Here is a 144,179-nt window from a genome sequence, read left to right as displayed (position 1 = left end):
CCTTCCCCAGGGCTGGGTTCTGGACCCTCTTCTCCTCTCTCTCTAGATCAGCATTGCCTAAATGAAGCTTAATGGGAGCCACAAATCCCAATCCCTTGTGTAATTTAAATTTTCAAGAAGCCACATCTAGAAAAGTTAAAAAGAAACTGGTAAAATTAATTTTAATGATTTATTTTATTCAGTGTATCCAAAGTGTTATCATTTCAACATACAAATGATGTAAAATTATTAATGAGATACCTCACATTCTTTTATACTTCAAAATTCAGTGTGTATTTTATATTTAGAGTATATCTCAGTTCAGACGAGCCACATGTCAGTTGTTTAAGAGGTGCATGTGACTCGTGCTTACTGTGTCAGACAGAGCAGCTCTAGACGGTCTCCCCAGGCCAGCTCCCCCATGACCATGGCTATCATCAGCCTGCCAAGGAGGCACACATTGCATCTCCGGCACAGACCTCTCCTCTGAGTGCCAGGCCCACGCACCTGTGACCCGAGGCCTCCTACCTATCAGCACCTGCATCCCTGCTTGCCTCCCACCCGTGCATCCCTCACAACGCAGTGACACTCATCTTCTCAAAATACAGATCTGATCATTGTCACCTCTCAGCTTACCATCCTCCTTTTTGGCTTCTAGGACAAAGATCAGAATCTTCTACCTGGCGCACGAGGCCCTGAATGACCAGGCTCTTCCTACCACCAGTTGGTCTTAGCTCAGGTGTGCCCTGGTACAGTGCTCCAGCCTCCACTCGTCGGTGCTGTCCCTCCATGGGGCCTCTGTCCTTGCTGCCCCTGCCCAGACTGCTCTGTCCTATTCTAACTGTCCCCTCAACCAGGCCCTGGTCTGGCTAAGCCCAACTCACTTACCCACACCAAGGTGGTCTTCACTGTGTCGGGGAGGCCCTTCTGGAGCCCCCGGCTAGCTCTACCATCTCATCATAACACCATCTGTGCCTCCTTCAGAACACCTGCCGTAAGTATACCTGTACGTTGGTGTGACGGCTTTGATTGATGCGCGTCTCCGCCAGTAGACTTTAAGCTCTGTAAGGGAAGGCGCCGTGTCTGGTTTGGCTCACCCTTGTACCCTCAGTACCTTCCATGGGGCCTGGCACATAGTAGGGGCTCAATAAACGTGTGTGGAGGCATCAACGAGCCTAGCGTGTACTGGCTTAAGGAGTAGCAGTAAGACTAGCTGACACTTAGCACTTCCACTGCACCCGGCATTGTCAACGCTTTACAGATGGGGGGAACGGGGCACAGGGAGTGGAGTCACTTACTCAAGGTCTCAGCTCCTCAGTAGTGGAGCCAGGATTTGGCCCTAACTGACTGGCCCCAGAGCACATACTCTTAACCATGAGGCTGCACTCAATTACTCAATCTCCTTATCTATAAACAAGGACACTGCTAATACCTCCCTGGAAGCACGGTTGGGAGGAAGCAGGGAGAAAGCAAATGTGAAATGATTCAGTAAAACGAAGTGCCCTATGGAGCTTCAGTTTCCTCTTTTTTTTTAAATTACAGTTGACACACAATGTTACATTGGTTTCAGGTGTACGACCTAGGGATTCAGCAACTCCCTACGTTATGCTGAGCTCCCCACAGGTGTAGCCACCATCTGTCACACACAACGCTTTCCAATACCATTGGCTATCCTCCCGGCACCGGGCCTTTCATCCCCGTGCCTCACTCATTCGTACCTGGAAGCCTGTACCTCCCACTGCCCTGCACCCGTTTTGCCCATCCCCCCACTCTGCAACCACAGTTTGTTCTCTGCATTTATGAGTCTGTTTCTGTTTGTTTATTCCTTTGTTTTTATTTTTTTAGTCCACAAATCATATGGTATTTGTCTTTCTCAGTCTGACTTATTTCTCGCATCATGACACCTCCGAGTCCAACCGTGTTGTTACAAACAGCAAGATCTCATTCTTCTTTACGGCTAATATCCCCTTGTATGTATACACCACGTCTTCTTTATCCATTCATCGGTGGAGGGACACTTGGACTGCTTCCATATCTTGGCTATTGTAAATAATAAACAATAAACATGGGGGTGCAGATATCTTTTCAAATTAGTGTTTTCATTTTCTTTGGGTAAATACTCAGTAGTGAGATTACTAGATTATATGGTATTTTTATTTTTAATTTTTTTGTGAGCTTTAGTTTCTTAAGGAAAGGAGTACAGAGATTGGACAAATTGGTGTCCAAGGTAGCTTTCAGATCCAGAGTCCTGATTTCTCTAATATATCAAAATCTTCATAGGAAACTTTTGAAGATAAAAAAAAAAATTCTGAGACACAGAGTGGAAACGCTATCATTAATGAGCAGTGGGCAGTGAGTACAGAGGCCCTGCCCCAGATCACCCTTCATGGTGACAGCTCTGACCTTGTACTTCTGAAAACCCCATAAGGGGAAAGATGAAAGTCCTTCCGTGTCAGGGTTCTCTTGCAGGGTGGTCCCCCTGGATCGTATCATATATTAGGAAATCTGCAAGCTGAGAAGGAGAAAATGGAATCGTGCTGTGTGAAGGCGTTTGCTCCCACGGGCTGATCTGGAGGAGGGCAGCGAGGTGAGGGGCCGCTGCGTCCCTACAGCAGGTGAGGACCCAGGAGAGCACATCAGAGCAGCTGGAGGGGCTTCCTTCCTCCTGGTCCGAGGACAGACAACGCTGGGCTTTTATGGAGTTCCAGAGCTCCTCATGTCTCAGACAATAATAATAATGATGGTTTATTTACCGACAGTTCACTGTGCCTTGGGCACTGCTGCTCATTTACATAACGTTTCTCTCTCATCACGAGCCTTGGTGCTCCTACTTCCCAGAGGAGGCAGCTGAGGCCCAGTGTGTTTACCTGGCTTCCCTGAGGTCACACATCTAATAGGGTAGAGTCAGTGTTCAGCCCCAAGCTGCCTGACTCCAAGGCCAACCTTAAGGAAACCATCAGGTGACTGGTTTTGCCAGTGACTCAGCGGTTCGCCTGCAGTGCAGAAGTAATAGTAATTATGTGAGTTAGGCGCATTCAATAATATCCCCAGGCTGCCAACCAAAGGGCCAGCCTAGTCCTCTGATGGTGTAGAAACAAAACCCACAGCGCTCTGGGCAGCATCCAGAGACCGCCCCTCTGTGGTCACCAAGGGCCACCTCCTCCACTGCCACAGACACATCTGTTGACCAGATGGATGTGTCAGAGCCGTGACCCCTCCTTGGGCTCTTCCTGCCTTTTCTTCTCGCCCCCCAGCGTCCTGCGTGCACTCACGCTGAGGACCGGCTGCTCGCTCAGATGTACAGGAAAGTGGCCGTGGGCAGTGGGGTCTCTGTGGGGCTCCGGAGCGGCCGTGGGAAGCAAGGAGAAACCCCAGGACGGGGACGGCCCCTAGAAGCCCCTCTTCTTCCTTTCTCCCTGGTGACAATTATTACTCACTTTAGCTGTTAAGTAAAAGGCAAAGAGATCCATATTTATAGTTTTGCTTTCTTCCCTAAGATTTCCAACTGGTTCGCTCAACCCCATTCTGTTATGATGCGTTTATGCAACTAGACTGATTTGTGTTCTTAAAAGAAACATTATTAATAATTAATAAAGCTTCCCAAGATAAAAGCTGCCTCCTGCACTAAATAATATAAATAGCTAAAATACATTGAATGTACCAGACATTCTTCTGAGCATATTTAACCCCAACAGCAACCTCAGAGCTGGGCGCCATCAGCATGGTCAACATCTTACGGATGAGGATAATGAGGTGCTGACAGAAAAACATACCTTCTTTAGGACGATATGGCCGATAAGCCACAGGGTGTAGGATTGAACCAAAAAGTCGATCTTCAGAGTCTGTGCTCTTACTACAATGTTAGAGTTCATACCCAGATTGAGTTTGGGCCCTGGGCGCCTCCCAGTCCGTCTCTGGGCCCTTAATCCCTTTTAGGAAAGATGGAGCCAACAAGTGTCCACCCACCCCTGAGCCATCTGAGGACAGAGGCTGTTCCACTCACCCGTGGGGCCTGACTGTCCAGCACAGTGTCACACCTTGCGGGTGTTCAATTTGAGTTGGAGCCAGGAAAGGTCAGGGTTAAGGTTAGCATCAACTAGGCATGGGTGTTGTGGGTGGAACAGAAAGACGAATGGAAGGTAAGAAAGTCTCAGGATCCGAAGGAATTGCCTTGCCATCGCCCGACCAGTGGGAGGGAGAACTGGGTTCTTCTGCCTACGCTCAGGGTCCCAGGCCAGGTCACGCCCCACACAGCCTGCCCCACCTGGAGCCCAAACCACGTGCCCAGAGTGTGTACACACTGGCCTCTGCTCTGCCCTCTGTCGAGACACAGAGAGATCATTTAAACCCTTCTTCTGTGTGAATCCCTTCAAATACTTGAGGAGAGCTTTTGCTTCTCCCTTTTAATATTTGTCCAAAATAATGTCAGGAGTTCACAGCAAAGGTGAATATTGAGCCCAAGAATTCCTATTTCCTGTCCAAAGTTTACAAATAAAAGCAACATATTGTTTCAATCATTGGATTTTCAAGGGTGGAATTTGAAGACATAAAAGAGCCTATAAGCCAGGGTACCTGGGGGGCTCAGTCCGTTACACGCCCGTTCTGGTTTTCAGCTCAGATCAGGATCCCAGGGTTGTGAGATCGAGCCCCTCCAGGCTCCACAGGTGTGGAGCCTGCCCCTCCCCCACCTCCCTCTCCAAAAAAAAAAAAAGCTTATGAGCCAAGGTGTTCAGAGAAAACAGAAAAATAAGAACATGTTTTACATTTGGATCTTGGAAAATGCTGGAATAAAATTAATGTATACACTCAGCCTGAACTGGGAGTTCAGAGTCCTTCAGTGACCCCATGTGCGCGTCTACACCTCGAAAATTGCCCCTCCTCTCTCCTCTGTCACTCTCCACAGAAGCCATTGTCTCCACTTCACAGAAGAAACAGAGGCCGCCAGGCTGACCATCCTCAGCTTCCTACCCATCCTCACCATTCATACTCGTCTGCACCAACCCTCTTGAGAATGCTTTTTCTTTGGTTTATCCTCCGAAGCTCCTCCCCTCTCACCTCCTCAGAAAATATGGCCATGAATTATCCCTTCCTTCCCAAATCTCCATTGTGTGTCTCTCCACCAGCTCTTCCCACTCAGCCTGTGCACTCCCCACAAGCCATGACTACCAGATGACCCTCTCTCTTCCCTCCACAGCCAAGACACCAGGAGCCATCAGTGCCTCCTCCCCATTCACCCCTAACCCTCAATTCTGAGCCCACATTGCAGAACCCATAGTCATATTCCTGTCTTGAATTTAAGTCCCTGGAGCATTTGACCTAGTTGCATACTTCCTAGTTTCTGAGACCCTGTTCTCTTGTTCTCCTGTCTCCCGAAGATTCTTTTCAGGGATCATTAACAGCCACTTCCGGCCTGGCCCTTTTTCTGTTTATCAGTTCTCCCTCCATGGTCAGCCTTGGGTTCTACCAGTCCCCACCTGACAATGACACTGAACCTCTAACCCCACTTCAACCCCCCCATGACCAAGATAAGCAGTGAACACAAGGCCTCCTAGTCAGAGCCAGATGTCCCAGTCACCACCCCTCCTGGCATCTCCATTCCTAGTTAATGGCATCACCATTCACCCATTCTCCAGAGCCGGAATCCCAGAAAGCTCCCCACTCCCTCTCCTTCACATGCCCATCCACAGTCCACTGGAGCCCAAAAACGAGTTCTAACTTTGAATGTGAATTCCCGTCACCTAGAGACCTTATAAAAATGCAGATTTGGGTTCAGTAGGTACAGCTGGTTTGCCACAGCGCCCCTCTTCCCTGTCCCACCCTGCCCACAACTTAGATGTACCCTGTGTGACACCACTCTCGTGGAGACAGGGAGCATTTTCAGCCCATGCTGTGCTCCCTCCTCCCTCTGCACCGCCCCCTCCAGAGTTAGGCACTCTTCGGACTTCTGTCACCTTAGACTAACTTTGCCCAGTTTAACTTCGTTGGGATGGAATCATACGACACGTAGACTTTTCTACAGGGCCTCTTTCAGTCCTCATTAGGTCTATGAGATCATCCATGGTGTCGCACATTTCAGCAGTTTGCCCTTTTCCCTTACTGTGTGGCTTCCACGGTACGAATACACAGCAATCTACTCATCTGTTCTCACGTCGATGGACATGCGTCGTTTCCACTTTGAGGCCACCATGAATAAAGCATCCTCATCAGCACTCGGTATTGACATCAGTTTGGGCTTAGCCTTTCCAGTGAGGGAGCAGAGCACCTCCTCACACACCGTGGTGTTCTGAGGGCTGCTGGAACGGGGGGCTCGGACAACAGAAATGTATCATCTAGTAGATCAGGGGCTGGAAGTCCAGGAGGGAGGTGTCCGCGGGTTTGGTTCCTTCTGCTGGCCGTGCAAGAGAACTGTTCCAGACGTCTCTCCTGGCTTCTTGTAGCTCAGGCACTCCTGAGCGTGGAGATGGCGATCTCCCTGTGTCTTCACCTTGTCTTCCCCCATGCTGTCTGTCCCTGTGCCCCAATTTCCCTTTTCATAGAGACACTAATCACATCAGATTAGGGCCCAACCTAATGACCTCATCTTTTTTTTACTGATAAATGTGCATATTGTTTGAGGGCTTTCATGTGGAAGGGAGAACAATTTCATTTAGAACGATTTAGAAGGCAGAACAGCAATCATGCCCCCCTCTTCTCCCTTTAGCCCCTTACCCATGCTCAGCCTTCACACACTAGATCAAATGTCATTTCTTGCCAGTAAGGCTTGCTTGCTTGCTTCTTTTTTAAAATTGAAATAGAGTTGACCTTACATGTATTAGTAGTTTCAGGTGTACAACATACTGATTGACAATCTATACCCTGCACATACTCACCATGATAAGTGTCGTCACCAGTCGTCACCATGCAGCGCGGTAACAATATTATTGACTCTATTTCCTATGCTGTACTTAGTAACTCGATCATTGGCAAAGACCCTTTTGCCAAACCGTATAGTCCCATATTACACACACAGATGAGTGACTGGTCCCAAGGTCACATTCACGAGTACTGAGGCTTAGGACTGCAACATCTTTTAGGGGACCCAATTCAACTCATTACAGTCACTTCCCTCCTTTATTAAAAACCTCTCAAAGCTTCCTTCCTATCACCTGCCGAATGAAGAAAAGGCTCCCCCAGGGTGATTTTTAGGGCTCCCCTTGGCTTGGTCCCTTCCGGCATTCAGTCCTCTCTCCCACATCCCTTCATTCCAGCCCCAGGAGAGGACAGTATCTTGCACCCTCACAGCACTAACTGGGTTCTCTCTGCCTGGATGGTCCGTCCTCCTCTCCTTTTCTGATGTCACTCCCGCCCACCATCCGTGCAATTCCAACCATCCATCCAGGTGTAGGCATGGAAGAGCCTTCCCAGACACACCAGTCGTCAGAAGCCATCAGGTTCCATGCACACTGCTGTTAGGACCTATTACAAAACTTAGTCGCTCCCTATTCATGTCCCCCCATCCTATTGGCCACTCTTGGTTCAGCTCAAGTACACCTTCGCCCCACCCCATTCACCCACAAAGCAAAGACTAACCACCTGCTGGGCACCAGGCACTGTGCAGAGCTGTGTTCACTGTCCCATTGGGTCCTCATCACCACCCCAGTTACAGGACACTGTGGTACAGAGCACAGGTAGGTGACTGGTCCCAGTGTCAGGATGCCTCCCTGGTGGTTTGTCTGTGTCACTACAAATCCTCTTGCATACAATTGCAGGGGATTCTGAGAGACTGATGTGAGAGAGGGGGGCAGACCCTGGGGACACAGCAGTCCCTGGTTGGTCGAGGGAGATGAGCCAGCAGAAGAGTGAGAAAGAATGGCCCCGAGGACCAGAGGAGACCCGATCACCAGACCTGGGCCCCGTGGCTCGATGGAAAGTGACCGACTTGGGGCTGCGAGTTAGGAGGGGCTCACGGGGCGCCTTATTCGTGCACACATCCCGAGCCCCTTGCGCAGTGTTAGGCCAAGAATATGTGTCAGTTAAGTGTCTGTTGAATGAAGGACAGATGAGGGAAGGAGCAAAGGAGGGAAAAAGAAGCTGCAGGCCCTTCATGGTCAAATCTGATTCAAAATAGGGCCCCAACCCTATTTTAAAATCTTTGCAGTTTTCCCACATACCTTGCACTGATTTTCAGCCTTTGCCGTCTGCCGCTCCTCTCCCCTTTACTCTCTGGACCTTCACCCCAGCCCACCCCTCACTCCCGTTTCAGAGCAGCTCTTGGTCGCACCTGATAGCGTCCAGCAGAGGTATTCCACCCTGCCGCTCGCTCCGGCCCCCGCAAGCACGGAATGCCCTCGGCTCTCGGGGTACCTGCCGGCTGGCTCCCCTCTGACCTTTCCGGCTGCTCCCTCGCGCCTCTCTGCCTTTGCTAATTGGCAGCCCCGAGCTCTCTCCACTTCTCCCTCTGCCCGCACTCGGGTACCCAGTTGGCTTCACCGGCTTGGTTCCATGTGTCTGCCGATGGCTCCCACACATACTCCTTCAGGCTGCGCTGTCTCTTGAATGCAGGTCCAGCGTCCAGCTATGGAAGCACCGTCTTCTTTGGATTTCTACCAGTCTGCCCTACACCCAGCAGCTTCCAACCTGCCCAGCTCCCCACTCCTTGCTCCTCCCGCAGGCTTGCCTGTCCCACATAGCGGCGACTCCATTCCTCCCGACGCTCAGAGCATAACACTGGCGTGCTCTTGACCCCTCTTTCTATACCGTGGCACGTGTGATTTGTCAGCCGTTCCTACCAGCTCTGCCTTCAAAATACATCCGGAATGCCACGTCTTACCAGCCCGTCTGCCTCACCCTGGCTCAAGTCACTGCCGGTGCTCACCAAGCAGTCTCTCCCCTGCTTCCCCTGCTTCCTGACATCTCAAGTCAGCAGCCAGGATGCTTCTGTCAAAATACAGGTCAGACGATGTCACACTTCTCTGTTCGAAACCCTCCAACAGTTTCCCATCTCAGAGGAAAGGCCAACACTGCCCCCCTCCCACTTCCCCACACACCAGGTCCCCTCCCTGACCTCCCGCTAGTCTGTCCAGACACGCAGGGCATGTCGCCGCCCCAGGGCTTCTGTGTCTGCTGTCCACCTCATCCCCTAACCCCACCTGCTTGGCTCGTTCCCTCGCTCGCTTCTGATCTCTACCCACAAGTTACTTTTCCGGTGAGGTCTTTGTGTTAGCTTGGTCGGGCAGCCATATGAAAGCACCAAGACTGGGGCGCTCCAACCACAGAAATTTATTTTCTGGAGGTTGGACGTCCAAGAATAAGATGTCTGCAGGGCTGGCTTCTTCGGAGGCCTGGCTCCCGAGCTTGTAGATGACCATCGTCTCCGCAAGTCCTCCTGGGGTCTTCCCTCTGCCTGGGCCCTATCTCCTCTCCTTCCAGGTCACTAGTCCTAGGGGATCAGGACCGACCCTGATTATCTCATTATAACTCACTTACCCCTGGAAAGACCCAGTCTCCACACACAGTCACACTCTGAGGTGCTGAGGGTTAAAACCTCAATGTATGAACGGGCTGGTGGGGCAGAGGCGGGCGGGTGGGGCGGGGGGCAGGAAATTCAGCCTGAAACAGTCTTCCCCCACCGTTTCATCTACAATCCCATCCCCCGCCACCCCACACACTTCGTTTCTCCCTTTTCCTGTTTCTATTTTTCTCGCAAGCCCTTATCACGCTCTGTCACGATGTGTTGTCGCGATGTGTTCTCCTGTGTCACCCCCACTAGAGTGTAAGCCGCATGAGCGCAGCGGCTTTTGTCTGTTTTGTTCGCTGCATTACGGGCCGCGCCTCTCGCAGAGCCTGGCATAGAGCAAACACGATGCTAATATGACACAATTCACGTATATCGTTGATGTATCTTTAATTCATTAAAGCCACAGCTGTGTTCGCGAGGCCTCCAGGGCGTCCTGGTGCTCATACTTCTTTCTTTGATTATTTTTATTAAAGATTTTTAATGAGCTTTGAATGTGGGCTCATCATCTAAAACCTTTACCATCATCACTCATGACACGCGTTTGCTCATTTATCAGCAGATTGTTTTCTCCCTGGTACCTTCCCCTTCATCCAACTATAAGAAGCCTTTTCGTTTCTTAACCTCTTTTTGGAACCAGAAAGCATGTAATTTTTTTCCCCCTTGCCCTTCCGTTTGGTATTTAAAAACACACTCTGAGAGGCATAAATGTAGTTGTTTTTTTTTTCCTGCAGTGAATTTTCTGTAATTGTGGGCCCTGCTTTACAAAGACTCAAAGTACAAGAAGTTGAAGATGCCAAAAACATCGAGTAAAAGGAGGGGGCATAAAGGGAAGGACGATGGCTTTGCTAAAAGATCCTTTTTTTTTTTTTTTAAGATTTTACTTATTTATTGAGAGAGAGAAAAAGAGAGAATGAGAAGCAGACTCCTCGCTGAGGAAGGAGCGTGATGCAGGACTCAATCCCGGGAGCCAGAGATCATGACTTGAGCCGAACGCAGACGCTTAACCAACTGAGCCACCCAAAGGTGCCCCACAAAGATCCTTTTTTTAAAAAAAAAATTCTTTTCTTTTGAAGGATTCAGTGTGCATGTCCTTAATAATGGTTTTCCTCTGGTGCTTTCCACACGTGGCTAGACTTACACGTTTTCATTCGTACAGTACTAGTTCGAGCACTGGGTTTGAGCATTGACTTGGATAGAGCTGTCCCGGCATTTTTTGGGTAAAGGCCTTCTCTTGACCTTTTCATTTCTTCCTCCTAGAATTTCTAAATGGCCCCCCTGGCCCCCCAGTGTTGGGATCAAGGGCTTGTGTAAGGACAGGGTGCAGGGCAGTGATGTGGGGTCGTGTGGAGGAGACCAGGGAGGGAAACCGGCCACATGCGCCTCTGCTCCCAACTTGGTGTCCATCATGCCTTCCTCTGATTTCACCTGTAACCCAGGGGAAAGGCAGTCACAGAATGGGATTTCAAGATTTCAGAGACAGTCCCCCTCATCCATCAGGACTTCAAAGTCATGAAGGAGGGCGGCCTCCGGAACCCCTGACGGAATCATGGGATGTCAGAGCCAAAAGGCACCTCGACGATCCTCCCTCCCTCATCCTGCCAGGGGAGAAACTGAGGCACAGAGAGAGGGTGCGACTTGCCCAAGGCCACCCAGGGGTGCCTAGAGGGGCCAGGAGAGGCCAGGTTTCCCTGAGACATCCTGGGAGGGCGGCTCCCGAGACAGCGGTCCTCAAGGAAGGAGAGAGACGTCTGCCTCGGCTTGAGGGCCGCCAGGCACCTCTGGCTCGGCTGACGTGCACCTCGCCAAGTGCCCAGTGCAAGGTCCTGCCTGAAACAGAGAGCCACACAGGTTGTGGGAGGGCCTGGTCAGAGGCGCCGTGATGGCCCGGGCACGGGGGAGGGACGAGGAGGGACGGGACCTGCCACGAGCCCTTGCTGGGTGAGTGAGCAGACAGGAGCGTCCTGCCCGGCCATCGGCCATCGGGGCGGCGTCCCAAGGCGGAGCCAGTGACCCCTGTGACGGGGGCCTAGAGCCGGTGTGTTACATTAAGAACATGCGGATTACCAGCTGCTGACTGAGGGGCGCGAGCCACCCCCACGGTTTCTGAGCTCCAGCTTTGGGGAAGGGGGAACCCCGGACTTGTTTGGATTGAAGGCACAGTTTCAGTTCACGCACACAGGAAGTCAAGTCACAGATTTCCGACCTCCGGATCCCAGAAACCAGGTGGGGTGCATGGGCAACTCACAGCGGGAAGGCCAGCCCTCCACCCCAGGTCAGCAGCGAGCAGAGGACAGAGAGCAGGGAAGCAAACACCTACTACTAAATGAGGTGGTTGGGGCGAAAGTCACTAACTTTTCATGGACTCAACTCTGAGTGGTTATGGTAAAGGTGCCTCCAGAAAAGCAAAGGGGGAACTTGGGGTGAGAATCCTAAACCCAGGCTCCTATCCAAATGCCCACACTCCCAGGGCGCCTGGGTGGCTCAGTCAGTTAAGTATCGGACTCCTGGTTTCGGCTCAGTTCATGGTCTCCTGGGTTGGGGAGTCCTCTGCTTGGGATTCTCTCCCCCTCCCTCCTTCTCCCCCTCTCCTCCTCCCCCTGCCTGTGCTCTCTTTGCCCCTCTCCAAAATAAATAAATAAAATCTTAAAAAACACAATGTCCAAACTGTGCATGTTAGCAGGGTTATACTGTCAAATGTCAAGGCAGCAACTCAAAATAGCAGTTTTCTCATCACACTGCCCAGGAGTCAGCTCTGTGACTCACAGCCTCAGCAAGGGCAACGCAGCTCATCGTGTCCCTCTCGGCCAGTTACTGCTGTGCCTTCAGCCTCGTCCAGCGACAGGCAGAAAACTCAGTCCACATTTGTTGAGTGAATGAATAGGACATATTTCCATATACACAATCACACACAGCCTCAAAATGACAATAGGGTTGTGTGACCACAGGAGAGTCCCCCACCGTCTCCGGGCTTCAGCACCCTCATGTCTAAAACCAGACGCTCTGCAAGCTCCCTTCCACCTCGAATATTCTCAGATTCTATGAAGTTGTGCAAATTTCAAATCAATTTCCTGTCTACAGTAAGACCAAATGCAGACATCCACAGAGATACATATATCAGCATGAAGAGTTTCAAATGTGTCTGAACATAAGCTTCGGAGTGTTCTGTTGAACCTTTCAACTAGGCTTGATGTTGTGTCAAATCCAGCAAAAGGTGAAAGTCCCCCCGGAGTGACCAGGCAGCGCAGAGCAAGGACAGAGGTGTGGGAAGCCAGCCACCTCCTCAAAGGCATTTCGGAGGAAAGGGAGCAGGCAACAGAGTAGGGTGCAACAAAGAGAAAAGGAACAAGAGGAAAAACACAGGTGGGAAGGAGGAGAAGGAAAGCAGACGTGAAGGGCAGAGTGGTTTTCGGGGCCAGAGAATGTGAGCGATTTCACCGGCAGAGGTCACTTCGGTCCTCCTTAGGTGCCTACTGAGCCTATCCGGGGCATGGCCCGGGCAGAGGGCATCTCGCGGGCCGTGGGCACCCGCGCTCCAGCTGGCCCACTGAGCAGGGAAAACCTAGAGGCCACCGGAAAAAGTGAAAGCGGTATGAGTTAGCCCAGACCCGTGACAAAAGGTGGCCACACCGTGGAAAACTCTGCAGCCCTTTGAAAGAAGGAGGCCACCCCAGGTGGTGCAATACGCACACCAGCTCGCCAAGATACAGCAGGTGAAGACCAGGACGGTGAAGAACAGCCCTGAGGCGAGGCTTCCACCTGGGTAATAAAACAAGAGTAGAGCTATTCGATTGACCCGCACGCTTATTTGCAGACGAATTATCTATGCCTGGACACACAGAGAAGATGTCTGGGAAGACACAAGGGAATTCTTAACTAGGCTGCCATCGGGGAAGGGAATTGGAGGGGGGGAGGGGTTTAGCTTCTCATGGTGTGCATATCCTTTTATGCAGTTTTAATTCTTCGGTGTGTGGATGTCTCACTTACTATTAATTACTAGTTAATTGCTACAAAGCCCAACATTTTTAGGCTCTTCCGTTGCTCTGGGTTTTCCCTGCATCTGCCTCCTGGAGTCTCAATCATCACCCAGCAGGACCCTGATGAATGGCTCATGTTGGTGCCAGTGTAAAGCTGGTTAAGATGGCTCCACTTCTTTCTCATGGTTCCATATTTACCCTTCCCCGTGAGCCTGTTGGTGGGTTCCCAGCTCTTCTCCTATCGGCCATTAAGCGCTGCCCTGCCGGGAGGCGGATCCACCTTCTTGCTGGCACACGGGTCCCTGCGACAGCCCCAGACCTGCCATCAGGGCGATCTCTCAGAAGACCTAGGAAGGAAAAATTGGTCCCAGCTCTACTTTGTTGGGTCTCTCCTTTCTGTCTCTCTCTCTTGTAATAACATATAGAGCATAATTTTGCCACGCTAAGCATTTTAAGTGTAAGGCATCAAGTGTTCTCACACTTGTGAAGCCACCTCCACCATCCATCTCCGGAACATTTTCATCTTACCGAACTGAAATTCGCCCCCCACTGATCGCTAACTCTCCATCCCCGCTCCTCCCAGCCCCCGCGCGTTTCCACGCTACTCTGTCTCGACGAATTGGACTACCCGAGGTTCCTCATAGGCGTGGAATCATACCCTATTCGTCCCTTTGCGTCTGGCTGATTTCACCTTGCATAAAGCCATCAAGTTTTATACTTATTGTACCATGTCAAAATTTTCTTCCTTTTTAAGGCTGAACAACATCACGTTGAATGTACGTAACCCACTTGTTTATCCGCTCACCCATCGGTGGACACTTCAGCGGCTTCTACTGTTTGACTATTGCGAATAACGCTGCTATGAACAGAAATGTACAGCTATCGCTTGTTTTGTTTTTCAATCAGATTTAATCAGATATAATCTATACACAACAAAATTTACCCATTTTACACACGCGGTTGGATCAGTATGGTCTAGATATGGAACATTTCCATCACCCGAAGAAGTCCCTTGTGACTCTGGGCGGTCAGTTCCTCCCTTCGCCCCGAGGCAACCACTGGTGTGCTTTCCGTCAGGAGAGGTTAGTTTTCTACTCTTATGTGTACGTAGAATGATACAAAAAGCACCCTTGGGAATCTGCTTTCTTGTGCTCGGCGTCGTGTTTAGAGATTCATCTATGTTGTCCATAATATGTCAGGAGATTGTCCCTTCATTGCCGAACAAGCAGGTTATACCACGTTTGTCCATCCCCTCAGTAGATGATGAATGCTGGGCTCATTTGTGATTCGGGCTGCTATGAATAGTTGTGTACAAATCTTTGGGTGGACAGATGCTTCCATTTCTCTTGGGTGAATACCCAGGAGTGGGCTCGCGGGGAGGTACGTGGTAAGTTTGCGTTTAACTTGATAAGAAACTGTCAAACTGTCCCTCAAAGCGGTTGTGCCATTTTCCACTCCCACTAGCAGTGTACCAGAGTTCAGATTTTTCCACGCCCTTATCAACAGGGAGGAAGGTCGGTCTTTTCCATTCCAGTTGTGTGAGGCGGTATCTCAGTGTTGTTTTAACCTATGTTTCCTCGATGACTAATAAAGCTGACATCTATTCACACGTTATTGGTCATTCGTATATCTTCTTTGTTGAAGTGTCTGCTCCAGTCTCTTGCCTAGTTTTTAAAAATTGGGTTGTTTGTGTTATTGTATTGTAAGCATTATTTATAGATTCTGGCTGCAAGTCCTTTGTCAGATTGTGTACTGCAAATATGTGTATCTCCTGGCCTATGGCCAAATTTCTCATGTTTTAATGGTGAAGAGAAGATTTTTATTTTGATAAAATCCAATTCATCAATTATTTTATTTTATGGTTCATGTCGTTGGTGTCCTATGTATTTTTTTTGGTTGCCTTTAGTATTCTAAAATTCATTCTTTGCATGCAACTGTAGTCCTTTCATTTTCACTAGTGTATAGAATTCCTTTGTCTGTGCATACTGCAAATTATTTGCCCATTTTATTGTTGAGGATATGTGGACTGTTTTCGGCCATTACAAATTTTGCTGCTGTGAATACTCTTGTACGTGTATCCCAGGGCGTATGTGCGTGTACTTCTCCAGGTTTACAACACAGTGGAATTGCTGGGTTATAGGATAACTATATCTACGTATATACAAATATATAGAGAAAAGAGAATACGTATATATTTATATGTATATATATTCAACTGTACTAGAAAACACTGAGATTTTCCAACAGCAGTTGAACTAATTTACACTCCCGTTAATAGTTTATGAATTCCAGGTACTTCACATTCTCACTAATAGCTTATATTTTTTTTATCTTTTTCATGGTTATTAATCTGGTGGGAGCATAGTAGCCATTCATTTTTCAGTCCTTTTCAAATATATGTATTTTATTTATTATTATTATTTTTTAAAGATCTACATATTTGAGAGAGAGAGAAAGAGCACAAGAGGGGAGAGGGGAACGGAGGGGGAGAGAGAGAGAATCTCAGGTTGACTCCCTGTCAAGCGTGGAGCCCAACATGGGGCTCAATCCCATGACCCTGAGATCATGACCTGAGCTGAAAAAGAGTCAAACGCCCAACCTGAGCCACCCAGGTGCCCTAAAATATATGTATTTTAATTAAGGCCATACATTTTTTGCAAAATACTTCTTCGCATATAGTGATTTTTAAAAATGCTTTTCTCATGAAAAAATTTTAATATATTCGAATGTGTAGAGAATAGTATCATGAACTTCCATGATTCAACAATTGTCAACTCACTGCTAATATTATTTTATTTATATCTATGCTGGATTATTTTGAAGCAAACCCCAGACAGTGTACCCTTTCATCTATACATATTTTAGCATTTAATTCTAAAAGAAAATGATCTTCTAAAAAAGAAGCACAATACATTATGTCATAAAGCATAATATAACGCACTTAAATAATATCCAATTCCTAGTACCATCAAATATGCAGTGTTCGAATTCTCAATTATCATAAATAGATTTCTAAATTAATTGCTTAGAATCAGGATTAAAACAAGGTCCACACATTCCGTTTCATTCACATGTCTCTTGAATCTCTTAACCTGTGAATTCCCACCACATTGCTACTTCCCTCACCTCCTATCTTTTATTACTCCTTGCAATTTATCTGTAGCGAAAACTTGGGACATTCATCTGGTAACATTTCTCATATTCTAGATTTTGTTGATTGCATCACTGTGGTGGTGTTTAACATGTTCTTCTATCTCTTGCATTTCCTATAAACTGACAGATTGAGGTTTATTCAAAATCAGGTTGATTTTCTGGCAAAAGTATTTTCATAAGTGATGTAAAAACACATGATGTCCTGGAGGTTTCTCTTTTTGTGATGCTAGCAGCACTTGTTGGTCTTTTTTAAAATTATTTTATTTCCTTGAGATAGAGAGAGGGTGAGTGCAGGGTGGGAGAGAGCAGCAGAGGAAGAGGATGAGGGAGAGAAGCAGACTCCCTGCTGAGCACAGAGCCCAACATGGGGCTTGATTTCACGACGCTGAGATCGTGAACTGGGTCCAAATCAAGAGTCAGATGTTTAACCCACGGGCCACCAGGTGCCCTGATCTTTGTTTAGATCCAGTATTTCATATGGATTGCAAATAATTCAGCTCAAAATACTTTCCAATTTTTATTTTCCCCTGGCCCATAAATAATATAAAAGCATATTTCTTAATTTCTAAACATATGGAGATTTTCTAGTTTGTTGTTGTTGTTGTTACAGATTTCTAGCATAATCATGTAGTAGTCAGAAGACTTACTTGGTGTGATTTCAGTCCTTTGGTATTTGTTGAAGCATGTTTGATTGCTTAGTATGTGCAATTTTTTAAAGATAATGCATATACTGCTGTTTTTGCATACTCTGTTGTATATGTGTTTATTAGGACAATTTTGTTAATCTCGTTCAATTACTTTATATCGTGACTGGTAGATCTGTCTTTATAGTATGACTGGTAGAACTGCTTGCTAGTTCTGTCATTTACTTTAAAAAGTCTTTTGAAATCTACCACTCTGAGCTTTCCTATATACCAGCAACGAGCAAGTGGAATTTAAAATTAGGGGCGCCTGGGTAGCGCAGTCGTTAGGCGTCTGCCTTCGGCTCAGGGCGTGATCCCGACGTTCCGGGATTGAGCCCCACATTGGGCTCCTCCGCTATGAGCCTGCTTCTTCCTCTCCCACTCCCCCTGCTTGTGTTCTCTCTCTCGCTGGCTGTCTCTATCTCTGTCAAATAAATAAATAAAATCTTTAAAAAAAAAAAAAAGAACTTATCAAACTCAACACCCAAAAAACAAATAATCCAGTTAAGAAATGGGCAGAAGACATGAATAGACATTTTTCCAAAGAAGACATACAAATGGCTAACAGACACATGAAAAGAAGCTCAACATCACTCATTATCTGGTAAATACAAGTCAAAACCAGGGTGAGATGCCACCTCACACCTGACAGAAATGCCAAAATTAACAACATGGGAAGCAGATGTTGGCCAGGATGTGGGAATACAAACTGGTGCAGCCACTCTGGAAAACAGTATGAGATTCCTCAAAAAGTTAAAAATAGAGCTACCCTATGATCCAGCAATTGCACTACTAGGTATTTACCCCAAAGGATACAAAAATACAGATTTGAAGGGGTACATGCACCCCAACATTTATAGCAGCAATGTCCACAACAGCCAAACTATGGAAAGAGCCCAGATGTCCATCGACAGATGAATGGATGAAGAAGCGGTGGTATATATATTGATGGAGGGAGATGGGTGGGGGATGGGCCAGATGGATGATTGGCATTAAGGAGAGCACTTGTGATGAGCACTGGGTGTTATATGTAAGTGATGAATCACTAAATTCTACTCTTAAAACTAGTATTACACTATATGTTAACTAACTAGAATTTAAATAAAAATTCAGAAAAAAACCCAAAACTAAACTAAATATTCTCTTATTATATGAGCCAACAATCACACTCCTTGGATTTACCCAAATGAATTGAAAACTTTGTCAAATCACTGTACTGTACATCTGAAACTAATATTACACTGTATGTTAACTAACAGGAATTTAAGTAAAAACTCAAAAAAACCCCAACTTATGTTGACACAAAAACCTACACATGGATGTTTATAATAGCTTTATTCATAACTGCCAAAACTTGGAAGCAACAGAGACGTCCTTCAGTAGGTGAATGGATAGACTGTGGCACATCCAGACAATGGAATATTATTCAACACTAAAAAGAACTTTCAAGCCATGAAAAGAGATGGAGAAAACTTCAATGTATATTAGTAAGTGAAAGGACCCCATATGAAGTGGCTATGTATTGTATGATTCTAACTATATGGCATTCTGGAAAAGGCAAAACTGTGGAGACAGTAAAAATATCAGTGGTTGGCAGGGATTAGGGGAGAGAGAAAATGAACAGGGAGAGCAGAGAGGATTTGTAGGGCAGTGAAACTATTATGTACAAAGGTGGAACGTGTCAAAACCCATAGGATGTATAACACCAAAGGCAACCCTAATGTAAACTACGAACTGTGGGTGATTGTGATGTGTCAGTATAAGTTCATCTGTCGTAAAAAATGTACCGCTGTGGTAAAGGATGTCAGTAGGGGGAGGGGTATGCGTGTGTGGGGACAGGGCTTGTATGGGAACTTTCGGTACCTTCAGCTCAATTTTACTGTGAACCTAAAACTGCTCTAACAAAGCTGATTAATTTTTAAAAATCTGCCAATATGACTACAGATTTTTTTAATTTATTGTAGTTCTGCCCTTTTTTGCTTTATATATTTTGGAATTGTTTGTAAGTGTATATGACTTCAGAATTTTTATATCTTACTGGTCAATTAAAACTTAACCATTAAGTAACCCTCTTTATCTTACTAATCCCTCTTCCTTAAATTCTATTTTGCCTCATTTTAATACAGCGATAGCAGCTTTCTTTGGGTTAGTAAGTTCCTGACATGTCTTTTGCTATTTTTCATTTAAAATTTTTTGGTATTCTTTCATTTTTTCTGTTTCTCTTATAAGCAGCATATTATGAAATTTTTAGTTCTTTTTCCTAACAATCTTTGTCTTCCTAATGGAATATTTAGTCCATTTAGAAATCATTTAATTGTGGACACATTTGGGTTTCAAGTCTATTTATTGTGGCTTTTCTACTTACTCTACTTGTCTGTATTTTTTCTCTCTTTTGTTCCCTTCTTGGGGATTTATTATTATTTTCTATCATCTCATTTTCCCCACATACTATTTTGGAAGTTATACACTCTGTTTCTATTCCTTTAGTAATTCCCCTGGAAATTAAAATACGCATCCTAAATTTATCGATAGCTAATATTAGGGCAATGTAAGGACATTAAATCATGTTAACTCAATTTACCCTCTCCTAACTCATAGGAAATTTTCATCTTGTATTTTAATTATATACATTTATCTGTGTGTATAATTGCTCAGATTTACCACATATTTTCCCAAATATTGGCTTAACATTAGAAAAGCAATCAACATTTGGGCACATTGACAGATTATAGGAGAAAAAAATCGTAACAACCTCAATAGGTGTAGAAAAAGCTTTTAGTAAAATTCAGCATCCACTTACAATGAAACCATTAAAAAACTAGGAATTAAATGATTCTTTCTTCATCTATTAAGAGTATGCCTGCTTTTACCACTTCTCTTCAACATTGTGCTGAAGACCTAACCCAGGGCTGAAAAACAAAAAAAAAAGTATAAAAATTGGAAAAAAAATAAAATTCACATTTTTAAAGATGATGTGAATGTGACCATATAGATAAATAAACCAAGAATCTGTAGGTAAATTATCAGAATTATTAAGTGAGTTAATAATGTTATAAGGATGCAAGTTCAAAATACAAAAATCACTGATAGTTCTGTACACCAAAATTAAATGGAAAATGAATTTTTTAAAAGTTTATTTTTTAGGGGAACCTGGATGGCTTTTGGTATTTTGGTCGGTCGAGCATGCTGCTCTTGGGTTCTGGCTCAGGTTGCGATCTCATGGGTCATGGCATTGAGCCCCAAGTTGGGTTCCGCACTCGGTGGAGAATCTGCTTGAAGATTCTCTCCCTCTTCCCTCCCCCTGCTCTTTCTCTCTCTAAAATGAATAAATCTTTTTAAAAAGTTAATATTTTTAATAGTTTCAAAAATGTTAAATACCCAAGAATAAAGTAACACAGCACAGAACCTCTGTGCAGAAATCAGTAAAAAAATTTTGATAGAAATTTAAAAACTCTTATATAAATATATCATATTCAATGAATGGGACTATCAATACTGTTAAGATGTCAATTTTTGCCAAATTTATTTTGAGGATCAATGCAATCACAATAAAGTGTCAATAAGATTGGGCACCTGGGTGGCTCAGTTGGTTAAGTGTCTGACTTTGGCTCAGGTCATGATCCTGGAGTCCTTGAATCGAGTGCTGTGTCAGAGTCTGCTTCTCCCTCTCGTCCTCCCCAGCTTGTACTCACTCTCTCTCTCTCTCAAATAGATGAATAAAATCTATTTAAAAAATGATCGATGGAGGAGGAGTTAAGATGGTGGAGGAGTAGGGGTCCCCTTTTCCAGCCGGTCCCCTGAGTCGAGCTGGATAGGTACCAGACCAGCCTGAACATCCACGGAACCAGCCTGAGACACAGGAAGATACATCTGGATCTCTACAAATGAACATCTCCAGCGCTGAGTATTGAGGTACGAAGCGGGGAGCCATGAAACCGTGCACAGATATCGGAAGATAAATGGAAGGGGGAGGGAGCCGCCGCTTTCGGGCGCCGGGAAGCGGTAGCCACCTGCACGGGGGAGCGGGCAGACTCTCGGAACAGCACCCGCGAGAGAGCTGACTGAGACCGGTGAGCCGGGAGCGCGCCACCAGGCATCTCGCGGAACACCGGAATCCCGGTGTGCTCACGGGATCCAGACTGAGACCGGGAGCTCCCGGAGCGCGTGCGGGGCGGCTGGCGGCTGGCAGCGTTAGAAACACAAAGGACAGAGACGCGCCGGCCCTGGAAGTGAGGGCTGGGACCCCGGGTGTGGGGCACACATCCCGGGACGCTGCAGGGTTGAGCAGCACCAACAGTAACAGAGTTAAAGTGGCCAGAACATCAGTGGAGAACAGTCCGCGATCCCTCTGTTCTGAGACAGAGGCTGAGATTCGACCACTGCTGCTCTGACTCTCAGAAGAGGCACAGCAGACCGCCAGGGAAAGCCGCCAGAGAACAAAAGCCTGGAAATACCGGCTCACAGCGTGCCCATCCCCATCCCCCCACGCAGAGGACACGGAGACTCTTCCCAAACAGGGTTGCTTGAGTATCAGCACAGCAGGCCCCTCCCCCAGAACACAGAAGGCAGGCTGAAAAATCAAGAAGCCCACATCCCTAAGGTCCCTATAAAACAAGTGCGCACTGCCTGGGTCCTGGTCAATAATTGGGCTCTGGACAACCCCGCAACCTCTCCTCATCAGAATGAAGAGAAGGAGAAGTCCCCCTGAGCAAAGAAAAGACAATGAGTCTGTGGCCTCTGTCACAGAACTAATGGATATGGATATAACCAAATTATCAGAAATGGAATTCAGAGTAACAATGGTCAAGATGATATGTAGACTTGAGAAAAGTATTAACGAAAATATTAATGAGAATATAGAATCTCTAAGGGTGGAAATGAGAGTGAATCTGGCAGAAATTAAAAATTCTATGAGCCAAATGCAGTCAAAACTAGAGGCTCTGAGGCAGAAGAACACATCAGCAAATTGAAGGATGGGTTAGTAGAAGAGAAAGCTAAAATAGAATCTGGACTCAAAAAAATCCACGCCCACGAATGTAGGTTACGGGAGATTACTGACTCAATGAAACGTTCCAATGTCAGAATCATCGGCATCCCCGAGGGGGTGGAGAAAAACAGAAGTCTAGAAGAGATATTTGAACAAATTGTAGCTGAAAACTTCCCTAATCTAGCAAAGGAAACAAACATTCGTGTCCAAGAGGCAGAGAGGACCCCTCCTAAGCTCAACCATGACAAACCTACGCCACGTCACGTCATAGTGCAATTCGCAAATATTAGATCCAAGGATACAGTATTGAAAGCGGCCAGGGCAAAGAAATTTCTCATGTACCAAGGCAAAAGTATCAGAATTACATCAGACCTGTCTACACAGACCTGTCTACACAGACCTGGAAATTTCTCACGTACCAAGGCAAAGGTATCAGAATTATGTCAGACCTGTCTACACAGACCTGTCTACACAGAACTGTCTACACAGAACTGGAAATTTCTCACGTACCAAGGCAAAGGTATCAGAATTACGTCAGACCTGTCTACACAGACCTGGAATGAGAAAAAGGGTTGGGGGGGGGCATTTTTAAAGCTCTTTCAGAAAAAAACATGCAGCCAAGGATCCTCCATCCAGCAAGGCCGTCATTCAGAATTGATGGAGGAATAAAGGCCTTCCAGAATCGCCAGTCATTGACCAATTTCATAACCACGAAACCAGCCCTACAGGAGATATTAAGGGGGGTTCTATAAAAGTAAAAAGGCCCCAAGAGTGATACAGAACAGAAAGTCACAATCTATAGAAACAAAGACTTTACTGGCAACATGGCATCATTAAAATCATATCTCTCAATAATCAGTCTCAATGTAAATGGCCTAAATGCTCCCATAAAACGCCACAGGGTTGCAGATTGGATAAAAAGACATGACCCATCCATTTGCTGTCTACAAGAGACTCAGTTTGAACCCAAAGATGCATTCAGGCTGAAAGTAAAGGGATGAAATATCATCTTTCACGCAAATGGACCTCAAAAGAAAGCTGGGGTAGCAATTCTCATATCAGACAGATTGGATTTTAAACTAAAGACTACAGTTAGAGACACAGAAGGGCACTATATTATTCTTAAAGTATGTATCCAACAAGTGATATGACAATTATAAATATATATGCACCCACTAGGGGAGCAGCAAGATACATAAGCCAACTCTTAACCAGGATAAAGAGACATATAGATAAAAATACATTAATAGTAGGGGACCTCAACACTCCACTATCAGCAATAGACAGATCACCTAAGCAAGAAATCAGCAAAGAAACAAGAGCTTTGAATGCCAAACTCGACGAGTTGGACCTCATAGATATATATAGAACACTACACCCCAGAACCAAAGAATACTCCTTCTATTCTAATGCCCATGGAACATTCTCAAGAATAGACCATGTTCTGGGACACAAAACAGGTCTCAACTGATACCAAAAGACTGAAAGTATTCCCTGCATATTCTCAGACCACAACACTTTGAAACTGGAACTCAACCACAAGGAAAAATTTGGAAGAAACTCAAACACTTGGAGACTAAGAACCATCCTGCTCAGGAATGACTTGATAAACCAGGAAATCAAAAATCAATTTAAACAATTTATGGAGACCAACGAGAATGAAAACACAATGGTCCAAAACCTATGGGATCCTGCAAAGGGAGTCCTAAGGGGGAAATACATAGCCATCCAAGCCTCACTCAAAAGAACAGAAAAATCTAAAATGCAGTTTTTATATTCTCACCTCAAGAAGCTGGAGCAGCAACAGAGGGACAGGCCTAATCCACGCACGAGGAAGCAGCTGACCAAGATTAGAGCAGAAATCAATGAATTAGAAACCAGGAGTACAGTAGAGCAGATCAACAGAACTAGAAGCTGGTTCTTTGAGAGAATCAATAAAATTGACAGACCGCTGGCAAGGCTTATCCAAAAGAATAGAGAAAGGACCCAAATTAATAAAATTATGAATGAAAAGGGAGAGGTCACAACCAACACCAATGAAATTGGAAGGATTATTAGAAACTTTTATCAACAGCTATATGCCAATAAATTAAGCAATCTGGACAAGATGGAGGCCTTCCTGGAAACCTATAAACTACCAAGACTGAAACAGGAAGAAACTGATTTTTTAAACAGGCCAATTAATTATGAAGAGATTGAGTCAGTGATAAACAACCTTCCAAATAACAAAACTCTAGGCCCGGACGGTTTTCCTGGGGAATTCTACCAAACATTCAAAGAAGAAATAATTCCTATTCTCCTAAAACTATTTCAAAAATAGAAACAGAAGGAAAGCTACCAAATTCATTCTATGAGGCCAATATTACCTTGATCCCCAAACCAGGCAAAGACCCCATCAAAAAAGGGGAATTACAGACTGATTTCCCTAATGAATATGGATGCCAAAATCCTCAACAAGATACTTGCTAATAGAATCCAACAGTACATTAAAAGGATTATTCATCATGACCAAGTGGGATTCATCCCTGGGATGCAAGGGTGGTTCAATATTCGCAAATCGATCAGCGTGATACATCATATCAACAGGAAAAGACTCAGGAACCATATGATCCTCTCAATTGATGCAGAAAAAGCATTTGACAAAATACAGCATCCTTTCCTGATTAAAACCCTTCAGACTGTAGGGATAGAGGGTACATTCCTCAATCTCATAAAAACCATCTATGAAAAGCCTACAGCAAATATCATTCTAAATGGGGAAAAGCTGGAAGCCTTTCCCTTAAGATCAGGAACACGACAAGGATGCCCACTCTCACCACTATTATTCAACATAGTACTAGAAGGCCTTGCAACAGCAATCAGACAACAAAAAGGGATAAAAGTATCTAAATCGGCAAAGAAGAAGTCAAACTGTCTCTCTTCGCAGATGACATGATACTCTATATGGAAAACCCAAAAGAATCCACTCCCAAACTATTAGAAGTTATAGAGCAATTCAGTAATGTGGCGGGATACAAAATCAATGCTCAGAAATCAGTTGCATTTCTATACACAAACAATGAGTCTGAAGAAAGAGAAATTAGGGCATCCATTCCATTTACAATAGCACCAAAAATCATACGTTTTCTCAGAATTAACTTAACCAGAGATGTATAGGATCTATATTCTAGAAACTACAAATCACTCTTGAAAGACATTGAGGAAGACACAAAAAGATGGAAAAATATTCCATGCTCATGGATCGGAAGAATTAACATAGTTAAAATGTCCATGCTACCCAGAGCACTCTACACTTTCAATGCTATTCCGATCAAAATACCGAGGACATTTTTTCAAAGAACTGGAACAAATAGTCCTTAAATTTGTATGGAACCAGAAAAGGCCCCGAATCGCTAAGGAACTGTTGAAAAAGAAAAACAACGCTGGGGGCATCACAATGCCGGATTTCGAGCTGTACTACAAAGCTGTGATCACAAAGGCAGCATGGTACTGGCACAAAAACAGACACATAGACCAATGGAACAGAATAGAGAGCCCAGAAATGGACCCTCGGCTCTTTGGGCAACTAATCTTTGACAAAGCAGGAAAAAACATCCAGTGGAAAAAAGACAGTCTCTTCAATAAATGGTTCTGGGAAAATTGGTCAGCTACATGCAAAAGAATGAAACTTGACCACTCTCTCACACCATACACAAAGGAAAACTCCAAATGGATGAAAGACCTCCATGTGAGACAGGAATCCATCAAAATCCTAGAGAAGAACATAGGCAGCAACCTCTACGACATTGGCCAAAGCAACCTTTTTCATGATACATCTCCAAAGGCAAGAGAAACAAAAGATAAAATGAACTTGTGGGACTTCATCAAGATAAAAAGCTTCTGCACAGCCAAGGAAACAGTCAAAAAAACTAAGAGGCAGCCCACGGAATGGGAGAATATATTTGCAAATGATGCTACAGATAAAAGACTGGTATCCAAGATCTACAAAGAACTTCTCAAACTCAATACGTGAGAAACAAATAAACAAATCATAAAACGGGCAGAAGATATGAACAGACACTTTTCCAATGATGACATACAAATGGCTAACAGACACCTGAAAAATGTTCAAAATCATTAGCCATCAGGGAAATTCAAATCAAAACCACACTAAGATACCACCTTACGCCAGTTAGAATGGCAAAAATTGACAAGGCAAGAAACAACAACTGCTGGAGAGGATGTGGAGAAAGGGGATCCCTCCTACATTGTTGGTGGGAATGCAAGTTGGTACAGCCACTCTGGAAAACAGTGCGGAGGTCCCTTAAAAAGTTAAAAATTGAGCTACCCTATGACCCAGCCATTGCACTACTGGGTATTTACCCCAAAGATACAGACATAGTGAAGAGAAGGGCCATATGCACCCCAATGTTCATAGCAGCATTGTCCACGATAGCCAAATCGTGGAAAGAGCCGAGATGCCCTTCAACAGATGACTGGATTAAGAAGTTGTGGTCCATATATACAATGGAATATGATACTCAGCAATCAGAAAGAAAGAGTTCTCAACATTTGCTGCAACATGGACGGCACTGGAGGAGATAATGCTAAGTGAAATAAGTCAAGCAGAGAAAGACAATTATCATATGGTTTCTCTCATCTATGGAACATAAGAAGTAGGAAGATCGGTAGGAGAAGAAAGGGATAAAGAAAGGGCGGGTAATCAGAAGGGGGAATGAAGCATGAGAGACTATGGACTCTGAGAAACAAACTGAGGGCTACAGAGGGGAGGGGGGTGGGGGAATGGGATAGGCTGGTGATGGGTAGTGAGGAGGGCACGTATTGCATGGTGCACTGTCTGTTATACGCAACTAATGAAGCATCGAGCTTTACATAGGAAACCAGGGATGTACTGTATGGTGACTAACATAATAAAAAAAATTTTTTAAATGATCAATGATTTAAAATGATTTAAATGATTTTACATGATTTTTAAAATGTCAATAGGATCTTTTTAAGAATCTGGTAAGCTGATTCTAACAAAATATGGACATACAAAAGGCCTGGAAGGGTTAATCACTCCTAAAGAAGAAAAGCAACTTAGGAGGACTTGCTTCATTTAATAGCAAGACTTCTCATAAAGCTACAGTAATTAAGACAGGATAGATACACAGGCCAGTGCGTAAATAGTCCAGGAGAGATATACAGACCAGAATAGCCCACAGATTGATCTATGCATCTAGACGCCTGATGTTGAGCAGGGGTGGAGGAATAAACGGTGCCGAAATTGTATATTTATATGGGAAGAAAATGAAACTGTTCCCCTGACTCATGCTAGAAATGAAAATCATTCCAGGTATAATAAAGAATTAGCTATGTAAGCAAAACAATAAAGCTGTTAAAAATTACTCTACAGAGAATACTATCGTAATCTCAGGGTAGGAAAAGACTTCTTAAGCCAGGCAGAAAAAGCACTCCCCATAGAAGGAATATTACTGAACTGGATCACATTCAGAGCTCTGTTCATCAAAAGACACTATTAAGAAAGTGAAAGGGCAAGTTACGGAATGGGAGAAGATGGGTGTACTGCATGTAACTGACAGAAGACGCATCCAGAATGCATAAAGTACTCCTCCAAGTCAGTAAGAAAAAAGACAACTCAGTAGTTATACAGGGAAAAGGCTTGAACAGACACTTCGCAAAAGCAGAATTTCAGATAGCCAATAAACACATGAAAAGGTGTTTAACATAATTAAGAATTCAGTACAATGCAAAATATAACCACAAAGAGATTCCACTACACATTCACTGGGTTGACAAAAATTAAAATTGAAAATACCAGAGAAGAGAATGTGTATAACAGGAGCTCCCATATACTGCTGATGGGAGAAAAAAAAATAGTGTGGTTATTTTTGAAAACTCTTTGGCAGTATCTAGTACGGTCGAAGTTGCATCCTATCATGTAGCAATTCCCCTTCTAGGGGTATACTACGAGGAACGTCTGTGGAGACCTACACGGGATTAAATACAGCCACATTGTCTAATAAGCCCAGCTAGAAACAACCTCAATCTATGTCAACATTGGAAGGTATAAACACAGTCGGTACGGTCCCATAATCGAATATTACACAGCCATGAAAACAAGTGAATCACAGTGACACGCGACATCAGGAACAAACCTCACCAACACGTTGAGGGAAACCAGATGCAAAATGCATAATTCCCTTTATTGGAAGATTTAGTACATGTATTTTTAGGTTTATAAAATTATCAAGTATTTTTAGACCATCTCAACTTCTAGAAAATTATTCCATTTGTGTTACGGGCTTTTTTAAAATTCATGATCCAATTTTATTCCTGAAAGAGATTTTTAAACTTCAGGAGATAGCTATGAGGTCTTAATTAAGATTTTACGTACCGTAAACTTGGTGAAAATGTGTTCTTTTAAAAATTTTTATTATTGAAATAGAGTTGACTATTTATGATCCCAGAACGCCGGGATCACGCCCTGAGCCGAAGGCAGACGCCCAACCGCTGTGCCACCCAGGCGCCCCTCTAACTTTCTTTTAAAGAGAAAATTACACCAATCAACTCTATTAAACGTGATACATCAATTAAACAGCTAGAACTTGTACGCGGGGCCAAGCCTTAGTCCCAGCAAAGTTTTTCCTATGAATGTCTTTCTTTACTTCGTTCATAAGAAACTTTAAACTTAGGATACCAATTAAAGGGTTTTATACAAAGTTTCCAAAAATATGAGATTCTGGGGCTCAAAAAGCTAAGGCCAACTTAAATAACTTGAGAAGTGATCTGAATGGGGTGTGTCTCCCAACAATCTTTGTTTGCTCACCTTTGTACATGGATGAACTAAAAATGGTTGGTTGGTTAAAAAGAAACATGTCATCTCAGAGAATGTTTAATTTTTTTTTTGAATGTCGCTTAAATGTGGCTTTCAGAGATGTCTGTGTTTGTAGAGTTAAATGCTAGAACATTTTTTTCTTGATGACAAGAATATACTCTCACACTTGAAGTTTATTCACAGAAATCACCAAAACAATTCGCCGAGACGATCTCTGCCTAGTGTTTTAAAGAATCTCAAAAGCCAAAGCGCATCATACCCCAGGGGTTTTCCTCATTTCAGGCAGAAATCACACCTGCCACCTTTTTGAGGCTTTCTGTAATCGGCATGCTGATACTTAGGCTCCTCACTAATATAGCAAGGAATCTCATTAAGCCCAATTTGTAGCTGTCATTTTGGAAAGAAAATCCATGGGCCTGTGCTGCGTTAGGTGACCACACCAGGTTCCGTAACAAACGCATCCTGCCCCTTAACAGAAATGTATTAACAAATGAGTTGAGTTTTGTTGCGGGGATTATCAGCTTTCAATTGGATGACCACACTCAAGAATTCCAGATATTTGCCGACGTTAGCTATGATACTCTGTGTGATCCTCTGAGTTCACTGACAGATATGCGTCACTGGAATTTTCAGTTTTCTTGAAAGTCACATCAAGAATATGGAGTTTGCTTCCCCACGACCTGTCATAACCTTGCTTCCTCTGTTCTGCCAAGCAGTTTTTTCTTTTCACCATGCCTTTCCATTTTCATCATCGTTGACCTGTGTCTTGCACATTAAGACAAGAGGAAGGACAAAAACCGCTATGCCCTGCCCCAGCCACTACAGGGAGAACCTGAACAGCAACGGTCGTCCGAAGAGCTACAATTGTCTACCTGACGGACCTCGGCGCGCAGGGGATACACGTTGTCACCATGCTACAGAGGAAGCTGGGCACCACCTGAGACGCTGAGAGAGGCACGATGGGTGCAGATGTCCTGGAACCCTAGTTACTGAGTGCAGGGCAACAGATTCAGACACTAAAGCTGAGGCCAAGGCTCTTAGCAACATACATGAATTAAGTGTATTATCATTTTCCACCCACATCTACCTTCTGATGTAGAGTGAAAAGGTCAGAAGGTGGACAATAGGAAATGAGAGCACCTCCCCTACTGAGATCATTCATGAGTTGGCTATACATGGTATTTCATTATTCAAATTATATTTTAAATGTAATTTAAATGTAGTGGGGGTGTTAACACTTTAAAAAGTCTATCATATATTCTTTGGGTCACATGTCCTTTGTAGAAAAATCGGAATTGGGGGCGCCTGGGTGGCTCAGTCAGTTAAGCGTCTGCCTTCAGCTCAGGTCATAATCTCGAAGTCTTGGGATCGAGCCCCACATCGGGCTCCCTGCTCAGCGGGCAGCCTGCTTCTCCCTCGGCCTCTGCCTCTCCCCCTGGCTTGTGCTCTAATTAATGTAAAAAATCTTTTAAAAAAATCAGAATTGCTTTATGTTGAACTCACTTAAAGCAGGTAGTGTGCAGTAACAAAGACAAGAAGCTTGTTTTGGAGACAGTCCACTAATGATTGCATAGTACAAGTGACAGTCTTGGGTCCAAATCATGGTTACTTAAGCAAGCCAAAGACATCAAGGGAAACAAATCATTTTTTTTTTCTGGAGGTGACCCGACTGTATGGCCTAAAACCTGAATGGCATGAGACTGAGAACAAATGTCTGCTGTCAGTATATTCACGGACACTTCGTAAATTCTTAACTCGGGAGAGAGCGGCAGCTAAAACTTGTACCTGCCTTACCTCCCCACCCCCAGCTGTCAGTTTCCCAAAGCTAAATCTAATTTTCTGGAGCCTGCGTCACATCCAAAATTCTAAATGAAGAGAGGCCAAGTACAACAACTCAGAAAACATCAAAAAAGATCATTAATGTTCAGGACCTTGATTTCTGGCAAATCTTCCTCGAGGACATAATCAGGTAAGCTGAGATGAGCAAACTGCTTTGTTCCAGTTCTAGGAGCTATTTGTTAACGCAACTGCATTTCCATTCTTTGGTTGAGTGAGTTACAGTCCCTTTAGGTTTTTCAAATGGACTTCCCTCAAAAATCCAAAATGAGGTTATGATACCATTTTCACTGGAAGAGGAAAAACTATACTGTCAGCATTTACACACACATATGAGCAAAGACTGGCATTTCAAAGTAAAGGCCATGAACTGATACTTGCTGTATAAAGAGGAATGTGAAAAAGGCTAATATTTATAAAGAACTGGAGAGTTTGAAATATTTGGGAGAAAAATTTCACATGCAAGACAGACATCCAAAATGGCTCAACATAATTTATTTTTTTATGTTAAAATGTACAGAGTTCTTTTGAAAGTACTTGCTAGAAAGGGGAAAAAAAGTGATATTACATACAAGGAGAGGAAGGGAGACCAACCGGCCCAGGAGCGCATGACACGGAGAAATACAAAGGCATCTAGGCACCCCTTCCCCGTAGCTTACAAGTCACCATGAACAAAGTACAAAGAGGTTACAAAACAGGAAAAGCAAATATAAACAGACAGGAATAGACTTAGCTTCATTTGTACATGCGGCTTTTAGAGGCATCTGGAGCTCTATTCACACACTCTAGAGATCTCTTTAAAGAGAATTTTTATCTTTCTTAAAATAGTTTTTAATATTCTACAACAAAGATAAAAAATTTTAAAGATGGAATGAAATGAAAAAGCTCTTATTTTAAAAGGCATCAAAGTCACTAACAGTGAGTTTTTAAATTTCTTTTTTAGAAGATTACCCAAGTTATCTTGCTAAAAATACATTTTTTTTTAAACAGAAGTGAAAAAATGACAGGTACCAATATTACTGTGTTGGATAATTTCTTTTATAATATAGAAAAGAACGTTTTCTCTACAATAGTTCTACAGTCACAAAAAGGCTTGTGGAAAAGGGAGCTGCCCGATTGAAATTTTTTTTTTTTAAAGAAACAAATGAAACCAAACACAACCGCAAACCAACAGAAACTGAATTCACGGCCCTCATTTCAACAGCTTCTCCTTCTGCCTTGACCCACCCTCCACCCAAGATACCTCCCTCCCGACCCACCCCATCCCCACCCCAACCAGGAAGCAATGACATCGCTGAAGATGTAGGGAGAGGGCAGCACAGTGCACTTTCTACATAGATGATTGGGAACTGGAAGAGTATATACAGAGAAACTGGGTCCTACACAGCCTTGCACATGCTCAGAATTGATAGCGGTAAGATGTGGAATTCTGCCGTTTTCTACCTAACACATTTAATTGAGAAAGTCAATTAAAGTGTATAAAAAAAACAACAAACCTGTGCATTTGAAAAAATTTAATGCCTAATTAGTACTTCAAAAATTTATCTATATAAAATGTACAAATAAAGGAGAGAATTTAATGCTTACAGGTATTTCTTTAAGCAGTACTTCCCCCTTTTGGATATTTGACTGCACATACCAAGTGGTATAATAGTTTCCATCTTCTAATGATGGAACATATATATAGATATATATATATTTTTTACCTATCCCTGGAGCAAGTAATAGGAAGAGAATGGGCGAACTGGCTGCACGAGAGAAAAGATAATGGGAGTTGGGAGCAACATAGGAACCTGCTAAAACCCTGCTGTCCAGATTTGCCCTACTATGCTGGTGGTTGGTTTATCCCTCTTCTCTTTTAACCACTCACAGGAGAGGGGCTGGTGCACTCTGATTCACAGGGAATGAACTCAGGATCTCAAGACAAATGAAAACTAGAGGTATGTATCATTTAAGTAGCTATAAAACTCACACCATGATCTCCCTTATGTCATCTCTTCCAACATAAAATAAACAGTGTCAAATGTTTGTCAGGTATTTTTCAAATCACTGAAATGTACAGTCATCCATCAACACTTTATGTAAGAATGTAAGAGGCTAATCACTGGGGACTGCTGTTTGAGTTTAGTCAGAGTCGAAGGCTCAAGAATCAAGACCCTTAGCATCTCAAAGTACATACTAAAAACAAGAGGCTGCGTGGAGTATGTGCGTTATGGCTGATTCACCAGGTGGTAAAAAACAAGAGGTAAAATTCCTCTTTTTGATTGTTAATTGACCATCTTTATTCCTCCAAGGCTGGATTAGGATTGCAAACAGCTTTCCTCTGAGATTCTGCTGTTAATTGAGACTTACAGTATTTTTGTGTCTCTGAGTGCTGAGTGGGAATAGTAAACAAAAAAACAGAAAAAACAGATAAAAACAAAAAAAGAAAAAAATTATATTATACTTGATTTAAGAAAAACAAACATTTTAATGAAGTCCATCTACAAAGAAACATTCTTGGGGAAAGGTTTCAAGAGGTGTGTGTGTGTGTGTGTGTGTGTGTGTGTGCGCGTGTGTGTGTCTGTGTGTGTATAGGGAGTGGAGGGGATTTTAAAAGGAGAAGCATTTTCCTGCCTCGCTTTATTAATAATAATAATAATAATATTAACAATAATAATAAGTTTAAGGAGCTTGGGTTGTTCTCCATGTCCCCGTCCGAGTCTCCCGGAAGTGCCTCCTGCTGGAATGAAGTAGGAAATGAAAGGCTGGGTTTGGAGGAAAGGGTCTGGCTAACCCCCGAGATGTATATATAACATTTAAAAGTGACAACATTGGGAGCTGCAAACAGTGAGGGGAAACGTACATCTTAAAATAAAATAAATTCACTTTTACACAAATTCTGTCCATGTGGTGTGTAAAGAAAGTAAGGCTCTTTTTAATTATGAAAAGATTTTTGTGCATGTTTCCCCTATCCCCAAATCCATTTTTAGATGAGTTCTATTGTAAAATGTTCAAGATTGTGAAGAAAACCAAAACCCAGAACAAAATGAACCCAAAAAAAGAGAAGACCAGGTTTTCTAAAAAATAAAATAAACCAAAGAAAAATTCCTCTAAATCTACAGCAATATTTTAACTGGAAAAAGGTCCATTTTTCTCTGGTTTGTCAGTATAAAAGGTTCCTTTATTTATATATATTTAAGTTTTTAATTGCAAGTTCATCTTGCTCATCTTCTCATGTAAGGTCCATTGAGTGACTGCTTGGGCACGCCAGCAGCATTCATGTAGCTGTGATGGGAGGGGCCAGTGTACATCATGTTTCCATGAGGGTTTGGCTGCATAGGCTGCTGGGTATAGGCCTGGCTCCCCATCATCCCCATCTGCATCTGCATAGGATACTGTGCTGTCTGGTTCATGTAGGCAGGGTTACTATGGTAACTGCTGTTCATCATGGGCTGTGTCATTCGATAGCTGTTCATGGCATTCAAGGTGTTCATATTCATGGAATTGACATTATAGGCGGGGGTCGGCATCAAATTAACCCCCATGTTCATGCCACGCTGCACAGCCAGGGCACGAGGGCCGGCCTGCATGGCCACCGCCGGGGGGCTGCGGCCGTACAGCTGCTGCTGATGGGCAGCCGCAGAGGGCAGCGGCGCGGACTTGGAGCGGATGGAAATGTGCCCCTTGACCGGCATTTGCCCTTGCAACCTCTGAGTGTGAGGAATGCCAATGTTGGTGGCAGACATGTTGCACTGGAGCAGAGGGGACGTGAGGTTCATGGTGGTGGAGGCCAAGTTCGGGGGCGGCGTCATGGTGGCTTGTGCTTGAGGGGTCCCAGCTAATGGGTGAGATGGAGCCAGCTGGGCCAGCCCTGTGTTAGACAGAGAAACACTGGTTGCATAGGAAGTCACGGCAGGAGAATGGCTATAAGGCATGGCATGAGGGTCCATAATGGTGTTCGTCAGCTGCTGCAACTTGGCTAGACTGAAGGTGGCTGACGGCTGCGAGTAGCCGCCGGCACCGAAGTCCCCCGGAATCCTCTCATAAATACTTATGTTCCCAGTGCTTCCCGACTCCGGGATCTCCATGATCATGGGCGCTGGGGTGAAGCTGTTGTTCATGCTGCACTGCGACAGCGGCGGCTGCTGCTGCGGCGGCGGCGGCGGGGGCTGCGGCTGCTGCGGCTGCGGCGGCGGCGGGGGCGGCGCGGGCGGCGGCGGCTGCTGCGGCGGCTGCGGCGGCGGCGGCTGCGGGGCGGCTTGCGGCGGCGGCTGCGGGGCGGCTTGCGGCGGCGGCGGCGGCTGCTGCGGCGGCTGCGGCGGCGGCGGCTGCTGGTTGCTGGGAGGCCTCTCCACCACGCAGCTCTGAGGTGACTTGATGCCGCAGTTGGCCGCGGCGGGCGGCACGCTGCTCTGCTGCATCATGCTGCAGCTGCTGCCCATGCTGGCCATTTGCTGAGTGACGACACAGCTGTTCTGGGTGAGGCTGCTGGAGGACGACAAGCCGCCGTAGGAGCAGCTGCTCTGCGAGGAGTTATTCCCGCAGATGCTGCCGCCCATCGTAGAATCGTAACTGCTGGGGTTCTCATAGTTCTCGGTGGTGCTCTCGATGCTGCCCAGGTCACTGAAGCCGCTGTCCACCACCTGCTGAGAGTGGTCCGATACGGAAGGCACATCCATCATGGGGCTGGTCTCCATGTTCTGCATAGAGGGTGCGGACAGGGATCCTTGCTCCGGGCTGATCTGGGTGTAACCACTTTCGAGGGCAGGCACGTTGGGACTACTGACGGAACGGACGGACTGGCTGGGATGAGACTGAACAGAAGATATTGGACTATTATGTTCCGAGGCATGGCAGTCTTCGACCATCGACATCTGAGGGTCTTCGTCCGCCTGGGTGTAACTCTGCAGGGTCTGACACGCTGCCAGAGTTTCTTCACAGTCCTGGTAGGCTCCCTCGTGCTCGTTGCTTTCTTCTTGAGTCAGAGACTGCACTGCCTGCACGGTTTCCAGATCCAGTTCACTATGAGGAATCTCTTCTTCCTCTTTCAGCTCAATCAATTCTTCCTTAGAGTTCGAATCTTCCTCATGGTCGTCCTCAGACCCTGGCATATGCTCTGATACCATGGATGTCTCATGGGAAGTCTGTTCCTCTTCCGAATCTGGTTCTGTTTCATCTTTATCCTTTATATTCTCCCTACTGCTCTGCATGTTAGTATCTAAAAAAGACTCCTGACCACCGGGCTCCTCCTTGACATCTTCTCTAACAGGCTGCTCCTCCAGCTCTTTTTTCTTGCTAGATGCCAGGTGGCCATCATCTTCATCATCTGCATCATGGTCTTCATTCTGGTTTGTCTCTATAGCCACTTCATCCTCTTCCTCCTGCTCCTGTTCTTCCAGTTCTGGTTGCTCCTCTTCTGACTGCCTCTGCTCTTCTAAGACACGGGGCTTCTCTTCCTCCTCTTCTATCTCGGGTTCTTTTGTTTCTGTCTCAGGACTGTTGCTATCCACCGGAGAAGCTGCTCTAACTTCACTGCTGGTTGTATCTTCTTCTTCTCCCTCTTCAACCTCTTCTGCTTCTACGTGCATTTCCTCTTCTTCCTTCCTGTCTTCAGTTAAAGGCAAGTCTTCTTTTGGTTCGACAGCTTCCTCATTCTCTTGAAGTCTGGGTTTACGTCCCGGTTTAGGAATGGGGACAATGGGCTCAACAATGCATTCTTGAGTAGAAACAGGTATAATTTCCCGATTCATCTTGAATCCTGGTTTGCGACCAGGTCTTTTCTTCCAGTGGATTGGTTTGCGGCTTTTGCCTTTGGGCCATCCCTTTTTCTTTTTCATAGGTGTGGATGTATCTGGCTCAAGCTGAGAATCCTTCACATCACATTTTCTCAAGAGAGATACTGGCTTTAGGATAGGAGTGTCTATACAGGAGGGATAAAAAACAAAACAAAACATTAAAAAAAAGTTACAAGATTTTTTATTTGTACCAGTGCCTTTTTCTGAGACCACATGTGCAAAAGAAATGATTTTATTAATCATCACAAACTCCTGATTACCTTCACTTTCAAGTTACGAATCTATAGGAGAAACCTAATAATGACCTCTTCTAAAGTCACACAGTGAGCTGACAGAACAAGGAAAGAACCCTGGTCAACACTCTGTTGCCCCCACTACTTAAAACCAGTCCGGGTTTATCATCACCAACCGCACGGCTTTAGGAAGTTGGTCTACAGGTCAGTTTTCTCCTCTAGAAAATGGAGATAAGCTGTGTAAAGATGCATATGCTCAGCAGTGATTACAACTACTTCAGACAGGCGGTCTTTACTGTGTAATCACAAAGCAGCTCATTTCTTCTTCTTTTTTCCTGTTTGCAATTTATATTCTCTCTCTGGTTTTCCTGGTTTCCATAAAATCATTACTTCAGGTAATATCATGAGTTAATTACCCCAGGCCAGGACTGAGCAATCCTACATGAGTAACTGCTCAATCGATGTGTTTGTACAGGAACAGCCGCAAGGCATTTAGTCCTAGACAAATACCGACCTGAAGAAAAAGTGAAAGCACCAATGACAATGATTTATTAGAAATATATTTGACATTAGCACTATTTTGTCCCCATTACTTTTTTCTATTTTTAAAGATTGTAGTAAACTACGCATAGCAGAAAATGTACCATTTCAACCACATTTAGGTGTCCAGTGTGGTGCACCATTAAGTACATTCACATTTCCCATTAATTTTTAAAGGGAAGAACACCAAGGCAGAACAGGATTTCGAGGAGTAAGCTAAAAAGGCACAGCTGGCAACAGTAATGTGAAAATAAAGGAAGGAAATGGCCGCATCAGAGAAAATTTGTCCAAGTCGACAAGAATAAAACCAGGGGATATTATTTTAGTCTACAATGATCCAAGAGAGAATTTTACTGAAGGGTCAAATTTACACACTACATCTTTGGTTTCCTAGTTATATACCTCAAAGCGTAACACAATAAAACTGCGGAAAGTCATTCAGAGCAAAGCAAAGCACTCAGTCATCTTATCACTATATTAAAAGTATTTCTTATATAAAAATATGACAATGGAGAGAATGCAAGTTTCTACTGGATATGACATTGAGCAAATTTATGTTTTAAAGAATAAAAAGCTCAATTAATAGATGCTATAATTCCACCAAGAGTAGACAGCTAGATTCCTTCAAATTCACCCAGCAAAGTGAAAAAAAGCTTAGTCTTACCCCCCCCCCCCCCATTAAGGCAAACACTGCAGGTGCAGGCGGCATGAGATACTGGCAGAAACTTTGTGGGCAGGGTGTAAATGACTAGTCTGTGACCCAGCACATATGTAGCCCCAGTTTCTTTATTTCTAAACAACAAGGCTATTTTAAAAGTAAATCACTGGATTTTGCACTATGCCATAAAATTTAACCTACCCTGAGGCACTGTTACCACTTTTATTAGAAATTTACTACTCACAGAGAAAGGCACATTAGAGATATGATTGGGAAGGATTCCTGAACAGATGTGAAGCAAGTCCAATTTACATGAATCTGGTCTTATTTAAGAGCCATCTTTCTAGTATGTATCCATTTAGCAATATTTACCAAGTGCCTGTTTTAAGCACTCAGCATACAACAATTAGCAACACAGGTTAAGTCCACAGAGTGTACTTTCTAGTAAAGGGTTATTATTTCAATGTCTTCTTGATGCTAAGTCCAATCCACCCATTAACTAAAGATTCAGATGATGGCTGAGAAAGGATTAGGCAAAAAAGAACAATTTCCTAACAGCAAGATATTTTCTGCAGAGGCAAAAATAGGTCCCGTGTTAAAAGGGAAACTAGAAAAAAACTTTTTAAAAGAACAGAGAAGGCTCGATGAGAAAATGGGGATGCATATACTTGACACAAATTTTGAGAGGTTATCAAGTCAGCCGTCCTTTACTTGCTTAGTGGGGAGTGTCACTTTTTCAGCCTTTTGATGGAAGGGTTTGCAGCTATCAGTTGCAGCCTGTTTCTTTAAAAACAATAAAACTATCATAAGCAACAGTTCTCTAAAACATACCATCGCCATCATCTGACTCTTCATCGTCATCTTCATCTTTAGATTTCCTCTTAGAAGAGGATCGACACCTGAGCACATCCTGTGAGGAGAGACGACGGAAGTACCCTCTAGAGAAGAGTTCACTTTCATCCTCTTCCTCTTCCTCTTCCTCAATCTCAAACGTGGGTTCTAATCTTGGCATCGGCCTCTCGGAGTCCGAGTCTTCAAAAGGTTCATCTAACACCTCTGTAGTCTCAGAAATGGTTTCTGTGACCACACTGCTATTGTGGTGTTTGCGCTTTCGGACCCTCCTCCTTCGGTGAAGAATTGGTTTCTATTTAAAAGAGGAAGAAAGTATTTTATTTACAGGGATGAATACTATCATTTCTATTAATAACATAATAGTTTTTGAACCTAATAGGATTAGCACATATAAAATGGGTATACTGTTTGCTAAGAGACATTTTAAGTATTATTTCAAAATACTACAGTAAGAAACTACATAATCACAGAAAGATGTTGGATAATTGAATACAACTGTATAAAAGGCATGCCCAAAGAGCAGATTTTGTAATTCCCTTATTAATAGCTCAGTTACACTTAACACTCTAGGAAAATGCCTATTTCAATACTGCAATGACACAGAAGTTAGTCCTTTAACATCTCTTTACCTCAAAAAATAAATAAATACATAAAACACTTTCTGTTTGTCTCATAGCGCATAGTAGATACAACGAAATGATAAAGGCAATGCACCAGAAATGATCTAACCCAATCCCCTCATTCTGTAGAGGCGAGAAAGATAACAGGGCTTGCTTAAGGTCACATATTCAGTCAGTATAGAAACGGTTGTAAAATATAGTCTCTGACTCCCAGTCAAGAGAATTTCTTTTAAGAACTTCAAGTATCTTGTGCATGATCTCACTGCCTGTTACAACATTCTCTTGTTTACACAGGGAATTAGCATAATTTTACCTTATAAATAGGCAATAAAAGCCTGGAATGGCAAAGATATATTCTTCATGCTCATGTAATGAATGGCAGAGTTAGCCAGTATTGAGTTTTTCTCCACTTCAAATTTAAATTTACTAGTCCTTTAAGTTGAGAGTATAATTTTCAAACCAGGTTAAACATGTTTGGCTCCGCTCTTTGGAAAAATGGCTGATGCTAGGACTGGGACATGAAATATACAAGATGAACCTAGAATATCCTGTAGTACTAGAAGTAAGGAAGTGCTCCAAACAAAACAAGACCTTACAATGATGAGCGTATGTATTAAGTTAAAGAGACTTGGGAGCAAAACTTAAAGACTCCTAATCACCAAAGCTGGAACAATTTGAGTAACAAATTAAATCAAGTGGTACTGCTGGGTTATAACTCAAAGTATAAAGTAAATATCCGAGTCTATGCTGGTATAAATAAACGCTTGAATAAATAAACAGATGGGTGGGAATGAAGAGATCTCCAAGCAGAATTCCAACTAATTAACACAGATATCCTGCTCCTAAGGAACAGAGTATTAACTCTCCATATCTTAAGTATGGGCTCCTGAGAGTGACTACCTTCCAAAGCGTATAGTATGAGAAAGGGGAAAAAAAGAGTAACTAATTTACAGTGGAGAAACCTGACAAACACAACCTCACACCTGGTGATCCAGACTGATATCAATAGTGAATAGTCATACTGACAGTAATACTCTCGTGTTTGGTGTATACATACATATATATCAGACACCCTTTATATGATGTGGTAAGAATCTGACACTTTACCTCTGTGGTCTTCTTCCCAAAAACATATGACCCTGTTCTAGTACCATGAGGGACATTCTAAAATACCTAGCCAGTACTCATCGAACTGTCAAGGTCATCAAAAACAAGGAGTCTTAGAAACTGTCACAACCAAGAGGGGCCAAAGAGGCATGACTACTAAGTGTAATGTGTGCTGGATGAGGTCCTGGAAAAGAAAAAGAACATACGGGAAAATTGAGGAGATCTAAATAAAGTATGGACTCTAGTTAATAAAATACTAGTTTACTATTTGTGACAAATGTACTATACCAATGCAACGGTTAACAATAGGAGAAACTGCCTGTAAGGAATACAGGAACTCTCCGTACTTTCTCTGCAATTATTGCAAATATCTAAAACTGTTCTAAAATTAAAAAATTGTTTTTTTATATATAGCCCTGCTTTGTTTTTCCCCCCTGTAAGGTTCTGCTAAGGAAAGGAACAATCTCACTGCTTTGGATGAAAGCTGTCACCCCTCTACTACAGGATGGCTCATCCAGGGGGCTGAGCTCAGTCTGGCTGGCTTCTGGCAATGCTTAAAATTCACTCCACAGTCTGGGACAGTTCTGGTATACAGTTTGCCAGAACTCATTATCATCACAATGCGTTTATAAACTGGCTATCATTCAGACTTTGCAAGAAAACAAGATAAAGTTGAGAAAATATTTTTAAAACCAGGTTAAGTCAAACCACTGAAAGCAAGAAGGGAGAGATGGAGACAGGAGAAGAGAGCACAGGGAAAAAGTGCCACCCCCACCTAAGAGGAAGGGCCTCTCCGAGCACCCCGACAAAGGGCACCACTGTCCATCAAGCTGTCAGATACTTTTAGTCAGTAACATAAACATCTCTCATCTATACATATTTTTTAAACACTTGACAAATCCCTAAAGTCATGATTACAACATCAAACCAGCAAGCTGAAAAACAGTTTGTCAGCCCTTAAAATAAGCTTATGACGTCTATTCCCATGAACCACAGAAGCCATATCCACATTTCAAACATTCACTGGGAAGATCATAAGCTACAATATACTGAGGCATAAAGTCTAAAAAAAATAACACACTAACAATTTCTATATTTAGTTTTTCAGAACTCTAGGATAGACACATGTATATAATAAGCTGCAGTTGGGGAAAGAACAGACAAGTCAAAAGAAACAAGTCATAAGAAAAGCCTTACTTTTCTCTTCAATGTGGGCTTTGTAAGAATTGGTGGGGAGCTGGACCGAGGACTTTCTGGCTCTTCTTCCTCCTCACTACTCTCACTGAAGCCTCTGAGGAGAGCCCTGTCACCATCACTATAGCGACGGGGCAGCCTATCATTGCCTTCTGGTAATCTACACTTCAGTGTCTCGGGGGTCTTCTTCAGCTGTCCTCGCCAGAGCTCAACCCCCTCACTTAGTCTTCTTTTGGGAATGTCTGGCTTTCCATCCTGGCTTGGCTGCTCCTGAGAGGCTGCCAACTGCTCCTCACTTTCAGTGTATTGTTCTTGGGAGGTTTCTGATTTTTCCTCACATTCTCCATACTGTTCCTGAGGAGTTGATGTCTCTTCCAAGAGCAGTTTAGAATCTTTATCATCAAAACGTTCCTGGGTTTTCCTGTTCTTCCTCCCCCAGCGGCCTCTCCGGGATGGCTGATTATTTGCAGGAAGACTATCACGGGGAAGGACTTGTTTGTTCAGACGTGTAGAACTGGCTGGTGCCGTAACTTCTGGTTTCTTTTCACTTTCTACTGAAGAATAAGAATCTTGTTCTTTGTTCTCCCAAGATGCAGACTTTCCCACCTGATTTTAGAAAATAAAACCACGCTGATTAATTTTTCAGTCTTATTTGATTATACCTCCTCTTTGACCTTTTAAATACAGAAATAAGAAAACAGAGCTTTAAGAAAGAAAAGTATTATTTAATAGCTATCATGAGTATTTCTCATGTGTTAGGCACTGCTTTAAATGCTTTGAAAGAGTCATTTAATCCTTACAACAATTGTATGAAGTGTTATTATTATATCCTCATTTTACGAACGAGGTAACTGAGACACAAAAAATACAAGTAACTCGCCCTAGGATATGCAATAGCAAATGTGGAAGCTGGGATCGAAACCCAGGCAGTCTGACCCAAGAGCTAGTGCTCTTAGCCACTATGCAATCCCACCTTCAATAAACATAGTGAACAGCATTGTTCTTACAAATGTTAAGTGATATAATTTACCAAATTTCTTAGCAACAAAATTTATAAACAGAGAGGAGATGGGCTCTGGGGCATGGGCAAGAGAAAGGGGGTGTTTGAAAAAAAATGAAAGAAAATGTCTGTAATTATTTTGATTTATTTTTATTCTGAATATTTAACTTCATTCTGAAAATTAAATTACATTAAACAGGGGCGTGAAACTGTGTTTGTCAAAGGAGGACATAGATTTTTAAAGGATGAAAGCACAGCTTTAAAAAAAGAACAGAGAAAGATACGCATCACATGAAGAAAAATACTGAACACTATACAATGTTGTACAGTCCCTCATTAACCCTTTAATGGCTTAAAGACATCTGTGTACCCACTGAATTATTTAGTGCTCTATTAGAAAACATACACATGTTTACATTATTTCCTTAATGTTTTATTTTAAGGAAAAGGGATCTTCATTTCATGTTTAACAGTGGTCAGAATTAAATTCAGATTCCTCAATTACTACTACACAGCTTAAAATTTAGCTGTTTATCAGCACTTTGCTAAGGAATTCTTAGTTCTAAGTAACACACTGCAACAAATTTGAAGGTCTCCTAATGATCCAAGGCTTAAAAGTATACAAATAAGTAAACAAAACCCAGTCTTTCTGAAATCTCTATCACTGAAATCAACTCTGAAATTCTAATGTGAATTGACTGCGCTGGTTTAAGATATTGTAACACATATCACAAATACTCATGAAAACCAAAAACAGAGCCTTCTGTCATCAAAAATAGAGACTACTCATGCCCTTACACTTGTCTCTAATTCTCTTTCCTGGCACGGCGGCTCTTCATTTTCTCCTTCCTCAGCCTCCTCTTCCTCCTCCTCTGAGACAACAGAATTGGAGACTATGACAGGAGTCCAGCGCAAACATTCCGGATCTACATCCACAGGTCGCAAATTCAGCTGAAGCTTTGCCATGTGATCCTGGATAAGTTTTTCCCGGCGGATTATCACAAATCTGGAACCAGAGCAAAGTTTATAGCAATCAACGGTGTACAAGGAGTACCTAACAATGAATACGGAGCTATAACCCCCAGAAAACGCTGGAGATGATGACAAATGCTTTAAAAAATAGCCATCTTGGGAGCATGAAATCCAGAAATATGCCACCATATGAGATAGTTAAGAACTACGAAGTCGGGACAGCCACTTCACACTCAACAAGAACAACGGATGAAGTGATTTTAACCATTCACTGTCTCACACTTCCACCTCTGGGACTGCTGCTACTCTCCTGTACCCTATCTCCTATCCTCCATCTTTCTAGCCCAATGCCTACTTCCTTCCTCTGTGATCTTTTCCCAACCCCTCTAGATAAGGGTAAGCTGACCTTCCTTTGACCTGTATTTTATTTTGTACTACATTATATGGAAATAAATCATGGGTACGTTTTATTAGACATTATTTCTAGAGCTGTTACTTCTCGTATTGTGAAGGAGCTCCCAACATTAGAAAAGATTCGACAGCTTAGGTCCAAAAGTTAGAAGGAAGACCAGAAAAAACAGTTAAAAAAAAAAATACGGTATCAAATATCACAGAAATGAAAATGGTGTCTCAGGATCACCAAATGTACCACTTATATTAGTTTATGTCCTTTCACTGATAATCTGGCTGCCTGACCCAAACACTTACACCTAATTATCTTTTGAAAGCATAACAAGGGGTGTGATACTCACTGGTCACTACGAAAGTCCAGCATTCGTAGGTGGTGGAGCGTGGAAGTAATGTCTTGAGGGCAGATTCCAGTCAACTTGCTTAACTTCTTAATGCTGATTTGCTTGTCATTTTGGTGATAAAGGCACTCCAATATTACACTTTTCCAGTAAGCCATGTAGGAAAGACGACCTAGATCGGATAATGGTTTCTCTGGAGACCCTGCTTGGCCTTCGCGCTTTGATAACAAATAACCTAAAGAAACCCCCGAATCACAAATATGTCAGTGAGCCTAAAATAGGTTAATTCACCAAAATAACAATTCCCTCTTCCACCACCAATCTAAGTAGAACAGGCAATAATAATTTCAAAGGTAAATTCCTTCAAGAAAAGGAACAAAATTGAAAAATTACTTCAACACAAATTCGCACAAGATTATGTAATTTGTATATATTGAACATTAGGTTAGTGTTACTTTGTCTATACTTAATATAAATTACATTGTTAAAATATTCAAATTGTTAAAAAAAATCAAAGGACTTCATATTAAGAGGCTGCATTAAAAAGAGAAGGCAATAATGCTTTTATTTTATGAGGGAAACCTCCCTTGCATGTTTTATTTGGACCACCAGATGGCAACAGCCATACCTGAATTGCTGAACAATACAAAAGAATGCCTTCCTTTTTACGAACGTAATCCTATCTGTTGAGATTGTGGTTCTTCTGCAAGTGAATCAGATGACAATTTCTTACTTCAGCCAAAGCTCTCCTCACAATGACCTCTCACCCTAACTCTTAGAGAGCAAGGATGTCAGCGTGAGGGTGTCCCTGTGAGTGTATCTGTCCTCCTGTCTAGAGCACGACTCTCAAGAACAGGAAGAGAAAGGGATAAATTCTAAGAGAGAGCTTCAACAATGGAGATGGCAGAAGAAATGCAGATTTTGTCATCAAAGGAAACTACTAAAAGCAATCTGTGAATGGTAATGTGGGAAAAATAGATGACATTAGGAAAAGCAAATGAAAACAAATACTGTAATCATAGACTGCTGTTTGTGTATCTCAAAAGTATAACTAATTAGTATAGTAAAATATTTTCCCCTAACTTGCTACTTAATGGCATAACACAGCCAAACATGAGTCCTATTTCAAAACAATATATTAAGAGAAATAATCTGAGTTGTACTCTCTACTACCAATCTAAGGCCGCCAAGAAAATGTACAAAATAATCAACGGCATGTATTTCCAATAAAATTTGGTCAGGAGTACAGTTTAAGGCCAACCAGAACAGGCTGAACTGGTTCATCTGAGAATTAACTTCTTAACACTGGTGATAAAATCATCTGATATTCAGAAGAACTGCCAGTATCAAAACATTCGCTCAAAAATCACTGTTATAATCAATATAAAATTTACTGTAAACATATATTTACTTTCTAAGCAAGACTATCAACACGTAAAACAAAATTCAAATTCTACAATGACTTTTTAGAGCTGTTTAGCTTTCAATTTTTAAGTCAGATTAAATTATTTCCTATGCCATTTAAGATTTTTTTAAGGTGCACTGCATATTTTAACCACTAGGTAGAGCCCGTAACTAAAAAATGATATACACATTTTCTCAGATAATTAGGTAACAAAAATAAAGCAAGTGCTGTACTTCTTTACTGTACTAACTTTTATGTAGTTATACAATGTACTGAGTATTGCTGTGAGTTAGAATTATCATAAAACTAAGTTCCACCTGTAAATTAAGAGTTGAAAATTCAAAGTATTTGCAAGAGATCAAAGTTGGTATTCAATATAAGCTATTTTAAAATATTTCATATCCAATCAAAGAAAAAAAATTCATGACTTAAGGTTTTAAAGTCCCATACTGCAGTATGACGAAACATACTAGCAGCCGATAAATCTTCTAATCTCTAAAAATATATATATACAGAAGGTCCACAAGAAAAGATAACGAAAAATTATATTATAATCCTTACTGAAATCGATGAGAAACCTGCCATAGCCCTTACGCTGGTATTGGGGAAGAATCATTATGCAGGAAACGTTGTACTTCTGTTGGCAGTGCTTTTCCTGGTAAAGAAAGTTTTAAAATAACATGTGAGTAAGACTGAATAGTAATGCTAATTATTAAGAAACAAAGACTAACAGTCAAAACCACAGCCCTGGTCCTTTGAGAATAGCATGTGCATCAAGAAAAAAATACCCCACTGGGAGGAGACAGGACTACGTTAAGTCATTGCCATTACCCTCAAAGCAACCATCCCAGGAGAACAAAAATGTAAAATAAAATTATGCCATCTAACACCATCTGCAACACAAAAACAGTATGCCATTGCCTAAGATAAGCAGGGGAATTTGAGTCCCAATCAATCCGCAAAGCTATAAATGATGAGTCAGTATGGCACTCCAGAAATGGGAAAATTCCTCCACCATTTCAAAGATTCTCTTGTTTCCTGCTCTGGTGCTACACAGGACAGCCCCATCTCCCCATCGGCTGTACCTAACTTCACAGAAAACAATCTCAAAATATTGGGTATAGACGCTTCTAGAAATCAGGCAATATATATAAAATTATACTTCTGAAACAGCCGACTAACAGAAAGCTGGTACTTCCACTTAACTATTTCACACAGTTAGATTGTATCATAGGCTAGCTTAAATAAAAGTACATCTTTAATGTTGTCTGACTACCAAAAAAACACCTTTTGTTCTCCCCAAGAGAATGGAAGATTATAGGAAGGAGAGAAAATATACATGAATAAAAATGGCTTCTTATTCTTAGTTCTAGTCTTCAAATTTAAACTAGGAAGAGAAGATTTAAACTGAGAAAGAGCTCAGAGAGGTAATGACTGTGTTTATTTCACAAGTTCTATCTATTATTACCATGGGAATAGAGGTCATTTAAAAACTTCTCTAGAGTATAAACGGCAGCTCATGTTCCTAGGAGAGTATAGTCTGTTGAATGTTACTAAGCACCTTCGAGCACTTGGTATGTTTCTGAATGTTCCTTCTATTTTTCTTTCCAAAAAGCTAGATGGTACCCGGAAAGTGCTGCATTGTGCACTGTCTCCTTGTGAGAACTGACAAAGGTTGTTTCAGATTTCCATATGAATTCAAACAAATTTTAAGGTGATATACTTACTTTAGAAAAGTAGCCAACAAGGTGGCAGCCCTTGACATCGTTCTGTGTTAGTACATAAAAAAGAAATGGCTCCACGTCATAATAGAGTGTTTTGTGGTCAAGAAACAACTTTGCCAAGAGACACAGGTTCTGACAATAAATGGTACTCACATTCCCATCAACCTAGAGGAAGATAATAGAATAAAATGATCAGGAAAGTGGCTCTTTAGTTCTAGAATAATAATACACATCACTTACAAATACCTGTGAGTATCCACAGTCCACCCTAAGAGAAGCGGTCAGTGATCAGAACTTGGAAGCTACCCTTTCAACAGCAGAATTAGGGTACCTGCTGTTGTAAGACAACTAAACATATAAAAATACTGTACTTCAACAAAGTACGATTAGCTAGACAAGGAAATGATGACCCTTTTAAAAATAGCACTTTTTGCTTTTATAACAAGATTGGCTGCAGTAAACCCTCAGATGGCAAACTGATCTGATTCATTTTTTAAAGTAATTCAACAAAAGATCTAAAAGTAACCTCTTCTAAAATACATTTGTTAAGTAAAACAAGGTGTAACAATAGTCCAGTCCATGCCAGCAGCCAGAAGCAATGCAGTCTGACCACCACGATCAGATTTACCTCAGACAAAGCTATTTTCAGGAGGAGTAACTAGTGCCAGAGGCAGCAAGCAGGTTCCCTAGGTAGGAACCTGGCAAATGAGGTATTTCTTGGAATTGGGTTGGTCAAGATCAGGAGCACTAAAGTGCATTTCTCCTGACACACACCCGTGCTGTTGGAGTTGCCAGGGCTTGCTCTTCTATGTAAATGCCAATGGATGCCCACATTAAACCCTGAGACACTGATATTTCAGGACAGAAACCTCCTCAACAATTTCAGTAACTTAGTATTACTTCTTTTAAAATACATACCAATATATGCTTAAGGTGAGAAGCAGTTTGCTCTTGGGTGTTCTGAAACAGTATTGTAAACCACACCCTCCCTCCTCCCCCCAAGGTGAAGAGCTCCACTACTGCTCACCTAAAATGAAGGTGTAGGGAAAATCAAGAAAGTTAAAGACTGAGCAGATCTCGACAATCTGAAATTCTATCAACACAGTCATCAACAGAACTGAATACATGGCAGGTAACCAATTAACACCTGGCAATGACACCACAGAACTGAGGATCAAGAAGCTAAAAACCCATGACTAACAACACAGAATCATAGACATAGCCTACATCATATCATCATGATGAAGTGAAAAAAATATATTTTTATATCTTTACAAAATAAGGTTTACTACAGCTATTAAATATACCTCTACAAAATATTCCTTTACATAGAGCAAGAGAAATTTTTTCATTAAATACCATTTCATAGATTCTAAGACACAATTTTATCCCATCTAAACATAAACAATCAGTTGGCATTTTATAATCAAATGGAATCCTGAAATACAGAATAATTTATTCTGAGATCAAGCTTGTGTGACCTTGGTATCATTCAGACTGGCCTAATTCTGCTTCTCATAACAGCTGAATTACTGGACTCAATCGTGAGTACAACAGTAAAATAACATTTCAAAAAAAAACGAGTACAATTAGACACAGTATAGGTGGCACTACATTCGAAATGATAGGAAGACAACTATAAAACATCTACTTTACCTCAAAGACAGAAATATTATTTTTTCTGTAAATCTCATTGGCAGGAGGATGGAACCAACCACATTTCTTCATGTGCTGCTGGAGAATAGTTCTACTTTTCATATATTTTAAACAGAATTCACAAAGATACAATTTAGGCAACCTGTAAATAATAATTAAACAAAAAAAGACAGGGCTTTTTAGAAGACTGTAAACTTCCATAACTATCCTTTTTGACTCTCATTACTACTCAAGTAAAAAAGGTGGAGAATGTATTGTCATCCCCATTAATCAAATGAAAGAGAGAAAACAAACTACAGATAAAACTAATTTGGTTAATGGCATCCAACTAATTAACAAGGAAGGCAAGGGTGAGAAGTAAAAATAACCAATGCAGTGATCTTCCTATTAGACTAATACTTCCCAGGCTTTTTAAAAGTTACCCACTTGGCAGACAATGAAAATCTCATATCCTTCCCTCCTTGATAATCTTTACTAAGTAGAAAATAAAGCCTACCTTCAGAACACCCCAATAAGTGAAGAAGATTTTGTCAAGATATACTTTCTTCCTTTATTTGATCATTCATCCATTTTTTTTGGAACAACATGGGTTTGGACTGTGTGGATCCACTCATACATGGATTTTTCTTGGTAAATACAGTACACAGTAGTATAAATGTATTTTCTCTTCTTTATGATTTTCTTAACATTTTTTCTCTCTAGCTTACTTTATTCTAAGAATATAATATATAGTAACACAAAGTATTCTTAGAATACTTTATTCTAAGAATATATAGTAACACAAAATATCTAAGAATATAATATATATGTAACCCAAAATATCTATCACTTGACTGTTTATGCTATTGGTAAGGCTTCTGGTCAACAGTAGACTATTAGTTAAGTTTTGGGGGAGTCAACAGTTATACATGGATTTCTGACTGCGTGGGGAGTTGGTGCCCCCAGCCGCAGTGTAACTCAAGGGTCAACTGTACTACTGTGTGTCAGACCTTGTGCTAGGTGCACTAGGTATAGAGTGCTGAGTAAAATGGATATAAAGTGGGTATTATAAAAGCAGACTTTACACATCTTTTTAAGTATAAAACTATAATAATATGTCTTTTCAAGTTAGGACACACTATACTACCTCCTTCCTCCTACCCCTGAAATTCTAGCTTTCCCTCTAGTTAAATATCCCATTAAATCCTGCAACTTAAAAGTCTATTATTCAACAAGTGAAATGAAAGTTCAAATTATTCTTTCAGATGTTGTTATTAATTTATATATAATAGTCATGCTATTTTAGCAGTAATTTAATAGGACTTCTTTACAATGTCCCTTTTATGAGGAGCTAGGCAATAAAGTGATTGGATCAGTTCATAAAGTAATGGAAAAATATAACCTAAGTTAAAAGTCAGTGACTTTTATACCTATTTTAGTCTAATCCAGAAGACCATGTGGCTCTCTACTATAAAATACACACCTCATTTATCCTCAGCACAGAGACTTCCCTGCACCCGAACTGGGCCCAGAATCGGTCATGCCTTGGTAATCTGAGATCTGAAACTATCATTAAAAACTACATATACAAAAATACTAAATATGATAACAAAAATTATAATCCAAACAAATTACTGCATTTTCTCTCAAATAATACGTACTGAAACTGAAGGAAATTTTAGTAAACCTCATTAACTTAGTTATCGGTTTGGTTAGCTATGCTTTAAAAAAATTACACTGGAATTAAAGAAAAAGTTGATTAACACGCAAAAACGTCTAATTTGTTAAAGTGTGAAGACCACACTATTTTTTCAAGTACTACTTTGGAAGCCACTTTTAAAACATAATTATACTTTATCTGAAAACATTTAACGTTCAACTAAGGCCTTTGCCAAGGTGTATTCATGGAGCGCTAGTCCTGTATGCAGTTAAGTGTTTCGTGCTCAAATAAGGATGGAAAAAGGCATGTATGTGACTTTTTTCCCTTCTCCCTTGGAGATTTACAATTCATTCTTCCTATACAATCTCACAGCTTACTTTTAAAACTGTCATTCACAGCACACTAAAAGTTTCCAGGGAACTGCTGAGGTATAATATTTCTAAGCATCTACAATATCTAATACTGGTTTTCAAAATTTCTCATATTAGACAAACCAATACAACCTGAAATTACGTCATTAGTACAAAAGTCATTCCAAAATAAAGTACTGAGTAAAACAAATAACAACTGACATTACAAAACTGAAGTCAAGAAACAGGAGCCAAGAGCACTGAAAAGAAAGGTTTCCTAGGTGACTCTGCTTATTTCCTTTGCATGCTGCCTCAAGTTCCACTACTCAGAGAAGGAACGGCAGTAAGATAGATAGCTTTTTTCTTCTTTACCACCAGAATTAAAAAATCTCGAAACAAAATGGCCCCAATTATAAACTTCATCATCTAATGTAGGCACTAGAAATAATAACCGAGTCTCAGAGCCGACCCACAACTGCCAGACTATTTTCCTGAATATGTGGATTTGGCATAATTTCTTCTTCTGCGAGAAAAGGTAGAAAGAGGTTCTCCCTGGGTGATAAATGCCATCCCCTTCTTCCTTACCTTTATTACCTTACCTTTATTTACCTGTGCTAAGTTCTCAATGAGCAATTCTAACTTGTTGCAACATAAAGATATAAAAGAATCTATGAATACAGTTTCGCTTTGAGGGCTAAATATTACAACTAAATATTCCCTACAATGTGAATCTGAGAAACGTTAAACAAAATCCTGGGAAAAAAGGAAGGGAGGGAAGAGTGACAGACCACTAAACTTTCCAGATTATGCTAAAGATAAATGCCAAAATTAAAAGCATCCAATTCAACTTTTAGGTCTTGGGACAGAGACATGAAAATAAAGTACAACTTATTTTGTAAGGTCTATGAAAGAAGGTCTAATTTTTAAAGCTCCTGCAGTAAGCAAGTTGTTCAAGAAAACCTAAAAAGAAATGAGATCTATAAAAAAATTACTGCCAAGTCTTATCAGGTAAATTTTAAGTTCATGCTATTTCCTTGGAATAGCAAGCTGTATGATATTTTCTTGATTAAAAAAAAGAAACCCAGCAAATCTTAGTATCTGAAAAATAACAAAGTAAAAGCAAGCATCATAATCTACTTGATTCCAATTCAGTTCTCACTGAAAACATTTTAAAATAAAGCCTCTTACTTTATTATAACCAAGCCCACTGGGATGACACTGTTAGTCTAAAGGGAATCATCTGATAAAACTCCTAGAAAAAACAAAATGTTTTAGTAACAGTACCTAATGGCTGAAGTTCTTTCATTGAAAAAACACATTATATAGAAAGAACACCAGATCACACGCAAAGAAGTGCAGTTATAGAGAGTATGAACACTCTCAGCCCTAAAGAATACTGCTGGGTGCTGCTTTTTGTCACTGCCTTCCTGACAGAGCATCTAGGCCTTGACTATCAAATAGGCGTATGGTCGCTTTGATCAGCTGCATCATGGGCTGTAGCTTCCATACCTGAAATTGATTCTAGAGTCAGCCACTTTGCTGATACCCTAGGATGTGAAGTCAGGACTGGGCCACAACTAAATGCGCTTTAGAAGCACTGCTTCCCTTACTTCTAGGATGATGCAAATATACTCTTCCCAGGAACTCCTACAGTATCTTCTTGGCTTCTGAACATTGCCCAAGACAAAACCAATTTGTGTAGTCTTTAAAACACGTCTACTTGTGGTAAAAATTTAATACAACAACAAAAATTCTATCAAATATTACTTAAATCAAAGATTATGGTCAAAGCCATGCGAGATCAATGTAGATACAGATGCTACATGGAGTAGTGCAAGCTTGGTGGTTAAAGGTTATGGCTATGTGGTAAGAGAAAAGTGAGATTAAATCTTGGTCCTTCCACTTATAAACTGCATGGTCTTGAATATGTTTGCTGGACCTGGTCTGGAAAATGAAGACAGTAGTATTTACCTCTCACAGAATTATTCCAGAGATGTTTAGTCCAGTACCAAGCTCAATGATGGTAACCAAAGCTACTATTAATTTATGATTAATACTATGAAGAGTTTTATTCTTTCATTCATTTTATTTCACCATTTAATGGTCACCCAAAGACGTTAAGGATGCTGGTCTTTAGTAACTGGGGCTGTACATAATCTATGCATCAAATCAAGTCAGGAGCAGGATCAAAAGGGAGAGGAAACTCCCCAAGCTACTCAATTACATGGAACCCGTCCTTTAGAATTTCAGTATGCTCTCCTTGCAAAAAGGTTATTATGAAATAAGTTCTAAACAGCTCAGGAGTAGGATATCCCACGATCACAGGTACTCTTGCCTTCAGCCCATCTATGTCATGTTTTAGGAGGTCCTCTCTGAACCTGTCTGCCATATATGAGCATCACACGGCCCTGCTGGAGAATCTTAGGCTTCAAACTCTGGTTTATACTATTCAGTGCCCACGACTTAATCGTACTGCTCCAAATGAAGCAGCATTATTGGCTTCGTTGTTGTTGTTTCATTTTGTTTTGTTTTTTTACGTCAGAGATGCAAGATTACTTACTATACAATGCACACACAAGTATCTGGATATTATGGGAAATAATGCACAATCCCACTTCCCAAAAGATTTTCTGTTTGGGATCTTTTCTTTTTTATTTGCTGTAATTGTTCTGTTCTTGCATGCTTTGGGATTTTTAATTTTTTAAAAAGTGTTCAGGGGCGCCTGGGTGGCACAGCGGTTAAGCGTCTGCCTTCGGCTCAGGGCGTGATCCCGGTGTTATGGGATCGAGCCCCACATCAGGCTCCTCTGCTATGAGCCTGCTTCTTCCTCTCTCACTTCCCCTGCTTGTGTTCCCTCTCTCACTGGCTGTCTCTATCTCTGTCGAATAAATAAATTAAAAATCTTTAAAAAAAAAAAAAAGTGTTCAAAACCTTTAATATTAAGAACATAACTTAGAAGTAATTTAGCGCAGAACAATAAATAGTCATTAACAAAGTAAGGCCATAGGTTTTTTATTTGGTAAACGTAAGGTCTCTAAGCATTTTAGCCAATTCAAGTTTAATAGAACAAGCCTAAACTCATTTAAAAGTAGACATATGTATTTTTTAAATGTAACTAAGAGAATTATGAATAGACAAAAAGTCATAATTACTAAAGAATCTATTAAACTATAGAATATTTTTTGATGGAAAATTCAGGGAACACACAATGGATAAAGAAATGTACAGAAAATGTTTAAAATTTTATTTAAGAAAGTTAATAAATTGTACAGTTCCTATCCCATTGCTGCTTTCTACTATGACTCCTATTTATTGATTATTTTTCCGCAGGCAATGTTTAAGAATAAACTGATAACCAATTCCCTCAAACCTGATTAAGAGATCAGGTTCTAGTGACAATCTTATCAGAATAAAAAACATTTTTAATGAAGCCTTTTCAGATGTTAAAAGGCAACAGCCTCATGGTTCCATTCTCATCCATCATTCTCTTGAAAAGCAGGTGCTAAGGCTGGCTCTCTAATATCACCTCTGAGTCAATTTCCTCTCCTCCCCTTCAGTGCAAGAGTCAAGGTGCCTATGGTTTCAATCTCTCTGTACCACAATCCCTGCACCAGCTGATATACATGCACACTGAACAAGCTCTGTTGTCTAAGTTGAGCACCCTTTTTTGATTTGGACAGCTTGGAAAGAGCTCACTAAATAAATGATAATAATAATTTATTTTAAACCTAATGAAGAAATTAATTCCTCAGCATATTTCTTCTTGATCCCGTAATTCTCCGAATATCCAGAACTCTTGAGGAATTGCCTTGAGTACCTGAGTTCTGTAAGTAGTTGAGGAATTCCCTGCCCTCCTTCAACATAAATATATCATCACATATAATGTAATCTTCTTTTAACAAATTCACATTAATTGTTGTTCTCCCATGATATAAACAGAATGCTGCCTTACAGATTTAACAGTGTTTAGGGCTAACTAACCCTACAATAATTGGTTCTCAATTGCTGTTTCATGAGCTTGTGTGTTAGCTTCCTGAAGTTTTGCTTTCTCTTCTTTTTTTTTGGTCACTGAGGTCTGTGTCCATAATAACATTCTCACTCCTTTTTTTTCTACTTCTACTTACATTTGGAAACCAGACAGTTACCAAATTATGTGGAAAGAAAAAGTAAAAACAACACTGAGTTTTAGTTTTTTTTTAACAAATATACTAGCTTATTCCCAGCTCCTCAAAATAAATCATGTTAAAGCACTCTGTATACTGTAAAGCACTAAATAAATTAATGTTATAATTGCCAGTGCTAATATTTTGGACTAGCAATGTCACTAGATAGGTAAAAAGCCACATAACGAGCACTCTGAACATGTTTAACTCACAGAGCACTTATTACTCCTTACAACACTCTGCTAAATGGGAAACCCGAGGCATAAATAATTTACAAATTAAAGAGAACATTAATGTGACTGCTATACTTCAAAGTTTAATTTTTTGACCAAAACTTATTTTTCAACTCTTTTAATTTCAACCCTAAAGGAAAAAAATAATATCTGACATTACTGAGCACTTATCATCTTCTAACTGATTTACATGTTTTAACTCAATTTAATGTTCACAATAAACCCTATGAGGTGAATACTATATTTACCTCCATTTTGTATATAAGGAAACTGAGGTACAGGGTAGCTGGGTAACTTCTAAGGTTATACAGCTTATAAATGTCAGAATTGAGTCATGAAACCAATTTGGCTTTACTAAAAATGTTGCCTCATCCCAAAAAGCTGGTGACTGATTACTTTTTATGTCTGGAAAACCCAAGCTATTTACATGTACTGTTATCGCATACCTTTTGTTCAATTATTCCTGGGAAAACAAACTATTCACCAAGTTCATTAAATTATAAAAATTTAGATAAAAGGCTACTCAGTGAAGCTCTATTTATACTTAAGCAGTGTGAAATATGAAGGCAAATTTCTCCTATCCCTTTGTTTCTCTGACCATGTGTCAGGTCTCCGATTTTAAATAACAGCTTTTGGACAGGTTACAGAAGAGAAAATCTAGAAATTTTCAGGGATTAAGTGGCTGCCAAAATAAGCTGCTACACTATAGACATTTAAAAGCCAGCAGTTTCCTCAAATGTGTAAAAATGAGCAGAGTAAAACGTCCCCAAGATCTAGTGTTGGGAGTTCTATGAATCTAAAAACAGAAGGTAAAGGGTCTCTCAGAACATACCTTGAGTATTCTTGAGGATATGGGGAGGAGTACCAGGTGTGAATTTCATACTTCCCAAACTCAATGACAGAGGGACAGCGGACTTGTGGATCAGGCGGACCAGTTACTCCAACTTTCTGTGCAGTCAAAAAATATATCACAAAAGTTAGCTAAATTAAATCTACTGAGATAGGTATTTTAAAAAGCTGAAATTAAATGTCTTCTCAGGATTCTACAGAAGAACAAAAAAAGTCAGGAACAAACTAACAAGTTTTGAAATAAGCTGTATTATTTTTTATAAACAGGGTACTTCAATGGAGAATAAAAATGCTAATAAATCTTTTAGAACCAAATGCACTGGTTCATTGCATTTTCCGTATTTAATAAGACTGCGAATATTTTCCGCAATTAAACTCACTCCCTTAATGACTTAGTTGTTAAAGAGAAGCTGCTGGCATTTGGGGATATAAGACAAAGAATAATTTTTAACAAGGAGGGAGAAGGAGCTCTGAACGCTTGCCAATGTCATACACACAGTGCCTCACCAGACAACAGAAACAACCCATTGAACATGTGAGCACATAGAGAAAAGAGTGACTTTTTGTTTGGGAAGGTAGGTAATATTAAAAGAATATGACAAAACAAGTATCAAAAGAGTCTTCATTTTACACTGCCTTTAAAATTCCCTTCATTAGTAGCTCTTCAGAGATTTAACCAACAACAAAAAAATACTGTTACACACATACTGTTACCCCTTTTATCTACTTTCTGTTTATAATGAAAACAATCTCTGTGCCCCCATTTCTACAATAACCTGAACTACATTATCTAAAAGAAGAGTAATTTGTAAAGCCTTTATGACTTCCACATCCACAATTTAAATATAAGCCACCGCTGATGACTATAAAGATCAGGTTTTAAAACCTTAAATTCTAGAGCAATTTGATTTGCTCTGTAACAATAGAGGAATAGATTCATACATATATACGTGTATATGGGTGAGTATATTATGTACACAATATACTGTATATTTATCATGGATACTCTATAAAAATTCATTTAAGACTTAGCATTGGGGTGCCTGGGTGGCTCAGTTGGTCAAGCATCTACTCTTGGTTTCGGCTCAGGTCAGGATCTCTGAGTTGTGGGACTGAGCCCCACCCTAGGGTTCTGTGCTTAGCTCAGAGTCTGCTTGTCCCACTCCCTCCCCCCGCCTCCTCCCCCACTCACTTCTGTCTCTTTCTAAAATAAATACATACATACATACTTTAAAAAAAGACTTAACATTAACACCGACTTAAGAAAAAGAGTTAGAATTTAGCCTAATCAAACACAGTATTAATAACCCTTCATCAAAAGAAAAACCAACATTATCCTTCAACTTTATGCTTTAAAAACCAGAGAAATTTATTAAAAGTCTCTTGTTGGAGCCCACAAACAGACACCCCCCCACACACACCCCTACACACTTTCTAACAAAACAGGAAAGATCAGATATTTTTATTCACTGTTCTATGTAAATTCATTTAAGGAAGAAGCCTCTTCACTACAACTAATAGGAGAACTCTCCCTGGCCTTTCTAACCATTCTCTTTTATAAAAAGGCCAAGGGACTTCTCTCAGGTTTCATACAGCCAGGTGAAACCTCAACCTCTTCTTTAGACATCTCAAAACAAAAGAGAAACATCTATTAGTTGAATCAATTGTGTTATGATACCAAGGAGTACTGGGGCTCTTCCAAATGCAAAAATCATTAAAAACAACCACACAAGATTAGGGTTAAAATAAGATTTTTTCATTTCTCAAAACCAAAATAAAACTTTGTAAAAAGGCTTTAAAAACGCTGTTCTTTAAACTTCATTCCAGAATCAACTACTCTAATTCATAAAGTAGCATCTTTTAACCTACCTTCACAGCTCAAAATAACAATAGTATAGACAGTAACAGAATAACCAAATATCAGAAAACTTCCTGAGCCAAGGATCAAATACAAAGCACAGAAGACGAAAAGATGCACCTGCCGAGGTACCGCCTCTTGTCTGAGAGCTTTCCCATCAGCCGCCCGTCGCTCTTCCAGGCGGATGCCCGATGTAAAAGTGGATATCCAGTTCCAGTATAACTGTTTGCACATCACCGCAACTAAGACAGTCTGTGTAAAGCCAGGTTCACGGCAGACTTCCCCACTGCCTTTACCTATCCTCACCTTTTTGCACTGTGAAATGGCTGGCACATACGCTCATCCACCTCTGTCCTCCACCACCATCTCCAACTCCCTTATGAAAGCCTCAAGAGCCTGTGTATTTCCGTTTACTAAGGTTTACAAGTTAACAAAGGCCCTCTGCAATGAGGAAGCAACAGCTGCCTCCAAACCACTCATTAACTCAGTCCTTGCCAAAATCAAACTGTCAAATATGAATGACGGGGGCACCAGGGTGGCTCAGTTAAGCATCTGCCTTTGGCTCAGGTGGTAATCTCAAGGTCCTAGGATCAATCCCCACAGCAGGCTCCTTGCTCGGTGGGAAGTCTGCTTCTCCCTCTGCCTCTGTCGCCTCCCCACCTCCCACTTGTGTGTGCACGTGTGCGTGCTCTCTCTCTCTCTAAGTAAATAAAAATTTTTAAAAAAATCTGAATGACAAGGTTAGTTTGGGCTAGGTTTTATTTTTAAATTTTAACCAACATACTCTCTCATTAAACATGCAGCTTTCTAAAGCAGCAGCTACCTAATATAATCAAAAACACAGGAGCACCTGGGTAGCTCAGTGGGTTAAGCACCTGCCTTCAGCTTAGGTCATGGTCCCAGGGTCCTGGGATCAAGCCCCACAGTGGGCTACCTGCTCAGTGGGGAGTCTGCTTCTCCCTCTCCCTCTGCCCCTCTCCCTCCCCCTGCTTGTTCTCTCTCCCTCAAATAAATAAAATCTTCAAAAAAAAAAACACCATAATTTTTTTTAAACTAGAATTCTGCCACTTTCTACCTCCTTTTCATTTGAATATGCCAACATCCTGAAAAGATGACATATATTCCAAGTCAGAACAGACCTTTCAATCTAAGAAAGTAAGGGTGGGGGGCAAAATGCACTAGTAATTGGGCTAAACCAAAAGGTAACTTTAAATATGCCTATTCTAGATAATAAAACTTTTTTTACTAGCAGTTTATGAGAAAAGATTATTACTCTTCTGCAAAAACTCCACCTCCACCAAATGATTCTAATTCTAATTTCCAACATACAGAACCAACTCCTGAAGTACCCTCCAAGTTCAGATCCGGTACAAACATGAAAATTACAACTGCTCTACAACTGATATAGATACAGTTCTGCTCCCTTCCTCTTGCCTTCCATCAAACAGCTCCCCCCCAAACCTTCCCTTTCCATTCCTCCTGGGGGAATGGCATTCTGAAGTGGGAGTGGAGGGCAGGAGTATACCCTTATTATTAGTATGAGAATGTGAAGTGCAGGGAAAAAGAGAGGTTTTTCTGGTATTTGAACATTTTCCTACAGAAACACTAATAAAAAATAATTCTGTTCATTAGGGATTAGAAGTTGCATGATGAAAGAGAGATGTAAGCATGAGTTCACATGCCCCAAAATGAAGGGAGCATGAACTTAAAGAATAAAAAGAATCAGCATTTGTGGAGCCTTATACTGTTATCTCATTTAATCTCCACAGTCCCTTCCTCAAAGTAGAAAACAATATGCCCACTTCATAGATGGGGAAAAGGCTCAGAGAAGTTAAGAGGCAAAAAACTTCAGGAAAGGAACATCAACAGTGAAGAATAAAGAGAGAAAAGAACAAAATGGGAGAAATGAGATACAAAGTACACACTGCCCTCGATTAATTAATATTCTGAATTCCAAAGTTTTGAGTTTTTTTGAACTGGAACTTAGTTTCCCAAGAAGTGAAGCTACAAGTTCACAGACTCTTATCCAAAACCCTTCAAATAGAATGTGACTTGGAATCTTGAATTTTTCTGTTGTTAGCGAAGTATTATATATGTATCTGAAATCGACAGTCCCGGTAGGATTTGGGGCAACACTCCATAATCAGACACACTAATATTTCTTTAGCAGAGCATATGAATATTCATATTAAATGGGATAAGTAAAGAATATGTAGTCTCATGTCAGTTCCCACCATGTTTTGTCAACAATTCTGTTTAGGTAAGTGAGATCTTGCTGTAAAATGAATTATATATATTGTTTCATTCTCCAAAGAAGATAAACAGAAGGCCAATAAGCAAATGAAAAAAAATCACTAATCATTAGGGAAATGCAATTGCAAACCACAATGAGATATCCCACTTCACACCTATTAGGATGATACTATGAAAAAACAGAGGATAACAAGCATTGGAGGGGAAGTACAAAAACTGGAATCCCTGAGCAGTGCTGGTGAAAATGTAAAATGGTGCAGGGACTGTGGAAAACAGTTTGGCAGTTCCTCAAAAAATTAAACAGAATTTCCATATGAAACAGCAATAGAAGAATAAAAGAAATGAAAGCAGGGACTCAAAACAGGTATTTGCCCATCCATTTTCATAACAGCATTATTCACAACAGCCAAAAGGTAAAATCAACTCAACCGTCCATCGGATGAATGGATAAACATTCATGGTATATTTACCAAGTGATAAATATACATATAAACTCCGGTAAGGGAATTCTGAATGAACCTGGCTGAACCTTGAAGAAGTTATGCTAAGTAAAGTAAGCCAGACCAAAAGGGCAAATATTTTATGATTCCACTGAGGCTTACCTATAGGAATTAAATTCAAAGACAAAAAGTAGAATAGTGATTGCCAGGCGCTAGGGGAAGGAGAAAAGGGAAATTATGGTATAATGGGTACAGTTTCAGTCGAGGAAGACAAAAAAAATTGTGGAGATGGATGGTGGTGATAGCTGCACAACAATGTGTACCCATATAGCCGCTGGACTGTATTCTTAAAAATACATAAGATAGTAAATTTTATGTTATTTTTATTTTACCACAGTAATTTTTTGTTAAGTTTTCAGGAGTCTGGATTTCAGAATTGTAGATGTCTCTTTCTTCCCCAATGCTTTTTTTGTTCATCTACACTCAAGATATTTCCCTTGCTTTACCATTACATACTGATAAAGTCTAGGAGTTTATCTTCAGCCCTATTATCCTTTCTCTCCATAGGACCTCTAATCCAGTGACCCTACCAGTTTTTCACACTCCGTATGCCCTCTTTTCTCCTTATCCAGCTTAGATTCCAAGGTCTTTTACTCTACCTCATCTTTGCATATATACTTAGCTTCCCTGCTTTTCTCCCGATGCAATGACAAAATCCCAACTCTGGTTAAATTCACGTCTCCATATAATCCAACATCTGAATATGGTTAGAGAAAAACACAGCATCACGCTGTTCTCAATTTATAATTCTTAACTACTAACCTCAAATGGGCCCTTTGATGCTTCTCTAACTCCATTCACTCTCCCATTTTCCTTAAAAATTACTTCATACTTTCTCCTATCTCCTCAAGTCCCAACACCTCTTAGCTCATCTTCACTTCCAATCAATGCCTTTGCTTCCTACTACACTGGAAAACTAAGAAGCAGTCAAAAGAGAACTTCCACAGCTTTCCAAGCCACATCTACACGTCTACCCTCCATGCCCACAGAACCTGTCGTTCCTTAATACTATAGCTCAACTGTCTGTGCTCCCATCTAAAGTCAGTGCCTTCTCTTGCCCACTGGACAATCTTCCCTTCCCTCTTTGGCATCATCAGGTTTCTCTCCACCAGATCATTCCTATCAGCATATAAACCACTATTATTTCTTCCACGTTTAAAAAAATGGGTATGTTCTTTTGCCCTCACATCTTCATCCAACTATTCTCTTTCTCTGTTCCTCTTAATTGCAAACTACCTCAAAAGAGTAGCCCCGTATTACCTCTATAACCCATTTCTCTTTTTCTATTTCTTTCTGAATGAGCTCCAATTATATTTTCATCTTCGCCTTCCCTCATGGAAACTGCTTCACAAGTTCACCTCCATGTTACTAAATCTGATGGTCAATTTTCAGTCCTCAATTTATCTGACATATCCACAAAATTTTCCATTCCTTCCTTCTTGAAATATTTTCACTTCGTTCGTAAGGAACCAATAGCTCCAATATTTTCCTCCTCCACTGGCCATTCCTTCTCCTTTCTCCAATCTTTTTTTTTTTTTAAAGATTTTATTTATTTATTCGACAGAGATAGAGACAGCCAGCGAGAGAGGGAACACAAGCAGGGGGAGTGGGAGAGGAAGAAGCAGGCTCACAGCAGAGGAGCCTGACGTGGGGCTCGATCCCAGAACGCCGGGATCACGCCCTGAGCCGAAGGCAGACGCTTAACCGCTGTGCCACCCAGGCGCCCCTCCTTTCTCCAATCTCTAAAAGTTGGGAGTACCTCAGGACTCCTCAGAGCTCTGCCCTTTCCTTTGGTGACCTCATCTAGTCTCCTTCCTCTTAGTACCACCAACTCACTGACACGTTCTACATTTACGTTTTCACCCCAGACCTACGCTTTGAATTCCAGACACATATATCCCACTGTCTACTTGGTATCTCCTCTCCTGAATGCCTTACAGGAATCTTAAGTTTAACGTGTTCAAAATCAAACTCCTGATCTTTTTTCCTCAAACCTGCTCCTCCTTAATTCCTTGTTTCACTATCTAATCCATCAGCATATCCTAATGGTCTACCACCTTCAAAACATAATGAGAATTCCAATTCTACCCCTAGCACTATGATCCAAACCACTGTTATCTCCTACTTGGATAATTCTAATAGCCTCTTAAGTTTCCTTCTTGTTTTTGTATTTCTGCCTCAATCTACAAGGAAGCCAGAGTAATTCTGTTCAAACTTAAGTCACTCTTCTACTCAAAATCCTCCAAGGGATCCTCACTCAGAATAAAAGCCATACTCCTTATAATGACCTAGAAAACCCTATCATATCTGACCTCCCAATACCTTTCTGTCCTCTCATCACCTAATTTCTATTCTACCTCATACTTACTCGGCTCCAACTACACTGGCCTTCTTTGTGTTTCCTTGACCATGCAAAGTACAAATCCCAATTCAGGGCCTTTGCATTTCTGCTCCCCTGTCTGGAATGTTACTCCCCCTGATACTCACATGGTTCATTCTCTTACCTCCTTCAGGTTTCTGTTAAATGTCAGACAGTCCCTAACCCAACAATTTAAAACTGCACAAAACGATCCTTTGCCTCTGAATTTTGTCTCCCTCCCTTGCTTTTTCTCCATAACACTACCACATGGTATACCATTTACTTTAACCTAGCCCCGTCCCAACGAAACTGTAAGCTCCTAATGAGGATTTTTTTTAAAAATCTTTTTTGTTTCACTGTTGTATCTTCAGCACCTGGCAGATGGTAACCTGTACTCAGTAATATTTATTGTTAGATGTTATCTATGATAACAACCTCAGCTATTACCTACTTAGTTTCATCTATCACCCGTCTGCTGATATCTCCTACGGGAAACCCTCCTGACCTGCATATACATATACATACTAGGCTATAGAAATCCTCCATTTTAGATTTCATACAAGCCCCTAATTTATGTAAGGAAGGTCTCTTCTTCTATCAAAAAAGCTCCTCTTTCCACATTTAGTATCACCTACTCAAAACAGAAGAACACTGGGAGATTTATCTGGTTCTGCCCTCTCCTTCAACCCCAACTCCAAAAACCCTATCTTTCCCATTCAATCCTCAATCTTTCTCAAAATCTCTGCCTACTGTATCTCTTCCACCTTCGTTTGGGTCCCAGTCACTTTTTATTCTAATTATTGTAATCATTGGACTGGTAGATGTCCTTGTTCAGGTCTTATTCAATCCACGACTCACTGTATCACCAAAGCTGAGTTTCTAAGCACAAATACAACTATGTCACTCTTTTTAAAGTCTTCAATAGCTCCTCAAGAGCTATTTAACTACTTGAAAGAGCTCCTGTAACTAAAAAATGAAGTACAAACTTCTTAACATGAACCATGGGACCTGTGTGATCTGGTCCATACTTAATTTCAATCTCATCTCTTACCTGAACTCCAGCCAAACAAGCTGCATGCAGCTCCAAGGGTTCAATAAGCTTTCTCAAACCCAAACCGGTCTTCTTGAAATGCCCTCCTCCTCTTGCCCAATAGTAAGTTTTTACTCATTCCCTCAACGGCCTGCTCAAGTATCACCTCTTCCATGAAGACTCCCCTAACATCCCTAGACAGATGCCTTCCTGTTCATTCTCATTTCATCTTATATATATCTCTATGGTAGCATGATACCATGAACTAGAAATTAAGAGTTAAGGAAGGATCTGGAGTCGGACTGGATGGGTTCAAATACTGATTCTGATAATAACAACTATATGACTCTAGGTAAGACAATCTTTCTAAGGCTTCATTTCTTCATCTGTAGAACAGGAATAAGTAATAAGGTTGTACTAAATGAAAAAAATTGATATATAATGCTATATGTAGTACCCGGCACACAGTAAAAGGGTATCTATTACTAACCACATGGCTTTGTTTATAAATATCTCTTCAACTGGAGAACAGGGACACATTTTCTATTTACCTAAGTATTTCTAGCACCTAGCACCAAGATAACTAGCAGAAACTCACATTTATCTAGTGCTCATTATATGAATGACACACTAAGCACTTTGCAAATATCAACTCATTGAATCCTTTCAACAAATCTATTAAGTAAGGTCACTCAGCAGAGGTAGGATTTGGACCTGTGCAGGCTGTTTCTAATACCTAGGCTCTTAACCACTATCTTAATAAATACTCAATAAAATCGTGCTAACCTGTCAAACAAATGAACTCAAAATACATTTAACTAGCCTTTAATATGTGACTTGTAATTAATGGGTAAATGCCTAAGACACTAAAACAACCTCCCATTCCCCATCTCTAATTTTACCAGTACCAAAGAGAAATCATTCCAACAACAAAAAAGCAGTCATGGGGATACTTCTAAATCCTGGCATGCCAAGACTCATGTCCTCTTACTAGCTTTTTTTTTTTTTTTTTTAAGAGAGAGAGAGAGAGAGAGAGAGAGAGAGAGAGAGAGAAGAGGGGTAGTATGGAAAGGAAGAAAGTATTTTAAACAGGCTCTACACCCAGCGAAGAGCCTGATGTGGGGCTCAGTCTCACAACCCTGAGACCATGACATGAGCTGAAATCAAGAGGCAGATGCCTAACCAACTGAGCCACCCAGGTGCCTACCCCCCACTACTAGCTTTTAAAGCCCTCCAAGATTCAGCCCTATACTGGTTATTCAATGTACTTCTTACCATTGCCCAACAAAAATTCATTGTTTTATCTATCAAACTAAATACAAGCAGTTCTTGCTTTATATGATGCCATGTTAACACAAACATGACTATCTAAACGGAGATCAAATCTCAGTCACCACAGAAATGTATAAAGAATGGACACGATTCCACTAGGCACGTTTCCATTAACACAGTACCATGCAAAGCAAGGACTATCTGTACTATGACATCTTTATGAGCAACTACGGTGTCCTCCACATCATCTCCACAATGTGACTTGCATATATTAGGCCCTCAAGTATTTGTTGCTCTCATGGACCAATAATCACAATGTCTCTCATATTTATAGTTGTCATTCATTCCTCAAAGCTCAACTTAATGTTGTTTATCCCACCCTGGTAAGCCCTCATTCTCTCCATTTACCTAAATCTGAATCATCCTCTTAAACCTGCTTCTTCTGTAATCATCTCAGATCGTAACAACTCCTACTAATCTTAGTATACTCTGAACATATGGAACAATCTGTATCATTTAATATAGCAATGAGTTACATTAATTCGTATTCTTATGTCACTGTTTGCTGTTTATCTTCTATATACTTTTCCCTACTTGGATTTAGTGCATGCCTTACGATTTTGATGCCTCTATAACTTTTTTTTTTTTAACAGCGTAATGCAGGACATTATTGTGATTAAGGGCATAAGATGTGAAGCCACACAGGCCTGAGTTCAAACTCTACTTCTGCCATTACTAGTTATATAACTTCAGGAAAGTCACTTAACTAAAAGTCTTGGTTTCCTCCTATGTAAAATGGTAATAACAATCCTTACCTCACAGGATTAGGAGAGTTGCTGAATATAGTTTATTCCATTTCTAATAACTGTTCAATTCTTTATGCAAAGAAAAAGATTAACAGCCCAGATTTCAAAAATGCTCTGTTAACTTTCCACAACCATACAAAAAGCCCCCACAAAAACCAATCAAATTCTTCAAAATTAGAAAGCATTAAAATTAGTATGGAAATATAACATGCTATTTGGTGATATTTTATGTAAAAATCACTGTATATATTTCAAAAAGGCTATTATGTTCCAATGGGATGAGCTGAATATAAATGCTTCTTTCTGGTGATGGAACTTTTAAGAAAAACCATTTCTTCCAGGCCCATAAGTTAACTGTTGAAAAAAAAATCCAGAACAAAAGCCTATAACTACTAATTTCTCATACTTCTGTTTTTCTTTTCAGAGGTGGCTCTTTTATGAACATATTCACTGCATAGCTAATGAAGAAACATAGTACCAGATAAATGATATTCTTACTTCTTCTGAAGTAAAAAAAGAAAAAAGAAAAATCAAAATGAATAAATAGATGGCCCTTTCTTATAAACAATTCACTAATTCTTGACTCAATCTGATAATGCATCATACAAAACTTAATTACTCAATAAAATCACTATGAGCAAATATTGGATTTGCTTTTCTGGGCACATTTCTTACTACATGGTAAGTCGTATTCTCGGTGAGAATAAAAACTGTATCTTACTCATAGCCTCTACACCTAGCACAGTTCCTAGAACCAAGACGGCATGCAATAAATGAGATAAGTTGTTGGCTGGATGAATTCCAAAATTAATTCCTGTATCACTTATCTTTTACTAGTGCAGCTGTAAGATCACCTAAGGCCCTGTAATCTTCCTGCAATGTTTTTGAAACAAACTTTGAACAAGCTTCTGCTATGCCATGTCCAGTCTCTCAAAAATTACTTCATGCATTATCTTTGTAAATGTTTTCAAAACATCATATAATTTAACTAATGGTAACTTTCCCAATTGGTTTCAACCCACTTTCTCTATTCCATGAAGTCAGAGAACCGGGGAGTCAACCCTGATGTCCTCTTGCTCCCTTAAACAACACATCAAATCTATCACCAAGTTCTGCTGATTCCATCTCTAGAATATATTCTAAATCCATCCACTTCTCTCCCATTTCCACTGCCACCTCTCTCGTCTAAGCCACTTCTTTCATTTGAATCACTGCAAAAGCCTCTAAATAGGGTTTCCGTATTCCACTCTTGCCTAATTCTAACCCATTCTTCATATAGTGGCGAGGAAAAAAAATTAATGCAAATCTGATCCTATTTCCTTACTAAAATTATTCAATGGTTTCCTACTACAATTACAATAAAAACCCAAATCCTAACTTATGTCCTCAGCCTCTCTCTCCAGCTTCATCTTGTGTGACTCTTTTATTCATTGTACTCAAGTTATACTGGTGTTCTTACAGTTCCTCAAATTTACAGAGTTCTTATATATGCCTCAAAACATTTACACAGGCAGTTCTCCTATGTCTGGAACATTCTTCTCTCTAGCTCTTTGACTTGCTGACCTTCTACTCATCTTTTACATCTCTGAGTAAATTATTACTTCCTTAAAAGAGGAATCCCAACCTCCAGCAATCTAGATCAGGAAGCCCCTGTTATAATCTCTTGCTGCATTCTTATTTTCTTCCTATTACTTACTGGTTTGTAATTCATGATTTATTTATATGACTGTTTATATATATGACCATTTACTGCTTTATTGCCTCGCTAATGAAACTGAAAGCTTCATGAAAATAGAGTCTATGTCTTTTTGTTCACCCTTCAGCTCTCATACCATGCCAGGCACATGAATACTAAATGAAAAAAACTCATGGAGAAATACCACCTTCATAACAATTTTAGTTCACTGCCAATGAAAATAAACACAAATCAAGAATTCAAAAATCTAGTTGTTTATCTCCTTGGTGCCAGATACACACATGGACAATCACAAGTTTAATAAAATGCTGGGAGAAACACACAGTTAGCTAGATTACTGTTGATACAAATTTATATTGTCTCCACTGGGCCTCAGCAAGGTTCAGCATCCCTTTTAACTCCTTCTAGTCGACCTTTCTCTTCACACCACTATTATTCCAACTCCTGCCAACCAGACATCTAGACTAAAGGAGAAGCAATCCAGACAGAGGGAGTAGTAAGTACAAAAGCTCCGAGGCAGGAGGGTGCTTGGTGTGTCTGAGAAAGAGGAGTCCTGTGGCTGGAGTCAAGTGAACAAGGGCCAGAATAAGGGGGAGTAGCCAAAGAAAAAGGCAGCCAGGAGATGCTAGTGGGTCTAAAGATAAAGACAAAGACTTTGGTTGTTAAAAATTCTAAGCAAGTGCTTGCTTCAGCAGCACGTATACTAAAAATTCTAAACAAGACTGAAAGACATTAAAGGTTTTCTGTGCAGAAGAGTGGATGATCCAACTTAAGTTTGAAAATATTTACTCTGGCCCGTGTATAAAGAATACAGACTAGAGACTGGGGTGAAGGAGAAAAGCAGAAGCAAGGAGATTAGTCCAGGGGTATTACAACAGCCCAATCAAGAGACAGTGGTGGCTCAGACTAAGATAGTAAAGGTATAAATAGTAAGAAGTAGTCCTATTCTGGATATATTTTGAAGTTGGAACCATTAGGATTTGCTGATGGATTAAATACGGAGTATGAAATAGAGAAAGAGAGACCCGATCCAGTAAAAGGACCAAACTGCCATTTACTCCCACTCTCCACTAAAAGAAAGCAAGGATTCTTAGAGAAATGGCTGAATCTATAGCTAGAACAGTAAGAGCCGAGAACATATTGCTGTGGTCAAAAGTAAGGATGATATATACAAACAATGAATCATTATGTTGTACACCTGAACTAACAGAATGTTATACGTCAATTACACCTCAATTTTAAAAAAGAGTTGAATACATTGGACAAAGTAAAAAAAAAAAAAAAAAAAAAAAAAAAGACGGGGAGACATGTCAAAAGGACACAGTAGCTGGCTTGAAGAGGTTCCCCTGCCCAAATCTGTAACAATGTAAGCATCAAAATAAATACTGATAGCAATAAAATTATAATTCATAAAATAAGAATTTTCAAGTCTCAATAAAATGAGTAAATAAATGAGAAGAAAAAAAGGCTTTCCTTACAGTAGGATGCCAATTAGTAAACACCATAAAAGAAATGATGGAATTAGAAAATCATCTGTTTAGCAACCAACAAGTAATAGTTTCAGGCAAGAATCACCACTGGATGCTAAATCCAGTGGGTAAAAGTTTGATGAGAAACAGGATATTTACATGGCTTCAAAGTGTACTGCCAGAAGATACTTACAGAAAGAAAATAATTTTACAGAGAAGAAATTCCCCCTTAACGACGTGTTCAGAGTTAACATCACTTGTAACAGGACACATAGATACTACATACCTCCCGATACCATGCGCAGATGACATATCATCTCTATAGTGTTTCTGCCAAAAGTGGATCACCTGAATCTAATCATGATGAAACATAAAACAAGCTCAAAGGGATGGACAGTCTATGAAATAAATGACCTATGCACTTCAAAAATGTCAAAATCATGGAAGATAAAGACTGAAGAATTGTTCCAGATTAAAGGAAACTAAGGAGACATGACAATTATATGAAACACATGATCCTACACTGAGTAACAACCCAGGGCAAGTTGTTTTTTCCTTTTGCTATAAAAGAGCATTAGTGGTACAACTGGCAAAATTTGAATAAAATCTTCCGATTGGATAATATACTTTATCTCTGTTAAATTCTCGATTTGATGATCAAACTATGATCATGTGCAAGAACATCCTTATTTTTAGGAAATATACACAAATGAGCAGGAGTAAAAGGACATTACCATTATGTCTATAACTTAGGAAAAAAAAGTTCCTCAAAAAAGGAACTACCTCCTCCTCTGAATTTCCACTGAACACTATGTAAATTTCTATTACAGCATCTATAGTACTTTTTCTTATTGGTAGGAAACGAAATGTGCCTTGAGATGTTAAACAACCCTCCCAAAGTAGAAGTCAGTAAATGACAAACCACAAATTGAACCAAGATCTAGCTGACTCAAACCCAATATTTTGGTAGATGGTAGAATGCTCATCAAATGTTTGACTAGTTATACTGTTGTTTTTATTTTTCAAAAATACTCGCATAATGACCTACACAAACAATCTATTCACAAATGGGTTTCTTAACCCAAAGAGTGTCACCTATACAACAGGAATCCCCAGCACCAGCCTTATAAACTCTTACTTTCAAGACAAAAGATAGAACTCAACTTGGCTAACATAGTGAGAGTTGGTGGCAAAGAAAGAAAAGACACAAGAAAAATGAACATAATCTAGAAGAGCCTTTATGATCTAGCCCTTGCACTTTTCCAATCTCATCTCTTATCATTATCTACACCTAATATTCTTTATCCTATGTGAAAATTTATTTATTCCCACAATTAAGCATGTTTTCCCCCATTTTCAAGTCTTGCATTTCTTTTCCTTCTGATTATATGGGACCCCATTCCTTGTTATCCTGATAAACTCATACATATTCTTTAAGATGAGCTCATATAGCATTTTCCCTCAATGAATCCTCCTTTGACCTCCCCAGGCATAGGTAGATGCTTGTTCCCTATTCTCCCAAAACACCATGTACCCTACAATTAAACCTTCCACATGAATGAAATTATTTATTTACAAGTCTCTCCTAGACTATACTTGCGAGAAGGAATCCTGTCATTCACTATGGCATCTTCGGCATCTGAAGCATAAGTAGGTTCTCTGTCTATATGTTTGTATCTTGCTACATGTCCCAAAGGATTAAGGCAAAAGCATTTAATAAATATTTCTAGCAGTAATGAATATGGGTGTTTTATCACTTGAAAAAAGCTTGGTTTTTGTTTTTTGGCTGGTCAAATCCCAAACTCTTCTTCATACATGAGACAGAAAATAAATAAAGCAAACTCATTTAATACTGGTAGTAAAGGGGCGCCTGGGTGGCTCAGTCGTTAAGCGTCTGCCTTCGGCTCAGGGCGTGATCCTGGCGTTATAGGATCGAGCCCCGCATCAGGCTCCTCCGCTGGGAGCCTGCTTCATCCTCTCCTACTCCCCCTGCTTGTGTTCCCTCTCTCTCTGGCTGTCTCTGTCAAATAAATAAATAAAATCTTAAAAAAAAAAAAAATACTGGTAGTAAAGGGGCACCTGGGTGACTCAGTGGGTTAACCATCTGCCTTCAGCTCAGTTCATGACCCTGGGGTCCTAGGACCAAGCCCCACATCGGGCTCCCTGCTCAGGGGGGTCTGCTTCTCCCTCTCCCTCTTGCCCCACTCGTGCTCATGCGCACGTGTGCTCTCTCTCTCTCTCAAATAAAGAAATAAAATCTTTATTCAAAAAAGCACTGGTAGCCAAAAGAAACCTGTTTATCTGCAAAACCAAAGCAGTCATAATGGGTTTAAAAGGGACATGTTGGGGCGCCTGAGTGATGCAGTCGTTAAGCATCTGCCTTCGGCTCAGGGCGTGATCCCGGCGTTCTGGGATCGAGCCCCACATCAGGCTCCTCCGCTAGGAGCCTGCTTCTTCCTCTCCCACTCCCCCTGCTTGTGTTCCCTCTCTCGCTGGCTGTCTCTGTCAAATAAGTAAATAAAATCTTAATAAATAAATGAATAAATAAATAAATGGAATATGTTAACCAGCAGAACTATGTACATACACAAACCACATCTATTTGCAGATCAGATAGATAAATGAATAGCTGTTACTTCTTTACCCCAGGACAATTAATTCCCTGTTTCACATCCATGACCAAATTATTTGTCCAATCTGACTATCCAACTTTACCTGCAGTGCTTGTTCTTGGATATCACGAAATAATTCCATATCTTTCTCAGTCATGATTTCCTGGCTCCCAAAAAGCCGTTCCTCACTTTCTTGTTTGCCATCCCAGCCATCCTGATTGTCTGCACAGAAAAAAAAAAGGGCTCACATGTTATTAATATTATCCTTAGTTTAATATATGAACTAGGAAAAATTTCAAAAGCCTTTATTTCAGTTTGAACACCTTAATATTATTTTCGTAAGAGAAGAGGATAGCAATAAACTGACACCTAGAAAGATGGGATAATAAATAGCATGTACATATTATATCTGCTTATAATGAAAACCTGACCTGTCCTAAAACTTCTTAAAATTATTACATAACTAAATTTCAACTTCATTGATACATATTTTAGTATATTATGATATATACATGAATATATACATACATATATATGAATATATAATATACACAATTACATATTATAATATATACAGAAGTATGATAAGCACCAGGTGACATATAGAAGTGTTGAAACACTGTACTGTACACCTGAAACTAATATTACACAATATTATACTGTGTATGTTAACTAATTTAAATAAAAACTTAAATAATAATAATATATACAAAAGCAGAACAGAAAAAAGGTCTAAGGAATATGAAACTTTGAAATAATATGAATACCAAATTTTTAGTATGAATTTAATATATCAACATTCAAATATCGCTTTTTCATTTTTTGGTAGTATGGAAGAAGTTTATGTTACAGCAGGACATGATTTTCATCACATGGAACCAAAACACGTGAAATTTGTTCCTTTTATAAATCTTAATAATCCTGTGATCTTCGTAAGGCCAGTACATTTTCAGCTCAGCAAGAAGATAACCTTTGAAATAACTACCACACTCCCCTCCCCTATTAAATAAGCAAAACTCCACAAATCTGAGACTCACAGATGATAATCCTCTGGGTAAGTATGAGAAATTATAATAATCATTCAGTAAATGATGTATCTTCCTCACATGGACAAGGAAATTCATGAAAGGAGTATTGGGGGAATATGTAGATCATTATCTTCTGCACTTGAAGATGACACTGCTGATGGACTAATTTCCTGTTTGTATAAGTATGGCAGAAAAGACCAATTTGTGACAGTTCTTTTCAAATTAAATAGACATATAGGCTGTCTGTTATTCCCTAGTATAAGAATAATAAGGACAAGGACTCACTGTTGAAAATATTCCCAAATTGAAAAACATGTATCTGAAGATACTACGTGACTTTAATGCCCCCTAGTGCATGTCAAAGATGGATGCAGGCACAGATTTAGTACAGCATTCAACAGCATTCTATCAGATGGTGCAGACTGTTCCTTAAACTCTACAATTCATAAACTTACAAAGCCAATTACAGCAAAAACTCACACCAATGCAAAAAGTCAATATTGATTCTCCATATACTTTACACATTTTCTCTAATAATTTCTATTTCTAAAACCTTCCAGGAAGCTCTTGTAATAATCCATCTCCAGTGAAATAGTTAATTCAAAAATGCCTTTCACTAGGATCTGTTTTAGATTCTTTCCTCCTAAGTCCAACCTAAATGGCTTGCATATTTTCTCAGATAAACATACTCAGAGTGGAATTACAGTGTACATTGCTGATAAAGACATGAAAAGTATTCAAACGCTTACAGAGTAATTAGTTGATTGCCAGTCTGGTGAGAGCCAATCAATATAGCATAAAAAGGGGGACCTGTCAATGATGAGGATTCCCTCTCCTGTGCTGGACCAATCAACCATTTATATAAGCACGAATGAAGAAGCAGTGAATACAATCACCAATGAGATACCCGGGGGAAGGAAATCAACATTAAGAAATTCTCTTACAGTATATGAGATACTACATTTTTGGCCCTTGTGATCCAAAAGAGTCCATTCTCATTCTTCTACTTTCCTCAGACACTTTTATACTTCCTTCACAGGGTTAAGTCTGTAAACTCAAGCCACTAAATAGCAATGAGACTAGTTTAAGCTTTAGCAAGACAGTTAATCAAAATTTCTCATCTCTTACTTGAATTAACTGCTACACTATTAAGTCTTCACTACAGATCTCTTCTACTTTGAAAACTAGGGAACTTAGCCTGATACACAAGTATGAAATGAATAAAAAGAGGGGATGTTACAACTGATAACACAGAAATACAAAAATCACAGAGACTACTACAAACAATTATACCAAAAAAAACTGGACTATCTAGAAGAAATGGATAAATTTCTAGAAACATACAACCTACCAAGACTGAATCATGATAAAATAGAAAATCTGAAAACACCCATTACTATTAAGGAGACTGAATCAATAATCTAAAACTTCCCAACAAACAAAAGCTTCACTGGTGAATTCCACCAAATATTCAAAAAACACTTAATGCCAATCCTTCTCAAACTCTTCCAAAAAATAGAAGAGGAAATGCTTTCAAGCTCATTTTATGAGGCCAGCATTACCTCAGCCAGTCAAAGATACCACAAGAAAAGAAAATTACAGGTCAATATCCCCAATGAACATAGATGCAAAAATCCTCAACAAAATATTAGCCAATTGATTTCAACAATACAGTAAAAGGGTCATACACCATGATCAAACAGGATTTATTCCAGAGATTCAAGGATGGTTCAATATCTACAAATCAGTCGGTACACCACAATAACAAAATGAAAGATAAAAATCAGATGATCATTTCAAGATATGCAGAAAAAGCATTTGAAAAATTCAACATCCATTTATGATAAAAACTCTCAACAAATCAAGTACAGAGAGAATGTACCTCAACATAATAAAGGTCATATATGACAAGCCCACAGCTAACATTATACTCAATGGTAAAAAGCTGAAAGCTTTTCCTCTAAGATCAGAAACAAGACAAGGCTACCTATTCTCACTACTTTTATTCAACATAGGATTGGAAGTCCTAACTAGAGCTACTAGGCAAGGAAAAAAAAAAAAAAAGGTATCCAAGTTGGAAAAGAAGAAGTAAAACCATCACTATTTGCAGATGACATAATATATAGAAAAAACCCTAAAGACTCCACCAAAAAACTGTTAGAATAAATGAATTTAGTAAACTTGAAGGATAAAAAACCAATACACAAAAATCTGAATTGTTTCTATACACACTATTAATGAACTACCAGAAAAAGAAATTAAGAAAACAACCCCATTTACAATTGCACCAAAAAGAGTAAAATACCTAGGAATAAATTAAACCAAGCAAGTGAAAGACCTATACATTGAAGACAAAACACTGTGTGTGTGTGTGTGTGTGTGTGTGTGTGTGTGTGTGTGTGTGTATGTGTGTGTACACACATATAAATGACATTAATGAAAGAAATTAAAGACACAAATAAATGGACAGATATTCCACACTCATGGATTGGAAGAATATTGTTAAGATGTCCACAGTACCTAAAGCCATCTACAGATTCAATGCAATTCCCCCAAAAATTCTAACGGCATTATTCCCAAAAATGGGGGGGGGGTCTAAAATTTGTATGCAACCACAAAAAAACCCAAATAACAAAAGCAATCTTGAGAAAAAAGGACAAAGCACTAAAGCTCCCTGATTTCAAACTACATTACAAATCTACAGTTATTAAAACAGTATGGTATTGGTATAAAAACAGATAAAGAGATCAATGCAACAGAACAGAGCACCTATAAATAAACCCATGCATATATCGTCAATTAATTACAACAACGGAGCCAAGAATATACAATGGGGGGAAAAATGTTTTTTCAATAAATAGTGTTGGGAAAACTGGACAGTCACATGTGAAAGAATGAAACTACACAACTCTCTTATACCACACACAAAAACTAACTCAAAATAGATTAAAGACTTGAATTTAAGACCTGAAACTGTAAAACTCCTAGAAGAAAACACAGGCAGTAATCCCCTACTTTTTGATGATCATTTTTAAATCTCATACCGAAACCAAAAGCAACAAAAGCAAAACCAAACAAGCAGGACTACATCAAACTAAAAAGCTTCTGCAGAGATGAAACCATCAACAAAATAAAAAGGCAACCTACCAAATGTAAGAAGATATTCGCAAATCATATATCCAATAGGGGGTCAACATCCAAAATATACAAAGAACTCATTCAACTCAATAGCAAAAAACAAACAACCCACGGGGCACGTGGGTGGCTCAGTTGGTTAAGCGTCTGACTCTTGATTTTGGCTCAGGTCAAGATCTCACGGTCTTGAGATCGAATCCTGTGTTAGGCTCTGTGTTGAGCTCTGTGTTGGGCATGCAGCCTGCTTAAGATTCTCTCCCCCCTCGGCCTCCCCCACCTCCACAACTCTCTCTCCCTGCCCACCCCAAAAAAACCCCAAAAAAACCAGAAACAAAAACACCCCACAAAAAACAATCCATTTTAAAATGGGCAGAATATCTGAAAGGACATTTTCCCAACAAAGACATAAAAATGGGCCAAAGGTACACGAAAAGATGCTCTACATCATTAATCAACAGTGAAATGCAAATCAAAAATACAAGGAGGGGGGCGCCTGTGTGGCCCAGCGGTTAAGCGTCTGCCTTCGGCTCAGGGCGTGATCCCGGCGTTCTGGGATCCAGCCCCACATCAGGCTCCTCCGCTATGAGCCTGCTTCTTCCTCTCCCACTCCCCCTGCTTGTGTTCCCTCTCTTTGCTGGATGTCTCTATCTCTGTTGAATAAATAAATAAAAATCTTAAAAAAAAAAAAAAACACACAAGGAGGTATCACCTCACACCTGTCAGGATGGCTATTATCAAAAAGACTAGAAATTACAAATGTTGGTGAGAAAGCAGAGACGAGGGAACCTCTGCGCACTGTTGATGGGAATTTATACTGGTGTAGCCACTATGGAAAACAGTATAGTGGTTCCTCAAAAAATTAAAAACAGAACTGCCATACAATCCAGCAATTCCACTTCTGGGTATGTATCCAAAGAAAGCGAAAACATTCATTTGAAAAGATATATTCACCCCATGTTCACCGTAGCATTATCTACAATAGTCAAGATATGTAAATAACCTAACCCATCAATGGATTAAAGAAACTGTGGTGTATGTGTATAATATTATTCAGCATAAATAAATAACATACATACATACATACATACCTACATACATACCAAACTCATAGATACAGAGAACAGATTGGTGGTTTGCCAGAAGAAAGGTGGGAGGTAGAGGGTAAGAGAAATGGGTGAATTATTTTTCTTTTTGTTTTTTAGTTTCAATAAACAGAATTTTAAATAAATAAATGAAAACTAGGAGAGTTATCCTGATATATAAGTAAATGGTCTGAAGTTGTAGTTCTCTCTCCTTCTCTCTTTTAAAGTATAATTCATGAAATATTACAACTATATTTGCCAAGATTTAAAGTAGAAAAATCAGTGACCTTATCATACGTATATTTTGGTCTTTTCTCTATGTTTAGATCAATAGCATTTTATCTACCCACACTCTTTTCTAATTTCCTTATGGAAATAAAGTAAGCATCATGTCGCTCATCACATGATTTGTTTTGTAATTTATGAAATGTAAAGATATCCCTGATTTAAGGTCAGACCTTAAATTTCTAAGATTCTTTGTGGTTCTACCAAACAACAAACAAAAAAAAAAACCAAAAAAACACCAGCTTTTGCCTAAGAGCTCCTATTTTACCCATTCTTGCAATTTCATCTCCAGCCTCTCAATCCCTGCCATAGTCACCACCTTACTTTAATCTAGATATGTATCTTTAATATGTTCTTCTAGTCCATAACCACAGATAATAATCAAATATAAATCTATTCTAGATAACTAGGTTATTCCAAATAATACACTTTGGGAATACATTTTGCTTCTAAGTGAATTTTTACCTGTGGGCCAATCTGAAGTGCTTGATTTTCTGTTGCCCTTTTTCCTGATTCTATATTGCTCAGAGTAGTCTACCACTTCCCCTCGAGGTTTCCGCCCATCGGGGGAAGGGGTGAAGAATTTGGTAAGGCCATCAATGAGCCCTTTGGTTTTCTTGTTGAACTTCAAGGGGACACTGCTATCTCTGCAGAAGTCCAAACCATCTATTCGCTCTAAATATCCTTCTTCTGATGACGATGCTGACTGACCGGAAAGAGTGATTTTACGTTTCCGGCCCCTTCCTGGACCAGTTCGAACTTTGCTGAAGGGGCCTTTTGATCTAAAAAAAAATCAAACAGGGAAAAGGGTAACTATTAAAAAAGAAATATTTATTTAATATATAACATGTAATTAGTAAATAACCTATAGCTTTATTTAAAAACTATATTGTTAAGAATATTCCATAAACCATAAATATTATAGGAATGAGAAGTAATACTGTTATTAGAAATAATATTTCTGGAAAGTCTAGTATTTTATAGCAAAAAGAATCCTAAGGTTGGGAGTCAGAAGGCATGTTTAAGTCATAATTCTGCTACTTTCTAGCTATACATCTTAGAGAAATCAAATTGTCTAAAAACCAGTGTCTTCATCTATAAAATGAGAGTTGGACCAGAGAACAATTAAGACCCTTCAGGTATTAGGTCCTATGATCTCTGTACCAACTCAGAGTTACACTTTTACCTCTAAACACAAGGATGGAATACTCTCTGAAAGTCAGGAATCAAAAGATCATCTTACAGGAAAATTAAAGCCTGATTTAAGATTTAAAATATGCACTACAATACTGGTGCTGTGTATTTCAAGCTGCTAATGCCCATTCCTTTCAGTTATTATCTTCAAAACAGTCTAAAGTGTAGAAAAAATAGGTAAAATTTTTAAGAATACAGGTTTAAAGATATCTTACATATCATCAAAAGGAAATTACTATAGACACTCAAAAAAAAAAAAAAAAAGAATTAGCTACTGAATCTTGTCCCGCATCCTCCAGACATAGCCCAGTTTCCTAGTCCACAAAAGATAATTATACCCCTGATTTCTGCTAACAGATGAAAACACATTATTTTATTTTACATCAGGACATAGAAATGGGACTTGGCTATGACCTCAACAGTAAAAGTTATCCAGTGATTTTTACATGAAATATAGATAAACTACTGAGACCACATCAGGAGAGGAATCTGCGAAATGCTGTGACATCATTTTTTCTTTCTTGTTTACATAAGAGCAGCAATATAAGGCAGTGTTTAAGAGTTAGACTTTGGTGCCAAACTAGTTGTGGGTTTTAATCCCAGTTCAACACTTACTATGAACTGTGCAAGTTAATCTTTCTGTGTTGTAGTTTCCTCCTTTGAAAAATAAGAGTAATAACAACAATACTACTTCATTTGATTGTTGGGAAAATTAAATGATTAACACATCGTAAGGCACTTAGGACTTATTCTAACTTGGCACTTTTTATTAAGAGTTCAGTAAGTATAGCCATTATTATTACATAAAAGTGCCAGTTGTAACAACTGGAATTTTTTTCATAAAGCAAACAAGTGACTCCTACACTAGAGAGAAGACCCTATCCTTTTCTCCCCTCACCTTGCCACAAGTACAACTTACACCGTGTTTTGTTTCTTTAACCTGTTTTTCGGACGTCCTATTGGGTTAGCATAGCGCCGTTTTATCTGTGCTGCCTTCTTCTGTAGAAGTTTCCGTCCTTTTTTCCTAGGTCGACATATTTGACATATCCACATGCCTATAAAAAAATAAAATTCCACATAAAGTACAATAGACATAGATACACGGAAAGAGTTCAGATACTCTAGGAGTTCTTAACCTCTCTCAGGTCAAGGACTCCCATTTAAAAATCTGATGAAAGCCCCTTAGAAAAACAAACATGAAAACATATACACACAAAATTCTACAACAACTAAAAAAGACTCACAAGTATCCTGAAGCCCACATACGGTTGAATTCCACTGATCCTCAGTTAAAAAGCCCTGCTCTACCCCTGACAGATATTAGTTTCCAATTACCATTCTATAAGAAAAGAAGCCAGGTTTCCATAGAGTAAGAACTAATTCCAGGACTGAAGCAAGGAAAATACTTGATAACCTGGAACATCTTATGGTGCCAGAAAATGGAGAAGTGCTCAAAAGTGAGGAAGGCATGTCAAAAGGACTTAGAAGCCAACTTGAAAGAGCTCCCAATAGCCAAATCTGGGTCATTCTGAGCAAAAAAAGAAATAATCACATCAATGGATTATAACCCACTGAATAAAATAAATATCCATGAGTCCATTAATAACTGAACAAATAAATGGGAAAAGGGGTACCTCTTCCTTCTAGAATTCCAATTAATAAATGTAGAAGGGATGACGGAAGCAAAAAAACCATCATCACGTAAACACCAAACTAAATTAGTGCAAACAACAATCACACTGATGGATGCTAAAATTAGCACAAGGAGGAAAAAGAGTAACTTTGAAGTCAGGTTTCTACTGTAATCAAGTGATCACAGTTAACATTACCAGTAATAAGACGTATTTGTATTATACACCCACAGTACAACGCACTAAGAAGGATACAATATCACTTCTGTGGTGTTCTTATCAAATTTCATAATCTTAATTTAATCAATGATAAAGAAAGAGACAAACCCAAATTTAAGGACTTGCTACAAAATAGCTGACCAGTTTCTTCAAAAGTGTCAAGGTCAAGAAAGGCAGTCTGAAGAATTAACACAGACAGGAAGAAACTAAGGAAATATGACAATTAAATGCAATCTGAAATCCAGGACTGGATTCTGGACCACAAATTCAAATAAGGTCTACAGATTAGTTAACTGTATCATATCAATGTTAGTTTCCTGGTTTCAGTAATTGTACTATGGTTTTATATGATGTTAATATTAGAAGAAGCTGGTGATGGGGGCAATAAGAAGTCTCTGTACTATTTTTGCCACTTTTCTGGAAGTCTGCAATTACTTGAAAATAAAATGATTCCTGCTTTAAACTGCAATGAAACTTCTTTGTAGGCACTACACACAGGAATGAAGTCCTAAGAAAACCTTTCTTATCTTGAAGGATTCTCAGAAGGCCTTTTGCCCAGACTTCAAGTAAATGGAAGAGGTAGGAAAGGGGGTATTTATTCTTCCAATACATATAAATCTAAGACTTTTCAAAAGGTAACAACCAACAGAATGACATAAGAGGGACTCAAGTAGGATCCTAAGTAGAATAACTTGCCTATACCTAAGGTTCAGTCCCTTTCCATCCACAGGAAAATTTTTTCGAAGAAGAAATTATCAGATATCCTATAAGCATTTTACTTAAGATACCTATTAAGTCACAAAATCAGAGCTAAAAATGGAATTTGTGATAAGGCAAAAGCAGGAGAGACTAACTGGCTTTTTTTTTTTTTTTTTTTAAGGAACTGTAAGCATATAAGATGGAAGCTCAACCAACAGGCAATTATATTCCAACCAAATACCTTTCAAGGAACAGAAGTCAAAAGAACAGAGTAACATTAAGCTGTACTCTTATGAGTTAGGGCACAAAAATTATTTGTTTGCAAATTATTTTATTAAAACATTTTTTAAAGTTTTGAATAAACCAGAGACTAATAGCTCTAGGCCTTTCAAAAGTGATGAACAGTGATCAATACTGATATAATCAACATGATCTAATACAATTTCATTTCTTCCTTTACAGAAAGAGATATTGCAAAATATTACGTAAGGCAAGTATTTTGTCCTCTAGCTATAGGACTGGCAAATATTCATTCATAAATGAACTACTTCACTCTCCATGGATACTCAAACATTGAAAATAGAGGAAAATAATAAATCCATACACATAAGAATGTTAGGATGCCTCAACAGACTGTCCCCACCTTTAAGGTGACAGCTCTCTTCCTACTTATACAATCCTAAATAGAAAGATGCAAATTATTCTTTCATTTAGCAAAGTACATAAAAGGTACTTTCATTAACATGCCCTTTATATTGCCAGTCTGATTTCAGAAAGTATTTCTCACCTTTTGGCATCCGGGTGAGTGGCGGATCACAACACTCCATGTGAAAGCCTCGGTCACAGGAATCACAAAAGAGCATGTTATCCTAAAAAAGAGAAAGGACAGTTTTGCTTAACCTTATGAAACAAAAACATGTGAGGATCACAACTTCATAAAACCTAGGAATCTTCAATGATCTCATAAAGGAGATGAGCTACCATAACAGTAAAAGTTTCTTCAATTTGTATTAACTGAGTAAATGGACAGTCTGAGTTAGCACAAGTTTTGCTTCAACCAAAATTGAATAAAGAACTACAGTTTCATAACTTTCAAGTTTATCCAGTAATCAGATATAAGGTAACTTTAGTTTTCTAATGGAAAAGAAAAAAGGATGATTTGTGTTAATAAACTAACTGATCATTCCTAAGTGAATGCCTCCATGCTACCCAAAAAAAATTCAGGAGTATTTCTTTAGGGGCACCTAGGTGGCTCAGTCGTTAAGCATCCACTTTTGGCTCAGGTCATGATCCCAGGGTCCTGAGATAGAGCCCGGCATCCCACTGGGCTCCCTGCTCAGCGGGAGGCCTGCTTTTCCCTCTCCCACTCCCCTGCTTGTGTTCCCCCTCTCACTGTCTCTGTCAAATAAATAAACAAAATCTTAAAAAAGAAAAAGGACTATTTCTTTAAAGTAGCTTAGTCTGTCTGCAAACATTAATTAAGGTGCTTTAGAAACCATCTAGAAAGAAGCCAAATCTCAAAGAGTATTCTAAACTAATGGTGTGTAATTTAAAGAGACTCCTGTTTCAAATTCTGCTGGACCAAGTGACTGAAAAATAGCCAATACTACTTAGAGGAAAATACCAGTTGCACATTCTACTTCTAAGTGAAATATTCACATGAGAAGGCAAAGATACTCACTGCATTTTTGCCTTGATCTCGACAGGAGCTGCACGTTTTACACTCAATGCACTGCCACCGTAAGGCCTTCACTCTAACCGTTAGTTCAGGGGAAAACTTTAAACAGGATGGATGACCTAGTAAGAGGAGAAAATTCTCAAATGAAACAATCAAGGATCATTTTGTAATTGTATTAAAGGAATGATGCAGAAAAAGGCAATTACCTTAAATCAAGATATATATCAAGAAAAGATGCCCTTGGAAGCTTGCCAATCATCAGGACTTGGCATTCCTATTCAGTTTTATTGATGCTAAACTGTACTTAGTACACCACCACCCCCCAATGTGATTATGAAAAACCTGACAAACTCCTAACTTTTATCAAGCCTGCATTAAATTATTATGTGAGTATACATGCTTATATGTATACCAATACATAGCATTCCTAGGCCATTTCTGGAAGGATACACAAAAACTGTTTGCAACTGTAATATCCTAGGATATGAAGCTATAAACACTTTCAAGGAGAAGGATTTTACCTTCCATTTCACACCCTTCTGTGCTCTCAATTTTTAAACAATAACATATTACTTTTATAACCAAAAATATATTCTTATTAAATCCCATCATTTAAAGTAAGTTACTTTAGCTAAAAACTAAAACCTAAGCAATATTTCTATTGTGATTAGAATTAACAGGGGAAAAAGTTTCCTTTTCCAAGAGTTAGTATCCGTTTGATTGCCAAAATTTTAAGAAAGCAAATCTTCCCTCACTCTGAAAAGATTTGTCCCTTTCCTCTAAAAGTTGGTTACGTTTATTTTTCTTTGGTGAGAGAAAGGGCTGGTTGAATTATTTTCTCTCCTCTCCTTTCTATTCCTAAATAAATTTCTCTCTTATGAGATCTATGAAGCTTATTATCAAAACATCACTAACATTAAAGGAAAATGAGAAAATGTAAAAATCTCATTCATAATCTCTTCTTCCTAGATTAGCCATTCCCTGTTCTATTTTTCCTATTTAGACTTGCTAAAAGCTCTTGCACAGTTTTAATTGTAGAGTACGTACAGTTTTATTTTGCTTTTCTTCATCCTTTTACTCAAGTAAACATTATATTTATATTCCTTAAACGGAATAATTCCACTGAGTTGATACCCTATAACCTACCTGGCCATTTCCCTACTGTTAACTATTTAAACTATTACCCATAATAGAATACTACAATGAATTATTTTATGTCTACAGATTCTTTCCTTCTTTTAGATTAATTCCTTAAAATAAATTCCTGAAAGTGGGGTTGGTAAGTGAAATGAAAGAAACATTTCTGTAGCTTGAAAAGTAGATATGCATTGCCAAACCATGTTTCCAAATCCTCTGATATAATATCTAGTGCTACCAGCAAAGTACAAATGTTTTACCACAATTTCATCAGCTCTAGGTTTGGGTTCTCTTATGGTTCAAATTTTATTATTATAAAAGCTATAAAATCACACCTCGCTGCTGCGCTGGAGTGCATGCTTATTATTACCTGGGTAAAATGTTTTCTTAGTATGTCCAACAGTTAACTTTCTCTCATATAAACTACCTGTTCACAGGCTCTGACCTTTGCACTTTATGCTAGAAATATAAACATGCTCTTTACACTTTATAGCTTTTGGCCCTTTACCATATTTAATGCAATTATTTTCCCCAAACAATTCTTTAAAAAAAAATTTTTTTTAATTTTGGGTATTTTAGTTCTCAGTTTGGAAAGTATCAACTGTCATATATTTGACTATGTCCGTAATTTCCTTCCTTGGCTACTGTAATAGCCAGCCTCCGAGCTGCCCTCCAAACATTCTTGCCTTTTGGCAAGAATACCAACTGACACTTTGTGTAGTTCCCTGATGAAATGACAGGCTACGGCTAGGTAATAAAAGATACTGCAGATGCCACTTGCTCTCTGTCTCTCTCAGATACCTGCTCAGGGGAATCCAGCTGCCATGGTGTGGCACACATGCAGCCCTATGAAGAAGTCCACATGGCAAAGAACTGAGGCTCTCTGTCAACAGGCAGCATTAACTTGCCAGCCAGGTCAGTCAGTCATCATGGAATGGAAGCCTTCAGATGACTGAGTATCAGTTAAAATCCTGATTGCAACCTCATGAAAGATCCCAAGTCAAAACCACTCAGGTAAGCCACTCCCAAATTCCTGACCAACAGGCATATGAAATTAAAAAATGTTGTTGCTTTTAGCTGCTACATTTTGGAATAGTTTATTTCTACAGCAATAGGTAACCAATAGTTATTTATTCTAATAGTTATTTAAAAGTTCCCTCTATTGTTTTCAAATTGTAAAGAACTTAAGAGACCACCTCAAATATAATGCGTCTTACAAGGCAGGGTTATCACACAACTCTCCCCCCCACCCCAACACCACCATTTTATTCCCACCTCACCTGAGCCGATCTCTTTTCATCTGTTTTATATATTTGGGTTCCACATGATTTTTTAAGGGTTCTACTACGAAAATAGTTTGGAAATCACTGCAATGTACGATATGTCACTATGGTTTTGTCTAATATTTTATGATTTTATGGTTTATATTTAACTGCAAAATCCATCCAGAGCTCATTTTGGTTTGTGATATTATGCTGGATATGGTTACCTACCACCCAAGATCTCTTGCGGCCGCCTTCAAAAACCTTCTGTAAATAAAAACAAAAAAGCTGAAAGCTATCCTTCCTAGACTCCTTTGCAGCTAGGCTCTAGATGTGAATTAAATTCTACCAACTGGACATGTTTGAGTGATTTTTTGAAAGGAAGAAATGAAACAAAGACTACTTTTCTCCTGGTACTGACTGTTTTCTAATGATAAAGTCATGAAAATGCCAGTACCTATCCACTCTTCACCTTCACGGCTATCCAGAGGTAACTGTGGTGATGGCCAAATTCAGCCTTTCAAGATCCAAATTCAGCTACAGTCCTGTAGCAGCCTCCTGCTTCCACCTCTTCCAAATGGAACAGATATAAGTGACTCCCTTGGTGGGTCAGTTCTGTGATATTCCAGCATCAGTCCTTAAAGCCCAGCTTAGAGCTTTCCTCTGCAGCCCTTCTAACAATTTCACAAACATCTGGTCCTGGTATTAAATTTCTTCCCTCTTGAACTACCTAGAGTGGTTTCTGGTTTCTCAACTAAATCATGATTGTTACAGATATAAAACACTAAAAATTAAGCCAATGATCAAAGGTAATATATAATGTTGGTTTACTAATATGGCCTTCCTACAAAAACTTGTAAGTTCTGAAAATATAGACCAAGAATATCTCTGGAATTGACAAACTAGGAGAGTCTTTGCAAATCATTTTTAGAGCCCAGGATTTCACACAGCTCACTAAACTGCAGTGTCAACATTCCATTTCCCAATGTGAATATGTAAGTTTCTATCAAGAAAAACAAATCTGTTATCATCCTGGTTCTATTCATACAGCCTGATGCTTAAATCAAGAAAGATAAGTAGTGATTATTAAAGAAATGAGCAATAATTTCCAACTGATTGCTGTTCATTTGAACAGATGTTTGATCATCAAATATAAAGATAACAGGAAAAAATAAATCTATGGAAAGATTTTTATAAAAAACAAAAAACAAAACTAAGACCTGATTTAAATTAACTGAATAAAACATTTCAACTATACATTTAAATCCCTCCCTTGTCTAGAAGCGCGTCTCAGTTACCTTAAACCAGAATCAAATAAAAATATTAGTTTTATAAGGATCAAGGATACCATCTCAGTTAAATACACCTCCCTCTTGCCTGACAACATATGTCAGAAGGAATCCAGGGGATTACATACCACTGTTGCCACAGTCGGCACAGGAGATGAGTTCCTCTGGCTTCTTTTCTCGGTTTTGTTCTTTTGTACCAAGACAGAAACTACAGATGGGGATTGGTTCAGCAACAGGCTATAAAGGAAAAAACAATTCACTCAGGTATGAGTACTTTTTTTTAGTATTAATACAAAGACATTAAAATTACAGTTTTAAATTCCTATGAGAGTTACATGCAACTGTAAGATAACTGTATCACTCTCCTAAATCTTCAACTAAGTAAGGGAATTTTTACAAAGCCTGCTTTGGCTGGACCTTTACCACCAGTCCTTGAAGTGACAACTTTGGTCCAAAAAATCGTATCTCAACCATACTGGTCACTCAGAAACTAAATGACACAGTATGGATTAAATGAAGCAAATTCTTCACCTAAGATTGAAGAAATTCAACTGAATTAAGCATAAGAAATCACAGTCTCAATCCTTAAAAAGTTGTATGTCATGTAGGAGAAGTGACAAATGTGCAGAAATAAGCACCACATAAGGCAGAAGAAATTAAGTGCTAGGAGAGACAAACAGTAAGTGCTCTGTACAAATGAGAAAGATAAATTCCAGTTGTAGTTTGGAGGAGAAGGGTTGAAAGAAGATAACATGTATTAAGTACTAGTACTATGCTAAGGGATCCTAAGACATTTGTCCAAGGACAATTGATAATAATTGTTGAAACTGGGTTTAAACCTAGGTTTCTATGTTCCTCTACAGCAACGCCCCTGCTCCTCCAGCCCACAGGATGCCGAGAAAGGCAGTACAAGTAGTACGAACAAGTTAGGTGTGCAGTCTGCTAAAGCCGGTACTTAAAGGACATGGTTTCTGTGATAGGTGTAGGGGCACCGGTACATCAGTTTGTGAAGATTACCACTGAATGTCTTATAAAGAAGTTGGACTTTATCCCGCAGGAAGAGAAGAACAATAGAAGGCTACTGAATCAAGAGATAATCACCTGTATTTGAGGGGGGAAAATCCAGTAGCAATATCAAAGACAAATGGGGGAGAACCTAAAGATAAGTAGAACATTTAAACAATGACTACAATAGTCTGGTGAAGACAAGAACCTGAACCAAAGATTTAAAAAAGAAAAAAAAAAGGAACAGAAAAAAATAGCTATGGACTTAGAAATCAACTAGTTACGGAATTTGACAGAAAAGGAAATGAGTTAAAGATGACTGACTTAATGAAAAGATGGCATCAAGGGTTAAGCCATTTCAAGCACAAAATCAGGAGAAAAAGAGATGCTGAGTCTGACGTTAGATGTGTTTAGTTGGAGGCACTCTCAGTCAACTCTCAATCATTTATATGGGACAGAGATACAAACCCTCAAGATTCTTTTACTCTACTGGAGAGAACAGATACAATGTCTTGTCAGTATTGTGACAGAAGTGTTACAATGAGAAAAAACGGAGGAAGGGAATCAAGTAGGAGGAAGGGTTGTCAGGGGAAGGCTTCCCAGACTTAAGTTCTTCTGGAGGTATTTGACAGGGAGGCCCCCTGATGGGGGTATTCAAACAAAATACAGAACCAGGCTTGGGAGGAGGGGGACGCACTTAGTTTGGGACTTATTGAGCTTCAAATGCCTATGAAGTATCCATGTAGCAATGCCCATGGACTTTATGATACAGGGACCTGAAGTTCAAGAGAAAGGCTAGTCTGGAAATAAAAATCTAGAAATCATATACCTACAAAATGGCATTAAGACCTTCAAAGTTGATGCGTTCTCCCACAGAGAACAGGTAGAGAGAAGAGACCTAAGGTCAGAATACCAATATTAAAGTGGCTCTTAGAGGAAACAGCCTGGGAAGGAAATTGGATTACTGACAGAGTTGGATGGTACGTCAATAATGTCCAACACAAGCAAATCAACAGTATTCCTCAGACAAGAGATTAAATGAGAGATGAACAACGGAAGTTGTCTTAATTGTGACTCCGGTAAAGACAGCCACATCCTTTCCTAACCGGAATTTAAATAAAAACTTGGGGGAAAAAAATGGAATATGAAAAAGAACAGGGGAGTAAAGTCAGGTAAGACTTCACTGAGGAGTAGAAACTGCAAGTAAGTAAGCTCTCAGTGAACAGGCAAGCCACTGAATGGAAGCTATTAACAGCATATTTAACTAACAAATGGCTTATATCCAGAATATACACAGAACTCTTACATGTCAGTATGGAGAAGACAGACAATTCAATAGAAAGCTAGGCCAAAAACTTCAACAGGTACTTCAAAACAGCAAATACATGAATAATATATAAATGGCCAATGAAAATAAGAAAAGACACTCAACCTCATTAACCATCAAAGAAGCAGATCTCCAAGAACGGCTAAAATTCTAAAGACTGGCAATAGTTGATAAGAAAGCAGAACAACAGAACTCATACACTGCTGACAAGAATATAAATTGACAAAACTACTCTGAAAACTATTAGACAGTATCTACTAAAATTAAACACAAGCATATCATGAACCAGCACTTCCCACTCCTCGCTATATACCCACCAAATGAAGTACACACACATATGTACAATAAAACATACACAAACATAATCAGAACAGCATTATTCATAAAATTTACTCAAACAAAACTTACCCCAATAACCAGCAATGGGTGCACAGATAAACTATGCTATATCCATACAGTAGAGTATTACACAAATTATAGTCAACAACTTGTATTACTATCACAAACAATCCTGAATGAGAGAATAGACATGGAAGAACACATACTGTATCATTTTGTTTATATAAAGTTCAAAAACAGTTCTACATTGTTGTAAGTCGAGACAGCAGTTACCTTTAGAGAGAAAAGAAGAGGAAGCGAATTGGAAAGGGACTTCTGAGGTGCTGGTAATATTCTTTTTCTTGACCTGGACGGTGGTTTCATGGATGTTAATAATATTTAAGGCACATACTTACAACCTGTACACTTTTAATCAGTTTATTTTAATCAGAGAGTTATCAAACTTAAACTAATGAATATCTATAGAGTAGGACAATGTTACCTTTGGAATATTCTGAAAGAAATACCAACGGTGATTTGGACATTGGAGTTTGGAACTTAGAAGAAGAATAAGCTAGAGAGATTTAAAAGACAGCAACATGCTAACTGACAGCACCCAGTGAGAAGGAGGAGTAAAGTTGTAGCAAAGGACAGAGAACAAGGGGAGAAGAGTGGAGAAGTGAGATAAAATCGAAGACAGAAGAATATCAACGTTTAGAAGCATGGGGGGGGGGAGGTACAAGAAAGGACCAGTCTGAGGGAAAACAGAACCAAGAGGAAGTGATGACACAAGAATTACAAGAACCAGAGAGCAACCAACAATCAATACTGGGAAAATAAAATATCCACTGGATTGTATGACTAAGAAATAGTCAGAACTGTCACTAATAGTGAGGCTTTTTCAGTGACAGGATAAGAACTAAACTCACAGGAACCAACAAACTGCCATGAAGGGACAGAGAGCAGACAGGAGATAGCTTAAAAAAATGGTAATGGGTTTTGATGTGTTCTAGGTATTTAAGATGAGAAAGACTAAACCTATTTAAAATGTGGAAGAGAAGATACATGTGGTAAGAGAGATTCAAGAAATAAGAAATAACAGGAACATATTATATAGTAAGATTTAAAGCTGCACTGTTGAATATGGTGAACACTAAAACATGTGGCTATGTAAATTTGAAATAAAACAAATGTAATTCCTTGGTCGTACTAGCTACATTTCAAGTACTCAACATTCACATGTGGCTAGTGATTATGGTACTGGACAGCACAAATATAGAACAATTCCATCATTACAGAAAGTTCTACTGGATAACACCAGTTTTGGAAAAAAGGATGAATTTTAAAGCAAGGATAAAGTGACCTTATATAGTACAGGATGGTGTAGATGCGTACTGTTTGTAGGTGAGATGGTGGGAAAAGGGAAATGTTGAGGGTGCTCATTTTTGACAGCCTCATTATTTCTGGAAAATAACAAATAAAAACTGCCTGCCAGAAGTGGGGCAGAAATTGGATAGATACAGCATGAGAAAGTGAAAGCTGACTGAGAAAACTGACAGGGTCCAAGAACAAAAATGAAAACACCCTCCTATCAAAATGGAAGGTGGACACACATTTTTCAGACAAGAAAGAATCAGAAAAATATGTATTAACAGAGAATAAATTCAAAATAGAAGAGAGAAAAATCAGTGCAGTCCCAGCAAAAAGGCCTCCACCTCTTCACTGAAATAGAAGACAATATCACTCGCTTAAACAGAAGTAGGTAGGTGGTATGGGTTTGGGCATTTACAGAGGGCAAAAAAGGTCTAGAAGTCTCTGTGCGGAAGATGAAAGAGAACCAATTAGCAATGGAAAATAAAACTGTCACTCAGCCCTAACCACAGAGCTAAGATCAGAAAGTTCAATTTGTAGTATTTCCAACCAAAATGGTTATACAATTTTCCTTAACAGCCCTGAAGCCTTGGACTGGCAAAATCAGAAAGCTGTAGATTGAGGAGACAAACCAAAGGGCAAAGTCAACTAGAATGCAAATGCAAACACAGTTGACCTTTGAACAACACAGATTTGAACAACCCGGGTCCACTTATAAGCAGATTTTTTACACTATACTACTGCAAGTGTATTTTATCTTCTCTATGATTTTCTTAATAAGATTTCTGTTTCTCTAGCTTACTTTATTTTAAGAATACAGTAGTATATAAGACATATAACATACAAACTATGTATTAATTGACTGTTTATGTTATTGGTAAGGCTTCAGGTCAGAGTGCCGCGTTGTTCAAGAAGGGTCAACTAAAATGGTGGGCCACAAAGTTGAGGCTGGACATCATAAGCAGAAGGGGGCTTACAAAAAGTATCAAGTTAAGGTACCAAGGGAATCCTGATGAACTGAAAATAAAGGTCCAGTAGGAAGTAAAAAGACTGAAGACTGGGGTCCACAGGGAAACTTTAGAATTTGTGATTTACTAAGTATAAAGTCCTAGCTAATAGAGAAAACCTCAAATCGCAAATGTGCATGAATTCTTTAATATTTAGTAAGCACTATTATAGACATTTGAGGGAAGAGTGGTGAAAAAAGCAGCTAAAGCCCCAACTTTCATAGAGTTTACACCAGAAAAAAGTAAAATTAAAGACAATAAAATTAGGAAGTCAAGAAGCTGGGAAAGCATGAGTTTAGAAGAATCATATAAATGTGTTCAAGTCAGTAAAAATGATGATTGAGCCCCAAAATAGGAAAGTTTTACAAAAACTTTTCTGAAGTTTTAGAGAAAACACTGGTAAATGACAGATATGGCCCTCTCCCCAGCACGTACTTTTAAAAAAAAAGCAGAGGTCATGGTATTAGTAGATGGGAAGAACTTCATGTCAGAAAAATTTGTTCAGTAAAGGAACAAAAATCATCTCAGAGGCAGGGAAGGCCAAGGAATGTGTTAACTCTTCTTCTCAGGTCTCTCCCTACCCCACCCTCTCTTTAAAATAGGGTATGAAAATGGAAAAGTAGCTCTACTAGTAGAATATGGACAGAATTCAGAGTAACGACCTACTAGTGCTAAACTAGTGGTACCACTTTCACACATAAAGTACATTACATTACTTCAGTCTGGTTAAAAAAGGAACAAGCTGGGGGGCGCCTTGATGGCGCAGTCAGTTAAGCATCTGGTCATGGTCTCAGATTCATGAGATACAGCCCAACACTGGGCTCTGCACTCAGCCGGGAGTCTGCTTAAGATTCTCTCTCTCCTTCTCCCTCTGCCCCTCTCCCCAGCTCTCTCAAATAAATAAATCTTAGAGAAAAAAAAAAAGGAGTAAGTTGTATTCAGTTAAAGAATCCTGTGTAACCTGCAGTTGTGGTGGAGATGGAGAAGCCTACATTATAATAAGAAGCTAAAGGGCAGGGGCGCCTGGGTGGCTCAGTTGGTTAAGCGTCTACCTTCGGCTTAGGCTCAGGTCATGATCCCAGAATTCCAGGATCCAGCCAGGAGCCTGCTTTTCCCTCAGCCCCTGCCTGCCACTCCCCTTACTTGTGCTCTCTCTCTGTCAAGTAAATAAATAAAATCCTAAAAAACAAAAACAAAAAGAAACAAAAAAACCCTAGCATCTTAAAAAAAAAAAAAAAAAAGATGCCGCTAAATGGCAGAGCAGGAACAGCATTATAATTCAAACTCAGTTACCACAAATAACATACATTAGTAATAGCAAAGTACTTGCTTAATCGGCTGCTACTTTCAGGGTTAGATTAGACCACACTAAAGGGAGCAAACATATAAGATGAAGAAAACAGAAAGTCTGAAAAACAAATTATTCTCCAGCATAGGAAATGCAGTCTTCAAAAATTAAAACTATGTAGCAATCTGTCTTCAAACATGTGTCTTTATCACCTAGAACTAAAATAAAGTTCCCAATGGCAGAAAATGTTACTTAAAATCATTACCTAAGAAATCCTTGGCAAACATGTCCCTATATGTTCCTGTATATTCCCTGTAACATTACTGCTGTTAATATTTTTACATACGATCAATGCTTCATACTACTAGATTTTTTCTACCCCAAAACAAAATAACTAAGACCATTTAAATCTGTTCATTAAAGTTGGTGAGGGGAGGAGGGTAGCAATTAAGACAAACTGGCTGCCTCATTACCTTAGAGCTGCGTAGATAGTCTAACTCAATTATTCTGATACTTATCAAATGACCACAGTCCTAGCCTACTCACTACAAAACAATTTGCTGACTGTCCTCAGTAATGACAACCTTACCCTAAGTTTCAACGTACTGATATTTTTTAAAGTTTTTATTTAAGTTTCAGATACTTAACATACAATGTAATATTAGTTTCAGGTGTACAATTTAGTGATTCAGGATTGACAGTTACAGTGTGAAAATCAGACAGGCTGAAAAGATATTTGTTAAGTCAAATACAGACTTTGGTCCAAACAGACTCAAATTACATAGAAAGTTTTCAGTAACACAGAGCAGTGCAGCTTTAATTTCCTTAACCTAAACATTTCACATTGAAGATGTTCACTCTCTGGCATCATAGAACCAACCACAAAAATGGTAAATTTTTCAGCTACCAAAACAAAAATGAATCCACAGAGAAATACTACTACTGGCAATGATTATATCTTGACAATTTCAGAGTATTTTTTAAAGTACAATTTGGGAAAGAAAAATAATACTTTGAGGATTAGTCATTTTAGCTGATAAGATTACAAGCCAAAAAAAAGTGACTTAAATAAATCATCTAGCTTACAATATAAATCTGAGTTTTTCTTTCATCGAACAGCACCACTTATCAGTAATCGTGTGATTTGTTTTAGAATATGCCTAAGTATTGTTAAGTGCATAAAAAATTACAAGTCCAGATCATTCTCATTCCCAAAATACTAATGAGCAGGAAAGTAAGTCAGAAAGGGCTAAAACTACATTGGGTTCACTATAAGATTTGAACCTGAAATGTACTGGGGTGCTTTTAGGACAGTGAAGAGACATTCATAACATTTTCCAAGTGAAACTCTACAAGCTGGTTTCAGTTTTTCTGTATCACAAAGATACAACAACAACTGATAACTTATGAATACAGTTTTTAAAAACCTGTGTAGAGATATGCAACATGCCATATAACCACTGTTCCCGGACCTATTCAAGCATAGTCCTTTAGCTTACTACTTTCCTATCTATCTAAAACAAACCTGTTCCTACAGCTAATAAAACAAGAAAAAAAGTTTGTAGCAAATGACTTTACACAACATTAAACACAGGAGCCAGAGTGAAACTGTTAAAAGGTACATCAGAGCACAGCCAAATCCTCCATCCAGTCCAGTGGCTTTCACTCTAGATTAAATGCCAAATGAATTACAAGGCCCCCTGTGATCTGCACCCCTACAGATAAATACACAAGTACCTCTCTGACCCATCTTCTATTGCTCTCTCCCTCTTACATTCTATTCTAGCTTTCTTGCTTGCTTTTTCTTTAAAAGTAAGACGTTCCAATCACAGGGCCTTTGCATTTGCTTTCCTTCTCTCTGCAATGCTCTTCCCTAGATCCTTCCAATCTTTAATCAAAAGTCCCCTTCTCAGTAAGGTTGTCCTTAACCACTGCATCAAACATTTCAAAACAACTCACCAACGACAATAATTTCTATCCCCCTTCCTTGCTTTATTTCTTTCCCTTAACCCTTTTCACTAATTAACATATTGTGTGTGTGTGTATGTGTGTATATCTATATATATATATCTATATATATCTATATATCTACATCTATATCTATATATATATCTTATATATCTATATATATAGATAGATAGATAGATAGATATAGATAGATAGATATATCTTACTTATCCCCCACTAAATATAAACTCTATGAAGGTTCTGATTTCCATCTGTTTATTCAGGATTGTATTCCTAGTACTGTGAACAGTACTAGGACCTAGTAAGAATAGTGCCTAACATATAGTATGGATCCAATAAGTGTTCAATACCTTAATTAAATTACCTTGTAGAACTAGAAATAATAAAAATACTACCTTAGAACAATTAGTCACAGGAGCCTGATAAAGATATGCGCATCTTAATAATATATAAATGCTCTACTGTTTACAAAGCAATCTCACAAAATAATTTCATAGACTCAATAACTAAATTAAGATTTCTGCCACCGCAACCCACTTCCATTCAATTTCTCCAAAGTAGCGGGGTGACAGTTGCAGGCACTTAGACTGCACCTTGCGTCATCTGTTGCATTAGGGTGCCTCAAGCACCATGCTGAGATCTCCATAATAATCACCAGATGGCAGCATTGAGGCAAATACGAAGCAGATGCTCTGATAAGTAAATAGCCAGTTGAGTAGCATTTGACTTGAGCTTTTGGAAATAACTTTTAAAAACAAAAACAGCAAAAATTTTACCCAATGAGCTCTGCTGTGATATTTATACTATGAAAGGAAAGAATTTTTAGACACAATTGTTTAGAATGTCAAATATTTCTGTATCATCTTAGACATTACAATCTGAAAGTTCAATTTTTATTTCCCCCCAAAGACTTGTGTTTAATTTTTTTGAAACCATTATCCACTTGTCATTGTCTCCATTTTCTAATATCTTCTGAGGAACTCAAATCCATCTTTTTGTCTCTGTTCTTAAACACTGACATAAAGAATAATCAAGAATCCGGTTAAAAAAAAAAATCTGTTTTGTTCTATGTAATTATTTCTAGTTCTCTCAAGACTGAACTAAATGTTAAGTTCTAGAATTTATGATCACCAGAATTTTCAAGGGAAAAAACTGCACATGTAAACTTAGACTTATGACTTCAGGATAACCTCTAAGAAATCATTTCAAAAGCTATTAGGCAATAAAGATGTGTGATTTCTTAAAAGCTACAAATTTTCTCGTTTTATGGCCACTGGAAATTACTGGGACAAATTAACATAGCTAATATTAAGAGTATGAAAGCACATAACTCATATAAGACTCCCTATAATACCCAAAGATGCACTAAGCAGTAATGGTCACATCATTCTTCCTCAGACTTAAATACAAAGCATCTATAAAGAATTATAAAAACATTATTAAAAACTTATGTTCATCTATAATTACTGCAACTCATTTTTTTAAAAATCAAGTAGTATTAACACAAAGGACAAACACTATATAATTTCACTCATATGAGGAACCTAGAGGAGTTAAAATGCATACAGGCTGAATGTAGAATAGAGGTTACCAGAAGCTGGAAGAAAGGCAAGAACGGAGAAAAAGTTATTGCTTAATGAGTACAGACTTGGTTTGAGATGATGAAAAAGTTCTGGAAATGGGTAGTGGTAATGGTTTCAAAGCACTGTGAATATACGCAATGCAACTGAATTACACACTAAAAAATGTTGAGAATGGTAAATTGTTGTTATAATAAAAAATTGAACTAAAAAATTACGTTGTATAAAAAATTAAGTTTCAGTCTCACAGATCACATGATTTAATAGGTCAAAACTTACACAGTGAGAAGCAACTACTTCTAATCTGTCTTTACCTTAAAAACCTTTATCTTTTAACTGTTCCTGTGGAACCCTTTATTATGTTAACCTTGACTGTAGTAATCAATTAGACTTAGAAATACAGTTTCAGGGACGCCTGGGTGGCGCAGTCGTTAGGCGTCTGCCTTTGGCTCAGGGTGTGATCCCAGCGTTCCGGGATCGAGTCCCACATCGGGCTCCTCCGCTGGGAGCCTGCTTCTTCCTCTCCCACTCCCCCTGCTTGTGTTCCCTCTCTCGCTGGCTGTCTCTCTGTCACATAAATAAATAAATAAATAAATAAATAAATAAATAAATAAAATCTTTAAAAAAAAAAAAAAAGAAATACAGTTTCATTCCCCTTAAATGAAAGAAGTTTTAATTATTAATCACAAATTCTGGCTACTGAATTTAAATGTTAGCAGTCTTATCCTCACTGTACCCACAAAGTTGCGTTCATCTTTATCTCATTACATAAAAATAGCTCACCCTTATACCTTAGTATTTTTCTTGTAAGACAAGTCTAACAATTAAAACCTGTATCTACCAAGCACTGCTCAGTCGCAAACGAAAACCTCTTTGTGACTGCTATGTATCTGATCCAGCCAGGTTACCCCTCATGAAACACCAGAAGTTCCTCTCGAATCTACCCACCTACCTTATTTCCTTACTTTTCTTCAAGCTACTGCCTTGCCTACCTTTGAATTCTTCTAGTGGTTCCAAAGTATTGATTTATCCTCTGCCTTTCTTCTCACACCATTACAATCAAGTAAAGTAAATTTAACGGCAAATTCATTTTCTTCAATGGATATTTATTTCATAGAACTTGTAACTTAAATAATTTTCAGCTGAGATATCACTTATTAGTTGATAATACCTACTGCTGAAATACTCTATTATGTATAATAAAGCTAAAATAATGGCTCTATTGTACATAATAAATACCCAAAGGATAAAGAGGAGGTAAGTCTCAGCTCAGAAAGGAGAAAATTATTCTTAGGCATGATATAGTGAAAGAAATCAACCTGATGCTCAATGGCTGAGCACAAGGAAAACAAATATTAGGAGGCTATCAAAATACCATCCAAAGCATAAGGAGCCTGGTGGATATTACTAGTTTGGTAAGCGCTGTAACAGAACATAAAAATGTGGTAAGATAAAAAAGCAGCAGTACTGACATTTTCAAAGCACTTATAAATGTCAGTAAATACAAAACAAAATCCACACAAAATAATTAGAAAACAATTAAACACTATTGACCTTATCCACTTACACACCAAAAAATTCAAAAGTAAGTCTTTTGAGAGAATATCTGTACAATTAGTTATTTCTGATATAATAAGGGAAACAAACAGGAGCATAGAATTCATTTAAGGAAACTAATGGTTTGCTGGAAGGTCCTTGTACTTTGATGAGAAAGCTGAACATTCAAATAGTGTTCTCTTCTCCTCAGGCAAGCCCTCCTCTCGGTTTTTACCCAGTTCTTCATGCCTTCACTATTAACGGCCTTGGGTGAACTCCTGCTCCTCCCAAATCCTGACAGTTTAGAATTTAGTTTTTCTTGATCTTTTCCAAAAGACAGCGCTAGGTAAGCAGAAATCACCCTAGGCCTCTTATTTCACCTCTTAAGTGCGCCTTGCACACTGTATATGCTAAAGAAGCATTTATTGAAACTAAAATACAACAAAATCATGCTTAGCTCTAAAAAGGTTTATCAATTGTTACTCAAAACTTCTCCTCCAAGATTCAATAATCTTCAGAGGCACTGTCCTTGGGTAGGATTTAATCTCTTTAAATTTGTAAGCACCCCATACACAATCAAGCACACCATGGCTGCTTATTAAACATTTTTTAGATCATCTTTTCCTCAAAAGTATATAGTTGCAAATATATATAATAATAAAACAATACAAATGGCCTGGAAAAGTGTCTATTTTCTGTTATTAATAGTCTACAATAAGGTAAACTTGTATAATTTTAATCAGTTCCAACATAACCCATTAGCCGTTACAAAGTTTTAACAGATGTACTAAATTGAATCTTTATTTTGATGAGTTCATTCATTGACTTGTACAATTAGACACAACAACAAGATTACTGGTGAAGTAAGCTGATTCAATTAGATCAGTAATGATCAATTTCAGCTTACACTTTTACCATGTATATATAGACTACTGTAAATTTAAATGAGAAAGCAATCACCTGTCAAGATACTATAACAATTTTCTCTTTCCTAATCAGAGGTGACATCAAAAATAACAATGCGCACACTGGCTGAGCGTAAATTCTATGCTAAGAAACTGTAGCGTTATCTTTCTTTCACATATTTATCAGTTCCTGAAAGCTCCACTTTCTGTTTGTCAGTGATGCATCATTCTCTTCATTCATCCAAATAAGATACTGCCAAGTTATTACTGCCTCTCCTTTCCTTTGTGGTCCTTTACTTTCTATTTTAGTTTGTTTTATATCCTATGGCTCTTCCCTAATTCAGAGTCACATCACCATATGCAATCTTCTACAAGGACTGACTCTCTCTAGTCTTTGATTTTTTTTTTTCCTGCACATTGCTTCCAGACTAATCCCCATAAAATACTGTTTTTAAAATCTAGTTACTATCCTGGCTCAAAACTTAAAGAACACCCCAAACGCCAACTCCCATAGCTGGGTATTCAATTTCTTCCACCATATATATCAAACTACTATTCTCACACTTTCTTCCTCTACTCCTAATCTGTTCACTTGTCTTCAGAGATCACACTTTATGCTTTTTCTCCAGGTTATTTTACCCTGTCCCTCAAAGTCCTTTGTGTCCCTGCCACTAGGAATCAGTCAGCAGAGCTCAGAGACAGAGTTCTACCACTTAATGGCATCACTTTGCCCAAATCAGATAGCCTCTTTGGTGTAGAATGGTACAACATACCTACCTTTCACGTTACCATAAAGATTAAAAAGGATAGAGTTATGGGAGTGTACCTCAAACGTAAGAGGCATCTAATAAATGCAGATTTCTTATATCCCCTTTCAAAATTTTATCTATCCTGCAAAGCTTATCTTTGTTAAGGAACCACTGCCACTTTTCAAGGCAGGACAAGATTTTGTTTTTAACATCCCAAAAAAGGCAACGTGATGAAAATTTTGTGTGGACTAACATATTTTCTATATATGGTATTTATCTATGTGATTGTTGACACATTCACCACACTGCACATTACCCACTTATATAAAAGTCTTTAGTAGTACCTGAATTGAGGAGTATTAGCCTGGGAATATTTTTAATGCTAAAAATACATAAAAGTGATGGTTCAGGGGCACCTGGGTGGCTCAGTCGTTAAGCGTCTGCCTTCGGCTCAGGGCGTGATCCCGGTGTTATGGGATCGAGCCCCACATCAGGCTCCTCCGCTGGGAGCCTGCTTCTTCCTCTCCCACTCCCCCTGCTTGTGTTCCCTCTCTCGCTGGCTGTCTCTATCTCTGTCAAATAAATAAATAAAATCTTTAAAAAAAAATTAAAAAATTAAAAAATTAAAAAAATTAAAAAAGTGATGGTTCAGAAGGAGCAAGATGCTCCACAAGACTTTCCTGTTCACTGCATTTTTAAGAAACTGCAACTGCAGACATTTATTTTGGCCAAACTATGGTCTAAAATAAGTACTCTTTGAACAAATTGGCAAATAGCATTATTTTCTTCAAGACCTACCAAAAATAATAACTGATACATATCTGATAGTATGTGCAGTGTTCTGCTACTATCAGAATCATGGTGTTTGGAACTAGAAGGGATCTTCAAAAAACATTATACATTTGACCCTTGAATGCAGGGGTTGGGGCACCGACCCCCCTCATAGTCAAAAATCTGTGTGTAACTTTTGATTGCCCAAAACCTTAATTACAAATAGCCCACTGCTGACTGGAAGCCTCACAAATAAGATGAACAATTAACACATATTTAGTATATATATATATATATATATATATATATATATATATGTGTGTGTGTGTGTGTGTGTGTGTGTGTGTGTGTATATATACACACAATTTGTATATATATATATATACACTAAATTGTGTGTATATATATATATATATACACACACACACACTATATACACACACACACATATATATATTATATACTGTATCCTTACAATAAAATAAGCCAAAGAAAAGAAAATCTTATTAAGGGGGGACGCCTGGCTGGTGCAGTCAGTGGAGTATGCGACTCTTGATCTCAGGGTTGTGAGTTCGAGCCCCATGCTAGGTGTAAAGATGACTTAAAAATAAAGTATTTAAAAAAAAAAGGAAATCAAAATCATAAGGAAGAGAAAATATGCTTATACTACCATACTGGATTTATCAAAAAAATTCACATATAAGTAGACCTGCACAGTTCAAACCTGTGTTGTTCAATGGTCAACTGTATACTCATTTTACCAAAGATAAAAATCATTGTCAAAAGCTATAATGAGGGGCACCTAGGTGGCTCAGTCGGTTAAGTGTCTGCCTTCAGCTCAGGTCATAATCCTAGAGTCCTAGGATGAAGCCCCACACTGGGGCTTCTTGCTCAGCAGGGAGCCTGCTTCTTCCTCTCCCTCTGCCAGCCGCTCCCCCTGCCTGGGCTCTCTCTCTGTCAAATAAATAAATAAAACCTTAAAAAAAAAAAAAGCTATAATGACTAGTAAAAGTGACTGAAGTTATTCAAAGTCAGGTACTCTAAGTCCAACACACTAGTTTCAACTCAGTCACTCAAGTAAACAGCCTACAGATAAATTCATTTTTTGAAAGAAAGAAAAACTTTATAGATGGAAAGTGTTGAGTTTCCATTACTGGTAAATAGGGATACTATTTATTAACAATACAGTGTGGCAGGATTTAAACTTACATATACAAAACTGACCAGAGTTTCTCCTGCCTTCTTCAAAGAGCAGCATTTTTCACAGCAAAAGTCTGGTTCTAAGCAGAGGAGAGGGAACCTACCAAAGGAACCAAGGCAAAAGATGGAGACCTCCGGAACCTAGTCAGAAGCACCGTAATAATGCAAGTCCCTCAGCATTTGTAGGGACCTGAGAAAGAATGAAGTTACCCACAAGAAATAAGGAGCCTGTCAAAAGACAAGCCTCAGTTGTCAGCTGCATCTAGGCTGCAGGGGGAAGTGCTATTCTACCTATAAAGCATCCTGAAATTAGTTCTAGGACTTCCAGAAGTAAGAGAAGAATACTTAATACATCTTTGCCAGCTTCATCATTTTCAATTACGACAGAAAAGCTCTACTGGTTACCCTAATTATAAAATCATGACAGTCTCTCTTTAAAAATTAGATAATTACGGGTGCCTGAGTGGCTCAGTCGGTTGAGTTCCAACTCCTGATCTCAGCTCTTGATCTCAGGATCATGAGTTGAAGCCCCACATTGGGCTCCATGATGGGTGTGGAGCCCACTTAAAAAAAAAAATAGATAATAAAGGGGAAAAAAGACAGTAAACTTCGGGGCGCCTGGGTGGCACAGCAGTTGAGCGTCTGCCTTCGGCTCAGGGCGTGATCCCGGCATTATGGGATCGAGCCCCACATCAGGCTCCTCCGCTATGAGCCTGCTTCTTCCTCTCCCACTCCCCCTGCTTGTGTTCTCTCTCGCTGGCTGTCTCTATCTCTGTCAAATAAATAAATAAAATCTTTAAAAAAAAAAAAAAGACAGTAAACTTCTCTCCTAAGCTTTCTCTTCCTCCCCTATAATACACCTAACATTAATGAGCACTTGAAGCAGTTATACATGCTTTACAAATATTAACACTTTACAACCTAACAACTGCCCTATGGGGTTTGTACTATTATCACCATTTTCCAGATGAAGAAACAGATGCCCAGAAAGACTAAGTTACCCAAGATCATAAAAAGTGTTAGAGCCACATAGGCCCTTCCACATACAGACCCCAGGCTGTTTGACTCCAGAGCCTGCACTCTTCAACCTGGCACTGGGCTCTCTTTTTATGTATATTGTTCTCAGCTTTTCTTACATACAGTTTTTAAAAGAACAAAACACATAAATAGGTCCATACTACATATAGTGTATAATCTGGTTTGTTAAATTTATTTCCACATCAATAAATCCAAATCAGCAACATCTTTCTAATGGCCATATAACATCTCACTACATGTTGTAAGATATTTAGCCAGTCCCGTATTGATAAACATTCAATACTTCTAATTTTTTTATCACATTCAATATTGTAATCAAACATCCCTGTACATAACATCTTTGCTCACTTTTTGGATTATTTCCTTAGGATATATTTTTTGAACTGGAATTGCTGAGTCAAAAGATTTGCACATTTCTAAGATTTTTGACACATATTGCCAAACGGGATTTTAGAGAGGCTGTACTTCCACCAATAATATCTGTTCCAGCTATGAAATTGTTGTCTCTCAATTTCAAGCCCGCCCTTACTCTGCTTTGTGGTGCTAGGCTCAGAATGCATACGTCATTTCTTCTGTCAGCCACCTTCCCATTAGGCTCCACCAATAGGGAACACTAGAAGGATACGAGAAAGTAAAGATGACAGAAGAGTGGGCTTGCTCCTTCCAGACCCTTCTGCTCTTCCTGCCAGAGCCACCCTAGCATGGGTCCTTTTTCCCAGCAACAGCAGTTGTTGGCAGTGTTCAGCTTCCTACAGAAGACTGATTTCTCTCAGAACCAGCCTCATCAGGCTCCCTCAGAAGTACCAGCAGCAGTGGAACAACATATCCTCTTGGAGGCCTACATCCCAACTTGTGGGGCCCCTCTCTAAGGATTTAAAAGCAACCAAGCAATGAGACCTCCTCAAAGATGTCAATCCAAGTTCCATGGGGCCCATCCTCTAAGCCCCTAGGTTCTAATGACCCCAATCTCCTCCTTTTTTCCTCCAGCTCTAGGGATGGCAGCTGCTTAAGGAAATTATTACCTCTGTGTCACTTCAATGTTCCCATTTTGCTTGTCACTTCTCCCAACATCTGCTTTATCAATTCCCTGGACTACCCTCTCACAGTTTCTGTTTTCCTTACTATAACACAACTGATATGTTTTCTGATAGCTCAGTAACTTGGCATCTCTGTCTATCTTCAGGCCAGTGTTATGGACTGAACTGTATCCCCCCCAGAATTCATATGTTGAAACCCTAAACCTAAATGTGACTGTATTTGGAGATAGAGCTTTTAAGGAATAATTAAGTGAGGTCACAAGGATGGGGGCCCTAATCCTACAGGCCTGGTGTATTACAAGAGGAGGAAGAGACACAGGGCGGGGGGGAGGGGGGGCATGCACTTGTGTGCCCAGAGAAAAGCTCATATGAAACACAGCAAGAAGGTAGCCATTTCCAAAACAAGGAGAGATGGCTCAGGAGAAATCAATCATGCCAGCACCCTAATCTTGGACTTCTAGACTCTAGAACTGAGAGAAGAAAAAAATTCTTATTTTTAAGCCGTCCAATCTATGGTATTCTGTTCTGAGAACCCTAGATGACTAAATCAGCTAGTGAAATCACCTCACCCTATTCTCATCCTCATTATTATCTCTACATACCATTATCCATACTATCTCTTACATATAAGGACATGAGTTAGATGCTAGAGAAACAAGATGCAACAAAACTGGTTCCCTGCTGCTGGGTCTTACAACCTAATTGTAAAAATAAAACATATGCATTAAAAATACACTGCAATACAGATAGCACATAAGGAACAAATGCAATGAGAATACTATAGTTAAAGGTGCCCAAATGAACCTATTCAAATTTATGCTTTCCTAAACTTTAATAAGTCTAAAGGATTCAGAAAAAAGGAAGTAGGACCCCATCTTATTTTTTTAAGGGCTATATAAAGCTTTAATTAATGGCAAAAACCTTCTCTTTAGACATGGACTCAAGCAGACTCACCAAATCTAAGAATAAAAAGTAATTTTTTTCTCTGAAATCACTGACACTGTTTAGATACTCAACTTTATCAGCAGTCTTGAAAATAAAAACCCCAAATTTAAAGATCTCATATTATTTTCTTTAATTCAACATACATTAAATAAATGAAATCACATTTGTTCTGGAAATGTCTATTTGCAATGCTGATCAACAGTTAAAAATCAATACCTCTCTAAGCTGTCTTCAAAGTCCTTTGAGAAAATGTCTCTTCCTGAAGAACAGAAAGATTTTTTAAAAGCAATGTAATAATTTCAGGGAGTTAACCAGTACCTTACCTTTTCCACACTATCCTAATAATCCCCAGAAACACATGTGCGCACATGTATACACACATACCCTTAGTCAATATTACATCAAATTAAAATTTCTCTTTCAGACTTAAATATATTTCATTTTTAATACTATCACCATAACAGTATATATAAAGCTTTAAGTGTTTAACAAGTTTGAAGCCTGAGGACAGTAGCTTTTCAAAAGAAAAGACAGTATAATGAGGGTGGAGAACATAGTGACGTAACGCTCAACAAGGAAAGCCCTGACAAGTGTAGACTGCACACACACAATAAGAGATCAGGAAAGCGAAGATGAAGCAGCCAGTTTGGTTTCATGCTGCAAATTTTTGGCAGACATTCAATTCCTTCTGCTGTTTTCCTAGCCAGCACATTTATCTATGTAATGTCACCAGATCTAGGGAGGGAGTGAGGTTGAGGAGGGGGAAGAGGAGAAAAAACTGTTTTACAGGCTGCCAGCCCCTCCGCACATGCTGTTACTATACAAAGGATGTCTAGAAAGCCAACGTGCTGCACAGATCCAAATGCTACAAGCAGACACACGCACACACATACACACACGCGCGAGCGTGCGCAGATGCACTCCACCCAAAGAACAACTGCAGAAAAAGGAAACTGCCTTTCGAAAGAAGAAAGCCTATAATTAAAGTCTTGATTCACAAGCAAAGACTCCCTTCTGAAATTGTTTTCAGTTCTTGGGGGAAGGAAGGAGGCAGGAAAGTATTCTAACCCAGTGGGGAAACCAGTATTCTGCAAAAAAGCCTGAGTTGGTCTGGTTCACATATGCTACCACAGAAACAAACCAATAATATTCCTGAGAAGAAAAAGTGTCCTGTCAAATAACAATTACCTTATGAATACGTGATGACACTTTGCCAATGGCTATAAGGAACGAAAATGAATTTTAAGAAACAGTTCAGGTACCTCAGAAATGTAAATCTTGTCTGTAGTAGGATAGTTTGCTATTCTTAGCACTCCTGTGAGTGTGTACGTACACAATAGTAATACTGAAACTGAAACTGGAACTGGAATATAAAAATAGAGATAAAAATTCATAGCTCATAGAAAGTTAAAACGAGTAGTTTCTATAAATGGACACTCCACCCCATGACATATTATGTAAGTTACTCTTACCAAATGCAATACATGAAAATACAGACCCTGAGCATTTATTTAACCTGAGAAACCACTCAATCTATTCCTCAACTTATTCTAGTCTAAAAACCAAAAATGCTGTTTCAAGATCAAAATGCTGCATATCCAAAAATAGCATACAATGTGCCCCTAAGAATGTGTCATAAGAAACAAACAGGAAATATCGTGTGTTGAAATCAGGAGTTATAAATAACTTTGTTCTATAATGACATAGTTTATACACACAAAATATAGTCTTCAACCAACAGTAGTGCTTAGGACTTCCTTGAAATTAAATTTAACAATCAACAAATTAAGGAGGTGGCCTGACAGAAGGTTATCCAGATCCTCTAGTCCTAGTTCCCCAACAATGGGCAAGTAACTTAACCTGTCATGGTTCTTCATTGGTAAAATGAAAATTTTTGACATGATTATCTCTAAAGTCTCTTTTTTTCTTAATTTCTACAACCACAGGTATTTTAAATTTAAAATAAAAAGGGTTTCCTACTTTCAAGGAGTTCATAATCTATTTAAGGGTAGTCATAAATGAATTGGCAAACAACGTTAACACGTGACCGGCCCAGAGTAGCTACTTAGCAAGTGTGTAGACTGCTCCATGAGGCACTAAACTCAGAGTCCTGACTTTAAGGACTTAGAGTCTACAGAAGAGTTGAAGTTGAGATAACTTCAAACAGAGTGAAGAGTTCTGCTGGGACTAGAAGGTTCATAAGGATTCAACTTTTTAACTTCATAAACCCCAATCAATTAATCCAAATTCCATGTAGTCATTATCTCATTATCCTCATTCTATTGATAAGGAAAATGATATTAAGCATTAAGGCTTAAAAGATATTAAGCACTAACAACCTAAAACACATATTTGCAAATTTTGTATTACTTAGTCCAAATTAACCCTCAGCCCAGTATGACTGATTTATGCAGAGCCAGAAAGACTAATAAAAGATTAGGCTGAGTTTGAACATGACAAGCTTGATCCGCAGAGAATAAATCACAAACTCCTCTCATTAGGATACATAATGTAAAGCTAACATTTTTAACTACAAAAATCCTAAAGCCTAATAAAAATAAAACCTGTCCTCAAGCGGTATTTTCTTTAATATTGTCCTGAAGAACAGTGCTATTTTAACAGAACTTTCTGTGGGGATAAAAATGTTCTGTATCTGTGCTGTCCAATATGGTAACCACTGGTCACATGTGAGCTACTGGGTACTTGAAAGGTAGCTATCATTAATTTTTCTTAAATTGTAATTGATTTAAACAGCTACATGTTGCTAATGGCAACAGTATTGATACAGTTAGTTGTAGAACATAAACTCTATAGTGTATGACTCTGCATGCATACTACCCTGTGCATGACTAGTGTTTATACGAAGTGTCTCAAATCATTTATCACCCCTCACCTTTAATATAATGCTCTCAGGGTTGACTTTAATTGGTTGCTGAACATATAACAATTACCTATACTGGTTCTCTTTCCTCCTCCATAAAACAGAGATAACAGTAACTAGATCTGTCTGTTTTGATTAAATGAAAGAAAATGGAAACCATAATTAAAACATAAAAAAGCACTATTACTTTATATAGGAATAAAATTTTTAAATATTATATTTAATGCTATTACCTCAGTAAACTTCACAGTAACTGTGATTCTTACTGAACAGCCATATATATAGCACTATTCTAGGTGTATATAACCTAGCAAGGGAGTTTAAAAAATAAAATAAAATACAGAAAAGGCATAACGAAAGTGTGTTCATAGAAAACGTAACATGAGGCTAAGATGACTAACATGCATGTATGTGTTTTATATTCTTTGTAAAATCGTTAAGGTTTTTTTCTGGTTTTTCTCAAAACATTTGGAATTAGCATCCTTGCAAAAAGCGCAGAAGTCTCATTAAAGAAAAAGAACGCATTTACCTAACAAAAAAAATAATAAAATCAATTCTGCAGTGATAAGTTTATCTTTATGGAATTAGTCTTGCTACATACTGTCACAGCTATTAATCTCAATCACAACGCTATTAACAATCCCAGACTGGAATTTAAAAAACGAGAACAAAATTCTGTGATGTGTACCTAACTATAAAATTCTGTCTCCCTAATGTAAGAGTTCAAGTGTGTGTGCTTTACATAAATAAGACTTAAAAACTAATCTTAAAGCCCATCTTTCCAACCTATTTTCAAATGTGTACTACAACTATCTATGGGGCAAATGGCAAGACAGTACAAATTAATCCAGGAAACTTTTTCCACACTAGCACAAAACAACACTCAAATAAACCTTCTATTGACAGTAGGCCAGAAGCTTGCAGACCAGACAACCCACATATTCTTTGAGTGAACATGACAGCTAAACACAATACTAGTTTCCTGTGGGAAAGCAAAAGAGAATTAGGTTCTGATTCTAGGATTTTAACCTTATCCATAAGGCAATTACATTTACTAATTAGGATAGATCTACAGAACCCTTGGCTCTGTTTGCATTCAGTTCCCAAAAGGATTTACAAGTGTAGAGCTGTACCTGGCTTCCTCCTACACACTTTTAGGCAAGTCTCTTCCAATTCAAAAGCCCTCAGACTCAGAGCACCCTATCCTGCAACAACTTATTATCACCTCCCCCTCAAAGGGATTCGTGGGGGAAGTCCAGGTTTACGCCTGTTCCTGGCACACTCTTTCGAAAATGACCTGGTTTGGATGACAAATTTTATAATCACCCTAACCTTCACTAACTCAGCAGTCATTCCCACCCAGGTTTATAAGCTTTTTGTACTCTACTATGTATCCAAACATTCTTGACTCCAGATCACCCTCTGTCTTGAATTTCCCACAGCTGGCTAAGAGAATAACACAAAAACAATCAATAGAAAAGTGTCAGAAAGGGACAATACAAGAAGCTGAACAGAAGCCCCCAAGGGTAAGCATAATAGAGCAACATGAAAACTGAATGTCATTACTGATGCTTTAAAACATCTGGCTGGCCCATAACACGTCACTCAGTCCCCTGCATTAAGAAGCTAGAAGAAAGAATGCTCATTAGACTCTACTGGCTATCGTTTTCAATAAAAATCTTAAACTGAATTTAGACCTATGCCTACAGATAGCTCTTAGAAATTATTTCTATTAAAATAAAAATATTAACAAGCATAATGATTAATACCAGAATTAATCACTACTATTTCCAAAGAGTAAAAAAAGCATAGGTGTGGCATCTTTAATGTAGGTTCACTCGGAGCCTATAACAGTGGTTATTGTTGTTTCTGTCTATCTACCAACCCACACGCCACAAGGCTACTAAATCTAAACTGGGCCAACTGTAGAAATGCATTCTGATTCATTCATTCAAACACCTTTGCAGGCCTACCATTTGCCCCATACCGTACTAGCACTGTAGGTACAAAGGTAAACAAGATACAAGTCCCTACATTAAAGCCGTTTATATAGTCTAGTGGTAAAAAGACAAAATTCAAGTAAGGAGATAGATAAAATGACTCTCAGTTGTTTTAAGCAGTTCTGTGAAGCAAATAAGTAAGAAGCTTGTGAAGACATGGAAATGAAGAAGCTACCTGTTTTAGAAAAAGAACCTCTGTGAAGGGACACTGAAGCCGAGACCTAATATGAGAGAAGCTTTCCCTCTAGAGGGGTAAATCACTGCATGCAGAAGGAACAGCAAGTGCGAAGGTCTCAAGAAAAGAAAGAGCATGGTATATTAAGAAATTAAGAGAAGAGCAATGTGGTTACAATACAGTAAGCAGGGCTGATGGTCTAGATACAGAAAAGGGCTGGCTATTCCTTAAAGGTATCAAGGAAAATCAAAAAGCGCTCCTTGTTTTCTGGCTTTGATAAGGGGTGGATTTACTGGTATGGGGGGGGGAGAGGAATCAAGAGTTTGTTTTGTTCACATCAAATTTGAGTTACGATGTTCAACTAGGTCAGAGTGACTGCTTAGTGATATGCATGTGACTTCAACTGAAAACCCCAGGAGGTTTCTGGACAAAATTTGAAAAGATCCCTTTTGGGGTGCCTGGATGGCTCGGTCGGTTGGGCTCAGGTCATGGTCTCAGGATCCTGGGATCAAGCCCCATGTCTGGCGCCCTGCTCGGTGCTTCTCCCTCTCCCTCTGCCCCTCCCCACAACTCATGCTCACGCTCTCTTTCTCTCGTCCAAATAAATAAATAAAATATTTTTTAAAAAAAGAAAAGAAAAGATCCCTTTTTTCCTCTAAGGTCAGGAAGTTGGAAGGATCTGAGTCTTAAGGTACCTGGAACCATAATCCCAACCATCTGGAGAAAATCTATCTCAAATAAGAGACACTGTAACCAACTGAAAGAGAGAAGCAGAAATGAGAAGACAGAAACCAAACAATAATCTAACCCCCCATCCAGCTCCCCCTTAAGCCAACTCCATCTCTGACCTTCCTTACAGTTTGGTAACACACACTATTAATAAATCACTTCTTACTCAAGGGTTTCAGTCATTTGCAACCCCAGATCTGACTACAAACACACTACATGATAATTTAAATTCTATTTCCTTTACTGAGTAAATCTATTAGGAGCCAAAAAGAATTCAAGTCTAATTTATTCAGTTTTAGAGATTAAAACAGAAATGAGTTTGCAGCAAGAAAATACAAGAAGCAACAAGATTACAAAAGAACCAACATCTTCTTAATTCCCTAAGGCCCTGGACTAACTTTGGGGAGAACAGAGGAGTTAAAAAAAACAAGCAAACTCAACAGAGAAAACAACCCAATTTTCAAAATGAAAAAATATATGAACAGACAACTCACCAAAGAAGATATAAATAAGCACATCTGAAAAGATGCTAAACATGACTAATCATTAGGGAAATGCAAATTAAATCATAATTAAATACCACTATATACCTGTTAGAATAACTTTTAGAAATGACAATACCAAGTGCTAGTAAGGATGCAGAGCAAATGAAACTCTCATATGTTGCTGGTAAGAATGCAAAACAATATAGCCACTATGAAAACAGTCTGGCACTTTCTTATAAAATTAAATACACCCTTACCATATATAACTCAGCAATCCCCCTCCTGGTCATCATTTGCTGAGTGTTTACCCAAGCAAAATGAAAACCTACTGTAGTAGGCTGAATAATGGCCCTCAAAGATAGCAGCTCCTAATCCTTAGAACATGTAAATGTCAATTTATTTGGAAAAAGGTGCCTGCAGATGTAATTAAATTAAGGATCTTGAGATTAGAGATCAGGCTGTATTATCAGGTGGGCCCTAAATGCCATCACAGTATCCTTCTAGGAGACAGACAAAGGGAGGTTTGACACACAGACACAGCAGAGAAGGCATTACGGGAAAATGGAGGCAGAGACTGACATGATGCAGCAACAAGTCAAGGGATACCAAGAGCCACCAGGAGCTGGAAGAGCCTCTGAAGGCACATGCCCCTGCCAACACCTTGATTCCAGCCAGGAGTACTGATTTCGGACTTCTGGCCTCCAACAGTGTGAGAGGTTTATAAATGTCTGTTATTTTAAGGCACCTAGGTTGACACTTTATTATAGCAGTCACAAGAAACTAACACATTACCTTCACACAAAAACCTGTATATGAATGTTTATGGCAGCCTTATTCATAATTGCCAAAAACTGAAATCAACCCAAATATCCCTCAACAGAGGAACAGATAAACTCTGGTTTGTTCATACAATGGAATAGTACTCAGCTACAAAAAGAACAAAATATTGATACATACGACAAGGATGAATCTCAAATGCGTTACACTAAATGAAAGAAACCAGACTCCAAAGGCTATTTATATAATTTCATTTATATGATAGTCTGGAAAATGCTATAGGAACTACAGGAACAACAGTGGCTTAACAGTTTACCAGCTTGGCGGGGGCAGGAGGTGGATTTGACTACAAAAGGTTAGCATGAAGGAAGGTTTTGGGAAGAGATAATGGAATTTTTCTGTATCTTACCTGTGGTGGTTATACAACCCTATGCACTTGTCAAAACTCATTATATTATACATCAAAAAGAATACATCACTGGGGTGCCTGGCTGGCTCAGTCAGTAGAGTATGCAGCTCTTGATCTTGGGCTTGTGAGTCTGAGCCCCGAGTTGGGTGTAGAGATTACTTAAATAAACAAACTCAAATAAGAAGAAGAAGAAGAAGAAGAAGAAGAAGAAGAAGAAGAAGAAGAAGAAGAAGAAAAGAAGAAGAAGAAGAAGACATCACTGTACGTAAACTTATAAATAAATGTAGCATTATAAAGCGAAGTAAATTGCCATTTACTGGGTTTTTTAAATTTTTTTATAGACTTTATCCATTCATGAGAGAGAGAGAGAGAGAGCACAGAGGGAGAGTGAAAGGGAGAAGCACACTCCCTGCAGAGCAGAGAGCTGGACACAGGGCTCCATCCCAGAACCCTGAGATCATGAGCTGAGCCGGAGGCAGATGCTTAACTACCTGACCCACCCAGGCACCCCATTAACTGTTTTTTCAAATGCTCATATACACATGCATAATCACTCTTTCATTCAATAAACATTTAAACAACAGATATGTGATCCTTTATTCCTATTTTAACCAAGGGTGCTAGTCCTTTTGTGACTTTCTTTCAAAATTGTCCTTGATATTGATTTATGAACCCTATTTCATCTAGACAGGTGGGAGGGGAGATAGCTGGATATTAATGATGGCCTTCCCAATCTCCTCACACACTTACCCCTCCCAGACCAGGTAAACTTTGAAACAACACTAATCCACGCATAAGTGACATTCTGAACAATTTAATAACTGCCCAGCATTTCTGTCGACATGCCCTAGAAACAAGACTGCCTTGGAACACTAGACTGAATTCCCAGAAGGGCTCCATTTTCTTCCCTCAGTCTTTCCCTTTCTGCTTCCCCACAATTTCAGTCACTAAAAACGCACAGAACAAAATGACCAAAAATCTCTTCTTCCCATTCTACGATCCAATTTTAGTCAAAAGTCTGTTTGTAAATCAATTGTTTACAACTTGGAACAAAGTGTCCCATTTTAATGATGTTCTACAAACTGGTTAAGCCCCCAAAAATCAATGAAGTACAATGTTACTGAAATAGATCTCTAACTACTTTTCAAGACACAAAGGACATCCAAATTAAAATTCTAGATGACAGAAACATGTTCCTTCTCTGACCCTATCCCCTAAAATATATGTGGGGGGCGGAAGGGAGGAGCAGTTATTCCTAGGTATCAGGAATCTGTTCATTACACCATGACAAAATAGACCTATGATCTGTGAAGCATTTTTAACTATATACTCGTACCTTATATGTATTAGTTCATTTAATCATTACAAAAATCCTATACTATCAATTTGTTTTACAGATAATAAAAAATTAGGGCTTAGAGAAGATAGTTTGCCCACTAAGATATCACAGAAGAGGGAATATCACTCATCACTGATGTGAAAAAAAAGCACATAAAAAATAATGGGCTAGAGATTCAGGACCTACACCTAGAGAGCTGTACGACCCCAAAAGGTTGATGTCATTTTCTAGTCTCAACGAAACCTGTAAAATAAGTGAGCTGGATTACATGTTTCAATTATAAAGTTCTATCACTTATAAAGACCACCACAGAGAAGTAGCTTTTTCCCCTGGAAACAACCAAGAAGGTGCCTGTAAGTCAGAGGCTGGCAAACTGTTTCTGTAGCAGGTCAAAAGGAAATGTTTTACGTTTTGCAGACCACGTCAGGTCCCTATCAGCTAGAGCATATTACCTACTTTTTTAAATAATCCTTTAAAAATATAAAACTGGCTGAAGGTCCATATAAAAATAGGTCTCAGGCAAGATCTGGCCCCCAGGCTGGGTCAAGCTTGCTGACCCCTGCTCTAAATCAATTGTTTTGAGATTTTAAATTGGGAAACAGAGAAGAGTGACAGATGAGGGGAGGAACATTTGGGTAGACTCCTTTATGGGTAACAGAAGTTGGACATCGATGTCACTGACTAGATGTGTATTTGAGTACAGCCTATGTTTTTCTTCTCTCCCGTGCAATCACTTCCCAACATCACTTTTCTTCCTGGCTATCTTAAGTATCCATTTGGCCTGAGTAGAAACAATATCATCCTGAAGAGTACTTAGAGACACTGAACTTCCTCCTTTGCTTCCAAATTTATTGCCCAATAACCTATTTCTTGTTAAGAAGCAGTAAATAAATGTGGTGATAAGCATGCTATAAATACATTAGTAGAGAGTAAGTACAGGGATTATCAGTTCACCTAGATTGATGCATTTCATAAATACTCACTGAATACTATGTGCCAGCCACTAAGATAAACAAGCCATTCAAATATTTACTTTGGAGATACCTGTCCTCCCCCCCAGCTCTTTGCATACATATCATTTTATCCAAGAGACCTCTCTGCTCAGCACACACTATTTTTTCCAATGCACATACCTCATAAAATACTGTATCTTCTATTTGTTTGGTTTTTTTTTCTTTTTTTTTTTTTACTGTCTACATACACAAAGGAATGTAAACTACATATAATGTGGGATTTTAGGTTTTGTTCACAGGTATATTCTAAGAGTTGAGGACAGCACCTGCTACATAAGAGGTACTCAATAGATATCAACTGCCTGGGGGGAAAGTGTTCCAAGTAGAAGGAACAGCAAATGCAAAATGCCCTGAGGCAGGGATGTTCCTACGAATCAGTCTTGCTGGTGGATAGCAGAGGAGAGACACAATAGTAGGAGGTAAAACCAGGAAGTACACATACATGGGAAGGAAAGGGTTTGGGGAGGATTTGGTACTATCTAGAGGGGAAGTCAGAAAACTCCAACCTATAGGACAAGTCCAACCTATCACCTGTTTTTTTTTTTTATCTGAAAGAGACAGAGAGAGATCACAAGCAGGGGGAGGGGTAGAGGGAGAAGCAGACTCCCCGCTGAGCAGGGAGCCCGATGCAGGACTCAAGAGCGGGACCCTGAGATCATGACCTGAGCCTAAGGCAGGTGTTTAACCAACTGAGCCACCCAGGCACCCTACCGCCTGTTTTTGTAAATAAAGTTTTATTGGAATACAGCCATGTCAATTTGTTTTCATATTGCTGTATCTGCTTTCACACAACAACAGAGTTGTGTTGTTGCAACAGAGAAACTATAGAAAAAGTTTTCCAATCCATGACCTAGAGCTTTGCAGGCCATTATAAATAGTCTTTTTACTTTTCACACCCACCCTCAACAAGACAGCAAACCGTTAAATGGTTTTGAGCAGCAGTGACAAGATCTGGCTCCTCTGGCTATACAGATGTAGGGGGACGCAGACAAGAGCAAGGAGATAATTAGAAGGCAATAGCAATAGTTTAGTCAAGAAGTTTAAACCAGACAGTAGCAGTACAGGCTATGAGAAGTGAATGGATTCTGCATTTCTTCTATAGCAGGGTTTGGCCAACTTTTTCTGCAAAGGGTCAGGCAGTAAATATTTTAGGCTTTACAGGTCATAAAGCCTCTGTTGCAACTACTCAACTATGCTGTAAAGCATGAAAGAAGCCATGAACAAGTGTGGCTGTGCTCCAATAAAACTTTACATGGATACTGAAATTTGAATTACACATAATTTTCACATATATGAAATATTCTTCTTTTGATTTATTTTTAATCATTTAAAAATGTAAAAAAAATACTGAGCTCACAGGTGGTACCAAAAAAGGTGGGGACCAGATTTGGCTGGGAGCCATAAATTACCAGGGGAAGAGCCATAAGGATTTGCTACTGGACTGCACGTAATGTGCAAAAAAAAAAAAAAAAAAAAAAAAACAGAGAGAGAGAGATGTCGGATATGCTAATATAGTCTCTTTGCTATAGTTAGTTTTCCTACGAAACTGTTCCATATAAAATATTGGACCATTACTGGGTAATCAGCTAATACAGACTATTCACAATCACCTATACCCAGGCTATAGGTATCCAGGGCGAAACCCCATAGAAAAATCAATTGAAGGCAATATACCAGTAAAAAGAACCACATTTTTGGTTTGAGATTTAGAGGCTATGCTCATTCTTAAAACACACACAGAAAAAGTCTCAAGCTACCAGTTTTCTAAGAAATACAAAGTTAAATCAACAAATATACCTCAAATCCATAGCATAATCAGTTTTTGTCTTTCTTTGGGTGGGGGCAGAAATCACAGCAATAAGACAAGGACAGATGAGAGGACAAGAGAAGCAAAGAAAGTAAGAAAGAAGAAAAGGATAAAATGAGACAGAGGACAAAAGATGAGCAAAAGCAATCTATCAATCTATCTATATACATTTAAAAAAAAGAAATCCACAGATGTTATTCAATTAGGATAAGCAATCTCACACACAAGGGAGATGGAAACTGAAGGGGAAGCTGGAACAGTGTGTGATCCAATAATATACTTTGGTACGTTCAGTGATTCACTTTTAGTTACCATTTCAGGATTAGGATAGACTACAGGTTTAGGTCTCTTTAATTAGCTGAGGAATCACTGTTCATAATTCTTCCACTACTTCTCATCCTTAAGCCTTGAGATTGTATTTCAAATGGTTTAACCACTGCATGAGCAAACACATTAATATATACACATAATATAACAGAGTAAGGCTAGAAAACGTAGAGTCAAAGTTAGAGGTGCTCCACCAATGTCATCCACAGAGATACCACCAAAACCTTTTGATGTATCACTTACATATATATCAAAACCTACAAATAATCTATCCAATGACGTCAGGGTCATGGCCTTGTGTCTCTGCTGTACTAAGGAGAATCCTGACTCTCAAGCTGGCAGCCTGTGTACTGCCTAAGCAGGACTGTAATCCACAGCCCCTGTGTGCTGGGGGAAAGCAGACCTGGAAAGCAAGGAGGACAGATGAATCAAGAAGCAACTACACAAACAACTTTCCAGATACCACAATAGCATTTAATGGCCAATTACAGATGATTAACAATGAAAGACATATAGGAGTCACTCTGTAAGTGAACATAAAGCCCTTCTTGACTTAAATTCAGACACAGAATACTGTCACTCATAAAACAGTATCTGCCTGTGAGCAATATAAAGACAAACACTTTATCTTCAAGGTGCTTATAAATTAGTACATCTAGAAAGCTTTCAATGCCAATTCACAACTTCCTATACAGTTTTATAGACACTTTCGATCCCTAGAATATGTATGATCCTACTTTCTCAGCAGGAAAAAAAAGGTAATAAAAAGGCTGACCAAAACAGTGCTCACAGGCATTTTACTTGGTTTGTAAGTTTTTCTTAAAAGAAAAAAAAAGAGGGCATTTTAATTTAATCATACTTTGTTTTAAACATCCTGTCCCTTCCAATGCCATGAACAATTGAGATATCTGTTCCTATTCCAAAAATCAGCCAACAAGCCTGATGTTCAAACAGGAATTAAAAAATAGCAAAGGGGTGCCTGGGTGGCTCAGTCGGTTGAGCATCTCACTCTTGATTTCAGCTCAGGTCATGATCTCAGTCATGAGATCAAGTCCGGACTCCAAGCTCAGTCTGCTTGTCCCTCTCCCTCTGTTCCTCCCCCACTGGCTCACTCTCTTTCTCTCTTAAATAAATAAATAAATAAATAAATAAATAAATAAATAAATAAATAAAATCTTTAATTTTTAAAAAATAGCAAATAAGTTTGCTCATGGATATACAAAGTCAGACCCTAAAGACAGGCTTTTCCAATTGAAACACACTGGCTCTTTTTTTCCTCTTAAAGTTAACCCCCACAGATATTTTACTGCAAATGCAGAAAAGCACAAAGACCATAACTGCCATTGACAACCAAAAGGTTAAGTTCTGTAAGAATATTAGAGCCCCAGAAAAAGCATAATACCAGTGCTTCCAAAACAGGTCCAAAGATATAAGAGATGAAAGGAAGGGATGAGGGTCTTCCCTTCTACAAATAAATTCAGTTAGCAAAATTAAAAAGGCACAGGGCTGGGGATTCCACAGTTCTTTTAATATGCTTATGCGAACTATGAATATGCACTGTTTCCTTAATTTACTGTGACAGGGATTCCTCTGTTCTTTGAACGCATATTCAGGAACTGGTGCATCAAGGAAGCAATTTATGAAACAACTCCCTCCTACTTACTGTTTTAAAATTAGTATTAGAAGTGAGTGATAAAAATTAATATCAAGGATCATTAGTCAAAGATTAAACCTTTTCCTTTAAACAAATATACACACATGGTATATTTTAACAATCCTTTTTACATATGCATACCCTTCAACTGAAAACAACAGCATGAATACACAAAACGCTTTTAACATTTCTATAAACATAACACAAGAGATTGCGAGATTAATGGTTACAAATACAATTTTAAAGTATAACATCCATAAAATAAGAGTCAAAGAAAACTGCAATATGATAATATACTATTTGTAAAAAGAGGAGTATGGTGAAATAGGAGATATACAAGTAGATAGCTCTACTAAGAAGTTGAGGGTAGGGAGACAAAAAAATTTTCTCCAAGAGTAGCATTAAAAGGTCAAAAATTTTGGCCTTCAAAAATTTTTTTGTTAGTGTAAACATCTTTTTTTATAAGTTTTTACTTAAATTTCAGTTAGTTAACATTCAGTATAGCATTAGTTTGAGGTGTACGGTACAGTAATTTAATACTTCCACACACAAGCCTTCACATTTTTAAAGACAGTAAATACAATGATTTAATGAGCAAACACAGTTGTTTAAAATATATTTTGTATGTAACTAAGCCATCCAAATGACTTTGGATCTCTGGGATATGCAAAAAAATATTAGCATTGCTTATGCTTTCATTTTCTTTTTTTTCTTTTTTTTTAAGATTTTATTTTTTTGAGGGGCGCCTGGGTAGCACAGCCATTAAGCGTCTGCCTTCGGCTCAGGGCGTGATCCCGGCGTTATGTGATTGAGCCCCACATCAGGCTCCTCTGCTATGAGCCTGCTTCTTCCTCTCCCACTCCCCCTGCTTGTGTTCCCTCTCTCTCACTGGCTGTCTCTATCTCTGTCAAATAAATAAATAAAATCTTAAAAAAAAAAAAAAAGATTTTATTTTTTTGAGAGAGCAAGAGCGACCACGTGAGCAGGAGGAAAGAGCAGAGGGAGAGGGAGAAGCAGGCTCCCAGCTAAGCAGGGAGCCCAACCTGGGGCTTGATCCCAAGACCCTGAGATCATGACCTGAGCCAAAGGCAGACGGACACTTAACCAACTGAGCCACCCAGGAGCCCCTATGCTTTCATTTTCCCCCAGTTTTTTTCCCCCAAACTTTTATTACTTCAATTTTTAAAGTAAACTTATTGAAATTGCTCTTAGACATTTTTATCATACATCAATCTTGTGCATACAAAGAAGAAAAATGTAAGCAAAATTAAGTAAGTATCCTCAAACCTTCTCTTAATTCAGAGTTCATCTCTTCTGAATCACTTTCTATTCAAAATTGTCAGTGCTCACGGGGTGCCTGGGTGGCTCAGTCGTTAAGCATCTGCCTTCGGCTCAGGGTGTGTGGGATCGAGCCCCACATCAGACTCCTCTGCTGGAAGCCTGCTTCTTCCTCTCCTACCCCCCCTGCTTGTGTTCCCCCTCTCGCTGGCTGTCTCTCTGTCAAGTAAATAAATAAAATCTTAAAAAAAAAAATTGTCAGTGCTCATTTTTTGTTGTTGTTTTTTCACTTGTTTTTAGTGTGTCATTCTTTGAACCACCTAGGGGTATCAGTGATGCAGTAATTCTTAAAGACTATTTCCTCCTGGTCTCCAGAATTTTCTTCCAAGTTACTGACCCTATTCTGCAAGTCTGGATGCTCACAACTTCCTGATGTACCAGAAGGTGACCACAGAAGGTTTTCTGATAAACCGGGACTCATATTCCTTACTCATATGACCCTAAAATGGTTTGCAGATCCCCACATTTTTATGTCTGTCTTCAACAGACAGCAGTTTAAAATACTCTTCATTAAAAAGATAACAGCACTGTTTGGATACTTGATAGAGACTACTTATTAGTGATATGTGTGCATACGCTCGTGTGTATACGTGTGTAATAAAAAAGGGGTCTGTTGTGAAAATAAGCTGTCAGCCTTACTGTTGACTCATCTGAGAACAGGTTATCTCTTTATCTCCATTGTCTGTCACAAAGTAAACACTCCACAAATTCAAAGGTTTATTGAATAAACCCCCACATTCTTCAGTCAGCTTGATAGTGCTGAGATAGAAGTTCCGGCATTTCATTCATTTGTTCAATGAATATTTCAAACTAAGAACCAGGCCCCTTGACAGACACTGAGAAATAAGTAAAAAGCAGCCCTTGCCTTTAATGCCAGTAGGAGACGCAGATAAATAGACTATTATAGTACAGAGGGAAAAAAATGTCATAGCATCAGCATGTCTAACATGCCATGAGAATATGTTTGTTACATTCATAAAGAAAGTCATCTCACCAAGCCAGTAATGGTAGTGGAGGCTTAAAAGATGAGCATCAGCTATTTTTTTGTTTGGAGGACAGTCTAAAAGAATGACAGTCCAAGCAGAGATACATACATATAAAAACCGAAAAGCAAGAGTGTGGTGCCTATAAGGAACTGCAATATGTTGGAAGGCAGAGGGTTAAGAAGTGTGGCAACAGATGACAATGCATAACGGCATGGAGCCTGAACTTCATCCAGAAGGCAACAGAAATCCATGAGACCTGATGATTCTAAACAAAGGAACGACATGATATTTTAGAGAGAGTAATGAGATAAAAGTATAGAGGTAAGCTCCAGAAGTCAAGACTGGAATCTGCTAGATAATCTAAGCTCCATAAGGACAGACATTTTTATCCATTTGGTTCACTGCTAAATCCCCAGCACTTACAACAGTACCTACCACATGTCAGGTATCATTAAATATTTACTGGATGAATGAAGGGAAACCAGCTTAAAGACAACTGCAGTAGCCGAAAAAAGAACTGAACTAAATAAGGCAATGGGAGACAGACATAGGTGTCATGACTAAACCTGCTAAACCATTACTTTTTATATATATATATATATATATATATATATATATATATATATATATATATATATTTTATTTTTTAAGTAATCTCTACACTCACCATGGTCCTCGAACCTACAACCCTGACATCGAGAGCTGCATGCTCTACCAAACGAGCCAGCCAGGCGCCCCTACTTTATATATGTATATAGTGTGTGAGTAGTGAATGTCACCTTTTCCTTGTACTAATGCAGCTCAAAGAGACTAACAATATTTTAAATTCTAAGCTCTGTAAAAAAACCAAGTTAGTTTACTAAAGAGCTACAATAATGTCACAGAAAACTGTTCTTGGTAGCAATCTTTTTTTTTTTTTTAAAGATTTTATTTATTTATTTAACAGAGATAGCCAGCGAGAGAGGGAACACAAGCAGGGGGAGTGGGAGAGGAAGAAGCAGGCTCACAGCAGAGGAGCCTGATGTGGGGCTCGATCCCATAATGCCGGGATCACGCCCTGAGCCGAAGGCAGGCGCTTAACCGCTGTGCCACCCAGGCGCCCCTCTTGGTAGCAATCTTAAATCAAAATTACTTACTTTACAGTCAGGACTATAGTTACTCTCCATTTCTGTTGAGGTCAGAAAATTACTTGAGTCTACATTTACCAAGGGGTTACTATATACCAGTGCTGTACTAGGTCCAATCAGATACAGTGTTTCTTATCATGTCCTAAAGTGTGTGCAGTATCATGATCCCATGAAGATATGGAGGGGCAAAGAATTAAATACGTTGCCTAGGACCACACAACTAATTAAGTAGTGAAACCAGAAAACAAACTCCAGATCCCAAATTCTATTTACTACCCTAAATGATGGTAACTGATTTGAGTGTGGAAGGATGTCAGTCCTTCTTCTAGTTCTGTATTATACATTTTTCAATACTGACCAGAAAAAGCAATTTACAGAAATGCTTCACTGCATAGTTATATTGAGATCCCCTAATCCCCTCTACCTGTCACAGCTCCTTTCCCCATACAGTAAAAAGAGAAAATAGACATTTGTGCTGCTCTTTAGGAGTATGAACTAAAATTCTCGAGAAAGGGCTGCCTGGGTGGCAAGTCAGCTAAGTGTCTGCCTTCAGCTCAGGTCATGATCCTAGGGTCCTGGGACTGAGTCCCACATCGGGCTCCTTGCTCAGCGGGGAGCCTGCTTTTCCCTCTGCAGGCAGCTCCCCCTGCTTGTGCTCTCTGACAAATAAATAAATAAAACCTTTAAAAATATATTAAATTAAATTCTCAAGCAATAGCTCTTTTTTTTTTTTAAGATTTTATTTATTTATTTGACAGAGAGAGACAGCCAGTGAGAGAGGGAACACAAGCAGGGGGAGTGGGAGAGGAAGAAGCAGGCTCCCAGCGGAGGAGCCCCCTGATGTGGGGCTCCATCCCAGAACGCCAGGATCACGCCCTGAGCCGAAGGCAGATGATTAACGACTGAGCCACCCAGGAGCCCCTCACGCAATAGCTCTTTACCTTTTTTCCCAGTGATACACGTGACAAATGACAATCACATGTACGATATAGTCCCCCGGTACACAGGCATACCTCGTTTTATTGGGCTTTTGCTTTGTGTGCTTTGCAGATACCGCGTTTTCTACAAATTGAAAATTTGTGGCAACCCTGCATTAAGCAAGTCTATTGGTGCCATTTTTCCAACAGTATCTGCTCACTTCATTTGTGTGTGTCACATTTTGGTAATTCTCATAATTTTTCAAGCTTTTTCATTATTATTCTATTTATTATGATGATCTGTGATCAGTGATTATGGCTCAAGCTCAGATGACAGCATTTTTTACCAATAAACTATTTTTAAATTAAGATAGGTACTTTTTTTTTTAGATAGAATACAATCGCATACTTAACACACCATCTTTTATAAACATAACTTTTATATGCACTGGGAAACCAAAAAATTCATCTGATCCATTTTATTGCAATATCTGCTTTATTGCAATGGTCTGCAACTGAACCCACAATATCTCCAAGGTACGCCTGTATAAACAACTCATGCTCCCAGACAGCAAATCTGAACGCAAATAAATCAGTGATGTTATTATAGAGATAACCATCTTAATTTTTCAATTAAATAATTTCTTACTTTAAATTATTTTCAACATGTCTCACAACTGAATGCAAAACACTGCTATTCTAGAGCAGGGGTAGGCAAACCATGGCCTACAGACCAAATCCAGCCCACCACTTGTTAGGTAAGTAAAGTCTATTGAAACACACACTCGTTTGTTTACAAATTGCCTATAGTTGATCCTCACAGAGTTGAGAAGCGAGATCAGAGGCTATACGGCCCTCAGAGCCTAAAATATTTACCCTCTGGCACTTTACAGAAAACATTTGCCAACATCTATCTTAGTGTGACAAGCAATTCAATCAAAGCTCCACTACATTGGGAACTTGCATGTCAATACATCAGACAAATCAGTTTCTTTATTTCTTAAAAAAACAGTTTTTGTACTTAGATTCTCAGAGCTCCCTGGATTTAGGCATCACCACTTCATATAATTTACTGCTATTTCCTTGGCTCCCTTAACTGAGAGCAGAGTATGTATCTAGCATCCCTCTTATATATAATCCCAGTACCTAGCATAGCACCTGGGAAATAGTTATTCTGTGGAAATCTGCTGAGTGCATGCCTGAAAATAAGCATATGATTTAAGACAATCAGTCAACAGTAAAAGAGATTCAATCCTACAGAAACTTGTTACTCAAAGTGTATTCTGTTCAGCAGAGAATACTCAGGAGCTTGGTAGAAATGCAAAATCTCAGGCCTCACCAAAGACCTAAAACTGTATTTCAACAAGATTCCCAGATGAAAATTTGAGGAACAGTACTATACAAGGGGATACTTAATTATATTAAAGTTGTGCGTCTGATTCCCAATATGAGCCAGGCCACTTTGCATGGGGAAAAACAACAACTCCAAGGATAAAGCCTTACTCCTGAGCCTCAAGATACAAAAGAAAGACCTATTTGACAACTTCGACAAAGGGAGTACTTTCTTGTTTTTTTATCAGGGGGAGGGGGGAGAAACACTGTTATTAAAAAATAGGACCAAATGTGGGGACTGTTCAAATATTTTGCCTATTCCAAAGGAATATGACCAGAGAATGTCCATCTTAATTTAAGTGGATTATAAAGTATATAAAAAACACTTTTTAAACTACCTACATGTCTGTTTTTATGTCCTGTTAAAATTTATACACATTCATAAAAACTTCAAATACTTTTCAAAATGTGATGACAATATTTTGTGGGTTAATAAATTGATCTGTTTTGTTGTTTCATTGGAGAAAAGAGAGGGAAGTCAGCACTACTTCCTGCTGTTTATTTTTGAAAGCAAAGGCTAAAAAACCATTGCAGCTATGACCTGCTTGGGCTAAAAATAATCTTCAAAAAGGTTGATACTTGATGAATTTGGCAATTTCGGTACTATTACTAACCCTTTTACAGAAAAGGAAACTGACACTCATGGAAGATGAAGTAATTTAAAGATCAGACAACAAGTGATGAGGCTGAGATCTGTGGCTCTTAAATATTACATAAGCCCCAAACTAATCAGAATTAGTTTTGTAATTATTCACAAAGAACTTTAATTTTAGATTTTTTTTATTATTTATTTGAGAGAGAGAGAGAGAGAGAAAGAGAGTGAGAATGATTGGTGGGGAGAGGGAGAAGCAGACTCCCCGCTGAGCAGGGGGCCCCACACGGGGCTTAATCCAAGGACCATGAGATCATGACCTGAGCCAATCGATGACAGACGCTTAACCAACTGAGCCACCCAGGCACCCCTCACAAAGAACTTTAAACTACTGCACCGACTTACCAGAATTCCAGTTTATCTCAACTTTGAATTTACAGGGTTTTTTTCTTTTGACTAGCACTAGCCTGTACATTCTAGCACATATATTTTAGCTCTACAACCCTGGGCAAATCACTTGACCTCTATGAGCCTTTAGTTCATCTATAAAATAGACAACCTTCCTTAAGGGGTTATTGTGACCTAAATACCTAGCACATAATATTTATTCAAAATTATGTAAGTTTTCAAATACAAGTGCTACATAACATCCATTTTAAAAGACTGACAAGCAAGAACATACTAAATCATCTACTGAATAGGGTTTCCCCACCATCGTACAAAAGCACAAACTTAAGATTGAGGGGTGGGTGAAGGGTCATTCTGCAGGATAGAAATAGGCCACTACAAGAAAGAGGTCATTATAGGCTTACAAGGGAGACCTAGCTATTTCTCAAGTGACATCATAACAGTTAAAAAGAAACTCAACAAATTTCTGACTACCTCTAAGAATTGTATGCTTTAAGTAATCAGGCTTAACAGAGACTAGTAGTAGAATACAGATCAGAGGCTGCCTCTGGACACGAGGACAGAAGAACAAACTCCAATGAGAATTAAAAAATTGAGTCAAAAATGGATAATGATTTTTCATTTATCAGACTGCCAAAGATCAAAGTTTGATAACACTGTGTTGCAAAGGGTGTAGGCAAAAAATACACTGCTGGTAATCTCTATGGAGAGAAATTTAGAAATACCAAAATTACAAAGGCATACACATTCTTTGACCCAATTATTCTACTTCTAGGAACTTACAAATCTAAAATAATGCACAAAGGAGGTTATTGAGTGGAGAAAAAAAACAAGTGGGGAAAAAAGCAAGGCAAGGTGCTGAACAGTATGTGAAGGTTTGCTATCAACTGTGGGGGGAAATGCATATATAAAAGTGATTGCTTATATACACAGAGAATCTGTCTGGTAGGCAGAAACCAAACGCACTGGATGCCTCCTAGGAGGGGAAATGATTAGCTTGGAAACAGGAGTTAGAAGAATACTTTTAATGGCACTCTTCTGTACTTTTTGAATTTTATGTACTAATGAATACATTATTATTTATTGGGCAAACACAATTTCTTAAGGTTTTAAAAGTATTTTATGGATAACAGAGAACAAATATTACCTTGAAGGAAGTAGCAAACGGTACTTTTTAGCTGAGGTATCAAACATTTGCTGAAAACATCTGAAACTCTATCTCTCCTTTTAATCTACAGAGACTATAAATTTTGAGAAGATAAATGGTTTAGCCTCTAAGTTTAAAGAGAGTTAATAATAGCTTTAAAAAAATCAACCTGATTTCTATCATTTCCCCTTCCAGTTTAAACCTGACACTTTCAATTCAACAAACACTTTCTGAGCATCTTACAAAGTGTCAGGACCTGGATACAAAGATATGACCCAATAAATGGTTGAACGGATGTACATAATAAATAGTAAAGGACACCACTTTTTTTTAATGCCTGTCATTTTCATGAACAAGAGGCAGCCTAACGTGGCAGAAGGAGTACTGGACTTGAAAGAGACCATGACTGTAATTCCATTTAATGCCTTAACCAATCACGTAATTCTGCATACATAAAACCTGGCAATCATAACAGCTGGACTGCCTACCTTACTACAAAAGTGTTAGAGCAAAAGAAGATATATGTGAAAGCAAAATTCTTTATGATCTGTGAAACACTTCAGAAACATAATTATTACCACCCAAATGAAGTTTTAGAGAAAAATATTTCTTTTTCTTTCTCTAGCTTTCTTTGCTGAAGTTAAGAGTTCTCTGTTTAACAGAAGTTATCAGAAACAAAACTCTGTAATTTTATTATTCTTTCACACTTAATAGATAACAAAGTCAACCGACTTGTAAAGCATTCAAAGAAAGTAAAGGTAAGTTTTTACTGAAGTACCATATGTAGGGACACCTGGGTGGCTCAGTCGGTTAAGCAGCTACCTTCAGCTCCGGTGATGATCCCAGGTTCCTGGGATCAAGCACCACATTAAGTTCCCTGCTTCTCCCTCTGCCTGCCACTCCCCTCTGCTTGTGTGCACTTTCTGACAAATAAATAAAATCTTTAAAAAAGAAAAGAGAAAGAAAGTTACACATGTAAAATCCAAACAGAAAAGCAGATATTCAAGTGCCAACTCAAAGCTGGTGCTTATGTTAACCAAGGCCTTGGGGATACTCTTAAAATGGAGGGTTAATGAGAGCAACAGGAAGCCTAGGATGGCAGCAATAAGGGCAAAAAGGGCCAATACAGAGAGGGGCTACAAAAGTACCAACAACTGTGGTTGTAAAAGCTGGCAGATTGTCAGCTTTCTTAATGATATGCTTTGTCAACGCTCTAAGTTTGAAGCTGCTTTTTTAAAAATCTTGGCCTATTCTTATGCAATAAGAGGAAAGCATTTACCTCTGTACCACGGATGTATACTCACCCTGCATGAATACTTCAGATAAAACCAATCCTATCTTCTACCATTGAAAGGCAAGCAAACAAATACACACACTCAAATGTACCCTGCTGCCTTGGAGGTTACCCTATCACACCTTACCTTCAGTTCAAAGAAAGCATATCAAGAATAAAAGCTGGGGGCGCCTGGGTGGCTCAGTCGTTAAGCGTCTGCCTTCGGCTCAGGGCATGATCCCAGCGTTCTGGGATCGAGCCCCACGTCAGGCTCATCCTCTGGGAGCCTGCTTCTTCCTCTCCCACTCCCCCTGCTTGTGTTCCCCCTCTCACTGGCTGTTTCTATCTCTGTCAAATAAATAAATAAAATCTTTAAAAAAAAAAAAAAAAAAGAATAAAAGCTGATGGGGCACTAGGGTACCTCAGCCAGTTAAGTGTTTGCCTTCAGGTCAGGTCATGATCCCAGGGTCCTAGGACAGAGCCTCAAATTGGGCTCCCTGCTCAGCGGGGAGCCTGCTTCTCCCTATCCTCTGCCCCTCCCCCCTGCTCATGTGCTCGCTCTCTCTCTCTCACTCGCCCTCTCTCTCCCCCCCTCAAATAAACAAAATCTTATTTTGGGTGGCTCAGTCGGTTAAGCGTCTGCCTTCGGCTCACGTCATAATCCCAGAGTCCTGGGATGGAGGCTCCCTGCTCAGCAGGGTGTCTGCTTCTCCCTCTCCTTCTGCCCCTCCCCCCGCTTGTGCACTCTAATAAACAAAATCTTTCAAAAAAAAAAAAGCTGCTAACAAAATGCAGAAACATATAAAATGCTAACTAATGTTTGCTGGGGAGGATAGTGACTCCAAAACCAAGATCTACAAGTCAGACGTGTGATTTGGTTCTTTATTCTTTGGTTACTCAATTAAACATTTATTATGGGCCTACAATGTTTTGCTTCTAGGCCTTTGTACGTGCTGTTCCCTCTGCAGGAACCACTCTCTTTCCCACCCCACCCATTTGCTTCCCCACCTCACTAACCTCTCACATGTGACTTCCTCTAAGAAGACTTCCCTAACTTTCCCCACCCCCTCCTCTGTGTTTCTATAGCACTAGGTTTTACCCCATCAGAGCCCTTACCGCTGTGTGTGTTAATTACAAAGACTGTATCTCCTTTACTCAGGACTTAATCACTGTGCTGGCACCTGAAAATGTTCCATAAATACTTGCAAAGCATACCAGACACTGTGCCAGATAGACAGGGATACAAAGATGAAAAACAAGATCCTAAATTCACTGTCTAGTAGGAGGCAGGCTAAAGCAACAATACAATGTAAAATGGGCTATGAAGGAGGCATGTACAGGATATCAGGGGCATGAAGAGAGCTCTCTAAGTCAACCTGGAAGCAGGATGAGTAATAATGAAGAAGAAAGAGAGGATATGCCTAAACTAAGCCTGCAAGGTTAAATAAGAGCTAATCGGTGAAGAAAAGAAAAGATAATCATTCCAGATAGGAGAAAAACAGGAGCTAGAGAAACAAGGTGGATCTGAGGAACCACAAATTGTTTGGATTGTGCAGTGAGTCTCAAACCTCAGCATGCATCAGAATCACCTGGAGGGCTTATTAACATACAAGTTGCTGGACCCCACCCCCAGTTTGTGATTCAGTAGGCCTGGAATATGGCCCAAGAATTTGCATTTCAAACAATTTCAGGTGACCCTACTGCTACTTCTTGTCCCTAAGGCAACACTTTAAAAACCACTAGTATAATGGTACACAGAGGGCATATGAAGTAGCAGTAGACAACTTTGGAGCAATATGATGGGGTAAAGGTGATTAAAAGTTATATACATTATGCCAAAGAACTGGCACTGAAGGATTTTAAGCAGAGGAGTAAGTTTAACTTTAGAAAGATGGTAATAATAGCTGACATTTATAGAGCACTGGATTTTATGTATTCTACAGAATACACCGTCCAGTAATTATTAGCCATATATGGCTATTTCAATTAAATTACAATTAAATTAAATTCTTCATCAACCAGCCACATTTCAAGAGCTCAATAGCCACATAAGGCCACTGGCTACTGTATAGAGCACAGATATAGAACATTCATTCCATCATCACACAAAGCACAATTAGACAACACTGATGTATTAACTCATTAAATCTTTGAAACTTCATTTTGAGATAGACCCTGTATTATCTCCATTTTATAGAAAGAAACGTGGCTAAGAAAGATTAAGCAAATTACCCAAGGTCATAAAGCAAGTGGTGCCTACATGGGATGCAAACCCAGATGGTCTGGTTCTTGAGCCTATGTTCCTAATCACTTCTTAATAGGATCATTCTTGGCAATAATATGAACTGGATGGAGATGATATTAAGGAAGGCACACCAGTGAGGACACTACTAAGTTAAATCAGGAGAGAAATGACAAGGACCTGCACTAAGAGTAGCAGCTGGAATGGAGAATTTAATTAAAAGAGATGTTAAATAAGTAGAAAAGATTGGGAATGGACTAGAACTGAATCCAAAAGAAGTGCAAGTGAAGTGTAGAATATAACACCAAAGTTTCTTTTAGGAATCAGAGTCAATGGCAATGTCTCGTACCACAACAAGAAATCAAAAAAGCAACTTAGAAGGTGATGAATTCCATCTGGGTGATCATGAATTTGAAGTGACTAAGACAAGACACTACACTGTGGGATATACAAGCCCAGAGCTCAAAAGAGAGATCTGGATTATGAATTTAGTCATTAGTACAGTGGAGGTTAAGTCTAGAGATAACTCAGAAGGTTGAAACAAAAAGAAGCAAGCAAAGAACAGGATCTTAGGGGGGCACCTGGGTGACTTAGTCAGTTGAGCATCCGACTCTTGGTTTCAGCTCAGGTCATGAACTGGGGGTGATGGGCTCAAGCCCCACATGGGGCTCCGCACTCAGTTCCTAGTCTACTTGAGAATTTCTCTTTCTCCCTCTCCCTCCCCCTGCAAGTGCACGCGCTCTCTCTCTCTCCCTCAAATAACCTAAAAAAAAAAAAAAAAAAAAAAAAATTGCCCTCTGCCCCTCCCCCTTCTCTCTCTCTCCCTCTCGAAAAAGCAAAACAAAACAAAACAAAGCAAAACAAAAAAAACCAGGATCCTAGGAAATCCGACATACAAGATTCAGGCAAAAGATAAAAAGCCAGTAAACTGAAAATGAATTACCAGAAAGATGGAGAACAGGGAAGACACCTAGCAAAGAATTATCCCAAAGGTCAAGGGAGGAGAGAATGGTCAACAAGCATAAATGCTACTGAAAAGTCAGGTAACATAAAGACTGAAAACTGTACACAAGAACTGTTTCAAATGGTGCTCTAGGACCAAAGGGCAGATTGCAACAGATGTGGACTGAATACAGACTTTTTTCAAGAAGTTTCAAAATGAAGGAAAGGACATAGGGTGTAGATGTACAGAAGGATCTCGAACAGTGTTTTTGTTTTTATTCTAACTTGATGGGAGAGACTTCCCCACGTTAAGAGGCAAAGAGTGGAAAGACTGGGAACATTACTGATGGGACAAGGCCCCTGAGACAGGAGAGAACATAGAGAGATGAGCTCTAGACAAGACACTTCTTTCATAATCTCTGAAAAAGTAGCAAAGGGGGTAAAAATAAGTACAGACATAATTAGGTTAGTGTAGGAGGGGTATAAACTGAATGAGCTCATATGGCTAGAGAGATTCTATTCTGTGAAGCAGAATATGGGAGTGTCTGCTGACAATGAGAAAAGCGAAAGGGCTGGAGAAAATACTGAACTGCTGCAGAGAGAACAGATGAAAGACATAGACATACGTCCCAAAGCAGAACTGATTAGAGGCCACAAATTTGTAAGTGGCATCCCACCACAAGGTTTGTGCAATTTTCTTCAAAATGACAAACAGTCCCATATATAGGAGCAGGGAGAGAAAAACTGTTGGCTTAATGTCAAGGTTGGGGTTTGCCAATTAGAGGAGTAAAGCGAGTAACTGAGGTGATAAACCATAAGGCCAAGCAATTAGAAGAAAAACATTATAGTGGTGGGAGGGGGGCACCCATCAAACTCACACATGGAACCTTCTCCAAAATACATACCATATGAGACCCTGATGAGAGAGCAGGTGTAGGAGGAGAGAAAGGTGGAAGATTAGGGCAGTTAAGGTCAGAAGTAAGAGAAAACAAAATTTAGGTTTCCATGAGTACATTGTCCTGGGTTCAATCAAAGTATGTTCCTGGGAGAGGATGTGAAGTATGTTGTCTCATGTTATTTGTCTGACCTGCAATGATTAGATAAAAAGTAGCTGCTTCTGTCCCCTGACACACTCAGCCAGTTCTGTTAGAGTAGTGGTTCTCAATCCTGGCTATACATTCGATACACATGGAGACTTCAAAACAAAAAAACAAACAAATTAAAATATGGGACCCCTAGATCTGCTAGAGTCTAATTTAAGTGGTTTGGTATTTATTTTGAGGCTCCTTGGGTTGTTCTAAAGTGGATATAGTGTCAAGAACCACTGCTTTAGAAAGAACAGGGCTTTAGATTTATGTTATGAATTTAAAGAAAAATTGGCATGACAAGAAATGAAATAACTGAAACAGGAAAATGGTGAAAGAGCATCTAAATCCTAAATCAGATATTTAAAGATGTCCTCAATAGAAAAGTTGGAAAACCATCTTAAAACACAGCATCACACTTAACACACATGCACAAAAAATGTAATAATGTTTCTAAGGGTTCTGTTACAGGTTCTAGAAAACTTAGGAGTTAAATGCTTCACTGTAGCCAATGAAGAAAAAAGAAAAACCTGCAGTCTACAAAGCAGAAAGAATTGAAAACCAACACTTAGCAGCTCTCCAGGTCAACTACAGTTCACAATTCCCTGGAGGAAAAAGCAGCCTATAATATAAGCATGATAACCCCCTCCCTTCCCCCCACACACAAGGAATCTACCTCTTCTGCACAAAAGGTAAAAAAAGGCAAAGGAATCAGCTGTCTTCTCTCACACAAAGATTTTAAGTTTTTCAGCTGCCAGATTTTCTTTCTACATCATTTACCAATAATCTTAAAACCACCCAATTATTTTATAAATAGCTGTCCCCAATCTTAACCTTTATTTGCCATTATTCTAATGTATTTGCTAAATTTTACCACAAAGTAAAAGTAATGCAGAGATGAACTGTCACAATGACCAAAAAAGACAAACATAATCTGTTCTCTGCTGCCTTCTCTTAAGGTTTACTATTACAAATCACCCAGAACCAAGACTATATATACACGTAACAATCAGCGGTAGACCCTACATTCCTATCTCCCCATACCTGATGCCTTTGATAAGAATTACTTCATTATTTATAGAAAGTCTGGTACCTTTCTATCTCAGTCCTAAATTTTTTAAGTTCTAACCAATTATCCAAGTCCCTCAGAGGTCTATGTTGTAGATTTTCTGAAACTCAGTCTTAACTGTAAGCAGACCTTTTATTTTCCTTCAAAATTCAAGGAGTACTTTCCCCTCCAGCATTAAGGTAGCTCAGTATGTTCATACTTCTAATATTTAGCTAAAAAAATAAGACAACTAACTCCTCTAACTTGAGCCATAAGAAAACAGTCTTTTCCAAACAAAAAGTTGTTTCAACTTTCAAGAATGTATAGCTATCTTCAAACACAGAAACAAGCTGATTTACATATTTGTGGTTATAAAAACCACCAAAATTCTCTAGACCAGGGTTTATTCTATGGTTTTCATTAAGCAATACATTATTTTATACTCGTTGCTCTCTAATATTTTAAAGCAGTACTACAGCTTAATGAAAAAAAACAAAGAACTGAGAAGTGTCTGACCACTTTCTCCCAAATTAACTTGCTGTGTGGCACTGCACAAGACACTTAAATCTCTTGCGCCCTCAATTTCTCTATCTGTGAAATAAGATTAGAAACACTGTTATACAAGACTGCTACTTGCTCAAAATTCTGTAAAATGCAGAGAAGTCTATTCTCTTTTTCAAAGAATTTCTCCATACTTTGTAAGCATAATATAATCCAACTATAAATATACCTTACTCAACACCACAGCCAAAGTTATTTTTCCTTAGCAGGTCTTTTTTTTTTTTTTAATTGCTGGCAGTTAAAAACTATTCTGACCCAGAATGGTATTCTGCAAATCTAAATGCTACACCACTATAATCCCCATGCTTAATTTCAACCCTTAACCAAATAGTGCCATACTACAAACTGTTTCTTCACCTGTTCCCTAATGAAGTTGAAAGTAATTCTTTGGACTTCAATTTACAGAGTTATGTACAGTGCTGATGAAAGCCATCTGTTGGAACTTTGACTTTCCTGTCAAAGGAAAACACCAGAAGAAACAGCCTAGATTTTCCTGGGAACCAGCTGCAGCTGAATGAGTCCTAATCCTACTCCAGCTGGGAAAAGCAGAAGGGTGAAGTCGCTACAGGTCTAATTCATCTGCTGCAGATCCTTTGCGAACTGACTCCACCCATGAGTAGCCAACTGGTAAACAACTTCACCAGAGGAGGCTCTTAATAATTCCTATACGTAACATTCGTTTCTTTAAAAATGTTTAAAACAGAACACCAAAACATTCATTATTGTAATTTTAACACTTCCCAGTTCACTAAAAACAAACAAAAAACTTCTTAATTCTATTTTAACCAAACAACATGGCAACCAGATTCAGTCCTCTTACATAGCTAAGATCCAAGTCAGTGTAGAAAATATACTTTCTCCAATATTCTACATAGGAAGAGAAAAAGTCCTATTATCTATCTGCTTTCATAGAATTAAAGGTAAGTGTAATGTAAAAAGTACTGGCCCATGTGTCAGGATGAACTAAATAAAAAACAGGCAGCATGGGGCGCCTGGGTGGCACAGCGGTTAAGCGTCTGCCTCCGGCTCAGGGCGTGATCCTGGTGTTATGGGATCGAGCCCCACATCAGGCTCCTCCGCTATGAGCCTGCTTCTTCCTCTCCCACTCCCCCTGCTTGTGTTCCCTCTCTTGCTGGCTGTCTCTCTGTCAAATAAATAAATAAAATTAAAAAAAAAAAAAACAGGCAGCATGGATAAGATAATGCATTTTGCATACATTCATTTTCTATTGGCATTTTATGAGAAGCCATAATGAAAACCTGTATTATTAAATGTTATTAAATAGCTATTATATAAATATACTACACCTATAAAATTTAACAATGTAAAATTCTCTGAGACTTCAATAAGAAAACATGTTAAAGCACTCAGAACACTACTCAACGCACTGTTAGCCCTTAACAAATGTTAGCTATTAATAGGTTTCTATAAGCAACTGCTTACATTCCCTTGGCCTACTGATACAGGGCAAAGAAAGGTCAAGATGGTTAGATCCTCTAGATCCCTACTCCCGAAGCAATTTATAGTACCTGACATCTTCATTAATTTCTTCCCTTTTATTTCATCAATTTATTAAAAGTTAGTCCTAGAAAGAGTAAAGTGCTACTGTCAAAAGTATAAGGAAAATGTCTAGGTTGTGTGCATTGGCTGGGTATAGAAGTTTTGATTAGCAATGGCTAAACCAAAGGTTGCTTTCATAGCTCAAATTTTCTTTCAGGGTGTGTCGTGGGCTGAAAATTAACCAAAACACATACAGTTCATAGACTAACTAGAAGACCAAATATTGCCTGTACAGTTGATTGTCTTGCATTACAAATATATCTCTGCCTTAGTTATTTTTAAAATTCTGGGTTTTTTTTTATAAGAATAAGTCCACTGAGACAAAGACAATTCCTAACCACATTTATATTTAATCTACCTCAATAACTTGTTAGTAACAAATTTTTATTTCTAGCCAGCTTCTCCTCAGGGCCCACAACATTTAGAGTCACCAAAAAATTGATGTAGCATCAATTTTACTATAAAGGCCACTTCCAAATACCTAAATCAAAGCTTTATTATTAACTCTGTAACTTGAAAACATATTTCCATTCAAATTCACATCTCTACACCAAAGCCCCACTTATGCTGTGAATTTAAAATGTCAAATTCCAGTAACAAAAATAATTTGGATTCTACTACAAGTTTACTGTATCGAGACAGAACTTATTTTAAACTTTGCACAGTGGCAGTATCGTAGCCAATGAGGTTTATCCGAGGCGCAATTATTGCTAATTGAGATAGAACTTATTTTAAAAGGCTATAAATTTATCACTTCATCTTTCTCCTCCAGGTTACCCAGCTGGGTAATAACCTAAACAATAACATTAGTCTCTACCTTTCCATCTGTAATGCTTCAGCAAATTATAATTCTGTTCCACAACAATACTCGACAGAGTAACACTTTAATGATGTGGCTGATTATAGCAAGAGTACAGTTTTCTGGACTAGCGATATGTAACATAAACTAGATATACGCAAGTACATTTTTCTGTGTTAAAACGAACCCAGAAGTTTGAAATCAAGGTGAAAATTATTCCTGAAAAGGGTCCTTCCAAGACTCAGTGTCTCAAGACACAGACCATCACAATTTCAAATAATACAGCCTCACCCAAGAAACATCTCATTATTTCTCAGGGATTCACAACATTCAATTGTTATGAACAACAATGACTGTAAAAAACTAAAAGTTATATTTTATAAACTAAAAAAGAATCCCAAAAATATTTATTTCACATCTCTCCACCTTAATCCTCAACAAGACCTAAATCCTAAATTCATTATTGTGGTAGGCATCTAAATGTTTGCTGAATGAATATGAATAAATGAAACAAATGAACAAATTACCTTACAGTAAAATCTGTATTTCAAAAGGAAAGAAATTTGCAAGGGACCAATTGTTATTTAAGCCAGTTTCACATTATCACCATCACCTATATGCCACAATTCGTCAAGGAAAAGCAACATTTTGAATTCCCAAATGAAAGAACTCTAGTAGAGCATGCAACAAATCCCAGACTGCAAATCAGAAAACTTCAGTAACGGATAAAATGAAAATCAATAAGCACGGTCATTATCTTCATGAAAAAAAAATAAAACAAAATGTCATGTAGACAAAACTATTTTTTTATGGACCTCAGGTACACATAACTAAATTTTTCATAATCTCTGGTTTCTGATTCATTCTTATCACTGGTTCAATGCGAGTTTTAAAATCCAGTCTATGGTAGAGAAAAAGAGACACGAACAGTGAAGGCGTGGAAGTTGAAGGAAATGTGTCCTTTCATAATTAGAGATGTGCTATGAAGTTAACACCGAGAACATTCACAATTGTGAACCTGATTGCAGGTGACAGGCATTATATGTAACAACTCCCAAGAGGCAGTAGGTATAGCTGTTAACAAAGACTGGAGCCAGACTGCCCAAGTTCAAATCCTAGCTTTGCTAACCTAACCCTAACTCTGTGACTTGGAGAAATTACTAAACCTCTTTTATGCCTCAGTTTCTTCACCTGTAAGGTAACACTACCTACTTCATTGAGTTGTGTGAGAATTAAATAAGTTAATGTATGTATAGCTTTAAAGTAGTGCTTCACACATAGTAAACACATCAAGTCAAACAAATTCACCCTAAACTACCACAACCCTAAAGCTAGCTCAGAAATTTCCCTTACAACTTGGATAAAACTTTTAAATCATAGTATCCCACGGATTTCCCTCCCTATCAATGTGAAAACACACTTAAGTTCAAGTGTGTTCACAAAACTCTTAAAAATACAGTATTTCTACACAGCTGATTCCACCAAAAGTAGCAAAAACCACTCAGTTGCTGAAAATCTAACAGAGTTCTACAGTTCCTTCCAAAGGTTGATATCCCAAAGAAATAAGAGTTGAAATTGATATAGAAAGAAAATAAAGAGGAACTCGAAATAATGCCTGGCCCACAATAGGTGCTCAATAACCATTTGCTGAATTAAGGCCTAAAAGCAAAACTACTCTGGCCTACACTTTCCTTTCTCCATCACTGTCGAATACACTCTAATTTTTTTGAGAATACCTAGGTTCATAACAGCAAACCAATCAATATTAAAAAGAGTAAAGAAAGTAGATAAAATACAATATAATGAGCAAACATATAATCTGTTCAGAGAAGGAACAATTCCTCACTGTATTATGATTTCGAATGTGAGCTTTTCCTATCTTTGGGGGAAGCACTGAGGAAAATCACTACTGAAAATAAGACTAAAAATACATAACAGCTCAATAACCCTAAATTCATAGATATCACAAAATTAGTTTTCAATTCAGACCAGTACACAGATATAGAAGTCCCAATTCAATGAAACTCAATCTTCCTAAATGTATACTCCAAATTTAGTTACTTTGGTTAATAACACTATATATCACAGTTATGTAGCCAAAAAGATATTTCTAACAAAAGTAAACCAGCAAATATCTACTGGATTAAACTTTTTTTTAATGTAGAGGTCTCAGCTCAGCTGCAAAGTAAGAACTGTTGAATTAGGGGCGCCTGGGTGGCTCAGTCGTTAAGCGTCTGCCTTCGGCTCAGGGCGTGATCCCGGCGTTATGGGATCGAGCCCCACATCAGGCTCTTCCGCTGGGAGCCTGCTTACTCCCCCTGCTTGTGTTCCCTCTCTCACTGGCTGTCTCTATCTCTGTCAAATAAATAAATAAAATCTTTAAAAAAAAAAAAAAGCACCCAGGTGTTCTAACAAGAATTTATAATACTCAATTCACAGATATAACACTGAATTCATTGTAAACTATAAATTATTTCCTGTTTCCATGTAGTTAATCTGTAGATCATTTGGTAACAATTTCAGGAATCAATCATTATACTTCTCTTAACTTCAGCCATATGTGATCAAGAAACAGTTCTTACAATAAGAGTTCTACAGCACTGAACTACAGAATAAAGCATTTTAGTTCCTTGTCCACCTTGAATTTTTAATACCACACTTTTAATAAATGCTCAAATGACAAAGAACCATTCTATCAGAATCATTTCAAGGGTAATAACAGTAAGATAATGTTTCTATTTCAAAGTTCACAGGGAAAATTGAACCCTAAAATAGATCTCTAAAAACTTCATCTAAGAAAAATATTGTTAATTTTCAATTGCTATTTAAACAAAAATCTATAGGTGGGTTATTCACTGCAATAAGTTTAGACTGAATCTTAAATATTTTTAAATACATTCAATGTTAACTTTACAATCTTCTCATCCTAGAAGTAGCTTCCATGATCTCAGGCAAAATAAAGATTATCTTACTATTGTACACTCAAGTGTGCATCAGTACTACCACTCTCCCCAGAACTACAATTCAGAACACTTGAAATAAATTTACAGCTAAGACACACGTCAATGTAAAAAACTGCTACTAACAAAATTCTCCTCATCCCCCAATACCTATTTAAGGGCCAAATTTTGCTGTTTCTTACTGTACTTTCAACTGTGCAAAACAAAAGCATGAAACACAGAGCACAGTAAGGTATACCACTGTGTATCAAAACTCGCAACTCCACAGAACTTTAGAAATATAGGATACTTTATTCCTGACCCATGTAGTTACACCTGTCATAAACACCACTTAGGACTTTATCCTATGCAAAGAATACATGACAGAAAGTCAGAATACAACAGAAATAAGAACTGATAAATTTGCTAAGCTACTACTATGGGTCAGGAGAATCAGTCTCACTCCTGTCTAATGATAATGTTGAACAAAAAGAAAAAAAAGGAAAAAAAGAGAGGTTCTCAGAGTCACCTGCTTATTTCAAATCCAAGCCTCCAACATTTAGCAGTGCTCATCAACTTCCATCAGTAAGATACAAGAACTTACAAAACAGCCTTAAAGTTGAATGCTACTTTTAAATTCTTATCTAAATATATTCTTTCAGGTACATCAACACACTTGAAACTCAGGCGTCAAATATTTCAAAGTATAAGGACAACTGGTATCTACTGAATTCTAAAAACTCACCAATAAAAAACCAGTGATCATTCAAGTCCCCAAACACAAAACCTGAATATAATTTCTATGTAACTTCTTAGAAATGTGACTTTGCAGCATGCTATACCATCACCTCTATGAACACTGATGCATATGCCACTCTTACCTTATCCTTTTCATGTGGAAGGAGTGACACTGGAGGTAAAGACGAAAGAGACTCACAACTCTCTTTCCCATCCACACTGGTTGCTTTAGTGTTGAGCCGATAAAGAGGTCCATCTTTAAGGAGTCTGCCGTGGCCAACGGCTCGTTTAATAGCCAATCGTAACTGCTGGTGAAAGCCAGAGGCAGCACTGCCTCCAAATAATGCAGACACATCCTTCTGACCTTTCAAAAAACGTTCAATGCTTTTCAAAGTTGAGCCACTGGATTCTGCCAAGCCCTCAACCGCCCGCTTGATCAGTTTATTCCAATCTACATTTTGTTTATTATCCAATTTTCCATGGTTTCGAGGTTTAGGAAGTGCTATTCGCCCAGGATTATCAGGATCTTTATAGGAATTGAGTCCTTTATTGGAGACTTTTAAAATTGTTCCATCTTTAACACTCAACTCCAATTGTTCTAAAACAGTTTTGCGATCCAAGCCATGGGATGAAGACACTGCATTGCATATCCTTTCTTCTGAAGGACGCTGTTTTTGCTTCTTCACTTTTTTGATGGCCTCCAAAATCCACTCCGTATACAGCGGGTTAGCGAGTTTTACCATGGTGAAGGATTCTGTATATCCATAGAGTCGTTATCCCTTATCCTGATGCTGAGTAAGTTTTACACCATGGAAAACAACATTCTCGGAGGCTGGGAACCAGTTAACCATAGCATACAAGTTTTCTGGCCTGAGTCCTTTCTCCTTTCACAAAACAGAGTGCCTCCTCACTTTTACTTTAAAAACCAAAACAACCTGTTATTTGAAATGTCTTTAAATTTCCCAGTAAACTTCTCAATAGCACCACACATGGGTCTCTTCATAAAGTTGTAAGAACTCAAGAACATCTCCTTCCCAGCAGGAAAATGTGCATCTTATGCCTGAAAAACAAACAAGGTCAGTTTTCTATCAAGTCCCATTTTGTAAATAAGCTATAACTGAGACATCCTAGTCTTTAAAGATAATGTTTTGGCTACCTTTTAAAAATATGCACAAGTTGACATTTTATGTATGGCTAATATTTTTAAAAATTAAACACTAGCAAGTGTTTACTGAGCATCTGCAGAGTTTTAACAAGTTTCTATCAACAGTCCAAAAACAATTATGTATGTAAACCATTGGGGTAAAGAAAAAAGGAAAGCTGAATAATTAGGATACAATGAGGAAATAAGATGAGATATACTATGAATGACCTTAGGCTACTACTAAGCAGAGGGGTGCTGACTATTCTGTACTCCACAATCTCTGCTCACCAGTCTATGAACTGAAACTCTTCCTTGACATCTTTCCCCAAGAACCTATTCAGCACTTCAACAAGTATCTGGATTAGCAGAAAGAATCCTGCAATGAAACTAAGAGTGAATCTTTCATCTTTCAAAATTACAGACATTTAAACTGCATAAAAACAGTCAATAAGCAAAAAACCATAGAGAAAATTTTAAGTATTTTATATATTAAAAGAAACAAAAAATACAATTTACACAGATCAAGTTCGTATTTTAAGTACATTACTGTAAACATTCCAAATGGAAAAATAATACTGAAAATCAAGTGAGAAACGTCCTTAAAGAATTTTAAAATCCAAATTCCTTCAAATTTTAAGAATTACATGCTGATAGTGTCCCCTAAACCAAACTAAAATACTAATATTCAATATACTGGAGAGAGAAACAACTGTCAAAATGTTCATAACCAAGCTACAGATAGAGAAACTAGAAGTGAGAAAGGCCCAGAATCGCTGGGTTCAAAAATGCACACACTACACATCAAATGTACTATATTGCCTGTTGGCAGGTTTAGAGAGATCTCATAGATTCAAGATTGCTGACCTGAAATGTACATTAATGAGTAAAACAAGCACATAAATACATTCCCTCTCCAGGATCAAAGTCAATATGCTTCTTTCAAACAAAAGAATCTGGCAGATACAGATCTTTTTGAAAATCACCAAAACAATGAATTCTGAATCAAATTAACTTCTTCGCTTCCAAAAAATAAATATAACATGTTTTTTTTTAGAACGTGTGCTCTTATTCTGAGGAGCATTTACATTACAACATACACAATGACAGAAAAATGGCTCCCGCAGCAATTACTAAGACATTAAAATCAAAAGGAAAACTAACAGATATCAAGAAAGCTACAGTCCTATTAACTCTAATAGGAAAGAAAAGGCTGAAGTAAACACTCAAACCTGAGCCAAGATCTATTTTTAAATTAGCTAACTAAAAAGAAGCCCCCCTGAGAGAGCTATGCTTCATTTTGGTGACAGTCTCGAGAGGATAGAAATCATAGTATTCTTACTCCAAGAACGTTCATTATATAGATATTAACGCTAAACTAAATGAGAGGCTACAATCTTGAGTTTAAGAATCTGGGAACGTCCTAATTGATTATGCTCGCAGGTAAACGAATGAATGACAGCTACTCATTGTCTCTCTCGCCAAGGTTTTCACCAGTCTCCAGGTCTTCCAAAAGAAAAGCGCCTGCAGACTTGAACTTAAACTCTCTGGAAAGTACACCAGCGGCTAGAGAGAAAGTACAACTTGCTTCCGACAGTCCTTCCCCGGTCTCCATTCCCCACCCCCAAACACATCTTCGCGCTCTCTTTTTAAAGAGCGAGAAACTTTAAAAACTTGAAACTGCACAACCCTGCAGCTTGCCAACGGGCAGCTTCGCCGCTCCCATTAGATGGAAACCGAACCCGAGGACTAAGTTAACAATGAAATCACGTGAAAGAGTTAAGAGCAATGTATCTCCCGTTCCCGGCTCCTCCAAATCCTAAACTCCACAGAGGTCGGTTCAAAGGAGGCGTTTGGGGCATGCAGGCTGCCCAAGGAACCTGACAGGTCCCGCAGCTCCCGTCCAAACCGGCCGAAGGTTGACAGGCAGCCCGCCGCCTCCCCTCCCAGCACAGGGGCTGACAGCCCGACAGACACAACACCACACGTGCTGCCTCCTCCGCACCACAACACCCGCCAGCCTGTCACCCCCACTTGCCGCCTCAGCCCCGCTCGGATCTCCGCGCACCCGGCCGGAGCCGGAGAGCTAGCGCCCGGGAGCGCGGGCAGAAGAGGCCGCGCCCGGCCTGGGACGGCGAGCGGCCGGGCGCAGGTGGGGCCGGGGCGGTGGGCGCGCCCCCGAGGGAGAGCGGGCTCGCCGGCACAGCCCAGCCCGAGGCTCCGCGGCCTGGGCCGCTCGCCGCCCGCCCACCCGCCGGTTTCCCGGGGCTGGGCCCGGCGGGCGGGCGGCGGAGGCGTTGGGCCCGCGAGAGCCTGGCCGGCGGGCGGCTCACGGGCCGCGGGGCGGGGGGAGCCGGGCGCCGGCCGGGCGCGAGGGGGCGGCCTCGGCGCCCCAGCCCGAGGCCTGGCGCAGAGCAGCGGGAGGCGGCGCAGGCCGCGACGGGGCCTGCAGCGGCCCGCCGACCCCGCGAGGCGGCGGAGCGGGCCCCGGAGCGGCTCAGCCTCGGGCTTGACGGCCAGGGGCGATCGCCGGTGGCTCCTCGGCTACTTACCGGGGGGGAAGAGAGCCGGGATCCCGGGTCCCCGGGCCGGACCGCGGAGATGCCCCAAACTGACACGGCCGCCATCTTGGAGACAGTGAGCTCCGGCCGGGGGGAGGGGAGGCGAGGCGGCGGAACAGCCGCGGGGGGAGGGGAAGCGTCGCGAGGGAACGGCTGCCTGGGGGAGGGAGCGGGAACAGCCTGGGAGGGAGGCGAGGGGGAGGGAGAAGGGGAGGCAAGTAGGGGGGCGGGCGAGAAGCGGGAAGAGCTTAGCCGAGAGCCGGGAAAGGCCGGAGGGCGGGGCGGGACAGGGGGGAAGAGCCGGCCGGGCAGGTCACGTGGGGCCGGTACAAAAGGCCAAAGCCAAAGTGGGAGGAGGACCTGATGGGCCTGGAGGCCAACAACTGGGGGTTCCTTCTCGTCTTTCTCACGCTGTTAGGTCAGGCGGATAGCGGGAAAAGGAGATGGTGTATCCCCATTACACAGCTGGGGAAACTGAGGACAGGCGCATGGGTGGGGTGGCTTCAGTATGGCACGGAAATCCGGTGGCCAGAGGATCTGAACTCCTGATGTCTGTTTACAGTTAGCAGATCCTCCCTCCC

The 144,179-nt window shown here is 39.3% G+C and overlaps 1 protein-coding gene and 1 pseudogene across 2 annotated transcripts; one reads left to right on the top strand and one right to left on the bottom strand.

The window, feature by feature from the left end:
- Positions 1-31,424: 31,424 nt before the first annotated feature.
- On the bottom strand, positions 31,425-143,685 carry KAT6A (lysine acetyltransferase 6A). 2 transcript variants are annotated; one of them, XM_045779186.2, is made up of 17 exons: positions 143,590-143,685; positions 140,040-140,956; positions 87,290-87,398; positions 83,477-83,592; positions 82,583-82,664; positions 80,166-80,301; positions 78,518-78,834; positions 72,626-72,744; positions 56,651-56,766; positions 49,434-49,575; positions 47,781-47,942; positions 46,615-46,708; positions 44,652-44,883; positions 43,726-43,933; positions 41,931-42,533; positions 38,986-39,298; positions 31,425-36,848 (listed from the first exon to the last, which is right to left on the bottom strand). In XM_045779186.2, exons 2-17 carry the CDS (start codon positions 140,637-140,639, stop codon positions 34,153-34,155), a joined length of 6,045 nt encoding a protein of 2,014 aa, XP_045635142.2. In that variant the 5' UTR covers positions 140,640-140,956; positions 143,590-143,685; the 3' UTR covers positions 31,425-34,152. The 2 variants fall into 2 exon arrangements, with proteins under 2 accessions (XP_045635142.2, XP_045635143.2); XM_045779187.2 differs by lacking the exon at positions 143,590-143,685 and adding an exon at positions 141,329-141,458.
- LOC123780344 (U4 spliceosomal RNA) lies at positions 136,074-136,141 on the top strand (annotated as a pseudogene).
- Positions 143,686-144,179: the final 494 nt, after the last annotated feature.

This window comes from Ursus americanus, chromosome 27 (genome assembly GCF_024610735.1).
Source record: "Ursus americanus isolate L20-20 chromosome 27, mUrsAme1.1.p, whole genome shotgun sequence".
Taxonomy (NCBI): domain Eukaryota; kingdom Metazoa; phylum Chordata; class Mammalia; order Carnivora; family Ursidae; genus Ursus; species Ursus americanus.
This window is presented reverse-complemented; position numbering and strand designations above follow the sequence as displayed.

What these genes read in the sequence shown, in the direction of transcription:
- KAT6A (XM_045779186.2), bottom strand. Translation starts at nt 140,639, where the DNA reads ATGGTAAAACTCGCTAACCCGCTGTATACGGAGTGGATTTTGGAGGCC. An exon ending in TTCCACATGAAAAGGATAAG is followed by an intron (nt 87,399 to 140,039) that starts GTAAGAGTGGCA and finishes TTTCCTTTATAG; the next exon opens with CCTGTTGCTGAACCAATCCC. An exon ending in AAAGAGAATTAGAGACAAGT is followed by an intron (nt 42,534 to 43,725) that starts GTAAGGGCATGA and finishes TTCTAAAATCAG; the next exon opens with GTGGGAAAGTCTGCATCTTG.